Source organism: Odocoileus virginianus, chromosome 11, assembly GCF_023699985.2.
Source record: "Odocoileus virginianus isolate 20LAN1187 ecotype Illinois chromosome 11, Ovbor_1.2, whole genome shotgun sequence".
In the NCBI taxonomy this organism is placed as follows: Eukaryota; Metazoa; Chordata; class Mammalia; order Artiodactyla; family Cervidae; genus Odocoileus; species Odocoileus virginianus.
In genome coordinates, this window is record NC_069684.1 from 11,980,342 (window position 1) to 12,124,520 (window position 144,179).

Below are 144,179 nucleotides of genomic sequence, written 5' to 3' on the forward strand. Positions count from 1 at the left end.
CAGTCCCTGGGTCAGGAAGATCCCCTGGAGAAGGAAATGGCAACCCACTCCAGTCCTTCTTGCCTGGAGAATTCCATGGACAGAGGGGCTTGGCAGGCTACAGTCCATGGAGTCCAAAGAATCAGACACGACTCAGCAACCGAGCATGTGTGCACACGTACGCGCGCGTGCACACACACACACAGACACAGCCAGGTAAATAAACAGGGGCAGAGGGACTAAGGACCAACGTGTACTTCTCAAAGGACCTAAACAAAAGGGAGTAGGTTCAGAGTCAGAAACCTTTTGAGGTTCATGAGATAGAAATCTTTTGAGGTTCATCAGAGATCTCCACTGTTTGAATTGTTTCAGTACTCCGAGTTGGGGCTGATTTATGGTAGTGCGTTGAGTACGGACAGTGTGACTTCCATGTCAGCTAGGACTGGAAGAGATTCATCCCCAGTCTGGGGTACTGTTTCTCCAGCCGATTAAGAGGGAGGATTGGGAAGAGCCTCTACAGCTGAGAATTGGGAGGACATTGGAAAGGCTGGTTAGAGGCCTAGAGGCACTTTGAAGCACTTAATTTTAAACAGCTTCAACAGCTCAAGCAGCTTCAATACCCTAAACAGCTTAAATAATCTACAGGCCTCACACCAGCCAGTTCTAAGAAACAGTTTCACCCTAAAGGATCCACTCTGAAGTCTGTTTAGCGCAATTCTAATGAAACAGCCTAAATTCCAAGGAGCCAGGCTAAGAGTTTACCAGCGCAATTCCAACAGAACACCACTCTTTCCTAAAAGTATCAGGCTGAGGGATAGCACAGTTTCAGTTGGAACAGCCTGACTTCAAAGAGTCAGGCCAAAGTGCAAAAGGAATGTTCTCATACAGAAGAGAGTCTTAACCAGAAGAGAGAAAACCTTAAAATAGCACCCAAATAAGGCCTGGAGAACTTCCAAATGCCAAGAGGGAGGAAACTCAGATCCAGGAGAAAGACTTTCCCTCAAACCCCAGGGTTGGCTAGAAAAGCAATGAGCAACAGTGGGCTCAACGTGGGTGCTACATCTGTTTGCTTATCAGCCCCTGAGTCATTGGGGGTCTTCTTTGAATTCCTGTATGGATCACCAAAATGTTGACTTAAACCAGTAGACTGGTGGCTGTTTCTCCAGCAGAAAATGGATTTATTTGGGGTCAGCAAAGAGTTACAATCTGGGGTCTGCTACCATGGTGAGACACATAAACCATCCCTGCAATGAAGAAAGCAGGACTCTTTCAAAGAGAGGAAGAGGAAGTTGGGAGAGCAATAGCAAACAAAGTGTCCACTGGAGGAACTGAGAGATCAAGCACAGCAGGTTCTCACTGGTTAAGTTGTGACTGTCTCTCATTGGCTGAGCTCTTGCCGGGCAAGAAGAGAAGGTCTTTCTTCACCCTACTGGATTCCACTCTCCATAAAACATAAAAGCTCCCCCTTTTGACTTCCTGAGTCTATTTTAATTGAGGTTTCTCTTTATTAATTTTTACAGTTTCTAATAAAAAAAAGGTTCATATACTGTGACTGATTGGGATATTTCTTAATTTTTTTTTTACTCTATTTGGACCTCTCTGATCTATTTTGCTTTTCCTTTCAACTCTTTGTTGAAGAGACTGTATTTTGTCTTTCAGATTTCCCCACAGTTTAGACTTTGCTGATTTCATCTTCATGGGGTCATTTTACATGTGTGTATTTCTTCTGCATTTTGTATACACTGTTAGAAAGATGGATCAGTGTCAAATGTAATTTTATGTTAAGCAAAATTACTTCGTAGGTGGTGTTGAACTCCACTGGGAGGTTCATAATGTCTGAGTATCTCTCTTCTTGTAATGTTTGCAGCCTTTAACAATCACTGCTATGAATGTAAGTTCTTATATGATTCACAAAAAGTGCTAATATTCCCTACCACTGAAATTACTCTCAGAAAGAGCTACCCATAAGTTCAACACTCCCCTATTTATCTTTTATGTCATATCTTCTCCTTCTGAAATAATTTTAAACAAGAATTATTTAAATATTTAAATATATTTTAAATATATATATATTTATAAAATATATATATTTATATATAATATATATTTATGTATTTTAATATATACTTTAAATATATATCTTAAAATATATATTTAAATTATTTAAATAGTTTTAAATAAGAATAAATATATTCTAAACAATCTAGGGGTAACAGATATTTGGTTACTTAAATGAATATACAACAAGTGCAAAGTTTATTTACCTTAAATAAGTTCTGTGCCTTTTATTTCTTCCATATCATCAATTAAAAAAAATTGATCCTTTAACCATTTTTCCCTAACTTAAAACCTACCATTTTTTACTGACATTAAAAAAAATAAATGGTTTCTTTTCAGTTTTGACATTTATTACCTTTATTTCATTTTTCTGTGCCTTTATAAATCTAATCTTATTTTTTAAAATTGAAGTATAGTTGATTTACAATATTGTGTTAACTTCTAATGTACAGCAAGATGGTTCAGATGTGTATATATATATATATCAGATGTCTATTCTTTTTCACATTCTTTTCCATTATAAGTTATTATAAAATGTTGGATATGGTTTCCTGTGATATTCAGTAGGACTGTTGTTTATCTACTTCATATATAATAGTTAATATCTGCTAATCCCAAACTCCTGATTTAACCCTACTTGTCCCTTTCCCCTTTGGTAACTGTAAATTTTGTTTTCTATATCTGTAAGTCTGTTTCTGTTTTGTAAATAAGTTCTTTTGTATCACAGTTTAGATTCCCCATATAAGTGATATGATATTTTTCTCTGGCTGGCTTCATATGATAGTCTCTACGTCCATCCATGTTACTGCAAATACATATATACATACATATATATATATGTACATGTCTTGGTTATTGTAAACAGTGCTGCAATGAACATTCGGGCTGCATGTATATCTTCAAATTAGAGTTTTCTCTGGATATATGCCCAGGAGTGGTAATATGGTAATATGCCATGTGGTAATTCTACATGTAGTTTTCTGAGGAACCTCTATACTGTTTTCCATAGTGGCTTCACCAACTGACATTCCCACCAGTAGTGTAGGATGATTCCTTTTTCTCCACATCCTCTCCAGCATTTATTATTTGTAGACTTTTTGAGCTCTCTTCATGTGCTTATTGGCTATCTGTATGTCTTCCTTGGAGAAATATCTATTTAAGTCTTCTGCCAATTTTTTTGCCAATTAAAACATTTTTAAAATTTATTTTTATTTATTTTTTGATTGCACCATGCAGCATGTGGGATCCTAGTTCCCCAGTCAGGGATTGAACCCATGCCCCCTGCAATGAAAGTGTGGATTCTTAACCACTGGACTGCCAGGAAAGTCTCATGCCAGTTTTTTTGATTGGGTTTTTCCTTATATTGGGCTGTAAGAGTTGTTTGTATATTTTTTAAATTAACCCCTTACTGGTCACATCATTTGCAAATATTTTCTTCCAAGCTGTAGGCTGTCTTTTTGTTTCCTTTATGGTTTCCTTTGCTGTGCAAAAGCTTTTAAGTTGAATTAAGTCTCATTTATCTATTTTTGCTTTCATTACTATTGCCTTGGGAGATTGACCTAAGAAAACACTGTTACAATTAATGTCAGAGAATGTTTTGCCTATGGGGAATAAATGTTCTTATTTATATTTTTTTTAATAATAATCAAACTATTTTGCTGGGTTTTCTAGGTCATTGATAGACTCAGTCCTTACATCGGAAATTAAAAATTCTTTTTCCATATTTAATATTTTTCCAATATAGTCTTACTTAAATTTATACATAAATTTAATATCAAAGACTAGTAATTTATACTTTTAATATGATATTATAGGAATGTAACTTATATTTTTTGTACTTTTTTTTGACTACCAATATATTCATTACATATTTGACTCACATTATGGTGCCACTTCCTCATACCTTTCCACATTTTAAAAATTTACTTCATATCCCTGAATAAAAAACTGCATATTTTAGATTCCTATGTTGCTCCTAGATGGATGTATTTTAAAGAAAACCCATTTATTCTCCTATTTTTTTTCCTCGATGATTATATTGCTCTGACTAAAAATGCTGGTAAGAAAAGCATGGGCTAGCATGATAAGCCTGAAAAAATAAAGCTGTTGTTCCTTAATCGTTTGTGACATGGCCAAAGTTTCTAAAATTAAAGAAACAATAAATCAAACAAATAAATCCCAGAACATATTTATATATGGAAACAATTTATTCTTAAAATATTAATGCACCATTGTTGTTTTTAAATTGATCTTTCAATTAGATCTTAAATTAGAAAATCAGACTACATTTTATAGTTAAAAGAGAGAAAAAAATTACCAGGCCAAGCAGTGACCTTTAGAAAGAGCTATTCACTCCCTATAAACTTTTTCAATTGTCAGTTTACTTTTCTTTTTATTTTGGGTTTTTCTTTGGGGTGGGTGGATCATGAGGTGTAACAGAAGGAAAAGTTCTCTCTGAAGAAATCAAGCAGATTAAAGATAATAAATTATTATGTCAGAAACAGAGCCCAAATAAGAAACACCATCAGTAAAATGACCAGATGGTCTGGATAATAACACCATATACACCCAAAGAAAACCACAGCTGTTTATAAATGCATCTGCTGACAAATGTTCATTGTGAATGGAAACCTACTCCAATGAACCAGTGAGACTATTTAATTGAAGTTTAATATGAAAGCAGAAGAGACTTAATAATAGAACAGAACTTTTAAAGAACTATCAGTCTTCTGCTCAGCACGCACCCTAGTTCTTTGAATGTATTTTTATTGTATACTTGTTGGGGCTAATCATAACCAAATGTTGGAGTGTGTATTCCATATATTTGGTCTCAACATTATATTTTCATCCCATGTGGTAAAAAGTTTTCCACTCAAAACCTTAATTACTCCTATGCATGTGCATGAGTGGACAGGATGTATATATCTATGGAAATGAGCAGAGTTCTGAGTTACATCCTGATTCCCAAGGAAATAGCTTATACCCACAGGAAGTCATCAACTTTTGCCTTCCTTCTAAAATAATAAAATACCCTCATCAGCCTCATAGAAGCAGAGCCACATATTGTTTCCTAGAATTTACAAATTCTTCAAGACCTAGGGCTGTAGTGATTTAAAAAACAAGGATTCTATTCCCATGAAGGCTAGCTCTTTCCTATATGTTGGCCAGACAACCTGACAGTTCTCCACCATAATCATGCAATTCTAGAGCTGAAGGAATATCTAAAGGCCCTTTGCTTCAGTCCCCATGTTACTAGCCAGGTGAAAACCCAAAGATGTATAACTGATGTTGCTATAAATTCAATTGATGCAATGAACACAAAAGATATTTTTTCTCAATCAATTTTCCTATGAGAGAAATAAATATTAATTTCATGTAAGCAACACAACAATGTGACTTCCTACATAACCAAACAAGATAAAGCAATTATAGTAGAAAAAAATGTAATGAGTTATCACTTTTCACTTAGATTATATTCTGCTTTGAGATGAAGGATTTTTGGTTGTTGTTGTTGTAACTGTTGCTGTTATCGTTGCTATTCAACTATAAAATAGGTTTCTCTGGTTGTGTTTGCTGATCTTCAACATCATATGTATTACTAATCTCCTACCTTGAAAATTTTCCCACCAATTTGCTGCATGACAATAATATTCTCTCCATGAACATCAACCAACTGGTTGGTGATAAATTTTGCAATGGAAATCTTCCATATTTAAACAGTGAGTAGTCTCACACACATTGCCTGGAGAGCATGCATGTAAGACAGTAGCCATTTTTTAATCAAGGGTTTTTCCTAGTCAGAAATGGTTACAACTGATTCCCTTAAGAGTGTGCATTTGCCTAGATAAAATTAAATCATTAACAAATATCTATCGCATGTTCAATAGACTTTGTAAACTTAAGCTTTAAATGAACCTTTATTTTTAATAGATTCAAATACAAATTCTAAATTGTCCTTATTGGTTATCCTGGGGTTTGTTGACTTTTAACTTCCCAGTGTCTTCTGGGCTAGATAAATTAATTTGATACATTTCTTAAGCCTCTTCGCTCCAGCACTCAGAGTAGTGGAAGCACATTTTCTTGCTTTACTATTAATTATATAGGTAAATTAAATCACTGCTTACTTTTCTTTCTTAGTTGACTATAAAACTATATAATTAATTATGCTATTAGATTAGTTTCTCTTCAGTTCTTCAAGTTGTCTTGGCTATGAGGGACAGCTTCAGAAATGTTACCTTCAGTCACAGAAACCATTATCATAATGCTAATTCCTTCAGGTAACTAAATTGGTTTGTACACAAAAGGCACTCAAGTTATTTTATAGTAACATATGTGGACTTCTACCTATAGCACATCAGAGAATCTGTGGCAGTTCTTGATAAGGAAGCAAGTCTTTGCCATAGTTACAGTTGGAAGCATCAAGTAATAACAAGGTAGATTGTCATTAACAACAGTTTGCCACATCTCAAACAATTTTATTATTTTTAGAGTCTTACAAGTGCAATAACCACGGTCCTCACTTCTCCTTTGTATTCTGAATTTTTAGTTACACCTGGAACTCATTTTCTCAGGGAAGTCACTTGGGTATATTTGCCCTTTGGATAACTACTGGAGACCAAAACATATTCTAAGTGGAAGGGTGAAAACTTCTTTTTTGAATCATCTGACTACTTTGTCTACATGGTGCCAAACATCTGGATATCTGAGATGCCTTCAGATGATTGACTGAATTCATTTTCAACCAACATGGTTTCTGGCATCATGGAAACAAAGCATCAGGCTTTGTTTACACAGTGGCCTCAAGCCAACTGCTAAAGAGTAAACTGGTGCCTACCCACATAAGCTGTCCTGTCTGATAAGAGGAAACATCTGCAATTAGTTGCTTCTTTGTTCTGTATCCTAAGAGGGGTAGAGGGGTTGGCAACTTTATCACAAGAGATGAGATCAGAGATAAAAATAGCAGCTAGATCTTGAAAGGCTTTCCAAACAATGTTAAAGGAATAGAGAACCACTGAAGTGCTAAAAGCAGGGAACTAATGAGTTCACTCTTGATTTTAGAAACAATCACACTGAGAACATATTGCCAACTTGATTAGAGGCAAGTTAATTGGAGGCAGTAAATAGTCTATCAAAGGTCTATTGCAGTAAGCAGATGAGGAGTTTATGATGGCTTAGACTATAGTATTGTCAGTGGTGATGGAAATAGTGGTTTTTGAACAGTAGTGGAAATGAAAAGAAATAAACTTTAGGAAATTTAATATTATAGTACTCTATAGGAGTGGTCCTTAACCTTTTTGGCACCAGGGACCAGTTTCGTGGAAGACAGTTTTTGCATGAACTGGGGAGGGTGGTGGTTTGGGGATGATTCAAAGACATTACATTTATTGTAATTTTTTATTGTAATAAATAAATATGTAATTTATTGTAATTATTACATTTATTTCTGTTATTACATCAGATTCAGTTCAGATCATCAGGCATTAGATTCCAAACTTTGGGGACCCCTGCTCTATAGGAAACAGTTGAAAGGAAAGCAAACTGGAAGCTGGAATAGTAGACTACATGAGAAGTAAGGGCCTGAACAAGTGTAATGGCCGTGGGGATGGAGGAGGAAATGGATGTGAGAGAGGAGAAAGAATGTCTAGAATTTAGCAGGATCTTGAATGAAGTATAAAGATAAAGATATATTCCAAAACAAGTGAGGTTTCACTGAGATAGCAATATCCACAAAAGAAAAGGGACATCAGGAAATTCAGCTCTGATGAAGAATAGGAGCTCACCTTGAGATGTTGGTAACATCTAATACAGTTCAGTGGAGATGTTTGACAAGTGGTTTAGGAATTTAGGTGTGAAGTTGGGATCAGAGACGTAGACTTGAAATCAGAAAAGTGGATGAAATTGCCAAGGAAAGAAGGTGGAGAAAGACCTACTATTATGTCATAGAAGAGAGAAGATGAGACAATTCAGGAGAAAGAAAAGAAATAGCCCCCAAGAAAGATAAGAAGAGTGAAATAGGAGAGGCCAGTATCCCATGACCCTCATGGCACAACCCCTGTGCACATTCCCTTCAACGGTTATGCCCAGGAAGAGGACTCTTCAGATCTTTCCTACTCACCTGAGCTACCAATTCTGTAAAAAGATAAGACACCCTTGGACTGCGATGGAAGGTTTTCTTTCTTTCAAACACCAGACTTGCTCTGGCTCTTGCAAATCAATTATGATGATGATTAAATGGACTATGACCATAATACCCCAATATCTCTAGCTGTGCTTTCTAAGTGTGTTTCATGGAGAGAGTTATCTGCTTTACTGATTACCCTCCAGTTCCTCCAGTTCAACTACGTTCCTCATTCCTCTGTGTCTTCACATGTGGCTGTTAGCATAACTGGTGCCATCCTGGGTGCTTACAGTCTCCTCTGTGCTTTCACTGACCCTACCCAGGACTGTACTGTGCAGTGAGTTGCCTGTCTACCACCAGGGACTTTGTAGTTAGTAGACATTGTTTAATAATCAGTAGGACCATGCTGCTCTATAATCTTCAATGATGAAAATCTTCCCTGATGTATTTCTGGCACCCACTAGACTAGTTATCCAGTCGTAAAATCTTCACTTAGGAATACACATGCTGTTTCCAGGCACCTCTCCCCCACACTCTAGATTAAACTATAAGATGGTCCCAGTGGCCTTCAGAAGTGTGGAGTGCAGCTGCGAATGCTTCCAGACCATTATCTTCCCAATACCCATCCACTCTGTGAGTAGGTTACCAATAACAAACTGATCCACTGACTATATGGACCTGCTTGCCTCATTTTTCAGCCTCAAGATGCCTTCTCAGTTTGGTGGGCAACTTTCTTTCCCCCGCACCATCCAACCCTTTACACTGATTACTTTACCCGTACATTGATCCATTTGTTTCTCTCTGGATTTAGCCCAACATAACTTCAGACCAGCTAGCTGCACAGATTTTGGAGCTAAGAGGGTCTGTCTCTAAGGACCATGGACATAATGATAGACTCACATTACTTACATGTAAATTACCAGTTACCCCTTACTTCTGCCCCTCTACCAACTTGCAGTGGTCACTGGCTCCAGCACTTCATTTAGAATGCAGAGTTGACATTTCTAGTGTGAATATGTTTAGTCTGGATCCCAAGAGGGGAGAAAAGTTAACAAATGGAATGAGTAAATCAAATACCAGAGAGAGGTTGAGAAGGATAATAGGGAAAGGATCATTATATTTGGTAATGAATCATGGATATTTAAAGATACTAGAATGTTGATAGCAGAAGAAAGGTTACAGTAGATAAGGAAGAATGAGTTTCTCCTTTTACAGAATTTAAGTCCGTGTAAACAAGTATTCCCTTTCATGGATCACGGCCAGTAGTCATGTAGGGATGTGAGAGTTGGACCATAAAGAAGGCTGAGCATCAAAGAATTGATGCTTTTGAACTGTGGTGTTGGAGAAAGACTCTTGAAAGTCCAGTGGACTGCAAGGAGATCCAACCAGTTCATCCTAAAGGAAATCAACCCCTAATATTCATTGCAAGGACTGATACTGAAGCTGAAGCTCCAATATTTAGCCACCTGATGTGAAGAGCCAACTCACTGGATAAGACCCTAGTGTTAGGAAAGATTGAGGGCAGGAGGAGAAGAGGGCAACAAAGGATGAGATGGTTAGATAGCATTCAACTCAATGAACATGAATTTGAGCAAACTCCAGAAGACAGTGGAAGACAGAGGAGCCTGGTGTGCTGCAGTCCATGGGGTTGCAAAGAGTCAGACACAACTTAGCGACTGAACAACAACAAATCAAGTATTAATGCACACTACTCAATACTTCAGTATTAACTACTCAAACTCATCTAAGATTGGCATCTTAGTTAACATTTTTTCTGAAAGATTCTGTTAAGGACATTTCAACTGGAGGTTCTTTCTCTCTTGCTTACTAAGTCTATCCTTGTAGCTACTACATGGGTAGTGCTGACGGTACAGTCTGTACTTTCAGTAAGAAGAGCTCCCTGCTGTTGAATTTTTAACTTTTTCATTGCTCTTACATTCAACTACCTTTTTAGAAAGTGATTCCTGTTGGTATCAAATCCTCACCAGCTGGTCCTGCCAGACATTTATTTGAGGCACCAGCACAGAAGAAAATCAAATACAACTATGAGGAAAATAAAATAAGTTTATGGCAGGCTGTATTCAATAAACAAGGAGCAAAGCTAGCATTTTCCTGCCCTCTTAAAGCAATAACAGTATTACTACAAACAGAAAAAGGACACGCTTTAGAACAAATTCTCCCTTCTACACTGGCCATCCCACATTCCACTGGCATCCTGGAATGTGGAAACTTGGTTTGAGGGAAAAATTCAACTCAACTGGCAATAAGAAAGTCTCTGACCCAGAACTCCTGAAATGTTCATGGGAGATTTTTTGCAACTTCTGGTTGTCTTTGGGTATATAAAAAGACAAGGTTGTTTTGAAAATATCCAAGGCTTGGAAACTATTTTTTTATGTAATAGTCTGGGGTGAGAAACATGAGTGTAGCTACTGCCCAAGCAGTCAGTCAGTTCTTAGAACTCATAAAAACCAGACCATTGAAGTGTGAGTGCCTTTTAGGGGATAGTACAAGTAGTTTTGCAAGGTTTGCTGGTCATTTACAGCAGACACTGTTGTCAACCCTGCATCCTAATTTCCTTTCTTCTTTGAGGGCAGAGTCCTGGTTTTGTTCTTAAAAGGGAACAACTGCATGGCTTGTAGAATCTAGTATTTAGCCATTTTCAAAAAGCAGAAATCATAAGTCAGAAGAGCTTTACTATTGTGCATAAAGGAGCCACAAGAACCGAAAGAGCACTTCAAATAACAGCAATTTCAGTATTATCTTTGCCATTATGTGTCAAATACTTGGCTAGGCATTTTACATATCTCATTTGTTTCTCTTACGACTGTTATAACATAGGTATCTAATAATTCCTCATTTTCGGATGAGAGTCACAAACACAGAATTTCATTAGGCACACAGTGAGCATAATAACAGTAATGACGAATATCTATCTAGTGTGTGCGCGCTGCTAAGTCGCTTCAGTCGTGTCTGACTCTCTGTGATCGCATGGACTGTAGCCCACCAGGCTCCTCTGTCCATGGGATTCTCCAGGCAAGAATACTGGAGTGGGTTACCAAACCCTCCTCCAAGAGATCTCCCTGACCCAGGGATCGAACCCTTGTCTCAGGCATCTCCTGCATTGACAAGTGGGATCTTTACCACTAGCACTACCCAGGAAGCCCTGTTTATTTTGTACTTACTGTATTTCAGGTATTTCCTAAGCACTTTTTGTGTATAGCATTAGCTCAGTCATCATTACATTAACTCTGTAAAGAGACTACTTTTATTTTCATTGTTTTGCCAACAGGGAAACTAGAGCACAGAAAATATGAGCAGATTTTCTAAACTCACATAAAGTAAGCAGCGGTGTGTAACTGCAAATCCTACACACTTACTGCCTCCGCTCACACCATGCCGTGATTCAGAACTACAGTCTATGTCTGTCTAAATTCTAGGCCTATGCTTTTTTCCCTCCAGGTTGGGTAGGGATGACAAAATATGTTTTGGTTACCTGCTCTGTTTCAGAGACCCAGAATGAAATTAAACTTCAAAAAATGATTTCGATGCCATGAATGAAACAGGCAAACACTCTGGTTTAAGCAAGGGGACAGCTTGCTCTCTGACTCCAGAGAGCTTTTGCTGTGTCCTAGAGAGCAATAGGGAATAATGGGCTCAAAGAACAAGACAGTGTCAAGGTACATATACATGGAGACAGGGTCCAAGCCCTCCAGAGCAAATCATCAGAGGGGTGCAGATGCGGTCCGTGTCATCCGTTGCAGCTGATGGAAGAAGTAAGGGGGAAATTACTGGAAGTATGTATAAAAGGAGCAAAAATATATTCAAAATTAGATGCAGAGGATTTAGGGCAATGAATGAGATTTATAATCACATTCACCTTCATCTGCTAAAGCTACTGAATTGGATACAATGTGTAATTAAGTTTTTCATTTATTTATTTTCATTCAATGAACTTTCACCATGAGGTTGACTCTGCTGGGTTCTGCTAGGCTCTATGGATGTAACCCCCAACATCTTGCCGTTTTACACAGGAACCATCCAGGTCCTTCCTTTGATGTAAAAGAATCTTACTGCGCAACCCCTTCTACTACCATCTTCACTCCTGTCCACTCCGCTGCGGCCTCACCCGCTCCGGGCCTCTGGAGGGACGGAGCTGGCAAGCTTCCGCTTCAGGGCAATGGTTCTGCATTCTCCCCTTCTTTATCCAGGTCACACTGCCTCCAGATACTTGTCTGACTTTCTCACTCCTTACTTGACTCAAGTGTGTACTCAGAAGTCATTCTATCTGTCACTATTCTCTCATTCTACCTTGACTGACATCATATATGTATTACATATTTACCTGTTCATGTATTTTTTATTGTCTCTACCCACCCCTGCTTGTTTTTGTTAAGGGCTTTCTTCCACTCATGGCTATATTTTTAGCACTTACTATAGTGATTAACATACAGTTAGTCCTCAAGATGGAGAAGGCAATGGCAGCGCACTCCAGTACTCTTGCCTGGAAAATCCCACGGACAGAGGAGCCTGGTGGGCTGCAGTCCCTGGGGTCGCTATGAGTCAGACACAATTGAGTGGCTTCGCTTTCACTTTTCACTGTCATGCATTGGAGAAGGAAATGGCAACCCACTCCAGTGTTCTTGTCTGGAGAATCCCAGGGACAGGGGAGCCTGGTGGGCTGCAGTCCCTGGGGTCACTATGAGTCAGACACAATTGAGTGGCTTCGCTTTCACTTTTCACTGTCATGCATTGGAGAAGGAAATGGCAACCCACTCCGGTGTTCTTGCCTGGAGAATCCCAGGGACAGGGGAGCCTGGTGGGCTGCCGTCTATGGGGTTGTACAGAGTTGGACACGACTGAAGCGACTTAGCAGCAGCAGCTGTCCTCAAAAAATACTTGTGAAAAAAGAAAAGATGACACTCATGGATACAACAAGATGTCTAGAATATGACAGAAGCTCTCCTCTAGAGACTCAAGTTCAGTGCTATAATCCAGTATAATCCAAAGGCTTAATAATGTGAAGCTTTGTGTGAATAATTATTTATTATATAGTACAGTTAAGTATAAACCCCAAATATTTGCCTATTCCATCTTTACCTCTGAACATAGATTAATGACAGTAAAATTTTAAAACTTAATTGCTGCTGTACTTTTTAAAAAATCTGCAGATATTCTCTTAATTGTTGATGTGGAAATTTCTGGTTAGCCCTTATTTGCTACTGTTGGTAAACTAAATCTTCCCACATAACATGAAAACTTGTAACAATGATTTGTGTGGGATAGTAGCATCAGCAAAAATCTAGAGCAAGCAAGGAGTGTTGTTCTTGATTCCATGTCATACCTAAAATCAACTTAAATGAATTTTTCAAAAGCTCTGGCATTTGGAAATGTGGGTTGCGTGAGCAACTTCTACCCAAGCAAATCCAGTACATTCCACTTTTGTGCTGAGCGTGGGGCTGGCCTAAAAATTGGTGCCAAAACCAGATGTTTGACTCTGGAAAAAGGGCATTCCACACATTCATCAAGAACACTTCCTGGCAAATCCAAGCCAACGGTACAGAACACATATGTGTCTCCATGGTGGATAGTGCAGAAACCACATTGGTTATTTACAGGAAGCATTGTAAAAATTGGATGTATTTATAGAAATGCCTATGAAACACACAGTTATTTTTAACAAGAAAGAGTTGAAGCTGTTTAGTGCAGATGCACGAATTGCTTTACAAATGAAATGATTGACGGTAACACAATCCACACTTCCAGATACTATCTGATAGCTTCACCATCAAGCACTTCTTGTATGTGACAAAGGACTGGAAATTGCACAGTAGAAAAAGATCTACTACGCTTGGTCTCTGAAAAAGTACATGCTCTCAAAATAAAATGAGAGATGCATGCTTGTGGAGAAATCAACTGTTTTTGAGAAATTGGCTACAGTCTTCTATGGCCATCAGTACACAGAATAGAACCTACTAGATAAAGTATCCACACTTGTTTTTGATCTTTTTGCATTGTAGTGATGGATATAACTGAATTCTTTAGTAGGACCCCATTGTGTCCTCTGTACTAATGAGAGCTCTCAACTGATAAATTAAAAAGGAAAAAGACAACTAAATTCTTCATCACAACTGCTTACAAACTACATAAAAACTGAAATATAGGTGATATTTTAAAAAGGCAACTTCCAATTCAAGATATCATATTATTAGCTCTTCAACAAACATTCCTCTACCTCACCCCTATATGCTTAAAAGAAACACAAAGTGGTAAGAATTAAATGTGGGGAACTGTCACTACAGGCATACTTCAGAGATATTGTGGGTTGATTCCAGACCACTGCAGTGAAGCAAATACCACAATAAAGCAAGTCACACAAACTTTTTGGTTTTCCAGTGCACAGAAAAGTTGTATTTATGTGTTACTATAAAGTATGCAGCAGCATTATGTCAAAAAAAATCCAATATACATTGTTTATTTTTAAAAAAATGCTTTATAACCATCATCTGACAACAACAGGTTCCACAAACCTTCAACTTATAGAACACACAATACCTGCAAAGTGCAATAAAATAAAATGCAATAAATCCAGATAAACAGAAAAATTCTGGCTTCTTGGGGAATGCAGGTTTTGAATTGAGCACCAAAAGCTGGGTAGGATGTGAAGATAGTAGGAAAGGAAATTGCATGGTGGAGAGAGCTTATAGGAACAAGCGATAAATTTCTGTGACAGTGTGGCAAGATCTTAATATGAAGGAGCTGGTGGAGAGCAGGACTGTGTAAGAATTCTAACTGAAAGGAAAAACGGATGATCTCACCTGCTTGTTCACACTGTATCTCTGTAAACTAGTACAGTGCCTAGAATGCAGTAGACATTCAATAAATACTTAATGGTGAAAAAAATCCAAGCGAACCTGGGTTGGACTGACTGTAGTATTGTCACTGAAGAGGGATCACGAAGGACTGAAACACTATACCAAGAACGAGGGGAGGGAGTGAGCCTCCAAGCTCTGCTGACATGCTATCCTGGTTTACCAAGCTCTTACACATAAAGAGACTGGAAGTTCTCACAACTGTCCTTACAACTAGTTTTTAAAAAATGAACAAAACAAAAATCAATGTCTTTCCTTGGACTTACATGAAACAAGAACTTCCAGATATACAAGCTGGGTTTTGAAGTGGCAGAGAAACCAGAAATCAAATTGCCAGCCTTCACTGGATCATGGAGAAAGCAAAGGAGGCCCAGTAAAACATCCACTTCTATTTCATTGACTATATGCTAAACTCTCTGACTATGTGTATAACTGTGGGATAAACTGTGGGAAATTCTTAAAGATATGGGAGCACCAGACTACCTTACCTGCCTCCTGAGAAACCTGTATGTGGGTCAAGAGGCAACAGTTAGAACTGGACATGGAACAACAGACTGGTTCCAAATTGGGAAAGGCTGTATATTGTCACCCTGTTTATTTAACTTATATGCAGTGTACATCATGAGAAATGCTGGGCTGGATGAAGCACAAGCTGGAATCAAGATTGCCAGGAGAAATATCAATAACCTCAGATATGCAGAGGACACCACCCTTATGGCAGAAAGTGAAGGAGAACTAAAGTGGCACTTGATGAAAGTGAAGAAGAGAGTGAAAAAGTTGGCTTACAATTCCACATTCAGAAAACTAAGATCATGGCATCTGGTCCCATCATTTCATGGCAAATAGATGGGGAAACAGTGAGACTTTATTTTTGGGGGCTCCAGAATCACTTCAGTTGGTGACTGTAGCCATGAAATTAAAAGATGCTTGCTCTTTAGAAGAAAAGTTATGACCAACTTAGCTTATAAAAAGCAGAGACATTACTTTGCCAGCAAAAGTCCATCTTGTCAAAGCTATGGTTTTTCCAGTAGTCACGTATGGATGTGAGAGTTGACTATAAAGAAAGCTGAGTGCCTGAGAATTGATGCTTTTTTTTTTCTTTATTTTTATTAGTTGGAGGCTAATTACTTTACAATATTGTAGTGGTTTTTGCCATACATTGACATGAATCAGCCATGGATTTACATGTGTTCCCCATCCTGATTCCCCCTCCCGCCTCCCGCCCAATCCCATCCCTCTGGGTCTCCCAGTGTACCAGTCCCGAGCACTTGTCTCATGCATCCAACCTGGGCTGGTGATCTGTTTCACACTTGATAATATACATGTTTCAATGCTATTCTCTCAGATCATGCCACCCTCATCTTCTCCCACAGAGTCCAAAAGTCTGTTCTATGCATCTGTGTCTCTTTTTCTGTCCTGCATATACAGTTACCGTTACCATTCTTTAAAATTCCATATATATGCGTTAGTATACTGTATTGGTATTTATCTTTCTGGCTTACTTCACTCTGTATAATGGGCTCCAGTTTCATCCATATCATTAGAATTGATGCTTTTGAACTGTGGTGTCGGAGAAGACTCTTTAGAGTCCCTTGGGCTGCAAGGAGATCAAATCATTCAATCCTAAACAAAATCAACCCTGAATATTCATTGGAAAGATTGTTGCTGAAGCTGATGCTCCAGTACTCTGGCCACCTGATGTGAAGAGCCAACTCATTGGAAATGACCCTGATGCTAGGAAACATTGAAGGCGAAAGGAGAAGGGGGCAGCTGAGAATGAGATGGTTAGGGGGCAGCTGAGAATGAGATGGTTAGAGAGCATCTCCCACTCAATGCACATGAAATTGAGCAAACTCCAGGAGATAGCTGAGGACAGAAGAGGCTGGTGTATTACAGTCCACAGTTGTAAAGAGTCAGACACGTCTTAGTGACTGACAAACAACAGCTAAAACATCAAGCCATCACCTAAGGAGAAGTTTTTAGAGAAACTGAAAAAGAACAGGGAAATAAAACACAAGAATACCAGAGTAATTTGAAGTTGCAGAACATCTACAGCTGCAACAAAAATTAAACAGCTCAATTCCTAATCAGATTATCATAAAACCTCACATTGAAGGATTGTTTGCCTCAGTTACTATTACCTAATCAACCATATCCAGCTTTCAGTAAAAAATCCTAAAGCATACTAAGAAGCAAGTAAAAATTCAGTATGAAGCGACAAAGGAAGCATCAGATCCAGATGTACAGATGGCAAAAAATTGGAATTATTGGAAAAGTAAGGTAACTGTAATTAATATGTTAAGGGCACTAACAGAAAAAGTAGACAACATGTAAGACCAGGTGGGTAACATAAGCACAGAAATGGAAATTCTAAGAAAGAATAAAAAAGAAATGCTGGAGAAATGGTTTTTCAGTTAAAAACATTGTAACTGAAATGAAGAACGCCTTTAATGGGCTCATCTGTACTCTAGTCACAGCCAAAAGAAGCATAGTGAGTTTCAAGACACATTTGTAAAAATTTCTTAAACTGAAATGCAAAGGGATAAAAAGACTGGAAAAAAAACCAACATTAAAGTGAGAGGACTAAATAAGATAGATGGGTAGATAGATAATATGGAGATACATACTTGCACATATTAATTTACAATTTTTATATTTTTACATGTAGTTAATATTTATATAGCACTCTATAATAAGCATATTGCTAAGAATTTCACATATATTGACTCAGTCCTCAACACAGTTTTATGAGATAGACAGTATTATTTTTCCGATTTTAGTGATGAGGCTACAATGGCTTTATTAAGACACATGGCTAGTAAATGGCAGTCTGAGAAGTGCCAAGATAAAGAAAATAGATGGAAGAAGACTAACATGTCACAAATCCATACCTAAGAGAAGTCAGGAAATGACAAGGGAATTAAAAAAAAAACATTTTAAATTCAAATCAAGAGGGTGGTAAAACCTGCAGCAGGTTGTATAAGTCAAGACTGTGAAACCCCTTCATTGTCGACTCAGGGATTGAACCCGGGTCTCCTGCATTGCAGGCAGAGTCTTCACCATCTGAGCCGCTAGGGAGGCCCACTTAATGGGTTAGAGAGTTTATAATGGAAAGTAGTATACCAAACTGAAAATGCTAAGTGGGCGAGAAGTAGAAAGGCATGTCTAACAGGATGAGCAACAGGCAGCAGGAACCTTAGAGGCATGCGAATTAAGTAAGTTCTGGAAGAAAGGATGTAGAAGGGACAGAGAGATGGGTGAGCATTACTAGGCTGTCATTGAACTATAGACATAATTGTGAACTAAACTGGTGCTAAGGATTAAAGATATCTGAAGTTTCTTTGCAGCATGAGAATAATGATCCTCACAAAATCCTGAACACCAGGAGGGGAAGCACACAATAGAGAAAACATGAGGAGTCAGCACAGCCACTTGGACTGTCTAGGAGTCCTCAAGTGCAAATCCAAGAACTATCTCTTTACTCAGCCTGCCCTCCTTATCAACTGCCACTGTATGTTAAAAACCTATTATATTCCTGGTGAAATTCTAGGCACATTGAGGATTCTCACAGCCTGAAGAAGAAGGCCTAATCTTTACTTTCAATGAGAACACATATTAATGAGAACATTTCCTTTTGATTTGGAGCCAGTTGCTAAAGATGTATGCTTGAACACATGGGTGTCTTTTTTATTTTTATTTTTTTAAACAATCAAAGCGCAAAACCAGAGGCTGAGCAATACTTTTGTAAGCACAAAATCTATGATCATTATCTCGCTTTCCAGAAACATCTGGGATTTGAATTTCTGTTTTCATTACTCTGGAAAGCAATAAGATTCCTCTTGACATCCACTTCCAGTTGACCTTATTGTAACAATGCTTACAAAGAGCTCCAGATTTGTCTATGGAACTACCATTTAAGACACTGCCTAAATCATCTCATGATCCATATTGTCCAGAATCATTCTTCCTTGGGAGTGAGATGGGAATGATTGTTAACTATAATCATGCTTTACTTACTAAACGTTTTGTTTCAATCACCTTCTGTGTTCCTCTTTAACCTTACAAAACAAGGATGTCCACTTTCACCACTTTTATTTAATGTAGTACTGGAATTGCTAGCCATAGCAATTAAAGTAGAAACATATAAGGAATCCAGATTGGAAGGGAAGAAGTAAAACTGTCACCATTTGCAGATAGCATAGTATTATGTATAGAAAATTCTAAAGACTTCATCAAAAACTATTAGAACTAATAAATGAATTTCATAATGTTTCAGAATACAATATCAATACATAGAAATCTGTAGTGTTTCTAGACACTAATAATGAACTATTAGAAAGAGAAACTAAAAAACAATCCCACTTATAATTCCATTAAAAAGAATAAAATGGCTATGAATAAATTTAACCAAGGAAGTGAAAGACTTATACTCTGAAAGCTATAAGAAGTTGATGAAAGAAATTGAAAGTGACACAAATAAATGGAAAGGTATTCCATACTCATGGATCGAACAAATTAATATTGTTAAAATGTCCATTCTACACAAAAAAATCTATAGATTTAATGCAATTCCTATCAAATTATCAATGGGCATTTTTCACAGAACTGAAAAAATAATTCTAAAATTTGTATGGCACCACAAACATTCCCACTAACCAAAGCAATATTAAGAAAGAACTATACTGGAGGTATCATGTTCTCTGATTTCAAAGTTATACTACAAAGCTAAAGTGGTCAAAACTGTATTATACTGGGACGAAAACATGCACATAGATCATAAACTCACACTTAGATACAAGAAAGGGGCTAAAAATATACAGTGAGGAAAAAGTCTTTTCAATAAACGGTATTGGCAAAACTGGACACAGTTACATGCAAAAGAATGAAACTGGACCACTTTCTACACCACATACAGAAATAAATAAAAATGGATTAAAGACTTAAATACAAAACCCGAAATCATAAAACTCCTAGAAGAGAATATAGAAAAGAAAATACTGTCAAGAGCAGTAATGCTCTTTGACATCAATTTTAACAATACATTTTCCACATTATTCTCCTCAGGCAAGGATGACAAAAGCAAAAGTAAATAAATGGTATTACAACAAACTAAAACGCTTTTGCATAGTGAAGGAGATCATTAGCAAAATAAACAGGCAACTTACTGATTGGGGGAAGATATTTACAAGTGATAGATCTGATAAGGGTTTAACATTCAAAATATATAAAGAACCAGAACAACTCAATATCAGAAAATAAACAAAACTCAAATAAAAAATGGGTAGAGGACTTGAATAAACATTTTTCCAAGAAGACATATGGATGGCCAACAGACACATGAAAAATTGTTCAACATCACTAATCAGCAGGGAAATGCAATTCAGTAGCACAATGAGATGTTACCTCACACCTGCCAGAATGACTATTCTCAAAAAGAAAACAAGTGTTGGGAAAGATGTGGCAAAAGGAACCCTGGTGAACTGCTGGTGGGAATGTAAATTGGTACAACCATTATGGAACACAGTATGAAAGTTTCTCAAAAATTTAAAATTAGAACTACCATATGACACAGAAATTGCACACCTGGGGATTTATCTGAAGAAAATGAAAACACTAATTTGAAAAGATAAAAGCACATGGATGTTCATCAGTTCAGTTCAGTTCAGTCACTCAGTCATGTCCGACTCTTTGTGACTCCATGGACTGCAGCACTCCAGGCTTCCCTCTCCATCACCAACTCCTGGAGCTTACTTAAGCTCATGTCCATTGAGTCGGTGATGCCATCCAATCATCTCATCTTTCGCTGTGCCCTTCGCCTCCTGGCCTTCAATCTTTCCCAGCATCAGGGTCTTTTCCAATGAGTTAGTTCCTTGCATCAGGTAACCAAAGTATTGCAGTTTCAAATTCAGCATCAGTCCCTCCAGTGAATATTCAGGACTGATTTCCTTTAGGATTGACTCGTTTGATCTCCTTGCAGTCCAAGGGACTCTCAAGAGTCTTCTCCAACACTACAGTTCAAAAGTATCAATTCTTTGCTGCTCAGCTTTCTTTATGGTCCAACTCTCATATCCATACATGACTACTGGAAAAACCATAGCTTTGACTAGATGGACTCTTGTCAGCAAAGCAATGTCTCTGTTTTTTAATATGCTATCTAGGTTTGTCATAGCTTTTCTTCCAAGGAGCAAGTGTCTTTTAATTTCATGGCTGCAGTCACCATCTGCAGTGATTTTGGAGCCCCCAAAAAATAAAGTCTCTTACTGTTTCCACTGTTTATCCATCTATTTCCCATGAAGTGATGGGACCAGATGCCTTGATCTTAGTTTTCTGAATGTTGAGCTTTAAGCCAACTTTTTCACTCTCCTGTCTCACTTTCATCAAGAGGCTCTTTAGTTCCTCTTCACTTTCTGCCATAAAGGTGCTGTCATCTGCATATCTCAGGTTACTGATATTTCTCCTGGCAATCTTGATTCCAGCTTGTGCTTCATCCAGCCCAGTGTTTCTCATGACGTACTCTGCATAGAAGTTAAATAAGCAGGGTGACAATATATAGCCTTGATGTACTCCTTTCCCAATTTGGAACCAGTCTGTTCTATGTCCAGTTTTAACAGTTGCTTCTTGATCTGTATACAGATATTGCAGAAGGCAGGTCAGGTGGTCTGGTATTCCCATCTCTTGAAAAAGTCTCCACAGTTTCTTGTGATCCACAGTCAAAGGCTTTGGCAGTCAATAAAGCAGAAGTACATGTTTTTCTGGAATTTTCTTGCTTCTTCTATGATCCAACAGATGTTGGCAATTTGATCTCTAGTTCCTCTGCATTTTCTAAATTCAGCTTGAACATCTGGAAGTTCTCAGTTCATGTACTGTTGAAGCCCTGCTTGCATAATTTTGAGCATTACTTTGCTAGCTTGTGAGATGAGTGCAATCGTGTGATAGTTTGAACATTCTTTGGCATTGCCGTTCTTTGGGATTGGATTGAAAACTGACTTGTTGCAGTCTTGTGGCCACTGCTGAGTTTTCCAAATTTGCTGGCATATTGAGTGCAGCACTTTCACAGCATCATCTTTTAGAATTTGAAATAGCTCAATTGGAATTCCATCACCCTCCACTAGCTTTGTTCATAGTGGTGCTTCCTAAGGCCCACTTGACTTCATATTCCAGGATGTCTGGCTCTAGGTGAGTGATCACACCGTCGTGGTTATCTGGGTCATGAAGATCTTTTTTTGTACGGTTATTCTGTGTATTCTTGCCACCTCATCTTAGTATCTTCTGCTTGTGTTAGGTCCATACCATTTCTGTCCTTTATTGAACCCATCTTTGTGTGAAATGTTCCCTTGGCATCTCTAATTTTCTTGAAGAGATCTCTAGTCTTTCCCAATCTATTGTTTTCCTCTATTTCTTTGCATTGATCACTGAGGAAGGCTTCTTATCTCTCCTTGCTATTCTTTGGAACTCTGCATTCTGATGGGTATATCTTTCCTTTTCTGCTTGCCTTTAGCTTTTAGAGCAGTAGTATTTACAATAACCAAGATACAGAAGCAATCTAGGTTTCCATCAACAGATGAGTAGATAAAGATGATGTGGTGCATATCTATATATTGATATTACATAATGAAATTGTTGTTGTTTAGTCATTCAGTCATGTTCAACTCTTTTGACCCCATGCACTGCTGCACACCAGGCTCCTCTGTTCGTGGGATTCTCCTGGCAACAATACTGGAATGGTGCCATTTCCTTTTCCATATAATGAAATATTAGCCATAAAAACAAAAATTTCCACTTCCAGCCATGTAAGTAGACATAGAAGATATTATCTTCATTGAAATAAGTGAGAGAAAAATACTTCATGTTACCAGTTGTATGTGGGATCTAAAAGATAAAACAAACAAATGTATAAAACAAATGTATAAAACAAAGCAGAAACAGATTCACAGAGGTAGAAAATAATTTAGTGGTTATCAGTAGAGAGAGGAAAAGGGAGGAGGGGCATATAGGGGAAAGGGATAAAGAGATGCAAATTGCTACATATACAATAAATAAGGAACAGGGATATATTGTACAGCACAGGGAAATACAGCCATTATTTTTTAATAACTATAAATGGTGTATAATCTATAAAAAAATTGAACCACTATGCTGTTCACCTAAAATGAATATACTATTGTAAATAAATTATATTTCAATTTTAAAAATTGAAAGAACTCCCTGTAATAAAAAAAATTATTTAAGCAGCTAGAAGCAATGTATCATGTGCAGGGGAATGATGATAAAGATATGACAGTAGACCTCTCATTAGAAACAAAGCAAACTTGAAGAACACATAAGAAAAAAACCTGTCAATCTGTAATTCCTTATCCAGCAAAAATGTCTTTCAAAAACAAAGGTGAAATAAATACTGTTTAACATACACAAAAGCTGGAAGAATTTACTATTAACATGCCTTCCTTTGCCTTGGGTAGGTCCTTATCCATATATGTTAATCTCTACTAAACTTCCAGTTTAATTTTAGTTTAATTCAAGGAGGCTTGAATTCCAGAGTTTCTTTCTCTACGGAGTTCTCTCCTCTCTGGTACTCTGCTCCTGTGCACTCTAGCTAACTTGCTCTTTATGCTCCGAGCTTCCTTTTGTAATCTCTGAACACTAGGCTCTTCTCAGGGTCTTTAACACACCTCTGGGCTGGAAACATTCTCTAGGCAATACACTGGACAATCATAGGTCTCATTTTATTTGTTTCTCATCTCAACAATCCCAGTTGCTTCCTCATATATAATATCTAGAAACCACAATTTCATAATTTTGTCCAGTTTTTTAGTTGGTGGATAAATACAATCTCTGCCAGTTCATCATGACCAGAGAAGTTGAGATTGAGAAGTTTGAACTTCAAAATTTCTCTAACACCCTTTGCCAGTAAAGAAATTCTCTCCAATTTGTCCTTTGGGGGGGGGGGGAATATATATATATATATATATATATATATATATATCTTAATGGTTGGCTCTCAAGTTGATGCCCATTCTTATCTGGATGCATCCTGACACGTTTCATTGACTCAAATCTATAACACATATCCTGGGCTGAGTTATAGGCATATTTTAGAAAGAAACAATCTTTATATCAATATGATTATATGACATTACCAAGCTATGTCAGCAAGTACCTGATGAGGATATGTGAACGTAGATTCCAATTTTAATGGTGTTAACCAATGAAGACAGAACATAAGACTTGACTGTAGGCAAATTCCTTGTCCTCTGTTTCCTCTTACGTGAGATTAGGAATTAAACTTTGTGTCCCAGGGAGTAGGTTAATAGTTTATTGGGTTAAATAATCATATTATGAACTCAATCACGGCCATGCAGTGCCTGCGTGGTTAGTCGTATCCGACTGCTTACTACTCTCTGGACTGTAGCCTGCCAGGCTCCTCTGTCCATGGAGTTTTTCCAGGCAAGAATACTGGAGCGGGTTGCCTTTTCCTTTTGCAGGGGATCTTCCCAACCCAGGGATCAAACCCACATCTCCTGTGTCTCCTGCATTGCAGGCAAATTCTTTACCCACTGAGCCAGTAGGAAAGCCCAATCAGGCTTCCCCAGTGCCAATCAGGGCCTACAGGTACAAAAAACAGAGAGAGAGGGAGAGAGGGCTTTAGATTTAATCCTATAAGCAAACAGGGATGAGCATTACTGTTTTCCATCCTCTTTTGTCCATTCTCTCTATCCTGCATTACTAAAACAAAACAAAAAACAGCAAAAATTAAAAAAAAAAAAGCAACCAAACCAAAAAAAAAAAAATCTAATAAATTGTTTGGAAATACAAAATCCACCTAAAGAAAAATGAATTCTCAGTGGTTAAGTGTGGGTGGCATTGCTCCTTAAAGTGTATTATTCCCTTCACATATGAGACTTAATACAATATCTAAATAAATGGTATGAACCCAGTGAATCTTAACAATTTTTATGCCCTGCAAGAAGGGTAAACATGATTTGTGTCCTTTTGTTATCTCTGAAACTGAAGCTTTCAACATAAAAGTTTGGATCTGAAGAATTATTCTATAGAGAGGTTGACCATAAGAAAGTTGCACCACTTCCTCTAGCATTATTCACCATTGAGACAGTAGTCAGATAGAATACTTAATGAACTCCCTGACATATTTTACTTTTATTCAGTCAATGTATGCTGATGTGGATGAAGACTCACAGGCTCACATACACTGAGTTCTGTGTTTTGCAGTGCCTTCTGCTATTTGGTCTTCTCTCAGGCTCTGTTTTTTGGTTAATGGAAACTACCTGTCACTTCCAGACTACTTTCTATGCACTGTGTAAAAACTGCTCTGTACAGCGTCTTAAATGCAACTCACTCCAGTATTCTTGCCTGTAGAAACCCATGGACAGAGAAGCCTGGCGGGCTCCAGTCCATAGGGTCGCAAGAGTCAGACATGATTTAGTGACTAAATCACCAACCACATTATCGTATGTCTCCAATAGCTCTCTTGGGTGTCTCTCCATTAAATAAATTTTACAACTGTTTTAAAACTTTTTATTATACTTCATTCCATGGGGAAAAAATAACTATTGTGGCTAACCCAAAGTGCTTCCTCAGGAATATTATTTCCCTTTAGTGAGATTCCTTCTTTTTTATTGGGTGCCAGGCTGGTGTCAGCCCTTGTTTTCTCCCAGAAGTCCTTACTCAGCAGTATTGTTAGCAGGCATGCTTCAGGGTACTTGCAGTTTCAAAAAGGCAATAAAATTCTCCTTCTGGGCTTCAGTTATCTAACCTCATACCTGGCTTCATGGGCTTAAAAAAAACTGTGGTAGCCTTTGGTAAATATCGCAGCAATTTCTAAGCTATAATTCAACAATTCATCTTCTCAGTAGACGCCATCTCTGTAATCTGTAGTGAGGTCTCCTAGGGAATCTTTCTAATACTGTTATGGAAAATAGGCCACACAAGAATTACACCACAATGGAAAGAACCTGGCAGTAACTAGCCTTCCACTAAACTTCAAAAAATCAAAGGCACTTCAATTAAAACAGCCTTGGAACTATCCTGCTTCTTTGCATCAGGCACAGTCAATAAGGACTGTATCTCCTGAATTGCCCTTACATAGCACTTTTCTTAATGCCACAACATGAAAAAAGGAATAATTTGACTGAATTGCCTTCTACTTTATGACATATTGCCCTATCACTCAAACTAAAAGACTAAAAAAATAAATAAATCACAGCTAAAAGCTCTCACAAGATCCCAGAGATTTAAGCAATCTGAGTCAGTACAAGTACTAGGAACATCAAAAATAAAACATTTAGTCAAATAAATATTTTGACAGCTACATTGGCCAGAAAACTAAAAACACAAGTTGATGGTACTTCTATCCTTCCCTTTTCTCCTTCATCCTCAGCTAATCTTATCACTCAACTGAAGTTACCTGGTATTTTGATCAAACAAAACCCAGCGGAACTTGGCACCAAGTGAAAAATGGGAAATCAGCTGCTACCCACACTCTCTAACTTGGGAGCTTCCAAGGAAAAAGTGGGCTTTTTAAATGTATTGTTTCAGAATTTGGAGCTGCTTTCAATGGTAGTAATATAACACCCACCCCCACCACCCTGTCCTATCCCAAATCCCAAAACAGACAGCAGAAAAAGCTATTCTACTGCTTACCTCACATAACCCCATATGAAAATGGCAATTTAGAATATTTCATGAAGTCTTGAGTTCAAGGTAATAGATTACTTAGGATAATTTATCTTTGTACAGTCTTCTCAGAGCTAGTTAGTACCTTCCTACACTCGAAATGAATTACTACTCCTTAGAAAATATTCACTAAATAAGACACTGGAAGATCATAAGCCTGAGACAGAGAATATCTGATTAACGTTAAAGGACTTCTCTGGCTATTGTGTTGGGGTATATAAGAGATGAAGGAGCAGAAAGGGGAAGATTAGTGAGAAGACTTAAGAGAAGACTGAGTCAAGGCAAGAGACAGCAGCTTACAACAGGTCATTGCTGTGGAGATGGACAAATGTGGATGCATTTTGCAGGTTGATGCAAATCACTTATGAGTATCTACAGCCATACCACCCTAAATGTACCTGATCTTATCAAGTCACTTAATGGGTGAATTAATGTAATGGTGGTGAAATAAAGAGATGAGTCAAAGAGGACATGTACATTTTGCACCCCCAAACTTGTAAGTGGTAGTGACATGCTAAGGTAAGGAAGGGCAAGAATGGTGGGGGTTATGGTGAAGGGAGGGCTCCAGTGTTTAGTTTTGAACATATTAGGTTTGAAATATCTCTAGGATAACCACATGTACTTCACAGGTTGGCATGTGTATATGCTAAGTCGCTTCAGTCTTGTCTGGCTCTTTGCAACCCTATGAACTATAGCCACCAGGCTCCTCTGTCCATGGGATTCTCCAAGCAAGAATACTGGAGTGGGTTGCCATTTTCTTCTCTAGGAAATCTTCCCAACCCAGGGATCAGAACCACATCTCTTATGTCTCCTGCATTGGCAGGAGGGTTCTTTACCACTAGCGCCACCTGGGAAACCCAGGTTGTCAGTCAGATACAAAGTCTAGTGTTCAGAAGTAAAGCCAGATACAAATATGGGAATTTACTTACACACACACACACACGTATACTTATATATATGTAAACAAGGAACCATTATGTAGATGGTAACAGAATATATTAATAACATAGTTTAGAAATGGATATTTGATACAGAGAATAACTCAATTCTGACCCAGGAAAACATGAAAATCTGGCCAGCCTTTTCTTTCTTAAGAAATTCTCTTTAGCTTATGAGCAAATTATTATTTTCATTTCCTCCTATTTTGGGTGGAGGTCATTTCTTCTCTTTCAGAGATCTACTTCATTATCATCCCTATACTCTAAGGATAATCTTCTGTACTTTCACTCTATACTTTAAAAAAATTATTATTTTGGAAATCACCTCCACATATGTAATTGTCCTATAAATAGGTCTTGTGGTCTGCTTGGGACATTGGTCCAAATCAGATATGTTTTGGGTGTCCATGCTTACAATCATAGCTTCTTGCTGGTGATGCAACTCTGTGTCCTATAACCACATCTGTAGCATAGCCTTGAGTCCCACTTAGGCATGAATGATACTTCCCCTGCTCCTTGCAGTACAATGGAGCCTCATATTTTGCTGGAAACTTGAGTAGCTGGGTATGGTCGTACCCAGGTAACTACTGCTGGCTCCTTTTCACATGTGTTACAAATTCACACGTCAACAGATCTTCAGTCTAGAAGGAGTGACTCCATCTACACGGATGTTGAGCCCCCTGGTCCTGATGTTATATGATTGGCATTCATCTAATACAGGCTCCCTCTAGTTTTGAACCGTTGTCTGTCTCTTGGTTGCCATTATAGGTTCTCAGCTGTTTCTGTTCTAGCTTTATTTGTCTACTGCACAGATCTCTCCATTTCTAATATAAGAAGACTCCTCTTTCTTGTTTTTGAACTTTACTTTTTTAAACCATGAATGAGGTTTCCTTACATGTTCAGCCAGCTACCTTATCACTTTAAATTCAATGTTATTGGGGTATAATTTCCATACAATAAACTGAATCCATTTAAATTGTATAATTAAATTAGATAAGTTTTCAAAAGATGCATGCACCATGAAGTCGCTGATAGTCAAAATATAAATGTAGCCATCACACATATTAGATTCCTCGTGGCCCTTTGTAGCCATCCCTTTTTGCTTTATGCCCTTGTCAGGCAATCACTGATCTGCTTTATGTCACTATTAATTAGTTTGAATTCTCTAGAATTTCATATTAATAGAATCATGTACTATGTACTCTTTTGTGTCGTGCTCCTTTCACTTCCTTCCCTTTTCATTGCTGAGTATTGCCTGCATTTTGCTTATTCATTCATCCATTGATGGACATTTGAGTCATTTCCATTTGAGGTCTATTATGAACAAAACTCTTAGGAACAATCATTTTCAAGTCTTTATGTGAACATCCACTTTTATTTCTCTTGAGTGAATACTGAGGATTGGAAGGCCTGTTTTGTATGGGAGGTGTATGTTTAATCCTTATTTATATTTAATGCCAAACAGCTTTCTAAAGTGATTATGCCATTTTACATATTTTACATACATTCTTCATATACCCACTAGCAGTATATGAAAGTTCCAGTTGCTCAACCTTCTCACCTTGGTATCGCCTTTTTAATTTTATCTCTTCTAATGCGTGTGTGAACACGTGTGTAAATAGTATCTCATGATTTTAATTTGGATTTTTATGACTAATGAGATTGAGGTACTTTCCTTTTTTGTCTAATTGATTTATCTCATCTGGATCGTTTGTGTTTTCATATAAATTTAGGTAACTATCAATTTCTTTAAAACAATAACAACAACAACAACAAACCTATAGGAGTTTTGCTTGGAGTTTTCCTGAATCAGCAGATAAATCTGAGGAAAATTGTCACCTTAATAGTAAGTCTGTAAATATACCTCCTTAGTTATGTGGGTTTCCTATGGTTTATCCCAGGACTATTCTGTAGTTTTCGGTGTACACATCTTGCAAGTTTTTGTTAATTTATTCCAAAATATTTTAGGACTTTGGTGATATATATAAATATACAAATTTGGTGATATATATAGATATATAAATTTATATATACAATGTATTACATTTATATAAATTGGTTTTTACTTCAATTCTGCTTTGGATAGAGAATTTACTCTGTTTGATTTGAATCCCAGCATATAGTCTATTTTAGTAAATTTGTTACATGTACTTGAAAAAAATGGTATTCTATTGTTACAGAGCTATATAAATATCAAATAGATTAAAGTGGTTAATATTATTGTAAAAATCATCTCTGCCTTTACAAATTTTTGTCTAGCTGTCTCATTCATTGCAGGCCAATGACATTGAACTCTATTACTATAATTGTAGAGTTGTCTACTTCTCCATTTAATTTTGTCAATTGTTGTTTCATTTTTTCATGTATTTTGAAGTTGCTTTATTTGGTGTATACATATTTATGACTTTCATGTCTTCCTGATGAATTGACATTTTTATCATTTTGAAATGTCCCTATTTATCTATGGCAATAATTTTTGTCTTAAGACCAAATTTTTAAGATATTAGTATAGCCACTCTAGCCTGCTTAAGTTAACATTTGCATAGCATATTGCTTTCTGGGCTTCCCTGGTGGGGCTCAGTCAGTAAAGAAGTGTTAGTTGCTCAGCCGTGTCCGACTCTTTGTGACCCCAAGGATTGTAGCCCACCAGGCTCCTCTGTCCATGGGATTCTCCAGGCAAGAATACTGGAGTGGGTTGCCATTTCCTTCTCCAAGTCAGTAAAGAATCCACCTGCAATTCAGGAGGCTGCCTGCAATGCTGGAGATCCGAATTCATTTCCTGGGTCAGGAAGATATCCTGGAGAAGGAAATAGCAACCCACTCCAGTATTCTTGACTGGAAAATTCCATGGACAGAGCAGTCTGGCAGATCACAGTCCACAGCGTTGCAAGAGCTGACATGACTTAGTGACAAAACCACCACCATATTGTTTTCTAATAATTTACTTTCACTGTGGGATTTTTCAGTTTTAAATATTCTGATTATATCTGCCTTTGAGAGTTGAGTCTATTAATGTGCTCAGTCATGTCCAACTCTCTGTGAACCTCTGAACTGTATGTGATATTTTCCAGGCAAGAATACTGGAGTGGTTGCCATTTCCTCCTCAGGGAATCTTTCCGACCTAGGGATTGAACCTGCATCTCCTGTGTTGGCAGGTGGATTCTTTACCTGGAGCCACCTGGAAAGCCTCTTGGCCCACTAATATTTAGTGTAATACACTGACAAGTTTGGAATTATGTCCACCATTTTATTATTTGTTTTATGTTTGTCCCTCTGTTTTTTTCCTCTGTTCTCCATTTCCTTCCTTCTTTTGGTATATTTGAATATATTATTTTATTTTAAATTTATTTAGTAGCATATATTTTTTTCTAAATGCCAGGAACTAGATTTTATAGTAGTAATATGAAACAAAACCAAATGTTTATTTCTCCTTATGCTCTACAATATGGAACAAGATTTGAAGTACAGCAGCTTTGGCATCTAGGCTTAAGAAAAGAGACTAAGAGGGCATTAAACACTTGAGGCTTGTGTATTTTTTCTCATTGTAAGAACATTTTATTTTGTGTTTTTGTTTTAATAGTGTTTATGCAGCTTGACTAACAATTTTATTCTCTATGAAGTTTGGGCATATACCTTCACTGTAGGTTAAGTCATTAGCAGCAAAAACGGCTTTACTATATGGGAAAATACATTGTCAGTTCAGTTCAGTTCAGTCACTCAGTTGCATCTGACTCTTTGTGATCCCATGAATTGCAGCACGCCAGGCCTCCTTGTCCATCACCAACTCCCAGAGTTTACTCAAACCCATGTCCACCAAGTCGGTGATGCCATCCAACCATCTCATCCTCTGTCGTCCCCTTCTCCTCCTGTCCCCAATCCCTCCCAGCATCAGGGTCTTTTCCAATGAGTCAAAATACAGTGTAGGTAAGCACAAATATCTTTGCTAATTAACAAGAGCAGGATAAACAATGCAAAAGGTAAATGAGTGTATGTTATAATTCCCAGGAAGAGCATTTTCATTCTGCTCAAGAAAAGAATTTCTTAGAAACTATTTAACTACTTTAGAAATAAAACATGCACGTATTGGAAGCACTAGAGACTTTTTCAAATTAATTCAGTGCCAGAAAACTATGCTGGAGGAGTAATAGAAGTTAAGATGAATTTGTTTGCGCCCAATTAATTTTCTGGTTATTCCCTTGACATAAAAATGAGCTCATTTCTCTCTCAATGATTTATTTGCAAATAGGACTCTTTTGGATGCCTATTTGTTGTCACCAGAAAGAATGGTGTTTTTACATTTTATGTAGTCTTATTTTTAATATTTTCCTATAATAAAAGGAGTAGTTCCACCACATGAACTACTATCAAAATCATGGTGTTCAGTCAAGGAATCCAATCACAAAACACCCCATAACATATGATGCTATTTATATAAAATTTCTAAAACAGGCAAAACTATAATGATAGAAAGTAAATTAACGGTTACTGAGGTAGAGGAGAGGAAAGAAGAGGGGAGAAGAAAATAGGGGAAAAGGAGAAAAAAGAAAGGGGTAGGTGAAGGGTACCAAGGCAAATAGATATATCGGCTCATGATGCCTTTAATTTTTTCCCACTTCTATGCTACTACCATGTTTTATTTCAACTAACTTACTCAATGTGTGGAATTTTATGTTTCTTCTCTCTCACAGTTGTCATTTCATGAAGATTATTCTTATCATCAAATAAAGGACATAGAAAATAAATGTTTCCTTTCAGAATGAAGTACTTTAAAGCTTACTTGCTAGCTGCTATAGCGTATACCTTTCGGAAATAACTAGGTTCAGTGCAAGTCATGCTCTTTACATGTAACTTTCATATGTATATGTTCTTCTAACAGGTATCTGAAGCATTGTATTTATAAATTGTTATTGTTGAGATAAAAATTCAATATGCTACACAAAGAAAAACTTTCCAAATTCATAATCTCGAGGGTAGCAGCAGCCCTAGATATAAAATGTATTCGGACTTAGGATAACCTCTAATGTGTTTGTAGCTCTATATTACCTCTTCTCAGAGGTTGCAACAAAATTAGTTCTTTTGGTCAAATAATGAGCACAGTGGCAGACAGTGAAATAGCCACTGAAAGCTGACACTTCTCTGTCTTTGTAGTAGTTATCATTTCTGGAGTCTTACTCCAGGAAGAGATTAACTGAGAGGAGAATATATGTTCTTTTCTATTCTTCTCCAGAAAGTATGCTCAGAATCTGTACTTTGTCAGGCATCCTTGTATATAATTCTCAAGAGAAAAAAAAAAGAATTGTCAAGAGAAACAAACAAGCAAAAATTTTAGAGGGTATGTTCAGAAAATAAGCTACTTTATTAAACCTGAGTTGCTGTAAAAGTAAATAATGCAGGAGAGTTACTCAAATGTATCTACTTTTGAACTCATGGCAGTGTTAGTAATATTGTCATCACCATACTCCCATCAGAGGTCTCTCTTGCAGAAGTGTGGTTGGGCACATCACCACTCTACTTTCATCACAATGGAGTCTCTGATCCAGGTTATTAAGTAAGACTAGAACTGTCTCAAATATGCTCAAAAACCAAGGGACAAAGTAGACAATAGAATTGATCATGGTCATCAGAAAGAACCAATTTTAAGGAAAAAAAAGATAGTTTTCCCCAAATCGTACTGAAACTTAGAACTTTGCAATTAATCCACTAATGTGGCTACAATACAAAGTCTTTTCAAGAGTATAATGGACATTTTTATTTCGAAATTTTGTCTCTTTGACAAAAAGGTGGTCCAAAACCTATTGGAAGTTGTAGTAAGAGTCTTCCAACCAGAAAACTACTCAGCAATCAACTCCCTCACTAATAAATAGTGATACTGATAAACAGAGAGGTTAGCTGTGGCACCCAAGGTCACATAGCTAATTACTGGCAAAGGACTAGTGCCTCGGTCAGCTAACCCCCAGTTCATACTTTTCCTCCTTTTTGGTCACTCACTCCTTCAACAAATATTTATTGAATGTTACATGGTCCTATTACTGAGATATGTACAAGAGATACAATAGTTAAACATGTTATAACTTTTGTTCTTGTGGGTTATATATTCTATCAGAATGAAGTGGTATAAAATTAAAAGCAAGCAAGGGAAACAGTTACTACAAAAACAAAAAAGATAACTTCGGAAAGTCAAAATTGTAATAAAGATAATAAGACAAAGTGATTGAATAATAAGTGACTTGTGAGGAGTTCTTATTGACTTGTATTATTTAGATAATTAAGGGCGATCTAATTTAGATAATTTACACAGTTAAGGACAAAGGGTGATATTTAAACTGAATAATAAGGCACTAGTCATGCAAAATTCAGGGAGAAAGATGCTTCAGGAGGAGGAAAGGGAAAAACTGAGATAGGTAAGTCAAGCTGGCTAAATGTAATGACTGAAAGAGAGCATGCCATAGGACTGTAGTAAATTGAATAGTGACTCCCACCAAATTCAGGTCTACATGGAATCTCAGAAGGTGACCTTATTTAGAAATAGGCTCTCTGTAGATATAACTAAAGATTTAAAAGAGAACATACCGCATTAGTGTGAAGAAGTGACGTGTTAGTCACTCAGTTGTGTCTGACTCTTTTGCGACCCCATAGATTGTAGCCTGCCAGGCTCCTCTTTCCATGAAATTCTCCAGGCAAGAATACTGGAGTCAGTTTCCATTTCCTTCTCCAGGGGATCTTCCCAACCCAGGGATCGAACCCAGGTCTCCTGCACTGCAGGCAGATTCTTGAATGATCCCTAAATCTGTGAATGTGAACATAAAAGGGGCAGAAAAGGACACAAACACACAGAGAAAGTGGCCACATGAAGATGGAGGCAGGCAAAGACCGGAGTTACAGTGCCACACACCAAGGAATAGATAGGGTCACAAGCACGTGACATTCAAGAAAGGATTCTTCCTACAGCCTTCAGATGAAGTGTGGTCTTGTTGACATCTTGAATTGGACATGTAGCCTTCAGAATTGTAAGAGAATATACTTTTGTTGTTCTAAGGTCTTTGGAGCCTGCACCTTTCAGTCTAAAATAGGCCCAGTCAGAGAAAACAGCTGCCGATGGCATCACTGATTGGATGGACATGAGTTTGCGCAAGCTCCAGGAGATGGTGAAGGACAGGGAAGGCTGGTGTGCTGCAGTCCATGGGGTCACAAAGAGTCAGACGTGACTAAGCGACTGAAGAATAACAGAGAAAACAACATGGACAGAGTTAAAAAAAAAAAAGATTCAGTCACTTCCATATCTAACTAGGGACCTGTTTTTTAAATATTTTGTTGATTTCCTCACACAGCGGTTATACTGACATGACTGGAGTATTATGTTCCAATTACTGAAATGACTATAATATTTCCTAATGGCTGTTAATTACACAAGATAAAGGTTAACAACTCACCAATGTAAGATTTCCAGTTGAAAATCCATTTTTCCAAACAAAATGGTTAATTTTCTTTTTTCATTTCGCTTGGTTCTAAGAGTCAAAAATGTTTTGCCAACAATAAATTTATAATTCACAGTGCCAGCTAAGATTGTTATTCTTTCAGTAAGCTCTGGTGCTAACTTTGATTTAAAACAAAATTCATTAAAATTTAAACCTCTCAGAGGAAATCCTAAATAAGCCTGTCCTTTAAGGTGCTTCCCTGGTGGTTCAATTGGTAAAGAATCCGCCTGCAATGCAGGAGACCTGGGTTCGATCCCTGGGTTGGGAAGATCCCCTGGAGGAGGACACAGCAACCCACTCCAGTATTCCTTCCTGTAGAATCCCCATGGACAGAGGAGCCTGGTGGGCTGCAGTCCATGGGGTCGCAAAGAGTCGGACACGACTGAGCGACTAAGTGCAGAACAGCACAGTATGAGCCATGGCAGGAAAAAATAAAGGCATCTGACTTCACATTTCAAAACACAATATTTTACAAACACTAGTGTTGTAGTAATGTGAATTAATGTTCCTTAAGCTAAGTCATCAAACACAGACATTATTTTCCAAATGAGTGGTTCCAATTTTTCCAGACTTTCGAATTTTATAAACAACCAAACTGTTTTCTTTTTCCAAAAAGAGCACCAATAAAATACTTCCAGATTGCTATTTTGTTAACAGAAAGCATTTTTTAAAACTTATTATTTTCTAGCATAGTCTTTTTATAAAGGAAATTATATTTGAACCCTCCAGAGTAGGAAAAACATAATTATAGAAAAAGTGGAGTAAATCTTCTGAGGAAGTGGGCAAAACATTCATAAGTTAAAAATCCTGCCATGGGCTACTAGAAGAATCCCATGTTTAGATATTACAAGTGATTTCTCTAAGACCTAATGAAATAACTTAATCAAGATGGCTAATACAGGCTAGAGATTGGCACAGGTAGGCACTGGCTAGGTGTTGGTTGTTTAACAGAACCCAGGACCCTTTCTTCTAACCCAGTGCCTAATGGATTTAGTTATTATATGGAGATATTCAGAGTGCATGTTGTTCTGTTTGTTTGTTTTTGATTTTCTAGTTCTGCCTGCATCTTGGCGTTTCTATGGCCAATAGCTGCAACATATCCCTTCCTCCGCATACTACAGGTGTCTACAAGGGCAGGAGATCTTCCAGTGCTGGAGTTTCCACTGGCTTTTTTTCCTGACTGCATTTCAGATTCATCTGGGACTCAGTAAACACATAAAGTGAAAGCATTAGTCACTCAGTCGTCTCGGACTCTGTGCGACCCCATAGACGGCAGCCCACCAGGCTCTGGTCCCTGGGATTCTCCAGGCAAGAACACTGGAGTGGGTTGCCAGTTCCTTCTCCAGTGCATGAAAGTGAGAAGTGAAAGTGAAGTCGCTCAGTCATGTCCAATGCTTCGTGACCCCATGGACTGCAGCCTACCAGGCTCCTCCGTCCATGGGATTTCCCAGGCAAGAGTACTGGAGTGGGGTGCCATTGCCTTTGCCGCCATGGACTCTAGCCAGCCAGTATTTTCTGTTCATGGGATTCCCCAGGCAAGAATACTAGAGTGGGTTGCTGTTTCCTTCTCCAGTGAATCTTCCTGACCCAGGGATTGAACCTGTGTCTCCCGCATTGCAGGCAGATTCTTTAAAATCTGAGCTACCAGGGAAGTCCGAAAGCCTGGTCCCTATTCCCAGAGATTCTGACATAATTGCTCTGGGGAGGAGACTAGGCACAGATATTTGTTAAACTCTCTGGAATATTCTAAGACATTACCAGGTTTGAGATGCACTGCTTTAAGTTGTTACAGCTTCCCTGCTTGTTCTCTTCAGTTTCCCATTTTCTGGCTTAAAAGCCACTATAGGTGGAATGGCAAAATATGTACAGCCATCTTTGCACAGTTCTTTTGGTTTGAAGGATTTTTAAAAATCTTTACACAGAGTGGCCTCTTTAAAGACTCATCTATTAATGGGGAGAGAATACCTGAAGATGGGTGTGAACAAGTGATTTAGGAAAAAATCAGGATAGGGCTCTATACTGTGAAGCCAGTGTTTGGTGTGTTAGGGAGAGAGCAATAGATACTCTGCTTGATGCTCTGGCTTGGGGGGTCAGGGGTAATCTCAGCAGAGAGAAATTAAAAGGATCTTATACACAAACTGAGAGATGTTAGGGAAATAATTAACACCTTCCATCTAGGTGACAGAGGGGCAGAAATCAGCTAAAGATCTCCAGACAACACCAAAGTTAAAAGAAAATTATTACTCATGGAGTAACCCTCATAGTCAACAAAACAGTCTGAACTGCAGTACTTGGGTGCAGTCTCAAAAATGGCTGAATGATCTCTGTTCGTTTCCAAGGCAAACCATTCAATATCACAGTAATCTAAAAATATGCCCCAAACACTGATGCTGAGTAAGCTGAAGTTGAACAGTTCTATGACAACCAACGAGACCTTATAGAACTAACATGAAAAAAGATGTCCTTTTCATCATAGGGGACTGGAATGCAAAAGTAGGAAGTCAAGAGATACCTGGAGTAACAGGCAAGTGTGGCCTTGAGTACAAAGTGAAGCAGGGCAAAGGCTAACAGAGTTTTGCCAAGAGAATGCACTGGTCATAGCAAACACACTCTTCCAACAGAAGAGATGACTCTACACGTGGACATCACCAGATGGTCAGTACTGAAATCAGATTGATTATATTCCTTACAGCCGAAGATGGAGAAGCTCTACATAGTCAGCAAAAACAAGATCGGGAGCTGATGGTGGCTCATATCATGAACTCCTTATTGCAAAATTCAGACAAAAATTAAAGAAAGTAAGGAAATGGGAAAAGGTCTAGGGAAAACCACTAGGTCATTCAGGTATGACCTAAATCAAATCCCTTATGATTATACAATGGAAGTGACACATAGATTTGAGGGATTAGATCTGGTAGACAGAGTGCCTGAAGATCTATGGATGGAGGTTTGTGACATTGTACAGGTGGCGATGATCAAAACCACCCCCAAGAAAAAGAAATACAGAAAGGCAAAATGGCTGTCTGAGGAGGCCTTACAAATAGCTGAGAAAAGAAGAGAAGCTAAAAGCAAAGAAGAAAAGGAAAGATATATCCATCTGAATGCAGAGTTCCAAAGAATAGCAAGGAGAGATAAGAAAGCCTTCCTCAGTGATCAGTGCAAAGAAATAGAGGAAAACAACAGAATGGGAAAGACTAGAGATTTCTTCAAGGAAATTAAAGATACTAAGGGAACATTTCATGCAAAGATGGGTGCAATAAAGGACAGAAATGGTATGGACCTAACAGAAGCAGAAGATATTAAGATGAGGTGGCAAGAATACACAGAAGAACCATACAAAAAAGATCTTCAGGACCCAGATAACCATGATGGTATGATCACTCACCTAGAGCCAGACATCCTGGAATGTGAAGTCAAGTGGGTCTTAGGAAGCATCACTACGAACAAAGCTAGTGGAGGTGATGGAATTCCAGTTGAGCTATAACAAATGCTAAAGGAAGATGCTGTGAAAGTGCTGCACTCAATATGCCAGCAAATCTGTAAAACTCAACAGTGGCCACAGGACTGGAAAAGGTCAGTTTTCATTCCAATCCCTAAGAAAAGCAATGCCAAAGAATGCTCAAACTACCACACAGTTGCACTCATCTCACATGCTAGTAAAGTAATGCTCAAAATTCTCCAAGCCAGGCTAAAACAGTACATGAACTATGAACTTCCAGATGTTCAAGCTGGATTTAGAAAAGGCAGAGGAACCAGAGATCAAATTGCCAACATCCACTGAATTTTAAAAAAGGAGGAGAGTTCCAGAAAAACATATACTTCTTCATTGAGTACACCAATGATTTGACTGTGTGGTTCACAACAAACTGGGGAAAATTCTTCAAGAGATGGGAACACCAGACCACCTTACCTGTCTCCTGAGAAATCTGTATGCAGGTCAAGAAGCTATAACAGTTAGAATTGGACATGGAACAACAGACTGGTTCCAAATAAGGAAAGATGTATGTCAAGGCTGTATATTGTCACCCTGCTTATTTAACTTGTATGCAGAGACATCAGTTCAGTTCAGTCACTCAGTCGTGTCCGACTCTTTGCAACCCCATGAACTGCAGCACGCCAGGCCTCCCTGTCCATCACCAACTCCAGGAGTTTACTCAAAACTCATGCCCATCGAGTCGGTGATGCCATCCAGCCATCTCATCCTCTGTCGTCCCCTTCTCCTCCTGCCCCCAATCCCTCCCAGCATCAGGGTCTTTTCCAATGAGTCAACTCTTCCCATCAGATGGCCAAACTATTGGAGGTTCAGCTTCAGCATCAATCCTTCCAATGAACACTCAGGACTGATCTCCTTTAGGATGGACTGGTTGGATCTCCTTGCAGTCCGAGGGACTCTCAACAGTCTTCTCCAACTCCATAGTTCGAAAGCATCAATTCTTTGGTGCTCAGTTTTCTTTATAGTCCAACTCTCACATCCATACATGACCACTGGAAAAACCATGGCCTTGACCAGACAGACCTTTGTTGATAAAGTAATGTTTCTGCTTTTTAATATGCTATCTAGGTTGGTCATAACTTTCCTTCCAAGGAGTAAGCGTCTTTTAATTTCATGGCTGCAATCACCATGTGCAATGATTTTGGAGCCCCCCAAAATAAAGTCTGACACTGTTTCCACTGTCTCCCCATCTATTTCCCATGAAGTGATGGGACCAGATGCCAAGATCTTAGTTTTCTGAATGTTGAGCTTTAAGCCAACTTTTTCACTCTCCTCTTTCACTTTCATCAGGAGGCTTTTTAGTCCATCTTCACTTTCTGCCATAAGGGTGAGTGCAGAGAACATCATGTGAAATGTTGGGCTGGATAAAGCACAAGCTGGAATCAAGACTGCTGGGAGAAATATCAATAACCTCAGATATGCAGATGACACCACCCTTATGGAAGAAAACAAAGAGGAACTAAAGAGACTCTTGATGAAAGTGAAAGAGGAAAGTGAAAAAGTTGGCTTAAAGCTCAACATACAGAAAACTAAGATCATGGCATTCGGCCGCATCACTTCATGGCAAATAGATGGGGAAACAATGCAAACAGTGACAGGCCTTATTTTCTCAGGCTCCAAAATCACTGCAGATGTTGACTATAGCCAAAAAATTAAAGGACGCTTGCTCCTTGGAAGAAAAGCTGCGACAAAACTAGACAGCATATTAAAAAGTAGAGACATTACTTTGATGACAAAGGTCCATCTAGTCAAGGCTATGGTTTTTCCAGTAGTTGTATGGATGTGAGAGTTGGACCATAAAGAAAGCTGAGCACTGAAGAATTGATGTTTTTGAACTGTGTTATTGGAGCAGACTCTTGAGAGTCCCTTGGATTGCAAGGAGATCAAACCAGTCAGTCCTAAAGGAAATCAGTCCTGAATATTCATGGGAAGGATTGATGCTGAAGCTGAAGCTCCAATACTGTGACCACCTGATACAAAGTGCGAACTCATCGGGAAAGACCCTGATGCTGGAAACGATTGAAGGCAGGAGTAGAAGGGGACGACAGAGGATGAGATGGTTGGGTGGTATCCCCGACTTGATGGGCATGAATTTGAGCAAGCTCTGGGAGTTGGTGATGGACAGGGAAGCCTGGAGTGCTGCAGTCCATGGTGTTGCAAAAAGTCAGACATGACTGAGCAACTGAACTGAACTGATTACTCATTAATGCATATATCTAGAAACATGGCACAGATTATTTGTAGGGCAAGAAAAGGGATGCAGACATAGAGAATGAACATTTGGACATAGGGTGGGAAGGGGAGGGTAGGGAAGTTGGGAGATTAGGTTTGACATATATTCACTACCATGTGTGAAATAGATAGCTACCGGGAATTTTTGTCTAGCACAGGGAGCTGAGCTTGGTGCCCTGTGATGCCCTAGATGGGTGGGATGGGAGATATGCAAAATGGAGAGCATAGCTGATTCACGTCATTGTACAGCAGAAGCTAAAATAACATTGTAAAGCAATTATACTCCAATAAGAATTTTAAAAGGTGTCAATCTCTTTTCTAGGTATAAAGAAAATTAATACTTAAATTAATAATTCACAATTGGTGAACCATGGCAATTGTGCTTAGGAGTCCAGTTGATATTCAGATGTAAAATACTATATGGCCAAACAAGTGTGAAAGCATTTTAAGTAAACTCTTTGGGGATAATATGACTGGAATTAGTAATGAGTTCAAAAAATTTCTCCTTCATAAAAGCTGTGAGACTACAGGCCAACATTATCAGAATCAACATTTTCAGAATTCTGCAAATCAATCAAAGTATTGACAGAATCTGGGAAACTTTATTTTTTAAAAAATTTAAATATTGGTAATTTTAATTTCCCTCTTATCATCAAGCCATCCACAAATCAGAGGTGTCTTTGAAAACCAAAACTTTGAAATCACAGTGAAAATCAGCAGCCTGGCAGGCTCTGGAGGGGGAGAGATGGAGTTGGAGCCCTTTGAAAGCAAAATCCACTACAATATTGTAAAGTAATTAGCCTCCAACTAATAAAAATAAATGGGGAAGGAAAAAAAAAAAAAGAAAGCCTCATTTCCAGAGAACGGTTACTATTTGACCTATCTGATCATTCCCTGCAAGAACCCTCTCTCAAAGCTTGTCTTTATCAGGCTGGACTTGGAACTTTCCTAATGCAGCAGCCCTGGGGCAGCTGTTGAAAACAATCAGTGGAAATTATTTAACATTGCTGCTATCGCTTCTTGGCTTTTTGGCTAAGATCAAGTGTAACATGGCTGCTGTCTGGCGGTGGTAGATAACAGTTGGAGAGATTTTTAATCAAAAAGGAAACATACAATGAGCAGTCCATATGGGCCTTTCAGAAACTCTGACATATTCTGGGGAAACTAGAAGTCATAACTGTTGATTCTAGCTGAACTTGAGGCTCTGAAAAAATAGGATGTGAGGGCTAAGGCAGAGTTTTCAACTGCCTGTCTGACTGTTGAAGCCATGCTCAGACATGCATACAGAGACCATTGACAAAGCCTATGAAACATTAATTCCAGGTATTTCAGGATCCAGGTCAAATTATTAACTCATTAGTGATTTAATATTTAACACTAGCTTCTTGGATAAATGGCTGATACTAGGACTGGAGCCTATAAGATAGTGTCTGGAACATCTTGTACTGCCAGAGTTTAAGAAGTGTTAAAATATTAAATATGCAGATGGTCACTGGGAAACAGCTGCTACTCTGCATCCCCCAGATGCTCCCCTCCCTTCTTTCACACCTGCCCCCTTTTATGACCTAATAACTAGAAGATGAATGCCCTTCACAGTAGAAGGTCTTGCCAGGTCCTGCCGTAACAGAAGAGGCTACATGTAGCATCTGCTGTGATTGGTCCATGTCAGTGCCAGACAAACTGTTAAATACTTGGACTCTCATTCCTGCTTTGAAGCTAGTGATTATTTTAATATTTGCCTTTTTAACGCATGCTATTAGAAAAAGGAAACAGGTGTTGAAGTTACTATGTGCTATTTTCTTCCTTAAAAAAAATTGTCTCTTTGTTGCCGAGACATAGATAGTAGACAGTAGTCAAGTAACAAAGAGTAGATTTTATGTGATTGGGTTGCTTCTTTTGGAATGTCTTATGTTAAAAAAACAAACAAACAAATGACCTAAATTATGCCAAGGAGAAAAAGTCATCTTGTTAAAGACATCCCTTAAAAAGACCTAACTTGAGAGGACTTATTTTACTTAACTCTTTTGCCCCAATTATGTCATACTATTGAACAGACCACAGGTACATTTACTTTCTTCAACTATGCTTTACAGCATTTGGTTCTGTCATTTAACTACTTACCCGGATTAAATTCTGTCATGATGTTTCAGCTTATCCAGAGTGCAGTGAGCCCTGGGCTGCAGGCAGCCATGTTGCGATTATCTGGAGTGTTTTTAAGGAGGCTGGCACTGAGGATGCTGACAACTATGTTATACTGTGATAAGGCAATTTATTCTTGGGATAGTGTCACAAATGTTTTTGCTTCTTCTGTATAACTGGACACTAGGAGTGGTATAATGCATTCCATTTACCTTTTCTCCTGGGGTCCTAGCAGTCTGTGATTCTAATTTGTGGTTCTATTGTAGACAGTGCAAGGAGTTTTATAGAATTAAATGTTATTTTTGACCTTGTCTTACTATTATTACTTTCTTTTTCATTTTTCATATATATAATATTATCTATATATATACCCATATCTCAAGTAAGAGAGAATATGCCAGCTAATATTCTGGCTAAAGTGAAACCTAATCGTCAGTCACATAAATATTATTTAAGTGGCTATTACTCTTAGAGAAGCAAATTTAATCTTAAATAATTGTCTTTCATGTCTTCTTTTCTTCAATTTTGTTTCTGTTCTTGCACTGTTTCTTTCTCCTATTTAGCCTTCTATGCTTATATATCAAACATCTTTGCCAGTGAATCAAGAGGGAAGCCTGATAACAGGTGATTCATATATTTAAAATGTATTCTTTTTTCACTTTGTTTACATTCAGTAGAGCTCTGAAAGACGAAATTTGCATTCCTTCAATGAGTGAAATATTTGTCTTGCTCTCACTGACCTGATGGTGCCATCAATTTTCTCTCCTTCATTTCATTTTAAGCCATGTGAAATCTATCTTATGTATCGATGGACACAAATGACTTGAAAGTTTAGAATCATTAGATCAGCCCACTTAAATTTTCTCTTTAACTTTTGGCCAGCTATACAGTATGTAGCAAATATGTGCTATTTTTGCCTGTCTACTAACCCTTCTCCTTCCTCTGCTAATAGTAACTGTATTTCCTCTGAGGGACACATTCCATATGGTCTGGTTAGAGCTATTCTTTCTCTACAGACTTAGAAAATCAGCTATCTTCTGACTGTTCACAATAATTTGTTGAAGAATGAGCAAGTGACCCAAGCGAGACCCAAATCTTCCCTAGAGCTTGCCTGTCAGTTATTGAATAAAACATTTGTTCTTTCACTGAGAAAGAAAGCTGCTATAAGTAAGTCTTTTAAGTCTTGGCTGTAAGCAGCTATTCTGCATTCACATGAAGATAGCTTACTCTATGGCAGAAAGAGATTTGTTATCTTAATGACATTTTCTTGAGTCCTTACTTTCAGCTATTCTGGGAATCAGCACCATCCACCAATTTTTCAGTTGTGTAAGGCCAACACAATACCATTTTTGTTTAAGTCAGACTGAACTGAGTCTCAATCTTCTGCAAATGAAAGAGTCCTGGCTAATAATGGTATATTTTATTAGGTGATAATAAAGGTGTAAACCAAGTGTCATTGGAATATAAAGGAAAGTGTAATTGAGCTTGAAGAAGCCAAGGAAGGCTGATCAGAGGATGTAGCAGATGAAGTCAATCTTACAAAAAAATGACTTTTCAAAAGAGAGGGAGATAGGTTGAGGAAACCAAGCAGGTAAAACGATGCACTTAAAAACACAGAAGTATAAAAGAACAGCTTGTTAGAATCTGGAATATGTTGTACTTGGGTGTAGATGGAACTATTGTGGGAAACAGAGGTTGAGACAGAGTTCTGCATACAGAATATTTATTAGGTATCAATATCTATAGCTCAAACTACCACACAGTTGCACTCATCTCACCCGCTAGTAAAGTAATGCTCAAAATTCTACAAGTCAGGCTTCAGCAATATGTGAACAGTGAACTTCCAGATATTCAAGCTGGTTTTAGAAAAGGCAGAGGAACCAGAGATCAAATTGCTAACATTCACTGGATCACTGAAAAAGCAAGAGACTTCCAGAAAAACATCTATTTCTGTTTTATTGACTATAGTCAATAAAAGTCAAAGATTTTGACTGTGTGGATCACAATAAACTGTGGAAAATTCTGAAAGAGATGGGAATACCAGACCACCTAACCTGCCTCTTGAGAAACCTGTATGCAGGTCAGGAAGCAACAATTAGAACTGGACATGGAACAACAGACTGGTTTGAAATAGGAAAAGGAGTACGTCAAGGCTGTATATTGTCACCCTACTTATTTAACTTATATGCAGAGTACGTCATGAGAAATGCTGGGCTGGATGAAGCACAAGCTTGAATCAAGATTGCCAGGAGAAATATCAATAACCTCAGATATGCAGATGACACCACCCTTATGGCAGAAAGTGAAGAAGAAATAAAGTGCCTCTTGATGAAAGTGAAAGAGGAGAGTGAAAAAGTTGGCTTAAAGCTCAACATTCAGAAAATTAAGATCATGGCATCCGGTCCCATCACTTCATGGCAAATAGATGGGGAGACAGCGGAGACAGTGGCTGACTTTATTTTTCTGGGCTCCAAAATCATTGCAGATGGTGATTGCAGCCATGAAATTAAAAGACGCTTACTCCTTGGAAGGAAAGTTATGACCAACCTAGATAGCATATTGAAAAGCAGAGACATTACTTTGTCAACAAAGGTCCATCTAGTCAGGGCTATAGTCTTTTCCAGTGGTCATGTATGGATGTGAGAGTTGGACTATAAAGAAAGCTGAGCGCAGAAAAATTGATGCCTTTGAACCATGGTGTTGGAGAAGACTGTTGAGAGTCCCTCGAACTGCAAGGAGATCTAACCAGTCCATCCTAAAGGAGATCAGTCCTGGGTGTTTGTTGGAAGGACTGATGTTGAAGCTGAAACTCCAATACTTTGGCCACCTGATGGGAAGAGCTGACTCATTTGGAAAGACCCTGATGCTGGGAGGGATTGAGAGCAGGAGGAGAAGGGACGACAAAGGATGAGATGGTTGGATGGCATCACTGACTCAATGGCCATGAGTTTGGGTAAACTCTGGAAGTTCGTGATAGACAGGGAGGCTTGGCGTGCTGCGGTTCATGGGGTCGCAAAGAGTCAAACACAACTGAGTGACTGAACTGAACTGAACTGAATACGTATAGATTGGAGAAGTAAGAATGAGGATTGGGTAGAGAAGTTGAACCTTAAAGTTTTGACTGGACTCATAGGAAGCTTTGTTTCTCAGGTGGCTCAGAGGTTAAGAATCCACCTGCATTGCAGAAGAGATGTGGGTTTGATGCCTGGGACAGGAAGATATCCTGGAAAATGAAATGGCAACCCGCTCCAGTATTCTTGCAGGGAAAATCCCATAGACAGAGGAACCAGGCAGGCTATAGTCCACGGGGTTGTGAAGATTCGGATACAACTAAGTGACTAAGTGTGCATGCGTGCACACACACACACACAGAGGAAACTCTGCCTGAAAAGGCTAGGCGTCTATACTCCCATCGCAATATTTCACTGGATAAGGACCACGTGGGAAGCTATGTCCTTCAGCAAGAGTATTCTCTGCAGCTGAGGCAGATCATGAAGGAGCTGACAGCATCTCTAGTCGTGTTGTCAACAAACTCTTCCTTGAATAGGGATCTGAGTAACATATGTTTATGTCTTTTAAAGGAACAAAAAGATGACTGAATAAAAACAAGAGAATATTTCTCTTCTTAAGTAACCTCATATATTACGCTATGGATCTTGGCCTTTACTCTGTATATATTAGAGATCCACTGAAAGAGTTCAGCTGAGAAGTACAAAGATTATTTTTTTAGAGAGGTACTTTTTGTCATGATGAAAGGAGAGAATCCAGAAGCGGGGAGAACATTAGGAGACTCACAATAATCCAGGAAGGAAAGGATGTGAGTGTGAACTAAGGGAATAGCAAAGAAAGTGAGTTAGAAAGAATTATCTCAGGAGTAGGGTCGAAAAAATCCACAGGTTTTAACAATCTATGCCTTTAGCATATGGCATATACATGCAAGTAAAGTGGATGGATTTAGTAATATAAGTTGATTTGAAGAAATGGAAGAAATGCAGAGAGAGAAAGAGGTCAGAAGTTCCTCCAGAGAAAAATGTCAAAGTGACAAGGGCAGGGTTTCTTAATTCTTTTTTCTTTCATTTTCATACTGCTTCTCACACAGAATCAATTTTTTCTTGCCTGGAGCAATATTACACCCTCTGAGAATGTATGAATTAGAGAAATGTAGCATTATTGCCAGGCAGGCAGCATTTTGGACTGTTATTGCTGTCATTAGGTTCATGGTCATGAATTTAAAGGACAACCAATCAGGGACTTGTCAGTGCTCTGTGAAGTGCTCCCCACTCTGCCTTTAATGACACCACCCCAGCGGCAGGAAAAGTGTGGTTTGGAGAGTCTTTTCACACCTTGGTAGGTGTGGAAGTCTAGATTTCCCACTTGACCTCTGAGGATCTGGGTAGGGGTCAGACCACAGTTTTTTCTGAGGTGTAGTAGGCTGGAGGAGTGGTTATTTTGTAAAAGTTTCTATCTTGCTAGGCTATGCAATTTTTAGTCCTTTGGCTAGTACTGGAAGACTTTCTTGGGCGGGCTTTTTTTAAGGGGGGTTGCTGCACATATTGGCACTTTCCGATTGCCATCTTCTATGCTACCTGGTCTGGGATATATGAGTCAAAAAGAAAACTCAGGCAACTCATTACTATCATTACTTGAGTCCCAAATTTTCTCAATAGTCTGCCTTTTCTCTGCTTGTGTTTGTTTCATATATAATGTCCAGGGGTGTTAGCTCTACTTAGATTTTTTAAAACTTAAAATGTGTTACAAACTAGAGAAAATATAAAGAAAAGCAAAATGCATTTAAGAAGTTAATCACTTGTATTGATAGTTTCTCATGACTGTTTCTTATAGAAAAATTTCAAACACATAGAGAAGTAGACAAAGTAATTGAGTGAACAATTGTGTATACCTCAACCAGCTTCAACAAACATCAACTCATATACAATCTTATTTCATCTATACTGCTACCCTATCTCCCTATACCAAACTATTTTGATGAAAATCTCAGACATCAGGACTTGCCTGGTGGTCCAGTGGTTAAGACTTTGCCTTCCAGTACAGAGGGTGAGGGTTAGATCCCCGATCAGAGAGCTAAGAACCCACATGCCTCACAGCCAAAAATTCAAAATATAAAACAGAAGCAATATTGTGACAAATTCAATAAATACTTTAAAAAGTGGTCCACATTACACACTCCAGTACTCTTGCCTGGAGAATCCCATGGACGGAGGAGCCTGGTGGGCTGCAGTTCATGGGGTCGCTAAGAGTCGGACACGACTGAGCGACTTCAGTTTCACTTTTCACTTTCATGCATTGGAGAAGGAAATGGCAACCCACTCCAGTGTTCTTGCCTGGAGAATCCCAGGGACGGGGGACCCTGGTGAGCTGCCGTCTATGGGGTCGCACAGAGTCGGACACAACTGAAGGGACTCAGCAGCAGCAGTAGCAGCAGCCACATTACAAAAAAATCTTAAAAATCTCAGACATCATTTTCATAAGATTTTAGTAATAACATTAAACTATTTTAGTAAAGTCATAATTGGATAATAAAATCCTTAATATCATGCTTCATTTATTACTTGATAAGATTAGAATCACATTTTCCATCACAGTGTATTTTTCAAAGAGGCATCCAACATGGTCTCCCACTCCACATGCTCCTATGATTCTATAACTTTGAACGTCTGTCCATTGAGAAGCAGGTTTTGTATTCCCGTCCTTTGAACGGGGGTGACACAGAAGTCAAACTGTGAGACTTCCAAGGATAAGTGATACAAAGCAACCAGCTTCCAGCTGGTGCTCCTGGGGTGCTTTCTCATGGAACATAGTTGCCACATTTTGAGAATCCCAGGATAAAAGGAAAGGTTACATGCAGGCGCTCCTGTTGATAGCTCCAGCTAAGATCCCAGCTGATGGCCTCAACTGTCAGATGGGTGAATGTATGAACCTTCAGATGAGTCTAGCTCCCAGTCATCCAGTCACACCCAGCATTTGCATTTTCCCATCTGAGGTGCCGAATACTGCAGAGCAGAGACGAGCTACTCTCCCCGACCTCTGCCCAAACTGCAGTTTCCCATTGTAAATAACTGACTGTTGTTTTAAATTTGGGGGTGTTTTGTTAAACAATAGATAGCTGAAACACTACTGTAGGAACATCTACGTTAGAGGCTATCTTCTATTTCTTTTCTTCAAATAATCCCAGAATAGCCTCTTGTTTGGTCAGGTAGATACATTTTTATTTCCTCATTTATTACTAAAGTAAAACTTCTAGGTTTAGTAGATAACGTAGTTAGCTGGGTGGAAGAGAGGTGCTGGGAGAGAGAAAGGCCACAAAACTGTACATAGATGACACCTGTATTCAGAACTAAAGTGAACTATAGACTCAGAAGAGAGAGCGTATCTGGGCGAGGGAAGGGATAGGGCAGGTGCACAATTTCAGAAAAGGATGTGCAGAATCCTTTTCTGAATCCACATGGAAAGGCATGAGCTCAGTCCAGATCTACACTTCTCCTGGTCAATGCACATCTGGGGTTCTGCCCAGGCAAGTATTTCAGGAACTGAGTACATTCCAGGAATGAGATGGGACCATCCCCAAGGTCCCAGAACGTGAAGTAAATGATATCCAAACATGATGCAGAAAGGAATCATATATGAAAGAGCTAGACAGAAGGATGACGACAGGACTGGACACAAAGTTTTCCCCTAGAGAAAGTATAACGGATACTTTGGGAGGGCAGTGACAGGCAGCACCCAGATTATCAACCTGGGGTCCTGTGAGAAACCTTACAGATGGGCTATGGTGGCTATGGTTATTTAGAGTTTAGAGTTTCAGTGGCCAAGATGGGTGATACCAGGAGTTTACGTAGTCTGAAGAGAGAAATTTGAGGATAGATGCAGCCTCCTTAAAATTAGGGGTTGTCTGGAATCATGAAGAGCTCCTAGTGTCAAGAGTTAACCAAGAGGGACTTCCCTGGTGGGCCAGTGGCTAAGACTCCATGCTCCCAATGCAGGGGGCCCAATTTGAACCCTGGTCAAGGAACTAAGTCCTCCATGCCTCAACTAAGAGATCGCAGGCTGCAACTGAAGATCCTGCATGCTGTTGCTGAGACCCATCATAGCCAAACAGATTAATTTTAAAATAAATAAATTTTTTTTTAAAAGAGTTAACCAAAACTCACTCTTGGACATCAGTACTAAGGCAATACCGTGTGCTAGAATAACTCAACTGGGAAAGAAACAGAGGGCATCCCAGCTCCCATAAGGTGTTTGGGAAATGTGACTGGAGAAGTACTTGCTACATTCTTTACCAGGGATAAGTGGGGGTAACCAGTTCTTAAATTTTTCTGGAACTCTGTAAAGCTTACAAGTGTCCAGGTTCATTAATTTCCCATGGAATGGGGAGGATGATAGAGCAGCCCAACAACTTCAGGATTCACATTCAAAGTAGCCTGTAATGGAGCTAAAATGGAAGCCGACTCTAGAAATTACAGTACAGTGGTTGAATAGAAGCCATAAATCTGTCATACAGACTAATGATCTAGTTACACTGAAGCATTCATGGCACAAACAGTAAACGTTTCTATTCAAAGGAGGAAATAATGTGGGATTAATTATATGGTAATCATTTAAGCACAACAACTAATTTCCCTCAAAATGCATGCTACTCAAGCCAAACGACTGATTTTTCCCAGGTCCACACCACCACCACCCATCTCACCCAACACACACCACTCTCTATTAGCTGGTTAAGACTTTCTTCCCCACCACAATCTATCTTTGGATGTGGGCTGCTCCAGGGACTATGAGAATCTGGTCATGAGATTCTCTTCAGATGAGATAAATCCCATAAGAGCTGACAGTTGGGTCAGTAAGTCCTTTCTTGAATGGGATTGGTGCAGTGATTCCATCTCCATGCTCCCCAAAACAGAATACTTAATAAAGGCTGGTTGAATGAATGAAACTAGTAAAGCATCAAATAACTCTATGATAATGCAAGCACAATATTTGGCTTTGTTTCAGTGTTAGTTCATTTTTCAGGAAGGTTTGTTTGCAAAATACCCATTTTGCTCAGTTCAACTGTTTTATCTTTCCACAGACAACTAACATTGCTTATTAATCACTTTGCTCATAAGTGTTAAGAACTATGGGAAATACAAAGAAAAATCAAGAATGCACTCTTACCATTCTTATTTATTAAAGTCTTATTTATTTGCCAGACCATATCTAGACTGCATATGTATAACAGAACATTAGAATCTTATGGTCTAAAATTTTAGAACAGAGACATCATTAACTTTTTTTTTTATTATTAACTTTGAATTAGGACCCTTTTATAGGCTTTCCTTGTGGTTGAGATAGTAAAGAATCTGTCTGTCAATGCAGGAAACCCAGGTTTGATCCCTGGGTCTGTAAGATTCCCTGGAGAAGGGAATGGTAACCCACTTCAGTATTCTTGCCTGCAGAATTCCATGGACAGAGGAGCCTGGAGGGCTAGAGTCCATGGGGTCACAAAGAGTCAGACAACTGAGCAACTAACACTTTCACTTTTATCTTATGACTAAGAGAATAAAATATTCAGATATAAAGTACAAATTTACTATAACACCAAGGTTAATAGTCATGTTGGTTCCAAATTATTGATTCATAGCTCTCTATGCATTGAGTATCAGAGGAGAAATCTAGAAATCTATGATTTGCAATTTCATAAGGTATAGCAAATCAGGAAACACGGCTCCCTAAACATAAAGTGATATGCTAATATTAATTCTTCAATTGATTTTAGGGAGTAAAACTGAAATTAGAATTTAATCCTCATTTCTCACTTAACATATTTTTATTTATCTATTTCTATTCCTCACTGTTATATTGTAACTTTGAGCTATTTGTGTTCTTTTGTGTGCATGTATGTTTTTACTTAATTTTTATTTTATATTGGCGTGTAAGCAATTTACGTTGATTCTTCATGTTCACTTGCTTCTGTGACTTTAGTTAATAATCATTGCTATATAAAAATCTCCAATCAATATGACTTATGAGAACAGGATAACACCTCACTTATTCAGGACTTCTTGGTGATAGACTAGAAATAACATGAGAAGAACTGTATTTTTGCTCCCAGAAACTGGGTTACCCTGGACAAGACCTCTTCATTTTTAAAAATGTTTCACCTGTTGGTCTAAAGGAACATTAAAACTGTGAAGTTCTGTTTGTCTACTTTTCGCTTTGCTTGCCTGTGCTTTAGTGCTACATCCAGAAAAGCATCGCTGAGGCCAATGTCAAGAAGCTTTCCCTCTGTTCTCTTCTGGAAGTTTTACAGTCTAGGTTTTTATATTTAAATCACTAGCCCATATTGAATTTATTTTTGTGTGGTACAAGATAAGGGTCCAATTTCATTCTTTTGCATACTATACTCAGTTTTCCTAACACTATTTGTTGAAAAGACTATATTTTTTCCCATTGTGTGTTCTTGGCACCCTTGTCAAAGATCAGTTTACCATATCTGAAATACAGATTTATTTCCATGCTCTCTATTATGTCCCGTAAGTCTATATATCTATTTTATGCCAGCATCATACTGTTTTAATTACTGTAGTTTTATACTATATTTTGAAATCAGGAAGTGTGTCCAGTCTTTTGCATATCAATTATTTCTCAGTAAAGTTGTTTACAAAACTCTTCTGAAGTAGAACTATTTTGAATGGTAAGAAATATCTGTTGGACTTTCATTTACAAAACTGTTTAAACAATTTGTGCACTTCTAAAGGACAGAGCTAGGATCAAAGTTATAAGAAGGCTGGTTTTAGCTCACTAAAAGAAAAAAATTATAATATATAAAACTGTTCATATGATCCACCTCCCAGAATATTGGAAATAAAAGCAAAAATAAACAAATGGGACCTAATGAAACTTAAAAGCTTTTGCACAACAAAGGAAACTATAAGCAAGGTGAAAAGACAGCCTTCAGAATGGGAGAAAATAATAGCAAACGAGCAACAGACAAAGGATTAATCTCAAAAAATATACAAGCAACTCTTGCAGCTCAATTCCAGAAAAATAAACGACCCAATCAAAAAATGGACCAAAGATCTAAATAGACATTTCTCCAAAGAAGACATACAGATAGCTAACAAACACATGAAAAGATGCTCAACATCACTCATTATCAGAGAAATGCAAATCAAAACCTCAATGATGTACCATTACACGCCAGTCAGGATGGCTGCTATCCAAAAGTCTACAAGCAATAAATGCGGGAGAGGATGTGGAGAAAAGGGAACCCTCTTACACTGTTGGTGGGAAGGCAAACTAGTACAGCCACTGTGGAGAACAGTGTGGAGATTCCTTAAAAAACTGGCAATAGAACTGCCAAATGACCCAGCAATCCCACTCCTGGGAAATTCCCACATCAAGGAAACCAAAACTGAAAGAGACATGTGTACCCCAATGTTCATTGCAGCACTGTTTATAATAGCCAGGACATGGAAGCAACCTAGATGCCCATCAGCAGATGAATGGATAAGAAAGCTATGGTACATATGCACAATGGAATATTACTCAACCATTAAAAAGAATACATTTGAATCAGTTCTAATGAGATGGATGAAACTGGAGCCCATTATATAGAGTGAAGTAAGCCAGAAAGATAAAGACCAATACAGTATACTAACACATATATATGGAATTTAGAAAGATGGTAATGATAACCCTATATGCAAGAGAGAAAAAGGGACACAGATGTGTAGAACAGACTTTTGGACTCTATGGGAGAAGGTGAGGGTGGGATGATCTGAGAGAATAGCATTGAAACATGTATATTATCAAGTGTGAAGCAGATCACCAGTCCAGGTTGGATAAAATAAAAATAAAAATAAAACTGTTCAACAGTAGGCACATCTGCCTTGAATATAATAGCCTCCCTATCACGTCAAGATCAATGGGTTAAACATTTGTCTGTGAAGTTTTTAAGTGTTCCTGCATATACAGGAATATTAGAATAGGGAACCTCAAAGTTTATTTGTAAATCAAAGTTTCAGTAATTCTATGGAAAATAAATTGTTCTCTGTAGAATCATTTACATTACCTACCCCGCATCTAATAAATCTTTTCAGATATATTAACTGAGTGTTGGAGTTTGTCTCCTTCTTCACTACCTGTAACAGGCTTTTCTGTCCCAGTAGGTCAATCTGAGGAACTTCAAAGCCTCTGAGGGATCCCCACAGTATGGGGAAGATGCTAGCAGGGGATAAACAAGGGTCCGCAATCAGTTTCGTTCCAAAAAATGTAAGTCCTCAGGGATGGCTATCCTTGCCATTATTATTGTCTTTTACCCCATTGTTAAATGAAATAGTACTTTCTGTATTGATTTCACAGGACTTCTGTCAGTGAGATAAATATTTTTATAAGTGAAAAATGTTACATAAATATAATATCATTATTATTCAAGGCTTCCCCCATGGTTCAGACAGCAAAGAATCTGCCTTCAATGCAGGAGGTTCAGGTTTGATCCCTGGGTCGGGAAGATTCCCTGGAGAAGGGAATGGCAACCCACTCCAGTATTCTTGTCTGATGAGTTTCTGGACAGAGGAGCCTGGGGGGCCATAGTCCACGGGGTCACAAAGAGTTGGACGTGATGGGAGCAACTGAGCACACACACATTGGAGTCATCTATCTCTGAAAACCTCCATTTGAGAAAAAATCATTTTAAGGAACTAAGAATGGAGTGAGATTTCATTAAGCATCCTTTAAAGAAAGTCACATAATTAAAATTAGGTGTAACTTACTTAAACTCATATAAAACAGAATCAGAGAGGCAGAGATTATGTCATAATATACGTAGCAATCAGCTTCATTAAACTCATTCAACCCATCCATCTATTTTATTTACATGCTGGCAAATTACCAAATGAGTTTTCACTTTTTAGCCAATTATTTCATGTGAAATTCTATTCTAGTTAGCATGACTGGGATAAGAATTAGGCTTGCACTTATTTCTCCAAATTTTCTGTATCTTAAGAAGATGAAGGAGAAAGAACATAGGTACCAACAAAACAGTGCTTCAATGATTTACTCTTAGAAAAAGAAGCATAAAAGACACACCAATCTTATTTAATGTTATATGTAGAGTGAATTTTGATTTAAAGAGAACCACAGTAGCTCCAGTGGTGTAATCAGTTAGTGTACCCATAAAATACATCATAAATCAAAGATAACTTTGTACTGGTTACCCAGGTTCTGAAGAATTATTAATTCTGTCACCATAAGTAAGAGAAAATGCTTGAAACAGTCATTAGACCCTCACTCTTCTGACTGAACCATGGGGGAAAGTAAGGAAATGATGAAATACATTCAGAGGCTTCTTGTGGATAAAACAGATTGAGGGAGTGAGTACTGCTAAGGCATCAAGAAAGCACCATAAGACTGATTCAGGCAGACAGGCAGTGAGCAATTTGTTAAAATGTTTTGAAAACCCAACTTTACCTTCATGACTTCTCAAATAAGAACAACGCCAGTAACACAGTATGGAAAGTGATTAATGGTCAAGGGTTGGTCCCCGATGAGTTATAAAGATCATATCCATCAACAGCCATGGCCATTCTAAATCAAAGTATCTTGACAGTGAAAGCATCTAGAACTCGCAAATGGAAAACAGCAGATGGAGGAAACAAGACATTGATAATTGAAATATTTTTTTCTCTTTTTTTGTTCATAACACTCAGATTTTCTTTCTCTTTCTCCCTCAGTCTCTTTTTCTTTTTTCTTTTCTTCCTTCCTTCCTATTTTCTATCCTTCTTCTTTACTTCTCTCCTCCCTTCCTTTCCACCTTTGCTTCCTTTTTACTTTCTTCTTCCTACCTCTCTTTTCTCCTCCTCCTCTTCCTCCTTCTCCTTAGCACGATACTGAATTATAACACAGACACATGAGACAAATTTTCTGGTCCCCATATTAAATTGTCTGGACCAACAAATTGAGCTGGTCCTTATTTTTAAAAAATTGTCCTTAAGCCATTTCTCAGTTTCAGTTCAGTTCAGTCACTCAGTCGTGTCCGACTCTTTGTGACCCCATGAACTGGAGCCCGCCAGGCCTCCCTGTCCATCACCAACTCCTGGAGTTCACCCAAACCCATGTCCATCGAGTTGGTGATGCCATCCAACCATCTCATCATATTGTCCCCTTCTCCTCCTGCCCTGAATCTTTCCTGGCATCAGGGTCTTTTACAATGAGTCAGCTCTTTGCATCAGGTGGCCAAAGTATTGGAGTTTCAGCTTCAACATCAGTCCTTCCAATGAACACTCAGGATTGATCTCCTTTAGGATGGACTGGTTGGATCTTCTTGCAGTCCAAGGGACTCTCAAGAGTCGTCTCCAACACCACAGTTCAAAAGCATCAGTTCTTCTGTGCTCAACTTTCTTTATAGTTCAACTCTCACATCCAGACATGACCACTGGAAAAACCATAGCCTTGACTAGATGGACCTTTGATGACAAAGTAATGTCTCTGCTTTTTAATATGCTGTCTAGGTTAGTCATTACTTTCCTTCCAAGGAGTAAGTGTCTTTTAATTTCATGGCTGCAATCACCATCTGCAGTGATTTTGGAGCCCAGAAAAATAAAGTCTGCCACTGTTTCCACTGTTTCCCCATCTATATCCCATGAAGTGATGGGACCAGATGCCATGATCTTAGTTTTCTGAGCTGGTCCTTAATTTTAAAAAATTGTCCTTAAGCCATTCCTCAATACTTCCTTTTAAAAGTTATCAGTGTAGTTTTCATGATTGTGTGAAAAATAATATCTTTCATGCGGGAAATTCTTAACTACTATAATTTTGACAACAGTACAACCATTTTTTTTTATCTACTTGTAAGTGCTAGTGTACAGTTTCATAGACAAAACCTATTTTAAGTAAAACAGATTTTTATAATAGGATCAAATTATTCAGAAGATTCCATATGTTGAAATATTTCCATAACTGAATTTTATTTTTCAGCTTGAATAATGGTGCCAAGTAAACCAACACTATAACAAAAATGATTATTTAAAGAAAGCCATATTTTGGACTGCATGTTTTTTTTAAACTTCCAAGAGTTCAACTACTTCAAATAGTTATTTTTGAGAAATAAATTCAAAAGTTGAGGCTATATATACCTGTTGTGCTAGACCAATTAGCTCCTAGGCTGAATATGAGCATTTAGGCAAAACAATAATTTTTGATTGTCAACATGGGATGACAGAAAAGAAGTCACACTTTTTAAATTTCCTGCTTAGTTATCAAATAAACTATTAAAATTAAATAAATACAATTAGCTTAAAAAGTCTACTAGAAAAATAAGTGGCAAAATCAAAAGATATAAACCAAGATAAAAGTGCAAAATAAACAATAGAAAACAAATACAATGTCAAAAAATAAAAGTCAGAATAGCAAATAATGAAGTAAATAAAAAGAATTTTAAATAATATGAAGTATTTGTTTACAAGATACAAAAGCAAGGACATTGCAGTAATAATAAAGGTTAACTAAAAGAATGTAGAGGAATAAATAAATTATAAGGATAAATGGTCGATAGAATTTAAGAATATAGGCCAAAGCAAAAATAAACTAAAATATTTTACTTTTGTGAATAAGTAATTTAAAGTGACCATCCAAAGTCTAATAAACAAGAGGGGTAACAGATCAGATCCAGATCAAACCCATTTTATCAGCCTGGGGCAGAAGCAGGTATAAGGCAGGTTTTTTATTTAATTTCAAAACTGTCATCAGGATTTCTCTCAAAAGATTCCTAAGAATGAAAGTCCCCAGCATATAGCTCCATCATGGAGAAGAACCCTATTCCTCTGATTCATGAATCTTAACTTGAAGACATATTTTTAGTCTAAGGACAAAGCAATCTCTAACTGGCATGGATTCTGCAGAATAATGCAAGCAGGACTTTCAGAGGGACATTTCTCTCATCAAGTCTACATTGTTTCCTTCTTCAAAACAAATGAACTAGAAACAATTTTTATAAAACCTAAATCATCCATATTACTAATACATTACACCACACCATACCCTTAAAGCCATGCTTAGCACAAATCTTTTTAGAGTTCTGGTTCCTAAAACACAAAGACATAGCCATATTCCTTATCAAGACTAATATAATTTCCGGTGTGCATTTTTTAAACCATAGAGTAGACAAGGAGTGGCCAAGATGGTTGAATAGGAAGTCCCTGACATACTCTCACTCATATCCCCAGATAGGTAACCAACAAACAGGAGGGAAATTACAATTGTACAGTTGCTCCCCAAGGAGTTAAGGGGTCCAAGCCTCACATTGGGCCACCAAGACTGTAGGCCCTACAACAACAGAAGAAGAGCCCCCAGAACGTTTGGTGTAGATATATTTCCTAAGGCAAAGAAAATAAGGCAAAAATAAACAAGTAAATGGGGCTCTATTAAACTAAGAAGCTTTCACACAGTGGAAATTATCAAGCAAACAAAAAGACTGCCTACTGAATCAAAGAAGATATTTGCAAACAGTATATCTGATAAGAGGCTAATATCCAAAATACAGAAGGAAAACACACAACTCAACATCACAAACCTAAACAACCCAATTTAAACATGAGCAGAGGACCTGAATATTTTTCTAAAACAAACAAACATACAGATGACCAATAGGCACATGAAAAGATGCTCAACATTACTAATCATCAGGACACATCAAGCATTACTAATGACACGTAGAGTTTAGTGTTCCACTGGAAAAGACACCCAAATGATGCTACTTCACTGTGAATGGTGATGTTAGTAACTATCAGTTGGCTTAACTCAAATAAACATCAAGGAGTATAAGACTGGATAGAACACAACCTGTTCAGGAAACTGCTTTTTAAGTAATTTTATTGGTCAGCATTTCTTTTCATTAAATGTTACTAGCACAGTTTGTAAGTGTCTTTTATCTTCCATAGGAAATATACCAGTTCTTTATTTTCATTTTATGGAGGAAAATGGTAACAAAAGCTAAGAATATTTGGCTACACTTATAGGATAAGTTGAGACTAATTTTAGGGATGCAGTTAAGATGTTACTGTTTTTGTTCCCTGGTATTTCATTAAAGCTAGCTCAAAGTCCATTAAAAATAAATATTTTTAAAAATAAATTTATGAACATAGATTTTTAACCCATTTCTAAAACAGAGTCAGTCAGTTCAGTCGCTCAGTCGTGTCTGACTCTTTCCAACCCCATGAATCGCAGCACGCCAGGCCTCCCTGTCCGTCATCAACTCCTGGAGTTTACCCAAACTCATGCCCATCGAGTTGGTGATGCCATCCAGCCATCTCATCCTCTGTCATCCCCTTCTCCCCCTGCCCCCAATCCCTCGCAGCATCAGGGTCTTTTCTAATGAGTCAACTCTTCCCATCAGGTGACCAAAGTATTGGAGTTTCAGCTTTAGCATCAGTCCTTCCAATGAACACCTAGGACTGATCTCCTTTGGGATGGAATGGTTGGATCTCCTTGCAGTCCAAGGGACTCTCAAGAGTCTTCTCCAACACCATAGTTCAAAAGCATCAATTTTTCGGCGCTCAGCTTTCTTCACTAAATGTACAGCTACATCAGTTTTTTTTTCTTTTCCCACTAGTGGTTTGTTTTTGTTCTTTATGTCACATTTTCCACCAGTTTATTCATAATTACCACTGAACTAAAAATAAATAAAGAAGCTTTTCTAAACTGCTATAATTAGTAATGCCATTTTATAATGAATTCAGCTGTTGCTTGAATAAACAACTAATTTACTTAAATATATGTAACAGAATAGAAAAGCTGAAGTTTTTCTTAATGATTACAGTAAGTCAGTTTTCAGGTAAAGCATAGGATTATGACAGAACAGCTGGAAAACTGTGTAGCAAAGTTTATTAAAAAAATTATGCTATATTGTTTGTGCCTCCTCTTTATAACTGTGCTTCTATGGAGACGCAGAGCCTGTTAAATAGAACGCATTTAGAGCAAACTGCATGACTCTCACTTGGGATCCTAGGCCCCCTCTTTCTAGATCTTCTGCTCCTTCATGTACCTGTAAGGACACTATGGAAAATTTCAAGTAATATCTTCAGAACAAGTAGGTGTTTTCAGTGATTCTGTTTTCTCGGGGCTTTCTTGTTGTCTAGAGAGAAATAAAGTCAGAGCTTTGGAGCTGGAACATCCTTTTGAAATTCTGTAATCCAAATTTCCCATTTTACAGAGTTCATAATGAGAGCCAGAGACACGAATAGACTTGCCTGGCAGCTGGGTAACAGCACTGAGGAACGACTACAAGCACTCCACTTCAGCTCAGGACTCTTTTCCACTGCCTTTCAACTCTGGCTCCGAACATGTTCTGTCCACGGCTCTCCGTCCCCCTCTACAAAACATTCTGTAATGCAGTAGGACGCAGCAACTCTGAACCCTCTGGAGCAGAGGGTGATCCTGACTCCCAGCAATACTAGAGAGAAGAAATCCTGGTCACCAAGCTAACAACCAAAGAGAGATGGAGCCACCTCCTTGCAGAGGCCTCACATCTGAGAAAACAATGTCTCTTGCTCATTTACACTGAAAACAGGCAGGACTGTATCAGAAACTTCTCCACTTGTCAGCGGTGAATTCCTGGTAGAGTGGTGAGTGAGATCGTCAGGGAGGAAAAGAGGAAAGTAAAAGCTCATTCTGATGACACACAGCCCCTAAATAATATTCAGAATAATTTCCTCCTAAATAAGAGGAACACACTCCACAGAAGCAGGTGAAAATGCAATTTTAGAGCACTTGATAATGGTTCTGTCTCTGACATGTCTTTCTTCCAAAAGAAGTGGGCATCTGTTTGGTTACTTTGCAGACAGCGTGCAATACCAGGAAGAGGATGCAGGGCTAGTGGAGCCCTGATAATGTAAGTGCAGGCTCCCCTCACGTCAGCTGAAGAGAAAACCATCACAGTGCTCTGCAAAGAGCAAACACTCAGAACCGACAGAGAAGAGTGGCTGTGAAATGAGGTCACTGAAACTGCTGCATAAAAGTCAGGAATGAAAGAAGAGTGCTGTGCGCAAGGAATAAAGGAGTTCTGTCTGGCTTAGAAAATTCCTTATATTTTTCCAAAGGACTTAGCAATGTCTGAAATTTACTTTAAGGTTGTATCCTTAATCTAAGGGCAATGTCTCTAAAGCTACAGTGTCTGTTCAACCCAGTTTTTTATTGGGTCTGCAACATGTTCTGTTCCAATGACACTCCTCTGCCAGTCAGCACATGCAATGTGCCTATGTGCCTATTCACATGAAATGCCTCTCCTAGCAAAATAATGTGCTTTTTCTTTCCTAATTCATGCCCCTGACCTCTTCAAAATAATAACCACAGGACATCTGTACCAGCAAGTCCTTTGATCACTATAGATTATTTACCATGAAGCCTCTTGAAGAGCAAGTACATGGGCAATAATGCATTGCTTTTGATCTTTAAATACTTTTTTATAGTAGAATACTTAAATTTTTGTTATAGATTTTAGATGAATTGCCTCAGGAAATTTGAAAACTCCTTGAAGTTCTTCCTTATTTGCTTTCCATTTTTGCCAGAGAACTTAGCATATGGCCTTGCATACAACAGATATCTAATACTAGTTTTTATTGACTGCTTCCAAAGGAAATGAGTCAAATTCTCTAATTTCACTCCATTTTTCACCATTTCACCACTAAGTATGTTAATGAACCATATTAAGAAAGAAGATAAATCAAAGATAAAAATAATCAATATACTTTATCTGATTAATTTTTCAAAGATTAAAATGATAAATCTCCATAAACATTTTGACCACAAGAGAAGCTTAAATATCACCTGCCTCAGTGACTTCACTTCCCCTTTTCACTTTCATGCCTTGGAGAAGGAAATGGCAACCCACTCCAGTGTTCTTGCCTGGAGAATCCCAGGGACGGGGGAGCCTGGTGGGCTGCCATCTATGGGGTCGCACAGAGTCGGACATGACTGAAGCGACTTAGCACCAGCAGCCTCTTAGAGAAAAACTGATATCATACTATACTATACATGAGAAACAGTTATGTCAGAGGCATTAGAACATTTTTCGTGACCTCTGAGCTGACCTGTACCTTCCAAGGCTGGAGACATGGAGGACAAAAATGGGCATTGACCTCTCTCTATCTTAGGATTTTATAAGGATTTTAATTTCTATTAAAGCTCTAGTTTTTATAAAGCATCCCCAAATTTCTAATCTGTAGGTTACTGACAGGAAAAGCCAATTTAGATACTTTTGAAATAACCTGCTACTTTTCAGGTGCCATTAATATGACAAAGTCCCTGCTGCTGAAGCGCTTGAGCGGTTATCTTGCAGAGCTTTGTTTTCCAATCTAGCTACTGCAAAACAGATTTGGTGGAGATCAAGATGGCAGAATAGGAACACACTGAATTCATGCCTTGCTATGAACACATCAGAAATACATCGACATGCAGAGAAATTCTCATCAAAAATGAACTGGAGACTGGCAGAAAGACTCTTCTGTACCAAAAGCCATAAAAAAGGATCCGCATTGAGTTGGGTACGAGGGGAGTGGATGTGATCAGATTGGAATCTGTGCCCCCAGGAGGAGACACAAAAGAAGAGGGGGATATCACAGGTTAAGAGAACCTCCCTGGGGAGAAAGAGGTTTGAACCATATGCTGGGTACCCCAGCCTTGGGATCTGACAGTGGAAAAATGAGTTCCTAGAGTTGGTTTGAAAACCTGTGTGACTTACAGAGTGGCTGTGTAGAGAACACACACACTTGCTTACTTCTGGGAACAAGGGAAATAGACTGAAATTCTCAATTTCCTGCGACTCTGACAGCACAGTCCAGGCATCTGTAGCTCCGGCGCCGCTCCCTACTGAGGCTGCCATTGTCAAGAGAACGCACACTTGAGGGCATGGAGACATCTTGGGCCTGGCACTACTTCTGAATGGGCAAGTGCAGCCAATACTGGCACTTACAGGGGTGGCGGATCGGGAACGGTGTTAAACTCTGACATGCTGGGATTATCATAGCATTTGCCTCAGCCCATGCCGAACACTTCTTTAGACCCCTCTCGCTTTAGCGCTGCTCCTCTCGGGGTGAAGGTGTCATTGCTGGGTGAGCAGAGAATGTACTCTTGGATCAAAACCAGGTTGGATCTGACCCTGCCTCTGATAGGGTGGTGTTGGCAGAAGAGAAAGTGAAAGTGAAAAACGAAAGAGGCTCAGGTGTCTGACTCTTTGCAACCCCATGGACTGTATAGTCCATGGAATTCTCCAGGCCAGCATACTGGAGGCCTATCTCCCTTCTCCAGGGGGTCTTCCCAACCCAGGGATCAAACCCAGGTCTCCCACATGGCAGGCGGATTTTTTTACCAGCTGAACCATAAGGGAAGACCAAGAAGACTGGAGTGGGTTGTCTACCCCTTCTCCAGCAGATCTCCCCAACCCAAGAATCGAACCAGGGTTTCCTGCATTGCAGGCGGATTCTTTATCAACTGAGCTACGAGGGAAGCCTGGTAGAAGAGAAGCAGAGGCAAATAATTTACCAGATAAAGAGTTCAAAGCCTTAGTAATAAGAATGCTAATTGAATTTGGGAAAAGAATAGATGAATGCAGTGAGGATTTTAACAAGGAACTAGAAAATATAAAAAATATTCAGCCAGAGCTGAAGAAAAACATTAATTGAAATTAAAAACAAACAAGAAGGATATAAAAGCAGGGGATATAGAAGGGGATATGGAAGAACACATAAATGATCTGAGAGGCTGAATAGTGGAAATCATCCAATCAGAATCGTGAAAAGAAAAACAAATTTGAAAAAATAAGGACAGTTTAGGGACCTCTGAGACAACAGCACAAGGTCACAAAATTAAAAGACACTTGTTCCTTGGAAGAAAAGCAATAACAAACTTAGCATAATAAAAAGCAGAGATGGTACTTTGCCGACAAAGGTCTGTATTGTCAAAGCTATGGTTTTTCCAGTAGTTATGTATGGATGTGAGAATTGGACCATAAAGAAAGCTGAGCACCAAAGAATTGATGCTTTTGAACTGTGGTGTTGGAGAAGACTCTTGAAAAGTCCCTTGGACTGAAAGGAGATCAAACCAGTCAATCATAAAGGAAATCAGTCCTGAATATTCATTGGAAGGACTGATGCTGAAGCTCCAATTCTTTGGCCACCTGATGCGAAGAACTGACTCATTGGAAAAGACTCTGATATTGGGAAAGATTGAAGGCAGGAGGAGAAGGGGACGACAGAGGATGAGATGGTTGGATGGGATCAACCAACTCGATGAACATGAGTTTGAGCAAGCTCCAGGAGTTGATGATGGACAGGGAAGACTAGTGTGCTGCAGTCCATGGGATTGCAAATAGTTGGACACGACTGAGTGACTGAAATGAACAGAGAGAACAGCAAACATATTAACATTTGCATCGTGGGAGTCCCAGAAAGAGAAGAGTGAGAGAAAGGATTTAAAAATGTATTTGATGAAATTATGGCTGAAACTTCATGAACTTGAAGAAGGAAACAGATATCCAAGTATAGGAAGCACAGAGAATCTCAAACAGTATGAACCTTAAGAGGTCCACACCAAGACAGATCATAATTAAAATGGCAAAAGTTTAAGATAAAGAGAGAATTCTAAAGGGAGCAAGAGAAAAACAAAGAGCCACAAACAAGGGAACCTATATAAGGCTATCAGCTGATTTTCTGCAAAAACTTTGCAGGCCAGAAAGGAGTGGCATGATGTATCTAAAGTGCTGAAAGTGAAAAACCTAAAACTTAGCATACTCTAAACAGCAAGGTAATCATTCAGAATTCAGGGAGAGACACTCTCTTAAGCAAGAATTAAGAGTTCATCAATACTACATTGACCCTGAGATGTATAAATTATCTTCTCTAAATGGAAAAAAAAAAAGCTACAACAAGAAGTAATAATTTATAAGAAAGGAAAAATCCCAATAGTAAAGGCAAATATAAAATAAAAGTTGTGGGTCAACCACTTAAATCAGCGAGTACAAAGATTAAAAGACAAAAATCATAAAACCAATTATAATTACAGTAAACAGTTAAGGCACAAATATGAAGATGTAAAATGTGATATAAAAACACAAAACAGGAAAGGGGATTAAAAAATTTAGATTTTTTTTCAAATGTATTAGAACTTAAATGACTATCTTCTAGAATGTGTTTGAATTTAATGACTATAGTTTAAAATAAGTAGGTATAATTACAGGTAAACATATACAAACCCCATGGAAACCACAAATCAGAAACCTAAAACAAGTACACAAAACTAGAGATAAAAAAATATTACTAAAGAAAATCATCAAATTACAAGGGAAGAAACTAAAAGAAGAAAAGAACAGAGAACAGCAAACAACCAGATAATAAGAAACAAAATGGCAATAACTACATAACAATTTATAATCATTTTAAATATCATAGGGTGGCTAATTGGATGAAACAAGACACCTCTATATGCTTTTTATGACAAATTCACTTCAGAGTTAAAGACACACACAGACAAAGTGAGAGGATGAAAACAGATATTTCATGCAAATACAAAAGACAATAAAACTCAGTAGCAATATTCACATCAGATAAAGTAGACTTTAAAACACAATCTGTAACAAAACACAAAGAAAGGCATTATATAATGATGAAGAATCAACACAAGAAGATATAAAGTTCATTAACAAATATGCACCTAAAACAAGAGCATCTAAATATATAAAAAAATACATTAACAAGTATAGAGACACTGGCAATAATACAATAGCAGGGGACTTTAACACCTCACTTAAATCAATGGACAGGTCATCCAGGCAGGAAATCAATAGGGTAACACAGCTTTAAGCATCAGATAAAGTAGGAAATACGTATCAAGATAAATATACCTTTAAACTGTACGGTCACCTAGAGCTTGGCAAAATTTTTACACTGAGAGGCAGTTACTGAAATAAAAAATTAGATCTGAAGAGAGCTCATGCTTCCCATCTCAGAGTCACGTTAGGGCTTTTGCTCCTTGATTTTGATGTGGGACAGAAATTTCTACTACTCATTTTTCAAATGAGTGTATATAGTTCAATTCTCAATGAAATATAGCATGGTACAATCTAACACCATCCTTTTATAACTCGGTTTTAAAAAATTCATTTTGGTGTTCAAATATCAGTCAGTTCAGTCTCTCAGTCATGTCCGACTCTTTGCAACCCCATGGACTGCAGCACACCAGGCCTCCCTGTCCATCACCAGTTCCCGGAGCTTGCTCAGACTCATGTCCATCGAGTTGGTGACGCCATCCAACCATCTGATCTTCTGTCGTCCCCTTCACCTCCTGCCTGCAATCTTTTCCAGTGTTCAAATACAGAGCTGCACAAATGCTATGCCATCTCAAGAGTTCAGCTTGTTTCAGGTCTTGCTATAGCTGCAGCTGTTGTTCTTCCCCTTGGCTTTAATTCTGTCAATATTAACTGAGCATCTTTGCTTCGTGTGCTGTGCAGGAACACAAAGATAAATAAAACAAGACCTCTGAGTTCAAGGTGTTTACAGTCCAGAGGCACTATTTTTACTGTGATTTTTTGGTCCTGCTTTCTTTTATCTCTTCAAAACTCACAATTTACATCTTATTATATTATTCTGAGCTCAGCTGCCCCTCATGCCACAAAGTTGCCATATTCATTGCACTGAATTGACACTTTCTAATACCCAGCTCACTTAGACTTCTAAAATACATTTTCCCCCTTCCCAACCACTGATCCCCAAGGCAGCAGGATCAGTGACTTCCTTGGTTTCTTCCCTTCTGGTCGTGTCATCATCCTTGCTCCCTTGACTACTAGTGTCAAGTTATTCAATTCAACTCGCCTTTACAGTGAGGTTACCCCTGCCACCTGGCTTGCCTTCTAAATCATAGAAGAGAACATTTATCCATTTCTATAGATTTGAGTGCAGCAGAAACAACTTTCCAGCTGAGAAACAGTAGGAGGACTGTCCTCATGGAATACTGTAAAACCCTGAATCTCGATGCCTTATTTTCTCCATTTCTACTTCAAAGCTTTTCCCCTCCTGTAGATAAAACACAACATGACTCTTCTTTAAAAGATGCCTGCACACACTTCACTGCAATGGTTCCAGATATTTTTTAAAGTCTGTTAGCTATTTAATTTATATAAAGTGATGCCGTTTCCAGGAAAACCCTTTCTAGAAATGTATTTCTCGTGAAAGATCTGCTTGTGAATTTGAAATTACAGAAGTCATGCTAAGCAGACCTAGAAGATCCTCCCTGCCTGCAGACTCATTGGCTCTGGAAAGATGGGAGGAAGCCTGAGAGTGAGCCTTGCTCAAGCCTCACCAAGGAAACTCTTTCTTAGTCAAGGAACAAAACAAAGATTTCTCTGATTTTTTGAAAAAACAAAGAAACAAACAAACAAAAAAACATAAGTTATTCAGGAGCAACTACTGTGGGATTTTCCCCAAGGGAGCTACAAAATGTACAAACCTATTAAAAGTGTTACACATCAATCAAAGAATTAAGGGAATGTAGGTGCTACCACAGAGTACTTTTAAAATTTTTATTGAGGTATAGTTGATTTACAATGTTGTATAAATTTCTGCTGTATAGCAAAGTGACTCAGTTATGTGCTTTTTCATATTCTTTGCCTTTATAGTTTATCACAGGATATTGAATATAATTATCTGTGCTATACAGTAAGACCTTGTTGTTTATCTTTACTATATATAATAGTTTGCATTTATTAATCCCAAACTCCCAGTCCTTCCCCCTCCACCCTCTTAATTCTGGCAACCATAAGTTCATTCTCTATGTTTGTGAGTCTGTTTCTAGTTCGTAAATATGTTCATTTGTGTTGCATTTTAGATTCTACACATAAGTGATATCATGTGGTATTGGTCTTTCTTTCCCTGACTTACTTCACTTTTGAAGTATGGTCATCTCTAGGTCCATCCATGTTGCAGCAAATAGCATTATTTCATTCATTTTAATGACTGAGTAATATTCCATTGCATATGTATATACCATATCTTCCTTACCCATTCTTCTGTCAGTGGGCATTTAGGTTGTTTCTATTTCTTAGCCTTTGTAAATACTGCTGCTTTGAACATAGGGATGCATGAATCTTTTTGAATTATAGTTTGGTCTGGGTGTAGACCCAGAAGTGGGATTGCTGAAACATATGGCAAATCTATATTTAGTTTTTATAAGAGCCTCCATACTGTTTTCCTAAGCGGCCACATCAATTCACATTCCCAACAACAGTGTAAGAGGGTTCCCTTTTCTCCACACCCTCTCCAGCATTTATTATCTGTAGACTTCTTAATGATGGCCACTCTGACTGCTGCGAGGTGGTAACTTGTTGTAGTTTTAATTTGCATTTCTCTAGTAATTAGCAATGATCAGCATCTTATCATACAACATAGTATTTTTTTGTGTATTTTCTTCACTGCTATACCTCAACATCTAGAACAGTGTCTGGCACATAGCAAGCACTCATTAAATATTTCATGAATTAATGTGAAAACTTTTTATTCAACAAAGCTAAAGGTAATAGGTACCCAAATAAAGTGAAAATTATCTGTGAATGACCTTCTAAACTGAATACAAGAGGCATGCAACGATTGCTCCCTTGTATAAAAATCCTGTATCTATGCTAAGGATATCAAAGGGAAAAATGCCTGAATGGTGTGTAGTGGGTGGGATGGAGAATCATGCTGCTGTGAATGAAAGAGGAGGTGGCTTTGGAGTAGATGCTCAAAGCATTAAAGAATTCACTGTCCCCTGGCAGCTCTACAGAGCCTGTTCAGACACTCGAAACCTTTTAGTTCCAACTGTTCGGTGAAGAAAAATGATAAGTCCTGTAAAATCAAGAGAGGAATTCAATCCTTTGCTTAAGTCCACCCATTAATTACCCTTCCATTTGAGGAATGAATTGCTATTCTTTCATTCCAAGCCCTCACATTTCTGTGTTCCTTTTTATGGTGCTACTTTGGAAGTTCTCAGCCTTGGAGGCACATCAGAATCACTGATGTGAAATTTTCTGGAAAAACCAGTGTCTAGATTCCCAAAGTCCCAGCCCAGTGCTATTTTGATTTTTGGGGGGTGGGGTAGGACCCAGGCATTTGCATATTTAAAAATCTCCCCAGATGATTCTCATGTGCATCCAGGGCTGAGAAAATTTTCCCTGCCTCATGTTTTGACCAAGATACATTTTTCTACTTTATCACAGAGAATATACAATAATTTTTCTTACCTCAACAATTATATGTATCTACCCTTTCCCTTTCTCTGTGTTGATTTCTGCATTCTTTAGTCGTCTTCATGAATATACCGTCTGATTACTAATTTTCCTTCATGATCATTCTTACTTCTTGTGAAACCCTGAAAAACAGTCTTTTCAAGAGGACTCTGTTACTTACACATGTAAGTACATGCAATGTATATACACAATTTTATTCTATTCTGGTTCCGAAAATGACTGTCTCAACAACAGCAAAAAATGTCAAAAACAAGTGACCCTTTAAACAATAAACACTGGTGAGTTCACTCAGCTGGAATGTTAGCAAATCTGGAAAAGGAGCGAAATCATAGATTTATCTTCAAATATACATATATATATATATTTTAACTCTTTTTTAAAAATAAATTAGCTGTCTAGGCTCAAAAAAGGTTCTTAAGCTAAAGCAAGATATAGGCTTAATTCACTGACTATTAAGCAGGAATACAGTTATACTAAGAAAATGCCCATTATACAGAGCGAAGTAAGCCAGAAAGATAAAGACCATTACAGTATACTAACACATATATATGGAATTTAGAAAGATGGTAACAATAACCCTATATGCAAAACAGAAAAAGAGACTCAGATGTATAGAACAGACTTGTGGACTCTGGGAGAAGGCGAGGGTGGGATGTTTCAAGAGAACAACATCGAAACATGTATATTATCTAGGGTGAAACAGATCACCAGCCCAGGTTGGGTGCATGAGACAAGTGCTCGGGCCTGGTGCACTGGGAAGACCCAGAGGGATCGGGTGGAGAGGGAGGTGGGGGGGGGACCGGGATGGGGAATACATGTAAATCCATGGCTAATTCATTTCAATGTATGACAAAAACCACTGCACTGATGTAAAGTAATTAGCCTCCAACTAATAAAAATAAATGGAAAAAAAAAAAGAAAATGCTTATTGGATATTACTGGAAAAGATGAAAACAATTTGAAAAGATATATGCACCCCAATGTTCAGAGCAGCACTGTTTACAATAGGCAAAACATGGAAGCAACAGAAATGTCCATGGAGAGAGGAACGGATAAAGAAGATGTCATACATTTATACAATGGAACACTATTCAGCCACAAAAAAGAATGACATAATGCCATTTGTAGCAACATGGATGAGCCTACAGATTACAATACTAAGTGAAGTAAATCATATAGAGAAAGTCAAATGTAATATGACCTCAATTATATGTGGAATCTAAAAAATGATACTAATGAACTTATTTACAAAAGAGAAATAGACTTACAGAACAGAAAACAAACAGAAAACCAAGGGGGAAAGGGAGAGGGAAAGGTAAATTATGAGTATGAGATTAACAAACACACACTACAATACATAAATAGATTAAAAACAAGGACCTACTGTACAGCATAGTGAAGTATATAGTATATTCAATATCTTATAATAATCAATAATGGGAAAGAATCTGAAAGGAGTACATATATATATGCTGAATCACCTTGTTATATATCTGAAACTAGTACATTGTAAATCAACTATACTTTAATTGTTCAAATAAATAAGTAAAAAATATTTTCTCTTGTATATGAATACTTTAATTCATCTGTGGCTTGCCTTTCACCTCTATGAAATAAAGATAATTGACTGTTTCAACCCTAATACACCACAAAATATGATTGCAATTGGTACCCTGATAGAATTCCTTGTTTTGCCAAGCAGTGTAGAATTAAAAGAAATTTTCAAAACCAAAAGTTGTTTAGAGATTAGGTACTAGGACTGAAACAAATCCACACTCTACATTCTCTTTGGAACTCTATAGCTGGCTCCACGGTGGCATTTATCTTTGGAAGGACACTTTTGATCTTAGGCTCTTTAGTCTTTAATTGGCCCTCAAAGCATTTGTTTAACAGGTACACATTTATGAGATATGAACCGCTCCCTTCATATTTTGGAGCAACATGTTCCCTGAAATGACAAATTTGGGGACACAGCAGCATACAGTTTCTGAAGAAAATAATTACCTGTCAATCATTTTTGGAAGTACAACTAAAATTAAAATGTAAGGAATATAAAAGCAGCTGGCAAAGTTTCTGGGACTTGATTTAAGATGGAATTATTAATAGGTATTTAATAAGAAAGAGAACCATCCCAAAGTACACTGGAAATTCAACAATATTAAAACCCAGTCTGGCAACAGGACTCCTACCATTTTCAAAAGACAGTAAATGCTTTCATGGCATGAGTTGGCTCCACAGTCCAGGACTAAGGAATAAAACTATTAAAAGAAAATAAGCATTATCCATATGTCTAAGAGAAAAATGTTTATAAGAGAAACCTGAAGAACTGAGTTCTTTGGTTAAGCAATAGGGTGGGGTAGGACTTGATGAATACCACATGCAGTTCAATTTGGTAAACCTTGTGAAGTGCAACGAATACTGAATATAGTCCAATAAGATGCTTCTGCTAATATCCAGTAGCCGTAAGAATGTGCCATGAAATACACTCACAACTGTAAATTTGGTTGTATAGAAACAGCCCTCCACTAATAATAAATTATTTTAAATGTATTTTCTATACATTACTGAAGAACAAAGAAGGCAGAATAAAAAGTTGTCATTAAATGAATATGCATCATTTTAAAAAACTTCATTCTCAAAACAGGAAAAACAAATATCATATTAGATATTGGACAAATCTAATAGTATAGATGAACTTATTTGCAAAGAAGAAATAGATACACAGACACAGAGGACAAATATATGAATACCAAGGCAGGAAGTAGGGATGAGAGAAATTGAGTGATTGGGATCAATATACACTATTGATACCATGTGTAAAGTGATAACTCATGAGAACATCATGTGCAGCCCAGGGAACTCTGCTTAATGCACTGCGGTGACCTGAACGGAAAGGAAGGCCAGAAGGGAGGGGGTAGATGTATGTGTACGGCTGACTCATTTTTCTGCACAGTAGAAAATAATGAAACATCATAAAGTAACTATATTCCAATAAAATTAATTTAAAAATAAATAGATAATAAAGAATAGTTAGAGATTTTTAAAAAAAGTCCTTCAACTCTAACAACACATCCTCAATGTTTTGGCTTGGTATTATTAGAATGACTAATTTAGGTAATGCATAGTAGGTATTCTAATAAATCAAATTTAATATTTGTTGTGTTTGGATAATGGATAAGAGCACAGACTCTAGAGCCATATTGCAAGGCCTTAAACTCTTCATGTCTACTGCTTATGAGGTATGTGACCTTGGGCAAGTCATTTAACATCTGTGCCTCATGTTTTCAGTTATGAAGTGAAGATAATAAAATTGTCGTGAGGAGTAGACAAATTAATATTTATAAAGAATATAGAACAGTGCTTGACACATAATAAGTGCTACACACTTATTCCATGTGTAATGGGATGCAAACATAATTTAAATAGCAAATGCAAAATTTTATCATACATTATTGGAATATTTATTCTAGTTATGTCAATTAGGCATGTTAAATAGATGATGTCTCAAGTTCATATTTTGAAAATTAGTGAAATCAGGGATATGAAAATGATTTAACACCTGGTTCTTAAGGTCAAGTCATTTAAATAGGCCATCCTTACTGGAAACATTATGATACCATGCGCCTGTTAATCATTATTAAGTTCCATGAGTCTTTTCCTGTGTCTTTAGTTCCAGAATTCTGGAGGTTCTAGCATGAAGAAATGAGGTCAAGTTCATTTACAATTTTTTTTCCTGAAATGAAATACAGAAATGGTTTGTTGTTGTTCTTTAGTTGCTAAGTCAGGTCTGACTTAGCATGTGGTGCCATGGACTGTAGCCTGCCAGGCTCCTCTGTGCATGGGCTTTCCCAAGCAAGCATACAGGAGTAGGTTGGCATTTCCTTCGACAGCAGATCTTCCCGACCTAGGGACTGAACCCACATTTCCTACCTTGCAGCTGGATTCTTTACTGCTGAGCCACCAGGGAACCCCGCGCTTGTTTTCTTGCTAGTGGCTTCCAACTGTACATGTAGTGATTTAAGGATGAAAGAAAAATGCCTGTTTCTACCCTCCATTCACCGATATATTCACTAAGAATAAGTCACTACAAGTCACTGTGAAAAGCTGGAACTAGAGAAATTCATTAAGCAGACTTTCTGCTCTGTAAGAATTTCTATCTAGCAGAAGAGATAACATGAACATAGAATCCACAGGTGCAGTGGTTTGTTTAACCAATGAAGTAGTAAAAAAGGACAGAAGAGCTAGCTCTTCTTGGATGCTGCATTGTAGAGCATGTTTTCTTGTTGATTAATTATGGTTCAAATGTAGCCTTCAATTTTGCAGGTTTAGGAAATTGAGAGCATCTTAAAGGTGGTTACATCTCTCAAGTCAGAAGTAAATGAGTATAAAGCTGGTTTTAAAATTGGTATAAAATTAAAATTTACTAATTTTTAATTTTCCTATATTATTTTATATTACAGTATTAGTCTATTATAATTTCAACATATTGATTATAATTAATTAATTGGACTTTCCTATAGCTCATACAGTAAAGAATCTGCCTACAGTGCACGAGACCCAGATTTGATCCCTGGGTCTGGAAAGTCCTCTGGAGAAGGGAATAGCAACCCACTCCTGTATTCTTGCCTGAAGAATCCCATGGACAGAGGAATCTGGTGGGCTACAGTCTGGTGGCATCACAAAGAGTCAAGACATGATTGAGTGAGTAAAACACACACTATAAGATAGGGGTTGCTTATGCCTATTTGATCATAAAGAACATCTTAGGCCAAGTCTTCTTTAACCTCTAGATCTTGTTTCCTTCAACCCTACCACTCTTTAACCTCTGAATACCATTTTTTAATGTGGATAAATTCACCCACTAATTGAATATTTAGATGTATTGATCAGGTTATAACTGAATCTTGCTGTTCTTAGAGTTCTTTTATCTTCTTAATGTGACTTTGCGCATCTCTGCCCTGATTCGTATAGGTAATCTTACTGCTTAAACGTCTGTATGTAATTTGACATCACTTATATTGTAGCAGAGTATATTGAAATGAATAATTCATATGCCTTAATTATTTGGTTGTATCTCCAAATAATGAACCTAGTAAAGTGGATAATTGAAATGAATAATAATGACTCATGAAAAAACACAGAAATTTATTTTATTTCCCATGAAATATGCCTTAAATATTGCATTAAAATAGATTTTCACAGAAATCATGTGAATAAGCCCCCCCAAGATAATTTAACCAAACTCAAAATTTACTTTAAAAAGTTAGAAGTAATGAGTTCTATGCCCAAACTTACAACATTTAAGTCAAGGAAAGAGAAAATGAAATTACAAACTAGTTGCAATTATGCCATGGGTACAAGGAATTGGGACAATAGTCTTACAAATTATTAACCCTCCAACCCAAAGTCCAACTAGGCGCCTACAGTTACGCAGTATGCCACTGTAAGGAATCCTGTTGGGTATGACCAGGCTTCCCTGGTAGCTCAGTCGGTAGAGTCTCACTGCAATGCAGGAGACCTGGCTTCGACCCCTGGGTCAGGAAGATCCCCTGGAGAAGGAAATGGCAACCCACTCCAGTATTCTTGCCTGGAGAATCCCAAGGACAGAGGAGCCTGGTGGGCTACAGTCTATGAGGTCGTTAAGAGTCAGACACCACCGTGCAACTAAGCACACACATAACCAGATGGATGATTTCCCACTGATTCTACAGACACTGACCTACTAACAATTTGAAGATAACACAGCACAAATTATTTTGACTTTTTTCCCGACTTGGAACCTTGCCTCTCAAGGGCACCAGTCATCACTTGCAGCCTGGCTAAGAACCGTGGAGGAGTCTGGTTAACAACACAGACATGCTTTGTCCCGATTTCTGCTTCTCTCCCTGACCTGTAACACTTCCTTTGACACATCTCCATCTCTGTCTCATCCGGTCTCCATTTACTATTGACCCTAATGTGCTTCATTCATATCTAAGCACAGGTTACCCAGAACCATCATCTCCTGGAAGATGCAGGCTGCAGTTAGATTACCTCTTGAAACTTGTGAATAGTCGATCATGTTACAGCATAAGTTTCATCTGGTTATTGAATGTGACCATCAACACAGATTAGTTCTCCCTTCATGATAGATGCCCAAAATATTAATATCTGACTCACTTTGAATTGCCTCTATCCATTATTCCATACTAAATCTAGTGGGAATTTTATATTTATCATTTGAGACACATTTATCAGAGGAAACAGGATGCCCCAATACATCAACTTAAATAGCTGAGTATTGACAACACAGTATGATTGTATCAACACTTACGATTAATTTAAAGGACACAATAAATAATTTATTATAGAACAAAATAAATTCATAATATATTATGAATCATAATATATTGTGTGCTATATTAAATGTTAATTCAACCAGGTTTTCATGTACCAACAGTACTGCTTATATGCAAATTCTACTTTTCTTGAATATGTATATTCAATGTCACAAACTATCATTGTTTCTATCATTTCAGTTGAAAATTCAAAAAATAGTTTAAGAAAATTAGTCAAATCAGTTTTTTCCTGTGAGATGTACAATCAGAAAATGAACTGAATGTGGATTTAACATTTTTTTAGGTATTAACAGTCTCTTCCCTGTCTTCTTTTTTTTATCTCTCTCTTTAATGCCTGCTTTGAGACATTGGGATACTGTGAGTTTTCATTCATTATCCTCTCATATTCTCATTAAAATTTTTTTTTCCACAGTGCTTAACTCTTAGCCTGTCGAATTAAATTTCTTTCTCTCTTTATGTCTTTTTTTGTACACCAGACCATGGATACTTTGAAGGCAAAAAGGAAGTCTTCCTCATTTTTATATCTCCAGAGTCTATCACAATATCTAGAATTTATCAGAGACTCATAATTTTTTCTAGGCACATATTTTGCTTTTATAGAAGCACTACAGTTAATATGACAAATGTGAATATAATTTCAATTTCCTGGCTGCATTTTCTTTCCTGACCTGGTATATTGAACACACAATGTTTGAAGAAGAGTTCCTCTGATTTTTCATATTTTTGTTTACATTAAACTACAAAGGCCATTCAAGATAACATGAGTCTTCTTATTCATTACCAGTAACATATGTTTGTTATAATTAAAACCTATTTCTTTCAAATAGTAAACTCTGTGTGCATACTCTGAAATGGATTAAAATAATGTAGTTTTATAAAATCTATGACAATTAGCTCAAAGATCAGCAAATTTGGTATAAACAGTAATTGGTTACATACAAAAATGCTGTTTAACTAAACAAGTTAACCAATAAAATTTCTTTATGGAGAAATGTCTAATATTATTAGTCTCAATTCCAATGCTGGCATAATTTTCCTTTCTTCATTTTAATAGCGTTGCTCTAATTGCCTTCTATAAATTATAATATTAATAAATATGAATGTACTATTCATAAATATAATAAATCCCAATCACATTTAAATATATTAGTTTTAAGCTTATTCTATTGCATTAGAGATATGACAAGTTAATTTTTAGATCTCATTCTTACTCATGTTTATAACTGGAATAAGCTTCTACTTATTTGAAGTCATATAGTATTATCTATAATTCACATATCATTAATTATCTTTTATTGATCTCCATTTAGTTTAATAAATTAACATTCCATGTGATTCTCAATATAAAGTAATTAAGAAAAGCAATTTTTGATTAAAAGAACTCAATATTCAAGGTAAAGCATTTGCCATTTTTCATTTATTCAACAGAGCATGTCAAAATGACATTAAATTTAAATTAAAACACCAAGTTGATTTAATTTTAATGAAAACTCTCAGACATACTTCTTAAATGTCTGGTGTTTAGACTATTTTAATGATGAAATTATGTAGATATTTTACTTTAATGGACATTTAATTTATGTTCAGAACTGTCCTAACTTCAAAGAGAAGTTACACTAATGTTCATTGCAGCATTATTCACAATAGCCAAAATAAGAGGTAGAAATAATATAAGTAGGTACTGATGGATGAATGGAAAAAGAGAATATGGTATATATTTCCAATAACATTATTTAACCTTAGAAATAAGGAAATCCTCTTGTATGCTACAACTTGGATGAAGCTTGAGGACACTGTTCGAAGTGAAATATGTCAATCACAGAGACAAATGATTCCATGATTCCACTTATTTGAGGTATCTAAAGTAGTCAAACTCTTAGAAACAAAGATCAGAATGGCGGTTTCCAGGGACTGAAGGAGAGGAAAAAGTAGAATTATTGCTCAATAGGTATAGAGTTTCAATTTTGCAAGATAAAAAGTTTCTAGAAATCTGCTGTAGAATATTGTGGATTTAGTTAGCATTGCTGAATTGAACACTTACAATGGTTAAGATAGTAAATTTTACTTTATATATATATATATATATATATATATATATATATTTTAACCACAACATTAAAAAAAATTAGAACTCCAATTAACACATTTTTTTAATTAAAAAAGCTATCCTGTTGTAGAACCCTAGAACTTAAAAGGGTACTTAACTAATTAAAAATAGATAAGCTCTCTTAGAGTAGGGTATTTCTCCTTGGACATTTGCAAACCTCAGTGCCTTTGTCTGGAAGGGAGTTCTTTCCTGTAGGCTGGCTTATTTACCCTTTGTAGGTTCATGTCTCCCAGGAACCTACCTATTTAGAACCTGGTTGAGAGCTGCCTGAAGGAATCAGAATAGAGCCCCCTAACTCTTCATTATCAAAAGCCTCAATCTCAGAGATCTAGTTGCCTTGTGGGGTCAGTCTTTAAAAATGACCAATGTTAAGCATTTGTATTTAATTTGTCTGTTAGTTAACACGAGTTTTTTTTAATAAAATGCTTTCATTACTATTACTTGCTTATTTAATTTTTTATTATCTCTCAGCTACGTATCTCAAAAGACAAGATTTAGGCTACTTCAAATCCTCCCAATGAAAGTATCACAATTATATGCTTTAGCCCTTAACTTAAATATTTTTTGCTCCCTTAGTCATGTTCCTTACAGAATCCATAAGAAATTATTTTAGCTATTATCTTATATTAGTGTTTCAGTGCCGAGACAGAGTGATTCAAATTATTTGAGAATTACAATAGGGAATAAGTTTGAAACCTAGGGTTTATGTCAAGCCCTGTGTAACTATTAAAAGGGAGTTGTAAAGAATGAATCTTACCTCTTTTATCACTTGGGTAAGAAGACTTCAGTACATAGATATGCATGAGTTTTGTTCTTTCCATACCCCCTGTTAACATCATAGTCTTGTCCATTAAAGTATTTTATGGAGAAAACTGCACAGAGTTTACTAGTGTTAATTACCCTAAAACACAAATCTTTGATTATGTCATTTTCCTACTTTAACCTTTTATTAAAATTCAGCATGGTTTATAAGCTACTGCATTTTTCACTTTATAGAGGAGAAAACTAAGATCAAGAGGCTAAATAACTTTCCTGAGAAGAAATGACTAATAAAAGGCCAGAGCCAGATTCACATTTAGCTTTGTCAGTGTTGACATGCCGAGGGCTAGTGAAATGATCTGAGAAGGCTGAAGGAAAGGAACAGGAACATTCAAGTTTTATTTGGTACCTGCCACATGACAGGCACTTCATTAATTTCTGATGCTACAAAAATAAGTAAAATATTAGTTCCAGGGCAGTGTAAAGAAGGAGTAAAGGAAAGTATTAGAATTTATGATTTTTAATTTTCTTTCTTGCTAATCAAGGAGATGATACCATGAGTAATTTATTAAGTTTCCTGTGATACGACTGTGGTTCCTCTTAATTCTTTCAACACAGCAGCAGAAGGGTGTAGCAGTGCAGAATGTGGGCTCCAGGTTCCAAAGACCTGGAGTCTAGCCCAGCTCCACATAGTGTGGTTATGAAGATTAAAAGTGGTAATTCGTGCAAAATGTTTAGTCCAGTCCTGGCAAATAATATATCCTTGGTCCATAGTAGCTATCATTAAATGGGTTTTTATTTGTTTTCCTTCTGAGCAGTAGGATTCAGGAGGAGACTCTAGCTTTAATATCAGAATCTTCAGTGTATGGCAATGCCTAGACTATACATAGTACCAATTCAATAAATATTACATGAACAAATGGCATGGGTTATGGCACAAAATTCTTTGCATGTGCTAAAACAAAGACTCCTGAAAGGATAAAACTGTTTTGAGTAGCTTAGTATGGATGGAGGCAGTGGAAGAGGCATAGGCTATAAAGGTAGGCAGATAATCCTTGAACAGCTTTATAAGACATGTAAAGAAGACAGAACTTCACTCAGAATAGGGAAAAATGTAAAGCAGTTTATGCTTAAACAGCACAATCAAACTTCTGAATTTTAAGCACAAACACTCTGACTGCTAATTGAAGGCATTATTGGAGAGGAACCTGACAGGAAGCATGGAGGCTGTTAAGAGGACACCGATGTGAATCGGATAAGAGTAAGGAAAGCCTTACATTCTTACCAGAGGCAATGACAATAAGGGCATCATTGTGAACTAGTTAAAGGAAAAATCCACAGAACTCTTTTGTGAATTAATGTGGTGATAAAAAATAGGACGAAGTCTATATAGTAATTCCTGAATACTGATGTTTAGACTTGCAAAATCAAAGTCACTTTGAGGAACTTCTGAAGAGTACAGTTTCCTGGGCTCATCCACAGAGACCTAATTCAGTACAGCAAATTGGTCCTAAGTTGTAGTTTCTATGCATTGTTTAAACTTGAATTGCACCGTGTTCTTGATTTTTTGCCACAGTACATACATGAAAGGCAAAATTATCAATTTCATGCAGCCACTTGCCAGCCCTGTTCTAGGTGAAGTGGTGCATACAAGAGAAATGAACACAACTGTTAATTCAAGTACTTTGCAACTTGACTGAGAGGACAAAGATAACAGACATTAAACAATGAGAGAGCAACTAACTGTCAAACTGTAAGCTATTGGTGATGGAAGGCATAAGTGTTTTAGAGATACAAGATCATCATGGGAATTGGAGCAGATATAAGTTGAATGGACCCGTGGTAGGAAGAGTACTAGAAAATTAAGGAGGAAACATGATGGCTCAGCTCTGACATGACCAGCACAAACTGAGCCACTCAATGTGGAGATGGATGAGAAGAACATCATGAATGGAATGAAGGGAGAGTCAGTGTAATTTGACAGGCTGGGTAAGACAGTGGAAAACTTCAAGGCAATAATATTTTAGGAACATAGCAAGAGCATAAGAAAAGTGAATAATGGAGAAACTGGAAAGAGGCAAATTAGTCTGGGGTGGGTGTGGGTATGTTTCAATAATTTCAAATATGAGGTGATGGAAGCATAGGTCTAAGTTATATAAATATATATAGAAATAGAAATGAAAGTGTGATCATTAGTTTTATGTGTTAACTTGGCAAACCAATGCACCCAGTTGTTTGGTCAAACAGTAGTCTAGGTGTGGCTGTTAAGATATTTGTAGAGGTGATTAACATTTAAAACATTTAACATTAAAACATTTTACCCTGTGAAATTCAAAACTATAACATCGACTCTGACTTACTACTCGTCTGCCCTACAGACTTCGACCTTGCCAGTCCCCCCATCATATGAGCCAATTTCCTAAAATCTCTTTCTCTTTCTATATATTCCATTTAATTCTGTCTCTCTGTCTCAGAGAACCTGACTAAACAGACAAGATGAATACCAGAGATATTATGAAGGGGAAAAAAAAAAAACCAGAATAAAAAGAACATTAAAAAAATCAAAGGTAACTTCAAAGTTTTGAGAATACTGAAAACAGATGCAGTTTCAGGAGCTGGCTATGATCTATTGTCTTCACGTGCTTCCCTCAAAGGAGTTTTGCTCCCTTGAGTGTTTAACGATGCTGGTAGATGGGTTGTGTTGAATTATTGTGCTGTCAGCAATTCCATTGACCTTTTAATAATATGGTTCCTTTTACTGTATTATGCAATTTGTACTTTCCTTCTAAATATTTGATATTTTTCTAATTTTAATGTTTTAAACATTCCATTAAATATATGCTTAATTGCCTTGAAATTTAAGTTTGGGGATCCCCTTTATTAATATCTAAAGAACTAGCAGAGCTATTCCTTTTGTGTTACAGAACAGGGAAGTAGATCCAGAAGGCAATACAATTTCTCACCTTTGATGTCAATGGAGGGTGAACACAAATGTAATGCTGGAATAACTAATTATTCTTACTTGAAATTATGATTCAATAATAACTGAAATTATGATTCAGTTTTTATATAATACCATTCTGCCTCAGATTCATCAAGTATGTTTTTCAATTCTCTCTTGGTTCAGACTGACCTCTGATGAGTAAGTTTCTTTACTAATAATGGAAAGCCAAGGGGGGAAAAAAATCTCAAAAGCCTTATGCAGTGCTGTAATTTTCCTTATATATGGCACTACAAGCTAACAAAGTATTCTGTTGAGTGCTTGATTAATCTAATTCACCACTCCTGCCAATTTCAGTGCATTTCAACTATCTGTCTAGACTCATTTCGCACCTTATAATTCCCAATTTGTTTAGTTGTTGTTCTTGTTGTTGTTCAGTCGCTCAGCCGTGTCCAACTTTTGTGATCCCATGGACTGCAGCATGCCAGGCTTCCCTGTACTTCACTATCTCTCAGAGTTTTCTCAAACTCATGTCCATTGAGTCAGTGATGCCATCCAACCATCTCATCCTCTGTTGCCGCCTTCTCCTCCTGCCCTCGATCTCTGTCAGCATCAGGGTCTTTCTCAATGAGTTGGCTCTTTGCATCAGGTGGTCAAAGTATTGAAGCTTCAGCCTCAGCATCAGAACTTCCAATGAATATTCAGGATTGATTTCCTCTAGGATTGCCTGCAGTCCATGGGGTCGCAGAGAGTCGGACATAACAGCAGCTGAACTGAACTGAACTGAGGATTGACGGGTGGGATCTCCTTACTGTACAAGGGGCTCTCGAAGGTCTTCACCACCACAGTCTAAAAGCACCAGTTCTCTGGTGCTCAGTCTTGTTTATGGTCCAACCCTCACATCTATACATGCATGACTACTGGGAAAACCATAACTTTGACTATACAGACCTTTGTCGGCAAAGTGATGTCTCTGCTTTTTAACACACTGTCTAGGTTTCCCATAGCTTTTCTTCCAAGAAGCAATTTGTTTAGAGAATTCACTAAAAGTTTTTTTTAAGTTATCAACTTTAATATTTAATACTACTATCAACAAAATTATATCTTAGTTACCTGGGATAGATTCTTTGCAGCTTAAAAGTTGAGCACAGCAGAGTATTCTTTCTGCTAATCTACATGCAAACACTTCAATTTTAGAAATTGCTTACTATATAAAAATATGTAGCAGATGCTGTTTCCCTTGAAAACCAAGCATCTATTCACTCCTTTTTTTGAAACTCCAATTTTACTCAGGTATCTGGTCTCATCTATTTGTTTCAGGGAAGGATGATAAATCTATGCCAATTCTGCCCAATAGAACACCCTGTAATGATGAAAGTATTCGATGTCTGTGCTGTCCAATATGGCAGCCTCATGTCACGTGTGACTACTGAGCATTTGGAACATGGCTAATGCAACTGAAGAACTAAATAGCCACATGTGGAGAGTGGTTATCATATTGGACAGCAGAGGAAAGCAATGATGCTATTCTTTTAATAACCCTGCAAGTGATGGGTTTAAACATACATGGTTATAAGACAATGCTAACCAATAATGTGAAATGGAGTGTCTGAAGGGGAACTTATAAGAAAGTTTTAGCATATCTACTAGACATACAAGCCAACTAATACTAACTGAACAAGAATATGGATTTCCTAGAATTCTCATAGGAAATCAAATAAATACAACCATTTTGGAAGAAATAAGTTTGTTGCATCTTACAAAAGTTTCACTTCTTTATACCTAATGATCAAGCAATACTTTAGGCTTATACTTTAGAGAAATGTTTGTGCATATGCATAGGACACAAAAAAGAATAATAAAATCAGCAGTGCTTGCAATTGCAAAAATTAGAAACAGCCATATTAATCAAGAAAGAACTAAAAGGCATTGAAGAATATTAAATATCAGTGAAAAAGAGCAAAGAACAACCAAATATGTCAACATAGATAAACGTTAGACTCATAATTTTGCCTGAGCAAAAAGAGAATTACAGATAACAATATACATCATGATACCATTTTCATAAAGTAAAAAAGCAAAATTAACAGGTATACATTTTATGGATGCATACATATATGGCAAAGCTAAAGAAAATCAAGGAAATTTTTATTTAATTGAAGATACCTGAGGAGTTAGGGGTGAATTGGGGTTGAATCTGGGTTAATAACACATACAGGTTCTGCAGGGTTGGAAACATTGTTTAAGTTGTTACTATTCTTCATAAGTGTGCTAAGTTGCTTCACTCATGTCTGACTCTTTGCAACCCCATGGATTGTAGCCTGCCAGGCTCCTCTGTCCAAGGGATTTTCCAGGCAAGAACACTGGAGTGAGTTGCCATGCCCTCGTCCATTTTCCCTCACCCATGGATCAGTTCATGTCTCTTATGCCTCCTGCTCTGGGAGGCAGGTTCTTTAACACTAGTGCCACCTGGCAAGTCCCCGTGTATACTAGGTACATTGCTTTGACTGTATATTACATACATTGCTTTGAATGTATCAAATCTTTCTGCTTAAATGAACAAAGGAAGACAAACAAGAGATATATTTTACCATAAAGAATCAACAAGGGAACATATTCAGAATCTGAATGGTACATTGCCTAAAATTTCTAGGTTTTAACAAAAAATTATAAAAGACATAAAGAAACAGGAAAGTGTGACTAATACTGGGAAGGAAAAACAGTGAATAGAAATTTACTCCAAGTGAGACTTCCCTGGTGGTCCAGTGGCTAAAACTCTGTGCAGGGGACCTGGGTTCAATCCTGGTCCCACATATATAGCTAAAGATCCCAAGTGCCACAGTTTAAAAAGATCCCACATGTCACAACTAAGGAAGATCCCACAGGCTGCAATGAAGGCTGACGATCCCACATGCCACAGCTAAGACCTGGTGCAGCCAAATAAAATTAAAACTTTTAAAGAAGTGAAACATACATTTTTGAAAAATGGAGTGTCATTAAAAAAAAAATTTACTCCAAGTTGTTCCAGATCTTTGATGTAGCAAAGACATCAAAGCAGCTATTATAAATGTATTCAAATAATTAAACTACATAAAGAAATGAAAGGAAATTATGATGACAACAACTCATCTCATCTCACTGCATTAAGGTAATCTCAAAAAAGAAACACAAACTATTAAAAGTTGAAAATTACAATAACTGAACTTAACTGAAAAATGAATCCATGAACTTGAAGATAGATCATAAAAATTATCAAGTAGAGGAACACAGTAAGAAAGACTGAAAAACAAAACTATCTCAGGTACTCATGGGACAATATCATAATGGAAGTTTCAGAATAGAGGTGATAGAGAACATGGCACGCACACACGCACACACACACATACACACAAATGTTAAAGAATAATGGCCAAAAACATCCTAAATCTTATGGAAACATTAAAACTTGAACATTTCTATCCAAGGAAGTCAATGACAACCAACCAGGAAGAACACCAAGAGATTCACTCCTAAACACACCATAGTCAAACCTTTCAAAGTCAAAGACAAAGAGAAAATCTTGAAAACAAAGAGAAAAGGGACTGAAAACTGACTTCTTAGAAATAATGGAAGTCAGAGGCAGTGGAATGATATCTTCAAAGTGCAGAGAGAGGGACACATTTCTGGAACACAGTTCGTAGTTTCTCAAAAAACAAGCATACACGTACCACATGACCCAGCAATTCCACTCCCAGGTATATACCCAGGAAAAATGTACATCCACACAAAAACTTTTGCCTGAATTTTCATGGCAGTATTATTTATACTGTTCAAAAGTCAGAAACAATCCAACAATTGAATAATATTCAGCTATGAAAAAAATTAAATACTTATATACACCACAGATGGATAAAACTTGAAAACATTAATGTAAGTGAAAGGGTCCAGTCACAAAAGGCTGTTGTTTTGCTACATTTACTGAATGTATATGTTGTTTTGCTACATTTACTGAAATATCTAGAATAGGAAAACCCATAGTAAAAGAAAGTAAATTAGTGGTTTTGAGGTTCTGAATAGAACCTAGTAAAACCTGAATAACTTACAAAAACAAGCTCAAACACTGTTTTGGTTTAATAGAAATGTTATAAAATTGGATGATGGTGATGAATGCACAACTCTATATATTTGCTAAATGTCATTGAATTATATGCTTACAATGTGTAATTAACACTTTGCAAATTATACTCCAATAAATGTATTAAAACACACATACAAAAATATTCATCCACATTCAGTATTTCTTTCATTTTAATTTTAACTGTAAATTGCTGATTTAAAAATTATCTAGGTTTCAGTAAACTCTTAAGGGAATTCAGCCATAAATAAATAAGCTGCCTGAGAAAACTAAAGTTAATTAACTAATTATTCATTTTAGCTTGGGTTTTGTATTGACAAAAATATTCTTTGAGAGATCCATCATCATTGACAAATTGATTTAATGTGAAATTGCCTAATTATTAATATACTTCCTTTCTGCATTGTACATGTACAATGCATAGTTATTCTAGGTATGTATTCAAAGTCTATGCAAGTATCTTAACATGGAATCAGGTTGCAATTTACAAAATAAAATATAGCTAAAAACAGATATTACCTAACTATCTTTTTGAATGACTTTAATTAACTCTATTTTCATGCAGCATACCTCTGTTACCTATAGGAAATTTAACCTTAATTGCTTTTCCAAAATGAACTTTCCATATTAATAAATTTTAATTGTTATTTTCTCCAACATCAGATCAGCATTACTGAATTTCAAAGATAATTATATGTTAATAGAATCAGAAACTTAGTGCTTAAGTACCTTAATCCTAACTAGAATTTGAAATGGAAAGTATATACAATGATATGCAGAGTGTGACAGTTTATTGGCAAATATTTAGCAACTGGAACGTCAGAGAAAAAAATTCTAATATAATATTCCCCAATTTTCATAAATAATACTGCCAAGACCAATGTCAAGCTGGTGATGTCAACCAGTCTGCAAAATTCCTGAACACTTAATAACTGGCTCTTACAAGCTAGTACAAATAAACTCTAGCATTCCACTTACAGTATGTCTCTTTTTGTTTACTAAAATTGGAACTGTCTTGATTTGCACTGATTTTCTGAATCTTTGATTCATGATGCTGTATTATGTTTTCCCATTAGAAGGGTAAGTTCTTTGAGGGCAGGAATTCACACAGAATTTTTCACAAAGAGCATATATTCTTTTTCTCTGACCACTTGTATTTCTGAAAGGTATATTTAAGAATGTAGAGATAATTGATACGATCGCCAGGACACTGATTGAGTTCCCTCTGTTAGGACCTGCGTGTTTGTGTAGGTCCCAGCTCCCAGGAAAGATTAGATTCTGAAGTTGGAAGCCTTCTAAGAAGAGAGGTCCATGATACATCTCTAAAGGAAAAGTTGAACTCCTTACCAAGCTCACACAAGGGACTATCAACAGTGGCACCTCCACTTCTAGCTAATTCTTGATTCTTTTCGAGAATCACCTTCCTTGAATGGTTCAAGCTTAAAGTTTACCAATGACAGAAATCTGTGTAAGATTTAAATGCAGAAGGGAAGTGAAAACCATGTCTTAGGAGATTGTGGAATCTCAGGATCCTCTCACGATGGCACCAGACAGGGAAGCACAGATCAATGCTGTAGCTTTGCAGACCTCTCAGCTATCGACCTCGCTAAGTTCCCACTTTAAGGTCTCAATTTGGTGACAAAATACACATGACTTCTCAGACATCCCCCACCCCCATATTCCAGCTTTTCCACCTGCTCCAGTATGTCAAGATTAGCAGTTAATGATTTCGATCATTCACTGAAACCCCCTTCCAAGTCTTCAATTTCACAATTCCTCTCACTTTTGCATGGGTCCTAATTCTTAATTGCTTCTTTGGTGGGTCAGTCGGTAAAGAGTTTGCCCACAATGTGGGAGACCCGGGTTCAATTCCTGGGTCAGGAAGATAGCCTGGAGAAGAAAATGGCAGCCCACTTCAGTATTCTTGCCTGGAGAATTACATGGACAGAAGAGCCTGGCGGGCTACAGTCCATGGGGTCACAAAGAGCTGGACACGAACCCTTCATTTTCTCTTTATATTAGTTCCATTAGCTATAGAAGGAGAGTTTTTGCAGTAGAAAGGGTCACCTGAAAAACCTTAAAACTACTCTCTGTCAAAAGAGTAAATAAAAGCAACATTGAAGTCTTTAAAGGCTCTCAGATATTAGTGCCTCCAAGGGAAACTTGAGGAATGAAGAGGTGACAGGCCCAATCATACGCCCATCTCAAACCACCCCAGACTTGGTGGCGGTTTATCATTATCTCTCTTTATTCTGGAGATGACTGGGCTTAACTGGGAAGTTCCTAGTTGTGGTCTTTCATATGGAAGCACCTTACAAGTAAAAATTTTAAGGTTTCTATTACCTAGCTTCAAAAGTCCTAAAATGTCACTTTTGTCAATCAAGACAGTCACTAACACCAAGCAGATTCAGTTGACGTGGATGTGGTGTCTACCTCTTGATTTCATCAGAAAATAAAGAACTGATAGTGCCATTTTGAAGACTATCTACCACACCATTCCATAGGATATTATGGTGATCCAATATATTTATAATATGCTGATAGCACCTAGTAAGCAGAATACAGCTAGTATTAATGTTTAATGCTTAGTAGAATTCACTTGTGAAGCCATCTGATCCTAGAGTTTTATTTGTTGGGGGATTTTTGTTACTGAAATAATGACCTTTCTCATTATTGATCTGTCCAGATTTTCTTTTACTTCATAGTTCAGCCTTGGTAAGCTGTGTGCTTCTAGGAATTTATTCATTTCTTTTAAAATGTCTAATTCATTGGCATGGAGATTCCTCTTGACATCTGGCTTGGTATGCCATCACTCAGGATCTGGGGTCGGGTGCACATAAGACCAACACAGTATCTTGGTCGTGGAGCACAGGTGTACTTTCCGGAGCAGTGGGCCGGTGTCTAAGTCGGCGTGTGCAGATCATCAGTAGACCGGACATCCAGGGTCACCACAGTGACTCCAGCTGGGGTGGATGCCACTGCAGCATCCACAGGGCCCCGGGATGACATGGCATGGCAGTGACTGAGACGCCAGGCAGGCAGCTGCAGTGTTAGCACAGTGTGGGGATGGTGGGTCAAAGTCCCAACTCTGACTGCAGATGGCAGTTGCAGGGCAGAAGCATCACATCCCCAGTGGTGGCCTATGAAAGCCACATGTCAGGAATTATGGCATGGAGCTCAGAGGAGCAGCAGTATGGCTGAGCCATGGCCTGGGACCCAGAGGGCAGAACACAGGGCAGTGGCAGTGATTTCACAGATGGTAAGGCATTGTGACTACCCAATCAGGAAGGCAGGACACAGCTGTCATTGGGGCCTCTTGGGGCACATTTTGCCAAACTGATAGCTCCAGTCTCAGGGAGAGGATGCAGTGAAGAGACTCTGGGCAGCTTCATCAGCTGGAATCAGGCTGGTGTACACTGTGGGAGTCTACTCCTGAGAGTCCCTTGGACTGCATGGAAATCAAACCAGTCAATCCTAAAGGAAATCAATCCTGAAAATTCATTGGAAGGATTGATGCTGAAGCTGAAGCTCCAGCACGTTGGCTACCTGATGCGAAGATCTGACTCATTAGAAAAGACCCTGATGTTGGCAAAGATTGAAGGCAGGAGGAGAAGGGACGACAGAGGCTGAGATGGTTGGATGGCGTCACCAACTTGATGGACATGAGTCTGAGTAAGCTTCGGGAGTTGGTGAAGGACAGGGAAGCCTGGGGTGCTGCAGTCCATGGGGTCCCAGGGTCGGACACGACTGAGCGACTGGACTGAGCTGAACTGACTGTGGGAGACCTTAGCAGCAGCAGACTGTAAGCCTGCAGTGGTGAGCCTTGCTGGGGTCCTGTGCTCCCCTTTTCCTCATGGGGTGAATGCTCCCTGAAGGAATCTCTCCTGGCATCAAGCTGCTCTGGGCTGGGGGACTGGGTGACACAGATAAAATGCTTCCTGGCACCTTCTGTGTAGCCACAGAGTTCTGCTGGCTTTTTGCTGCGTCTCTGCTGTAGTCCAGAACACTCTCTGAGCTTTTAACATTGGTGTGTAGTTGCTTATTTATTGTTTTTGGTTGAGGAGATGAGAATTGGGACTTCCTTATCCTCCATCTTGCTTTTGACTACATTTTAAATCTTTCTGTGAATTGGACAGTCATTATTTTATACATTTTCCAATTATTTTATTCACTTCTTATTGATTTTTAAGAACCCTAAGTCTTGAAGATATTAACAATTTTTTTTGTTGTTGCAAGTAATTTTTTCCCATGACACTGAACATTAGCTATCGGTAATATTGCTCAAACTTTTCCTTCTTCCTGTGATGTAAATGGCTGCAGCACAGAATAACTATTATACTTACCTTGAGGTTAATCACTTACCTGAATACTGGCATAGTTTTTACATTTACTTGCTGAGTATGAGATTAAGCAAGTCAATTAACTTCTCTAATTTTCTTTCCTCATTTGTATAATTAAATGTTTAATAGATAATGCTGAGATATCTTCCTGTAAATTCCTAAAGCCTTTTATGAAATGCAAGGGACAATTGCCACATGTGGAATTTCCTAGGCAATTTGGAATGCCCTCCCCATAACCTTCATATAATTAATAATGAACTTTCTTCTCTCTATAAGATGCACTGATACGTTCTTTGTATTCTAGTAATCATAAGTGCATTATACAATTCTCTGCACTTCTCTGAAGTATTTTGAAGTGTCACAGTTTTTCATAGCTGTAAGAATCTTAAAAATCAGATCCCAAACTATTTCATTTGAAAAACAAGAGAATATTGTTTCAGAAAGACTAAGTAGATTGCCCACGGCTGCCCAGCTGTGATGTGATGCAGATCAGAACCTGCATTTTATGATTTTTAATCCAGTGCTGTTTTCACTATGTTTCTTCTTTGGAACTCTACCATTCTTTCATTATAGTTGCCTTTAATATTTTAACATTTATATCAGTATGTACATAATACTATTAAAAATATTTCATGGGCAGTGTCAGTTTTACAAACTTGACACATATCTTTAAGGAGCTTATATTTGAAAGAAACTAGTCCATTTTTCGCTTATTTATTGACCCTTAAGCCTACTTTTCATAATCCTGACTTGATACTTTGGAAAACCACTTGTTCTTTCCGTTTAGACAGATAGCCAGACATCTAAACATATAATGGGGCTTCCCTGGTGGCTAAGATGCTAAAGAATTTGCCTGCAATGTAGGAGACCTGGGTTCAATCCTTGGGTTGGGAAGATCCCCTGGATAAGGGAATGGTCACCCACTCTAGTATGCTTGCCTGAAGAATCCCATGAACAGAGGAGCCTGTGGGCTACAGTCCATGGGGTCACAAAGAGTCAGACACAACTAGGTGACTAAGTACACACACATGCATGTAATAGGGTTGTCTACCACGAATCAGAGTACTTTCCTGGGACTTCGAGACATGGTGATGATAGACATACACCTTGTTCACCAAGAGATCAATTTGGTGGAAACAATACACAAAACTACAAATAAGTAGTGATTATTCTATGATAATAACACCATGCACTTATCTGTTAAACAATTTGGATAAGTCACATAAATCAAGTGAATATTAAATTGCAAATATAATTAAAGGATTAGAAAGCAGAAGCATGCATACAGTTAGGTATAATTAATCTATTGAGGTCTTCCCAGGTGAGTAATTCCAGATGAAGTAAGGCTTTTGTTTTGGTTTTTGCTTCATGCTTTGTATTTGCTTTTGTTTTTATGAGTCATGTATGTTTACTGAGTGATACAATAAATTCATTATTATATTTTATAATATTATTTCAGTTGCAATAATGAGGATAAAGCAAATATAAACACTCTCTTGCTTTGACCTTCATTTGACTGATGAGATACATCTATCAATGCACATACATGTACATACATGAAATACATCATTCAATCCCACTCAGTGGGATGATTGTTCAGTTGTATTATTTTAAAATTTTTATTGGAGTACAGCTGTTTACAATGTTGTGTTAGTTTCTGCAAAGTGAATCAGCTATACGTATATATATACCTCCTCCCTTTTTTGCTTTAGTTTTCCTTCCCATTGAGGTCACCACAGAGCTCTGAGTAGATACAGCTCTGAGCTGTACGGTAGGTTCTCATTAGTTATCTATTTTATACATAATAGTGTATATATGTCAATCCCAGTCTTCCAATTCATCCCTCTCCCCCTGCCCTCCTTGGTGTCCGTATGTCTGTCCAGATGAAGTAAGGCTTTTGACAAAGGAAATGGACAAGAATTGGTGGACAAGACTGAGTAAGGAGGACAGCATATTCAGGATGGATAACCCAACTGACTGCAGCCCATGTTGGCAAGTAACCATAAAGAAGTAAACAGACAGTGGGGATCTAAAATCATGGGAAATAAGAGGGGTACCTTCCTTTTCCCTACAGTTTTATCCCAGTAGATGAAAGCATTTAACTAGATGAATTCAAATTAGTCCAACATCATTAATAGGAAGTTCAAATATAACTAAAGAGAATCTACTTAATTAGTGTACCCTACAGGTGTTGGAACTGATTCTGTCATCCATGACTTTCTTTCACTAATTCCAATTTTTATTGGAATAAAAATTTGCTTTGAGATTGGATGCTGTTTAAAACCTTTTAAGTAAAGCCAAAATGTACAGCTTGGGCTTCACTAAATTTATTTAGATAAGAAAACATCTCCTTTGGGAGATCTCTTGATCACAGAAACAATTAACTCAGCATAATAAACAGAAGAGCAAAAATCCTTCAAATGACTTGAAATAATAGATACTGTGAAATCACATTTCTGAAGCCTCAGTATGTAATTTGAAATAACTTTCAAAACTGCTAGCTTGAATCTTCTTCTCAGTACCATGGTGCCCATATGGGCGGGTCTGTGACTAGGAGAAAACTGCAATGGCTAACTGGGATGTTTAGAAACTGGAATCATTATTTAAACTGCAAGGGTCATGGGACAACATGCAATTATTCTTTGGTTTCAAATATAGCTATGTGTAATAGCTCAAAATAAAAAAATTAAGCTATTGGCAATTTTAACATCCTCAGAAATGTATCCCTGATAAATACATTCAAATATTTAAAGCAATAAAGATGTTAGAAAATGTATGTTTAATGTATATTATTAAAAGGTAAGTCTAGATTAAAGTTGTAAAGCTCAAACCAAATTTAAAATGTGCTGGGACTCATCATTCTCACAAATTTATTGACAAATTCACCTGTAAATTTTAACCTTTTCATTTGTGCTGCTATTGTCTTTTGTTTACAAGCTACTCCTTAAAATTTGTCATATTATATTATCTAAAATTACAAGAAAATGGATTTCTACATACATATGAAGAAAACATTTCTTAAATGTCATCAAGATATAAATGTTGCTGCTTATTTCATGAATTGTATGAATTTTTTTCCATTTATTTTTATTAGTTGGAGGCTAATTACTTTACAACACTGCAGTTGTTTTTGTCATACATTGAAATGAATCAGCCATGGAGTTACATGTATTCCCCATCCCGGTCCCCCCTCCCACCTCCCTCTCCACCCGATCCCTCTGGGTCTTCCCAGTGCACCAGGCCCGAGCACTTGTCTCATGCATCCAACCTGGGCTGGTGATCTGTTTCACCCTAGATAATATACATGTTTCGATGCTGTTCTCTTGAAACATCCCACCCTCGCCTTCTCCCACAGAGTCCACAAGAAAGGTAAAGACCATTACAGTATACTAACATATATGGAATTTAGAAAGATGGTAACGATAACCGTATATGCAAAACAGAAAAAGAGACTCAGATGAATTATATGAATTTTTCTTTTGTTTTCACAGCTTTTCTTTTTTCTCTTAAAAGAAGTATATTTACTTTTCATGGAAAGGCAATCTATTTAAAATATAGCAGTGTGTACATGCTAATCTCAAACTCTCAGTTTATCCCTCCTGCTGTCCTTCCCCTCCCTGATAACCATAAGTTCATTCTCTAAGTCTGTGAGTCTATTTCTGTTTTATAAATAAATTCATTTGTATTATTTTCACTTTTAGATTCCCCATATAAGCAATATCATATGATATTTGTCTTTGTCTGATTTACTTCACTTGAATGATAATCTCCAGCTCCATCCATGCTACTGCAAATGGCATGACTTCACTCTTTTTAGTGGCTGAGTAATATTCCTTTGTATATATGTACTTCATCTTCTATATCCATCCCTCTGTTGATGGACATTTAGGTTGCTTCCATGTCCTGGCTATTTCTTCAATGACCATTAGGATGCATGTACCATTTTGAACCATGTTTTTCTCTAGATACATGCTCCAAAGTGGGACTGCTGGATCATATGGTAGCTCTATTTTTCATTTTTTTAAAGAACCTCTATACTGTTCTCCAGAGTGGCTGTACCAATTTACAACAGGGTGAGAGGGTTCCCTTCTTTCCACATCCTCTCCAGCACATATTGTTTGCAGATATTTTGATGATAGCCATTCTCACAGGAATGAGGGGATAGATCTCATTATAGTTTTGATTTGCATTTCATTAATAATTAGGGATGTTGAGCATCTTTTCATGTACCTCTTGCCCATCTCTTTTGTCTTATTTGGAGAAATGTCTCTTTATGTCTTCTACTCATTTTTTTGATTGAGTTGTCATTTTGCTATTGAGCTGCATGAGTTGCTTATTAATTTTGGAGACTAAACCCTTGTCAGTCGCATCATCTGCAAGTATTTTCTCCCATTCTGTGGGTTGTCTTTTCATTTTGCTTATGGTTTCCTTTGCTGTGCAAAAGCTTCTGAGTTTAATTAGGTTCCATTTGTTTATTTTCATTCTTATTTCCATTACTTGGGGAGACATATCAGAAATGATCTTGTGGTTTATGTCAGAGTATTCTGTCTGTTTTCCTCCAAGAGTTTTATAGTATCTGGTCTTACATTTAGGTCTTCAATCCATTTTGAGCTTATTTTTGTGTATGGTGTTAAAGAAGAAAACATGTATTTTTGACATCCTATCACTGATATATAACACTTTGCTCACAAAAATAAACATTATAAACTCTTTAAAAGATACATTTCTGAAATTCAACATAAATATGTATATAGATAAGTGGAAAAGAGAATAAAGTGACAAAATTTCACATACATTGTCAATGACATAAGTTTGCAAACCAGAAATCTTCAGAAGCTTTTTGACAAATACCCACATATATTCATGTTTTTTTCATTCCCGATTGCCCTCTTCAGAACGTACTCCTCCTGGAGGAGGCTTCCTTGAAGTTCATGTCACTGTCTACTTAATCTTCAATCTCTCATTTCTGTGTTATCTATCAGTCTCCTTTTCTTTACTAAGGCTATAATACCAGGCTCGATACCAGTTTTCTTCTCCATTCCCAAGTTCTGCCTCATGTCCAGTGATTTAGTTTCCTGTTGACCTATCCAATATTCTGGCATCATAGTTCACCCACATTTACTGTTCCAGGGGCCTTTATCTCTACTCTAGACATCCACAGAAATTTGTTGGTCATTAACTGGAACACTCCACTTCCACAATCTTCACTACAGAGCCTGTCATTTACTAATCACACTTCTGCACTCCCTTTCACTCAGTTAAATATTTTATGTTCTTGGCACAGGGATCTGCAGTCATTTGGACCCTTCTGTATTCTCCTCTTGTCTTCATTTCCTTTCCTACTTAGTTATACTTATTGGTTTATCATTATACTAGTCATGTTTATATTTCAAATCTCTTTTTTAAAATTGAAGTATAGTTGTTTTACAACATTGTGAGAGCTTCTGGTACAGCAAAGTGATTCAATTTTACATATATATATATATGTGTGTGTGTGTGTGTGTGTGTGTATATATATACACACACATACATATTCTTTTCCATTATGGTTTATTCAGTTCAGGTCAATCACTCAGTCGTGTGCGGCTCTTTGTGACCCCATGGACTGCAGGACGCCAGGCCTCCCTGTCCATTGCCAACTCCCAGAGCTTACTCAAACTCATGTCCATTGAGTTGGTGATGCCATCCAACCATTTTATCCTCTGTTGTCCCCTCCTCCTCCTGCCTTCAATCTTTCCCAGCATCAGGTCTTTTCAGTGAGTAAGCTCTTTGCATCAGGTGGCCAAAGTATTGGAATTTCAGCCTCACCATCATTCCTTCCAATGAATTTTCAGAACTGATTTCCTTTAGGATGGACTGGTTTGATCTCCTTGCAGTCCAAGGGACTCTCAAGAGTCTTCTCCAACACCACAGTTCAAAAGCATCAATTCTTCAGTGCTCAGCTTTCTTTATAGTCCAACTCTCACATCCATCCCTGACTACTGGAAAAACCATAGCCTTGACTAGATGGACCTTTGTTGGCAAAGTAATGTCTCTGCTTTTTAATATGCTGTCTAGGTTGGTCATAAGTTCTCTTTCAAGGAGCAAGCGCCTTTTTATTTCAAGGCTGTAGTCACCATCTGCAATAACTTTGGAGCCCCCCAAAATAAAGTCTGCCACTGTTTCTACTGTTTCTCCATCTATTTGCCATGAAGTGATGGGACTGAATGCCATGATCTTTGTTTTCTGAATGTTGAGCTTTAAGCCAGCTTTTTCTCCCTCCTCTTTCACTTTCATCAAGAGGCTCTTTAGTTCTTCTTCACTTTCTGCCATATGGTTTATTACAGGATACCAAATATAGTTCTCTGTGCTATAGAGTAGGACCTTGTTTATCTATTTCACAATTTGTATCTGCTAATCCCAAACTCCTAATTTGTCCCGTCTTCACTGCCTTTCTGCTTTGGTAAACATAAGTGTGTTTTCTAAGTCTGTGAGTCTATTTCTGTTTTGTAAATAAGTTCTTTTATGTCACATATTAGATTCCACATATAAGTGATATCACATATTTGTCTTTGTCTGTCTGTCTTACTTCACTTAGTATGATAATTTCTAGGTCTATCCATGTAACTGCAAATGGCATTATTTCATTCTAATATTTCAAATCAGGGGAAGTGACAACTAGAATCAAGGGATTAGAACTGGTAGACAGTGCCTGAAGAACTATGGACGGAGGCTTGAGACATTGTACAGGAGGCAGTGATCAAGACCATCACCAAGAAAAAGAAATGTACAAAGGCAAAATGGTTGTCTCAGGAGGCCTTACAAACAGCTGAGAAAAGAAGAGAAGTAAAAGGCAAAGGAGAAAGGAAAGATATATCCAACTGAGTGCAGAATTCCAAAGAATAGCAAAGAGAGACAAGAAAGACTTCCTCAGTGATCAGTGCAAAGAAATAGAGGAAAACAATAGAATGGGAAAGACTAGAGATTGCTTCAAGAAAATTAGAGATACCAAGGGAACATTTCATGCAAAGATGGACACAATAAAGGTCAGAAATGGTATGGACCTAACAGAAGCAGAAGATATTAAGAAGAGGTAGCAAGAATACACAGAAGAACTATACAAAAAAGATCTTCAGGACCCAGATAACCACAACGATCTGATCACTCACCTAGAACCAGATATCCTGGAATGTGAAGTCAAGTGGGCCTTAGGAGGCATCACGGTGAACAAAGCTAGTGGAGGTGATGGAATTCTAGTTGAACTATTTCAAATCCTAAAAGATGATGTTGTGAAAGTGCTGCATTCAACATACCAACAAATTTGGAAAACACAGCAGTGGACACAGGACTGGAAAAGGTCAGTTTTCTTTCCAATCCCAAAGAAAGGCAATGCCAAAGAATGCTCAAACTACCACACAATTGCACTCATCTCACATGCTAGTGAAGTAATGCTCAAAATTCTCCAAGCTAGGCTTCAGCAATACGTGAACCGTGAAATTCCAGATGTTCAAGCTGGATTTAGGAAAGGCAGACAAACCAGAGCTCAAATTGCCAACATCCACTGGATCATTAAAAAAGCAAGAGAGTTCCAGAAAAACATCTACTTCTGCTTTAAAGACTATGCCAAAGACTTTGACTGTGTGGATCCCAACAAACTACGGAAAATTCTCAGAGATGGGAATACCAGACCCACTGACCTGCTTCCTGAAAAATCTGTATCCAGGTCAAGAAGCAACAGTTAGGACTGGACATGGAACAATGTTCCAAACTGGGAAAGGAGTACATCAAGGCTGTATATTGTCACCTGCTTATTTAACTTATATGCAGGGTACATCATGAGAAATGCCAGGCTAGATGAAGCACAAGTTGGAATCAAGATTGCCGGGAAAAATATCAATAACCTCAGATATGCAGATGACACCACCTTTATGGCAGAAAGTGAAGAAGAACTAAAGAGCCTCTTGATGAAAGTGGAAGAGGAGAGTGAAAAAGCTGGCTTAAAACTCAACATTCAGAAAACTAAGATCATGGCATCTGGTCCCATCACTTTACGGCAAATAGATGGGGAAATAATGGAAACAGAGAGAGGCTTTATTTTGGGGGGCTCCAAAATCACTGCAGATGGTCACTGCAGCCTTGAAATAAAAAGACGCTTGCTGCTTGGAAGAAAAGTTATGACCAACCTAGACAGTATATTAAAAAGCAGAGACATTACTTTGCCAACAAAGGTCCATCTTGTCAAAGCTATGGTTTCTCCAATAGTCATATATGGATAGTTGGACTATCAAGAAAGCCGGGTGCCAAAGAATTGATGCTTTTGAATTGTGGTGTTGGAGAAGACTCTTGAGAGTCCCTTGGACTGCAAGGAGACCCAACCAGTCCATCCTAAAGGAAATCAGTCCTGAATATTTATTGGAAGGGTTGATGCTGAAGTTGAAACTCCAATATTTTGGCCACCTGATGAGAAGAACTGACTCACTGGAAAAGACCCCGATGCTGGAAAACATTGAAGGCGGGAGGAGAAGGGGATGAGAGAGGATGAGATGATGGGATGGCATCACTGACTCGATGGACATGTATTTGAGCAAGCTCCGGGAGTTGGAGATGGACAGGGAAGCCTAGTGTGCTGCAGTCCATGGGGCTGCAAGAGTTGAACACAACTGAGCAACTGAACTGAACTGACCTGACCTGAACTTGATGGATCTTGAGAACATTATGGTAAATAAAATAAGACAGAGAATTACAAATATTGTATGACTTACCTATATCTAGAATCTAAAAAACAAAACAAAATTATTTATAAAAACCTAACTCATAAATTCAGAGAACAAATTGGTGGTTGCCAGATTGGGGAGTTGGGGGTAGGTGAAATGAGTGATGGTGGTAAAATCTACCTACTTCTAGTTATAAATCAAGTCCTATTAATGTAAGATATGGTATGATTACTATAGTTAATATTTCATTGCATGTTTGAAAACTGTTAAGACAGTAAATCTTAAAAGTACTTATCACAAGACAAAGATTTATAACTATGTATGGTGATGGGTATTTAACTGAACTTACTGTGGTAATCATTTTGCAATATATACATATATTGAATTATTACTTTGTACACCTAAACCTAAGACAAAATTATTTGTCAGTCATATCTCAGTTATAGAAAAGAAAGAAGACCTCAAAATTCACCTTTGTAGATTCCTCTTTCCCATAAAGATGAATACTGAACAAGATTAGATACAAATATTCAATATTTTTACTTCAGTTCAACTCTTTCACAATGGATTAAGGAATGTTTTCATCCACGTGTATGGATATAGTCATTGGTATAGTGATATATCACAGGGAAGATAATTATGAAGGTGCTATTATGCATGTACTGCTTTTGAAAACTTTTCCCTTCTGATTGTCTTTTCCTAATCTGTTCCCTTTTGTCTTCTCTCTCTTGTAGAATATTATTGATTCCAAATGATTTTACTATCCTCTCCCTATTTGTAATATTCATCTATTCCTTTCTGACCTTCTTGCCAGTTTTCTTTATATAACATAACAGCAAGCAGTTAAGAATTTCAGTAGCATTTGTGTTTGGGTGAGTTCACAGGGATGTGTATATGCAGATATGTGCATGTAAACATGGATGGACAGACACGCCAGAGAGCCTGTAATGGCAAGTAGAAGGGTTGCTGGATCTTCTAATATTGAGAAACACTCCATTACAGCTCTACTTTTCCATAGCACTACTTTTCTTTCACCCCACCACTCAGATGTCAATATACTAGGATAAAATTTTGAAATGAAAAATTCTCCTCCTTTTGGATGTCAGATCTGATCTCATTTTCTCTCTGACTTCTCTTTAAATTAAGTTCACCTAGGCTTCCAGAATACCATTTGGTCCAATTATTTCTGATATGTTCAGACATGCTCTATTATAAGGCACCAAATGATGGGTAATTTGAGCAAAGTATTTTATTTCATTTTTAAAGGATCTGTAGAAGATTTTTGAAAAAAAATGGAAGGAAAAGCAACCTCAGAGCCATAGAGAGTTGACATAAATTAAGTTTTCACACAGCTGGGCAAAAAATACTCAGTGCTAAATTGTTATACTTAATTGGCTCACATAAGTCTCAAAATAGTCCATATTCCCACCAGTCAGAGAGGAAAAACGTGGGTCATCAGTACAGTCCTCAGAAAGTATCTCCTTAGAAGTAGGGATTAAATCATCCCTGGATTGAGAGTTTGGACCCAAATAAGAATGTTCAAAGTCTCAACAAACTAGATTTGAAGGTCAGTTTTCTCAACCTGATATTGGGGATCTAGTTATCACCATACTTTGTGATGAAAGACGAAATGCTATCTCATTAAGACTGGGAGCAAGTGAGGCTGTCATCTGTCACCACTCCTATTAAAAATTGTACTACCCAGTGCTACAATGCAAGAAAAAGAAAAATTGTGCATAAAAATTAGGAATAAAGGACAGAAACACTATGGACTTAATAGAACCAGAACATATTAAGAAGAGATCACAAGAATACACAGAAGAATGACATAAAAAAGATCTTCATGACCCAAATAACCATGATGGTATGTTCACTCACCTAGAGCCAGACATCCTGGTATTTGAAGTCAAATGGGCCTTAGGAAGCATCAATATAAACAAAGCTAGTGGAGGTGATGGAATTCCAGTTGAGCTATTTCAAATCCTAAAAGATGATGCTGTGAAAGTGCTGCACTCAATACATCAACAAATTAGGAAAACACAGCAGTGGCCACAGGACTGGAAAAGGTCAGTTTTCTTTCCAATCCCAAAGAAAGGCAATGCCAAAGAATGCTCAAACTACCACACAACTGCACTCGTTTCAAACACTAGTGAAGTAACGCTGAAAATTCTCAAGCTAGGCTTCATCAGTATGTGAACTGTGACTTTCAGATGTTCAAGCTGGATTTAGAAAAGGCAGAGGAACCAGAGATCAAATTGCCAACATCCATTAGATCGTCGAAAAAGCAAGAGTTCCAGAAAAACATCTACTTCTGCTTCATTGACTATGCCAAAGCCTTTGACTGTATGGTTCACAACAAACTGGGGAAAATTCCTAAAGAGATGGGAATACCAGACCACCTGATTTGCTTCCTGAGAAATCTGTATGCAGGTCAAGAAGCAACAGTTAGAACTGGACATGGAACAATGGACTGGTTCCAAACTGGGAAAGGAGTACATCAAGGTTGTATATTGTCACCTGCTTATTTAACTTATATTCAGGGTACATCATGCAAAATGCTGGGCTGGATAAAGCATAAGCTGGGATCAAGATTGTCGGGAGAAATATCAATAACCTCAGATATGCAGATGACACCACCCGTATGGCAGAAAGTGAAGAAGAACTAAAGAGCCTCATGAGGAAAGTGAAAGAGGAGGGAGAAAAACCTGGCTTAAAGCTCAACATTTAAAAAATGAAGATCAAGGCATCTGGGCCCATCATTTCATGGCAAATAGATGGTGAAACAATGGAAACAGTGACAGTTTTTATTTTCTTAGGCTCCAAAATCACTGCAGATGGTGACTGCAGCCAGGAAATTAAAAGACGCTCGCTCCTTGAAAGAAAAACTATGAGCAACCTAGACAGCATATTAAAAAGCAGAGACATTATTTTGCCAACAAAGATCTATCTAATCAAAGCTATGGTTTTTCTCGTAGTCATGTATGGATGTGAGATTTGGACTATCAAGAAAGCTGAGCACTGAAGAATTGCTGCTTTTGAACTGTGGTGTTGGAGAAGACTCTTGAGAGCCCCTTGGACTGCAAGGAGATCAAACCAGTCAATCCTTAAGGTCATCAGTCCTGAATATTCATTGGAAGGAATGATGTTGAAGCTGAGACTCCAATACTTTGGCCACCTGATGCAAAGAAGTGTCTCATTAGAAAAGACCCTGATACTGGGAAAGATGAGAGGCAGGAGGAGAAGCAAACGACAGAGGATGAAATGGTTGGATGGCATCACCAACTTGATGGACATGAGTTTGAGCAAGCTCCAGGAGTTAGTGATGGACAGAGAAACCTGGTGCACTGCAGTCTATGGGGTCGCAAAGAGTTGGACATGACTGACCGACTGAACTGAACTGAAGTGAACTGAAAGATTAGGAAAAAGAAAATAAAATAATCCTTTTTCACATATGACATTATCATGTATGCAAAAAATAGTAAGAAATCTATCGAAAAAAGAGATCCTAGAACCAGTAAACGAATACTAAATTTGCAGGAAGCAGGATCAATATACAAAAATCTTATTCTATTCCTTATATGCAAACAACAAGAAGCTGGAACTTTAAATTAAAATACTATTTATGATAGCATCAAAAATATAAAATTGAAATAGATTTACCAAAGTAAGAACAAGACCAATACAATGAGTGTTATAAAATTTTGCTATGGTAAGTGAAAGAAGAGTGAACTAAAGGGAGAGATATGTTAATGGATTGGCAATATTGATAAAATCCAATTCCCCCTAAATTGATCCACAGATTTAATGTCATCTCAATCAAAAAATCTCAGCTGGTATTTTTGTAGAAATTGACAAGGTCAATTGTTTAAAATTAAAACAAAAACTACCAAATCTGTTGACTTTACTTCAACTGAAATTTGAAGACTTTTATAAACTACTTTATTTCATTCCTGAGATATGGCATCATTGAGTAGAAAGACTGGAAGATGAAGCCAGAAAACATTTTCTATTGTTGGCTAATTATCTGATCTGAGATAGTTTCCTTAGCTCCTTGGTCTTCAATTTCCTTCAATTCAGTATCTATTGGATACCCCCATTTTATACCTCCCATGAATCTGTAGTGATAAAATGAGAATGAACTTTGACTTTGAAAATCAAATATCTTGAACTCAAATTCTTGTTGAGGGCTGAGAAAATATCATAAGTGGAAAAAGCAGAAGAACATGAAGTGAAAAGAACTGATGCACTGTCTCAGTGGGGAAAAGATGGCAGTTATCGCTCAGCTTTGACTAATTATTGTCATGAAACCATCCCCACACTGACAATGAGATTCCTCATCCAACTTCTCAAGAGTAGAAATATGGATTTATACATAACATATCCCATTCAAAACTACTGGCAATCAATTGAAATGATCATATGCAGTGTGGGCCAACAAAACGTGTCTGTAAGCTGTGTTCAGTGAGTGGGAACCAATTTGTTTCTGCTATCATGAACTGTTTTACACATGCTGGGTATTATTAATATAATGATAACAATATTCATAATGAAAGCTGTGCCAAACACATTAGCTGCTCTAAGAAACAGCAAAATATAATTGAAAAAACATACAGATATTGATCAAGAAGAGATCAATATCAAATGAGAGATTCACATTTGAGCCTGAAAGAATAGATAATATTTTAAAGAAAATTAGACTGATTCCTAATGGTCAGGACATTTCCTGGTTGGCTCTACAAGCTGCTGACTCTGATCTTCAATTGGTGAAGCAAATTCGAAAGAATGCAACTATCAAGGCATAGACGGTGCGGGTGGCCTACCCTTGCTTAAATAAATTACTCCATCAAAACAATCACATATATATCCAGGCAGCTAATTTACTTTGTCAAGGATTCAGAAAATCACTGAAATTACCCAATTTCAGCTCTTCTCTTTTTGTTTAAATCCAGATAGCGCATTACATAAATCTAACTTCTTTTCCATTAATTTTCAGCCCTCTTTCTATAATGGTGTCTAATTGATTGTTATATGTAAATTTTCTTCTCTCTCTTATGCTATTATAATCATTTTAGTGGGATGATTTCCTACTCATAATCTAGCTTCCAGAATTTTTTTGCATAATTATTTTTTATAAGTGCAAAGTAACTACTGAATATATAAATTTAATCAACCTAGAATCCATCAATAAGTTGGGAAGAATTAGCTAAATAAGTAAAATCTATTAATCCACTAATTCAGTTAACCAATTAATAAGCTAAAAAAAAAAAGAGACTCTGCTTGTGTAAAACAGTTGATTAGCCCTTTTCTTTCTACAATTTCCTCATGAAGTAAAAAGAAGAGGAGAGTGAGAGAAAGGAGGGAAGGAGAAGGAAGAAGTAAATTTCTTTTCATTAAAAAAAAAAACCGAAAAAAATGTCTTTAGTGAGCTGTATTTTACAGCAAGTAATGAATATTTGAGGCTAAAATCTAACAAGTATGCAAATTCAAAAAGGAAGCTATAATCTCCTGCTGTATTTTTCAGACTTATTGCAACATTGAAATGAAAATATAATCACTGAAGGAAGGTCCTCGAACATAGTAAGAAATAACAGCTTTCTACTTCTACCAACTTACAGGGAAGAATCTTAGATTAAGTCTTAATAACTTCAGGACTGAATTTGGATTTAAGAGCAGTAAATAATCAAATAGCTACTGTTTTCTTACAAGAAAAAAATCTGTCAAAAGGTCCATTTTACTGTAGTTGAGCATCATGTTCTAAATCTCACTCTTAAAGGAGCATAGCACTAGCACTCCTTGGGACTTCTCTTGGGAGACTGGATTGTGAATCCAAACAGTTACAGAGAGAAAGAAAAAGATTGTACTACTTGGAATTCCTACAAGTGACATTTCCCTAAGCTTCCCATTTGGAGATGCTCAGTTAGCACCCTTACTTCCCGCTGTATTCCCTTCTTTCCTTTGCACCACTGGGGACTTATGAAGGTCAAAGAGGGGGGAATATAAAATAAATAAATAAAACGATACATCAAGAAATGTTGCTATCAAAGTTAAAATGAAATTTTTTGGATATCAGAGGACCAAGAAGCAAGAGACTGAAAAACAAACAAAAACAAAAACTAGAGACCTCCTAGGATGCCCTGAACATTTTACACCTGAGTCAATAAAAGAAGGAGCATTGAGTCTTTGTCAACTATAGGATCTAATTCCATGAAAAAAGTATCTTATCACTCAAATCCTTCAAAATATTTATAAAACAGTACAAACACAAAATAAGGAGGCATTGTAGTTTGTCTGGAAATATTAACTTTGGAAAGAATCATTTAAAGTCACATTACCTAGGCTTGCTTCTTTAAAAAACATTATTTCAACTTCCAATAAAATCATGTATTTAGAAATACATGTGTCATAATTCTAATTAATAATAAGGCTAATACATATATTTTCCTCTGCTTCTCACAATGCAAAAGCTGCCTAGTTACTATTTATATTGCTGGTGATAAAAAGAAATCCAGTTGGCTGAGGTTGCCTCCTTTGCTCTGCCTCTAGCTTTTTATCATTAACTTTTCCTCACACTGATCAATAAACAATCAAAGAGTAGACACATGTTTATGTATAACTGAATCACTTTGCTGTACACCGAAACTAACACAACACTGTTAATCAACTATGCTCTGATACAAAACAAAAAGTTTTAAAAAATAAATAATCAAATGTGTATCTTCTGCAAATGGGTTACTCAAGAAAGTCAAGATTTTGATTAAATGGTTTTACACACAATACTTCATGAGGACTTGGCTCCACATAACAGATGCCAGGCACTGTGTTAGATGCTTTTATATTATAGTTCATTTTTCTTTCTGAGCTTCTGAGTATACTCTGCACATATATTTTGGTGAACTAAACAGCCATAATTATGAGTCCTGCCTCTTAATATACTTTATTGGTCTCTTTCAATTCCTTTCTATCTCAAGTTCCCTAGTATAATGAATCTGCAGTTCCCTTAGGCAGACAGTTTGTTTGAAAAGGTATAAAATGCAGACAGGCATATATAAACAAATGGTATAAACAGAAAAAGATCGATGTTTGAGACTCGGCCTTATGTCTCACCAGTTATGGGGCCTTGGGAGAATCACTTCACATCTTTAGAACTTCGTTTGTAAAGTACTTATGTGATAATGATAATAACCCATCATTCAAAGGCAAGATATAAAATTTTCTCACTGAGAAGAGTAAGTGAATTTAATTATCATCAAGATTTTTTTTTAAGTTCAGAAAATTCAATATATGTTTTATGTCAGATATCATGATTTGATCAATTTTTTTAACTGCTGGAATTGAATGTTATCACAATTTCATTTTTTTGTCATTAACAATCCTGAAGGTTCATTCTGTTGCACAAGAGAGTTTTGAAATGACCTGATTTTTAAAGTAAATATGTCAAAAATACCAGGGAAGCATGTTGTCCTGCAAAACCCTTTATGTGGCAAAGAAGCACACTCAGAGCTGGACCATCAATTTCAACTTTTTTCCATGACCTTAAAAAAATTACACACTCATGAACTAATAATTACACTCTTCTTGCTCATAGAAGGATGTATATAATACCTGGAATGTATATAATACCTGGAATGTTCAGGTATGTTGAACTGGGTTCTTTGGGAACACATTACAACATACCCATACTTAAATGTAAATTCTGTATTTTATGTATATAGACTCTTTAACCATCATTTTATCATCATTGACTTCTAATATACCAGAAATCTCAAAAAAAGTTTGACAAAGCCTCAGGAAAGACTTCAATAGGGAATCAGTAAAGACAAAATCTTTTTCCTGGTTGCAGTGACTTCTTCTCATAAACTAAGTCATAGCCTTCACTTTTTTCCTTATCTGGAATATTCACTTCCACTTCTATTAATTAAGGTAGCCTATTTGCTATAACGAATAGACCCCAAAATGTATAACTGCTCAAACACCAAACACAATAGAGGTTTAAAGAAAAAATTATGCTCACATTATAGTACTTACCTGGTAAATACCTCAGTCCTTTTTCACACAGCTATGAACCAGACCATCACCAACACATGTTTTGCAAGGCCACGCTGGAATCATCTCCATTTCAGCTAGCTGGAGAAAGAAAAGGATACGAGTGAACATGCACAGAAGACTTCTATAGACCAAGCCTGGGATTTGACTATATCGCTTCTACTTACATTTTACTGACTAGAACTCAGTCATATAGCTTGGTATCCTGGGAAATAAATTCTGTGTTCCCAAGAAAAAGAAAATATGGATTTAGTAAGCAGATAGTACACAGTGACAGCTTCTGAATATTCACATGGAAGCTATCTTAATATTTGATAAATAAGTTAAAGCCATTTTACATTCCAGTGTCATATGTCATTCAATAAATATTTACTAAACATTCATTGAATATCTTTTCTATATAGAGGCAATAGTTTTGTGGGTAGTCTGGAGTAAATCCAGACTCAATGGAGAGAATTCAAGCCCCAAAATCCAACTTTGTACTTAGAGAATTCAGAGCAACAAAAATTGATGTTTGCACACTGATGTTACGTTTTTTGACCAAGAGTAGTTCTCAAAATTCCAGCTATAAATAATGAGAAAGTTTTTCATGGGGTTTTTGTTCCTTCAAAACTTGCATGACCTCTTATAATGAAATCTTCATATACTTCATCATGGGCTCAGCCAGGTTAGTTTCAAGGAGCAAAGTGCTTTTGTGTGAGGGAGAAGGGATAGAAGATGAGGTTATCATACTTAGTTGATACAGGACTTCTTTCTTTAGTTTGGAATAAAGCAACGTATTTGAAATACATGCAGAAAGGGTCATATGTATACCAAAGTAAAAGTTTCAAGAAGTATCCTTATCATTCATGAATCTCTGATATCTATTCTATTCATTAAATTTAAAAAAATCAGCCACAATTTTATAACCAACTGAACACTTTAAAAAAAACAACATAGTGGAAAGAATAGAGCAAGGGCTCTGGATCTGTATGGAGTTAAACTTTTATTCCTGGGACAAGTTAACATGTTTCAGATTTATATTTTTTTCATTTATATGATGATCCTGTTTGTATTGGACATTATAAATTAAGTGACCACTAATTTGCAGTGTGTTTGTCACATATAATAACATATTCAATAAGTGTTTGTCTCCTAATAAATTTTTGACTTTTCTTATTCTCCCCCTCTTCAAATTTTGCCTTTTCTTCTACACTTTTTTTAGTGTGTTAATTAAATGGTGAATTAAAATTGGAAAAGAGGATTATCACTGAGATCTAAATCACTGCAGATGGTCACCCACAAAATTAAAATATGTTTGCTCCTTGCAAGAAAAGCTATGACAAAACTAGACAGCATATTAAAAAGCAGAGACATCCCTTTGCTGGCAAAGGTTCATCTAGTCAAACAATAGTTTTTCCAGTAGTCATGTATGGATGTGAGATTTGAACAATAAAGGAGGCTGAGTGCTAAAGAACTGATGCTTTCAAATTGTGGTGCTGGAAAAGACTCTTGAGAGTCCCTTGGACTGCAAAGAGATCAAATTCAGTTAATCCTAAAGGAAATCAACCCTAAATATTCATTGCAAGGACTGATGCTGAAGCTGAAATTCCGATACTTTGGCCACCTGATATGAAGAGCCAACTCATTGGAAAAGACCCTGATGTGGGAAAGACTGAGGTCAGGAGAAGAAGAGGGTGACAGAGGATGAGATGGTTGGATGACATCACTGACTTAATGGACATAAGTTTGAGCAAACTCTGGGAGATAGTGAAGGACAGGAAAGCCTGGTCTGCTGCAGTCCATGGGGTCACGAAGAGCTGGGCATGACTTAGCAACTGAACAGCAGCATAGATCTTTGGCCTGTTGTCATGATAACTGTGGCAATTCCTATTTCAACAATTCTTATCTGCTTTCTTGAAGCAGAATATGAGTGGTGGTGACATGTACTACTTTCCCATGGAAGTCTTTGAAACTAACAATTATCCTTCGCATTATCACAGTGACCAGGACATTCCACATGTGGAGAGTCCAACTAGGAACAGAGCCTCCTACTGATCTCGAACAGGGTGGGAGGTGGAAAGTAGGTTCAAGAAGGTATATTGTCACCCTGCTTATTTAACTTATATGCAGAGTACATCATGAGAAATGCTGGGCTGAATGAAGCACAAGCTGGAATCAAGATTGCTGGGAGAAATATCAATAACCTCAGTTATGCAGATGACATCACCCTTATGGCAGAAAGTGAAAAAGAACTAAAGAGCCTCTTGAAAGTGGAAGAGGAGAGTGAAAAAGTTGGCTTAAAACTCAACATTCAGAAAACTAAGATCATGGCATCTGGTTCCATCACTTCATGGCAAATAGATGGGGAAGCAAGGGAAACTGTGACAGACTATTTTTTGGGCTCCAAATCACTGCAGATGGTGACTGCAGCCATGAAATTAAAAAATACTTGCTCCTTGGAAGAAAAGTTATGACCAATCTAGACAGCATATTGAAAAGCAGAGACATTACTTGGCCAACAAAGGTCCATCTAGTCAAAGTTATGGCTTTTCCAGTAGTCATGTATGGATGTGAGAGTTGGACTATAAAGAAAGTTAAGCACTGAAGAATTGATGCTTTTGAACTGTGGTGTTGGAGAAGACTCTTGAGAGTCCCTTGGAGTGCAAGGAAAGCCAACCAGTCCATCCGAAAGGAAATCAGTCTTGAATATTCAGTGGAAGGACTGATGCTGAAGCTGAAACTCCAATACTTTGGCTACCAAATGCGAAGAACTGACTCATTTGAAAAGACCCTGATGCTGGGAAAGATTGAAGGCAGGAGGAGAAGGGGTTGACAGAGGATAGATGGTTGGATGGCATCACTGACTCAATGGACATGAATTTGTGTAAACTCCGGGAGTTGGTGATGGACAGGAAGGCCTAGTATGCAAGGGGTCACAAAGAGTCAGACATGACTGAGCGACTGAACTGAACTGAATTGAACTGATGGCTGATTCAATTTGATGTATGCCAGAAACCAACAAAATATTGCAGAGCAATTATCCTCAAATTAATAATAAATTAAAAAAATAAAACACGAGCTAGAATAATCTTTTTAAAACACTGAGAATTGGGGGTTATTATCAAAGCATGAAAGTCAAAGTGAAGTCGCTCAGTCATGTCTGACTCTGTGTGACCCCATAAACTGGGGTCTACCAGGATCCTCCGCCCATGGGATTCTCCAGGCAAGAATACTGGCGTGGGTTGCCATTTCCTTCTCCAGGGACTCTTCCTCACCCACGGATCGAACCCGGGTCTTCCGCATTGTAGGCAGATGCTTTACCATCTGAGCCACCAGGGAAGTTCTATCAAAGCATAGCCTAATGTATTTTGACTACTTAAAACAAGTTTTCTTTTTTTTATATAAGTAATTATATTACCTAAATTTTCACGTGAAGACCAATATTTTGCTGGAGTACCCAGCCATAGGCTTAAGCATGATGTTCTAGAACAAAATATTCCATGGAGAGATTTGAGTGAGGAGACAGAAAAAAGATCATTTTCAAAAACAGCTTTGAAAGTTAGTCTGCCTTCATTGCTCTTCCGAGAAGCAAGACCCAAAAGCTAAAAAGGAGTGCTCTGGGTTAAACCACTGACTTCCTAAATATAGATAGGTACATACTCTACATACAGGCATTGCTCATTTATTAAAATGTGGAATATGCTGACTTTTATCTGGGGTGAGGTGGGATGGGAACTATAAAGGCATCTATCCATGCTAATTATACCTTACCTCTCTCTCATCTTGTTAACAAGACAAACCTAAAATTTAAGGTCCTTGACAGAAAGGCAGTTTGACTGGGCACTCTTTATTTTAGTAGCTTGCGATTTTTCACTTTTGCTAGCAGAGAAAAGAATCAATTTGTCAAGGATAAAATGTTAAAGCTGAAAACAGTGCAGTTTTTACAGAGGAGCAAGCCAACAGCTGATTTAGCCATCATCTAAAAAGCAGCAACATCCTGGCAGCGGAATTCAGATCATCTATTGAGAAAGTCCTGACTTGTCCTGGAAGTTGGTGGTGAGTGTGATGAATGTTGTGACTGCCTACAGGAAACCCTGTGAAGACAGAATGATAGAGGAGGTGTGGTGGACTGTGAATTCAGAGTCACAAACAAATTGATGATAGTACTTTGATCTTTTTATTCCTTGGCCAATACACAGAAAGGTCTACCTAAGAGGTCAAAGCTAGATAACTGAGAAATAGATACTGTTTTTCTTAAACCTGAAATCCCCATGGATGAGGGAAAGCAGCTAACTGGGCTGAAATGCATACTAGAGCATCAGAATATGAATTTGGCCATGTAGAACCACTAACCTTTATGTCATTTTTTAAACTTTCTTAGTAAAAAATAATATTTCAGTCCATACGAATAGCTTCAACTGTATCTTATATCTGTGACCCTTATATTGGTGTAAGGATATATTCAAATACGTAAAAAGTTCCTGGTCCTTCATTAGGGGTTGAACATGGAGTATCTCATTTAATTCTAACAACAGCTTTGTGGTGTAAGACTATTATTAGACCAACCACGCCAATAAGGAACAGAGCTGATAAGTAATTTATCCAGTTTGACCTTGAATATATTTTGAGTAAATACACATTGTAAGTAAAATTTATTTGGAGTAAATGAATTAATACTCCAAACTTAACACTTTGCTGCTTCCATAGGAAAAGTGGGAATGATGCAGACCATGTAGAAATTTCTAAGAAAAATATGAAATAAATATTAAAACAAATATATTTTATTAATGCTCTGAGTATCTTCAAAAAGGCAACAACATAGTGGGTTATAACCACCAAGGAATTTGAAATTTACCCTTCTGGTGTCTTTTAAATATATTGAGGAAATGAAAATGATGGCATTCATCTTAGAACACATAAAAGAATGATGTAGACAAGGATGTCACTTGAAGTAAGAAAATTTTATTCTCAGAAAATATATTTGCATTCTGTATGTAGATTGGTTCCTGCTGGTAGGACTGATAGTAGATCTGTGTTATGGGTTGGATGTTTGTGTTCCTTCAAAATTCATATGGTGAAGGTCTAACCCCCAGTGTGGCTACATTTGGAGGTGAAGCCTCTAAGGTAGTAAAGGTTATATGAAGTTGTAAGTGTGGACTCCTGATCGGATAGGGTTAGTGTCCTCTGAAGGAGAGGCACCAAAGAGTTCAAAGCAATGGCCATGTGAGGACAAAGCAGCCATTCTCAAGCCAGAAAGATAGCTCTCATCATAAACTGAACCCTGCTGGCACTGTGATTTTGGATTTTTCAGCCTCCAGAACTGGGAGAAAATGAATTTCTGCTATTCAAGGCACCCAGCTTGCGGTATTTTATGATGACAGCCCGGGCACAATAACAATAAAATGTTTGGAGAAATCACAGTTTCAAGTTTTCACTTTAATATTTTTGTGTTAGTCATCCCTTTTGTCCTCTGCCCGCAGCAGACAGGTAGTAGCAGGTCTTAAAGATTTAAGAAAATCAAATATCAAATAAACAATACTCTGTATTGATTCATTTTTCTGTAATTTTGAAAACTAACATTATGCTTTATTTCAAGTCAATAAGCTGGTTCAGTTCCCAGAATACCACTATCTCTTAGAGGATAACCAGGAGCCACTGGACAGATGAGAAATGTCCTAAGCTCTCAGTTTGAGAATACCTTTTTCTATGAAAGCTTTTGTGCTTTTATATTGTTATTTTCAAAACAATTTTATAACTAATGACTATTTGCTGGAAACTTCCAAGGAATAAATGTACCCACAGTACCACTACTCAGATATGCTGGTAACACTGGAGGAATTATGGTCTAAAGATATCCATCCTGCTTATACTATGCTCCTTTATCCAGGAGACACTACTGAGCACGGGTTTAGAGAGTTGGATTTATGCCAGTCTTTGTCACAAACTCTTTGTAAACTTGAGAAAAGTCTGTTCTTCCTGGTTTCAGTAGAGAAAAGCTAGTAATCTATGTTAACTTTCAAGTTCCAGGATTGCTATGTGAATGTATTTTTACCTATTAGGGCCAGATCTTTCTCAAAGAGGGAATAACATGAAGGTCAATGTTGTCATAAGTGGCAGGCAGCTTTTAGGGTAGGTGAAGAGTATGACTTGTTTCCAAGAAGCAGAACCCAACTTCTTTCAGTTCGGTTCAGTCGCTCAGTTGTGTCCGACTCTTTGCGACCCCATGAACCACAGCATACCAGGCCCCCCTGTCCATCACCAACTCCTGGAGTCCACCCAGACCCATGTCCATTGAGTCGGTGATGCCATTCAACCATCTCATCCTCTGTCGTCCCCTTCTCCTCCTGCCCTCAATCTTTCCCAGCATCAAGGTCTTTTCCAATGAGTCATCTCCACATCAGGTGGCCAAAGTATTGGAGTTTCAGCTTCAACATCAGTCCTTCCAATGAACACCCAGGACTGATCTCTTTTAGGATGGACTGGTTGGATCTCCTTGCAGTCCAAGGGACTCTCGAGAGTCTTCTCCAACACCACAGTTCAAAAGCATCAATTCTTCGGCGCTCAGCTTTCTTTATAGTCCAACTCTCACATCCATACATGACTAGAAAAACCATAGCCTTGACTAGACGGACCTTTGTTGACAAAGTAATGTCTCTGCAACTTCCTCTTAGCAGGTCCAAAAAAAAAAAAAAAAAGGTCAACAGGAATACTGGAAACTTTATAGAGCTGGACCTCTAAATCACAGTCAGACATTCATGGATGTATCAGCCAGTGTCCATCGGGAAAACAGAAACCATTTCAAAGATTTCAAATAGAGAGGGCTTTGATGCAGGGACTTGAAAAGGGTTGTAAATATAAGAGGAAGAGAGGTCGGATGTGCTGGGATAGGAAAGCTGCTATCATCACTGCTGCCACTTCCCGCCACTATTATAACTGAATGTGAATCCAGGAGTCTACACTCCACCGAGGAGCCCACACACCGTCTCACTGCTGCTGCAAAAACACCTCTGATTCTGCTCTTAGAACTGCTCCGTCACCACTTAGAGTCCAGGCACTGCGATCCCCATGGAGGAGCTGGCTGCTGCTCCTGCCCAAAACACCTCTGAAAACTGGGAGGAAATGACTTCCTCTTTCCTCTTCCCTCACCAATTCTCCTATCAGGACATCATGCAGAATCATCTGTAAACCAGGTCTCAGTTTTTCTTCTTCTACCAGTGTGACCAGAGAAAGCAAGTCAGGAGCTATTTCTCAAAGGGACAGTACCTGCTTGCAGAAGAGGCCATGGCTTTGCTCCAAACTACCCATGAGATGTTAGGTGTGGATTGAAGGATAATAGCAATAAAGCAGAAGTGAAGTGAAGTGAAGTGAAGTAAAAGTCGCTCAGTCGTGTCCAACTCTTTGTGACCCCATGGACTATACAGTCCATGGAATTCTCCAGGCCAGCATACTGGAGTGGTAGCCTTTCCTTTCTCCAGGGGATCTTCCCAACCCAGGCATTGAACCCAGGTCTCCTGCATTGCAGGCAGATTCCTTACCAGCTGAGCCACAAGGAAAGCCCAGGAATCCTGGAGTGGGTAGCCTATCCCTTCTCCAGTGGAACTTCCCAACCCAGGAATCAAACTGGGGTCTCCTGCATTGCAGGTGGATTCTTTACCAACAAACTCTCAGGGAAGCCCACACAAAGCAGAAGTAAGGGTTACAGAAGTCTGAGCCACTGGTCATGAAATTTACTTGTATTTTTAGTGTCTTATCAAGTCTAATCTCATATACTCAGCTTCCACCTAATGACAGAATACTGCTTCCGTATCTATCTCTGTTTAGAGCTTGGTGGATCAGATAATACTTGGCTTGATACAATTCAGATACTTGATAATCAAGCACTGGTTTTTACCTGGGCCCAAAACAAAATCAGGAAATGTTTCTAGAGGGAAGGTGGTTGTTTGTAGAAGAAGGCATGGCTTTCCCTCCAAACCCTCAGGGTATGCCCTAGAAGTCTGTACTGGAACACATCAGAACCTCCGTAGCATCTTAATCTGTGATAGACATTTGGACAGCTACTGAATGCTCTTGTCATAAAACCCAAGTGGAAGCACCTTGAGCACCGCTATTTTGGTAGCCTTGCAAGCTACTCAGTAAATACTCAAAGCAGCACACCAAAATGTGGTATTATTTATCTCAACAATGCAAATATGAACACAAAATATGTACCTCTTTCAGAGAGGTCTATAGTGCAAGATACAGTCCTTTGTTTTGGAAGACATGCCCCAGAAGATTAGACTGATCAAATTCCACCAAGATGCCAGACCCTTGAATTTTTATGAGGCTTATCTCCTACCTTCTCACACACATGTATTTTTTAAAGGAAGGCTGCTGCTGCTGCTGCTAAGTCGCTTCAGTCGTGTCCGACTCTGTGCGACCCCATAGATGGCAGCCCACCAGGCTCCCCTGTCCCTGGGATTCTCCAGGCAAGAACACCGGAGTGGGTTGCCATTTCCTTCTCCAATGCATGAAAGTGAAAAGTGAAAGTGAAGTCGCTCAGTTGTGTCCGACTCTTAGCGACCCCATGGGCTGCAGCCTACCAGGCTCCTCCGTCCATGGAATTTTCCAGGCAAGAGTACTGGATTGGGTTGCCATTGCCTTCTCTGAAAGGAAGGCCATAATTCTCAAATTTTAGTGCTCATCAGAACTACCCTGAGGGCTTGCTAAAATAGACTGATCCACCTACTGACTCAGTAGGTCTGAGGTGGGACTGAGGCTGGAGAACTTTTAACACATCCACTGGTGGTAGTGATGCTACTGGTCTAAAGATCACACTTTATGAACCACTTTTCTAAGTCACTAATAGAAGTTATCACTCCCTGATCACCAGGATCAATCAATTTGTTATGATCTATATAATGTACCATCATTATGTTCCAGAGAATGTTGAGATAATCCAGATCTTTGCAGGCTAGATTATACTCAAGAGAACATGAGAATTAACAAAGCCATAAGTGAAGGTGAACTTTTGTTCTTGCCAGATGGAAGCAAAATATTCTTTGTAAATTGGAATAGAAAAGAAAAAAAAAGCCAGATCGATAATTATAAACCATGTTCCAAAGGCTGTTTTGTTCCATATGTTATATTTATAATTTATAATTGCAATATATACTTGGAATTATTTATCACTTTCTTATATCTGCAAAGCCCCACATTCTCCAAGATCCACCTGCACTTTTCACAAAAGACAATGCTAATTAGGTTGGCACCATTTTTCAAATTTGAAAAATAACATTAATTTCTGTGATTCTTCCTGTGAATGAGATACTTCTTTTAGTTTGTATTTTGGTAGGAATAAGAAGTTCTAAGAGCCTCCACTTGGTCCTGCCTATAATAATAGCCTTCTATCCATAGTTCATGAGTCCATGGTGGGGATTCTATCTATTGCCAAAAACATCATTTCAATTATGGATTGGAGAGCTATGAAAATCAAAACAACATGGGTCCATGGACCTATTGAACCCACTGTGAGATGTAGTAAAATCAAACTTCCACATACTTTTAGTTGGATTAAAATGATACTTGTCATCATCAGAGAATAGCAATTCAGAGATACTGATTTATAATGCTCTAAATGTCTGGGTTATTTCCCTTTCCTCATCATCAGAGAATAGCAGTTCAGAGATACTGATTTATAATGCTCTAAATGTCTGGGTTATTTTCCCTTTCCCTTACAGCCATTCTGGTATATGGATTCAGATCCCTTTGGATGTGTTAAAAATTGTCCAGCCTCAGTTCTGCCTCAAACCTACTCAGTCAGTAGGTAGATCAGTTTGTTTTAACAAGCCCTCATGGGAAAGGATCTGAAAAGAAGCACAGTATTTCCTAATTACAGGGTCCTAGGAACCTTCTTCAAAGATACCTAACCTTCCTTTCATTTAGGTGGGCCTTGTTCTTTAAACTGCTTCATGTCTGGAAACTGGATGAGAGGACATGATGCTCTTGTGCAGATTCAAACAAGTCTTCTCTTCCTAGTCCTACTAGAGTTTTACTAATTATAAGCTAAATTGCCAATATATCTTATATTCAAAGACTTTGTAAAAAAAAAAAATTGCCATTGCCAAGAATCTCTGCAAGCTGAAACTGTCACTGTGGCCCCAACTGAAAATACACCTAAAATTAAGCACTGCTATGTGGCTTCTGCCTTGGCCTTTGGGGATTTCATCATCCCCACTAAATAAGAGAATCCATTATATTTGGTCCTTTCTGGGCTACCCACTGAAAACCCATTCCTATATACATTCTCTAGGGGGTTATTTTCCAATATAAGCTGGCAAAAATGTTATCATTCTTTTAATGTTTATCCCTTAGAATATTCCGGGATCTTTTAATTATGAATCTACAGGCAAATGGACATCCCCTGGTGGCTCAGACGGTAAAGCGTCTGCCTGCAATGCGGGAGACCCGGGTTCAATCCCTGGGTCGGGCAGATGCCCTGGAGAAGGAAATGGCAACCCACTCCAGTATTCTTGCCTGGAAAATCCCATGGACGGAGAAGCCTGGTTGGCTACAGTCCATGGGGTTGCAAAGAGTCAGACACGACTGAGCGACTTCACTTTCACTTTCACAGGCAGATGGGTGTTAAGGATAGATCATGAGGAGAAAGAGAACTGAGTCCTGTAAGATAATTGCTAGATTTTCAAGGAAAGTGAAAGAGTAGTTAGAAAGGGGATGAGGGGCTGCTTTTGAAAGCAAAGGACACTCAGGTGGTTTGGGGTGTTTAAGTTTCTTAAGAGTCATTTGAGTACTCTCAATTGTCTCCATTCCCATCCCAGTGCTCAAGGTCCCAGTCCATACCAATCAACATTCCATTTTCTTAATGTAAGAGACCTGGTTAAGTACTGAATTTTAATTGCATTGCAATTCTATAGTTCACCAAGTAGATTAAAGGTATGAGATTCTTTAGCATTTTTTCAGATAATGGCATTTCTATGTAAATATATGCCTATAAAATAGCCAGGATACACTTTATCAATATCATCAGCTCGGTGCAATGACACAGGTAAGCATCTTTGGTGATAATAATATATGCACTGAAGAATATTTTTCTATTGAGTGGTGTTTTGTGACCACATGAAGTGTTTTGTGAGAAATGCAGCGAAATGGGTACTATAGATTAACTTCTACAAGACATAAATCTCCACTTCAAATTCTGGCCATTAAGGATTTCAGTCAGGTGTCCCATATCCTAATTCACTTGGCCAAACATAACATCTAAGAAAACTCATGTCACATTTTTTGTGCCCAAAGATGAATACTACTTTGATCAGTCACACTATATAATTTTTTCCTTTGTTATCGACATAAATATATGATTTCTGTCTTGTGCTTTACAGAGTAAATAATTCTATAGTTTGACTGAAAATCACAGGCCTCTGACTCAGAATTGCCAGAATTTGCAATTAGTTAGACTCTAGAGATATAAAAATAGTCCAGAGCACTACATTAAAGGCATGTCCTGTTCTGATCAGGTAAGATCAAATGGGCACAAAAGCTTTATTCGGACATCACAGGGAGTTTATAAAAAATCTATGTAGACTTGAAAAGCAAAATGTTTTAGCTTAAAATTCCAATAGTCTACTGAGCTACCAGGGAAGCTCATAGCTGAAAAAAAAAAAATTTCTGGTTAAAAGGCAGGTTTCTTCCCCTCTCCCATTCCATGTGTCAAGCTTTTAATATAATTCCTCTTACTTCAAATACATATTCAGTGCCTACAATATACCTGACATAGATCGAAATACTTGAACCACATCATTAAACAAAACTGACAAAGCTCCCAAAATTCTACCCTTGTGAAATTTATATTCTGACAGAAAGAGACAACGAAACTACATAGCAAAGAAGTTACATGACTGAGTAGGAGGTTGCAAGTAATAGCAAGGAGAGAAAAAGTGAAGCAAGGAAAAAGACAGTAAAGGCATCACATTGCAGTTTACAGTTGTTTTAATTAGAGTAGGTCAGAAAGTCTAGAGTGAAGTTTAAAAATATTTTAAGCAAATGAAAATTGAAACACTACCTACCAAAGTTTGTGAAATGTGATGAAAGCAGTGCTCAGACACAAACTGATAATCGTGGATACGTACATTAGGGAAGATGGAAGATTTAAAATCAATAACCTACGTTTTCACCTTCAGAAGCCAGAGAAAGAAGAAAATTTAATCTTAAAGAAGCAGAAGAAAAGAAATGGTAAAAATGAGATCAGAAATCAATGAAATTCAAAACAGGAAAACAACAGAGAAAAATCAATAAAATCAAAAGCTGTTTCTTTGGGGAAAAAATCAATAAAAATGATAAACCTATAGGCAGGGTAACTAAGAAAAAGAGAATACAGAAAGCAAATGGCCAATATCAGAAATTAGAAAAAGGTCATCATTACTAATTTTGTGGATATTAAAAGTTTACTGTGCAGTTTTAAATATGCACAATTATATTTGTCAAATATTCCATGATAAATCTTTGTTAAAAGGACAGTAAAGGAATACTGTGAACACCTCTATGACACAAATTTGATAAGTGAAGTGGACCAATTCCTTGAAAGACATAAATTACCAAATTTACACAGGGAGAAACACACTGTTTGATAAGGCTATATCTGTTAAAGGAATAAATTCAATAATTAATAAAATTCCAGAAAAATCGAACATCAGAGTTAGGGAGTTTGGATGGTCATGTACACACTGATATATTTAAAATGGATAACCAACAATGACCTATTGTACAACACACGGAACTCTGTTCAATTTTATGTGGCAGCCTAGATGAGAGGGGGGATTAGGGGAGAATGGATACATGTAGACGCGTGGCTCTTTGTGTTCACCTGAAACTATCACAACATTGTTAACCAGCTATACTCCAACACAAAATAAAAAGCTAAAAAGAAAAAAAAAAAAAGCTTCAAGTAGACTTTAAAAAAATAAAAGAATACATCAGACCCAGATGGTTTCATTGATAAATTCTACCATAATTTTAAGGAAAAAAATAGAACTAATTCTCCACAATCTCTTCCAGAAAGCAGAAGCAAAGAAAATATTTCCTAACCCATTCTATGAGGCGATCGTTATTCTAATACCAAACTGTTAGTGACTTAATTCACCACTCCTCCAAGGAGATTTTTAATTTGGAAATAAAGATCAGACCTCTATTAGTGGCACTATCACTCTTTGTGTGATACCTTGATTCCACTGGACCCTCTTAATGTCACAAAGGCAACTCTGGGCAAAAAACTGATCTTTGAGCTTAAAGTTCAGGAAACTGAAGAATCAAATCATATAGGACAGAGTTGATGAAATTACTTTCTTGACTTTTCATTTGTTTAAAAAGTTTGAAAATCCTTGGCACATTCTTGATAACATTAAAAGTATTTAGCCACCATGTTAACAAAGCCAAAGTTTAACAACAGCCTGAACACATTGGTCTTGCCCTTACTTCAGCCCCATCATATGCCCTTGATTTCCACATCCTGGGAACTTCCTGTGTGTGGTTTGGCCTGCACCCTCTCCCCTGTTCCTCCTCCTCTGGTTTCCCCTCAAATCTCAGTAGTCCTGGTTCTTCTCTTTCTCCCTAATTCTCCTGTCACCCACGGTCCTGGCACAGAGCACATAATCCAGACATGTTGTCTTTCCCATTTTAAACATCCAGATATCTGGATACCATACAATGGACTGAATTTTTCATTTTCCTTCCAAGGGGTGGTAGCCTGTGATCCAGACAGAGTCTCTGTATTGTCTGATTCAGCTCTGGGAATTGTCAAATTATCTATAAAGAAGAATGAAACAGACACAGGAGTGAGGGAATCCAGTGGGTTTAAGGAGATCATCCTAATCTTGACCCTTGCAGTCAATGTTACTGTAGTAAGAAACATGTGCAAAATCTGTATCTCCATACTAACATGTCTTTTGTTTAGAAACTCAACCCTTGAGGGGGTGAGGTCAGGGAACAGTTGGGGAATTGTTTCGACTTTATAATAAGCTAAGAACTTCTACCCCAGTGAGGGGGAGGAGGATAATTTTCCTCTTTAAAAGCTATTAAACATATCCCTGAAAAAAGCAGAAACTTGGACTGAATGAGATAATGCAATGGAATTCCATATTTTTTGATGATCTGGGAAATTACTGATTGTGAATATAGGCAATGGGTCACATTGTTTTCATTTGACTTTTCCAAAAGTACCACCACCATATTTGAGAATTGGAAATGAGACTTTTGAAAAATCTCATCTGGAAATTACAAATAAGAAATTGTAAACACAAGTCACAAACTGAAAACAAATAACCCTAAGAAACTTATGCAACCCTTATGCTAGATTAATTCAGTTCATTGATATTTATTAAGTATCAATAATAACAATGACCAAAACTTATCTTTGTTTTTTCTCCATAAATCAACACAAATAAGAAGCCTACAAAGCACTAAAACAATTCTTGATATGAAGTTTATAGATTTTTTGCTTTTACAGAAGCTGGCTACAGACTGTGGGAGTTAGAGCCATTTACAATCTACAGGTTTTTAATTTTATGCATTAGGTGCTTGACCCTTTTATACACAAAATAAGTATTTAAGTTCAAAGATCAAATACAGCCCTCCTACCGTATCCATCCTCCATTTTTTGTGTAATTTAGATTTTCAAATATGTTTATAAAGCACAAAAACGAGAGTGGCAAAGTTCACAATGGATTAAAATGATCTTGCAAGAAACTCTATGCTCTATCTGCTCTAATGGAGTGCCTTATTTTGGAAATAGTATCTTATGTCGTTTAGATTCTGTATAAGTAAAATTGCTTAAGTGAAATATTTATGATACTGGCACTGAGAAGTTTTTTCCAATCAGAGCTTCCAAGGAAAGGATTCTAATTTAATTCTTGAACAATTTTTTTTTATTGTTTTTAACTATGAGATAATCAAATATTGCCTTGTGTAGGTAGATATTGCTTCTGGGTGAATTTACCTTAACATCGCGAAAGATAAATCCAAAACCTTTGGCATTTGAGTTTAAGATAAGGATAGCTGACATGCTCCATTTCAAATAAGATTCACTACAAGGCTCAGAATTTGAAGGCAACCACAAATCCCTGAACTACATAGGTTTCTTTTCTCTTTTTAAAAAATTTGTTATTGGTTTTTTATGCTAAAAACACACAACAAAAATTTACTTTCTTAATGACTTTTAAGTATACATTACTATTTTAGCTATGCACATTGTTGCATAGCAAATCCTTCTTGCATGCCTGAAACTATGAATTGAAAAACTCTCTGTTTCCCCCTCCCCCCAGCCTCTGGCACCTCCATTCTACTTTTTGCTTTCATGAGTTTGATTACTTTAGATACATCATACAAATGAACATAGGTCTTTTATTCTTATTTCTTATTAAGTCATGACAATCAATATTTAACATATATTGACTGTATAGTTTTACCATCCAGGGTTTGCTCAACTGTATCTCTTGCTAATTGTGTCTTGAACTACAGACAGTAGAAAACTAAAGTGAGGATTTCTCACACTCCTATCTGAGTTTTAGCTGTGATTTTTATTCTGCCACTTAGATCCATTCATGTAAGATTTGGAAGCAGAAGTGAGAAAGGGGCTGTGTTTCTGGTGCTCTTAGAAGTTGCTTCCGGCAAGCAAAGATACTAGAGACAGATTCTTCTGCAATGGTGTAGCAAGGTCCAGTCATTTTCTTTGTGGGTGTTGGAAGGCAGTATGGTAGCGTCGGTGGAAACTGGAATCCAGGTTCCAGCATCCGGTTACCAAGTTTGTTTTGGTCAAGACACAGTGGAGCTTCCTGATCCTGGATTGCAGCTACAGCAGACTGCTCTTGAACGCACCAATTCTAGACGTCCCTCCTGACCCTCCAACCTTCCTAACTCCACAGTCAGCACAGCTGTTTCCTGGGTAGTTTGGTTCAGCTACTTTACTCTAGGAGTCTTTTCCTGAGATGAGACCTCATGTACATTCCTTCAATTTTTGCCATAATTTTTAAAGCAACTAATTCTCTCTAGCAAATCAATTTGCACTTCAAATGACCAAAGTGTTTCTCATTCTTGAACTGGCCCTTGGCCGATTCACCAACCAGCATGTTTGAACTAGATTTCAGCTTTAACGGCCCTCCCTCTGCCCTTAGTTTATTACATGCCTTTGGCTTTAGTTAACACTAAGTAGAGATGGATACTCATGATCAGTCATTTTAATGCTGTTGTTGCTGCTGCTAAGTCGCTTCGGTCGTGTCCGACTCTGTGCGACCCCATAGACTGCAGCCCACCAGGCTCCACCACCCCTGGGATTCTCCAGGCAAGAACCCTGGAGTGGGTTGCCATTTCCTTCTCCAACGCATGAAAGTGAAAAGTGAAAGTGAAGTCACTCAGTTGTGTCCGACTCTTCGCGACCCCATGGACTGCAGCCTACTGGGTTCCTCAGTGCATGGGATTTTCCAGGCAATAGTATTGGAGGGGGTTGCCATTGCCTTCTCTGCATTTTAATGCTAGTCTTTCTAATTGCTCTTTTTACATTATTGCAGCAAAATGATCAACTAGCATTTCAATATTTATTCATTATCATTTTGAAATAATATACCAAATTCAGTATTTCATTTGTATTTATAATTTGTAATATTTTTAAATCAACAAAACTAAAAACTGTAATAGACATTAAGTAGAAAAATATCTAAAGATTTAAATTAATGTGTGTATAAATGCTAAGCACACACTCTGATTCTGATTTACCTATTAGATAATTAAACTAATAAAAGAAGTGTTAGCAAAAGTTTTTATGCTAAATATTACTGTAAGATAAATAAAACATAGCAAGTAGTAAAAATTTTAAAACAAAACATTATTTCAGCTATTCTCTAAAATGAAGCCTTTTTGGAATTTATAAGGAATATATACATTTGATACAAACAGTACATACAACTCCACAACAACAAGAAAACAACCCAATTGAAAAATAGGCAGAAGACATAAATAGACATTTCTCCAAACAAGAAATATACATGGCCAACAAGCAAATGAAAAGATGCTCAACATCATCAATTAATAGAGAAATGCAAATCAAAACTACATTGAGGCAACACCTCACACTGGTCAGAATAGCCATCCTTAAAAAGTCTACAAATAACAAATGCTCGAAAGGGTGGAGAGAAAAGGGAGCTCGCCTACACTGTTTCTGGGAATGTAAATTGGTGCAGCCACTGTGGAAAACAGTGTGGAGGTTCCTCAAAAAGTGGGATATGATCCAGCAATCCCACTCCTCGGCATTTATCAGTACAAAGAGATAATTCAAAAAGATACATGTACCCCTATGTTCACAGCAGCACTATTCACAATAGCCAAGACATGAAAACATTAATGTCCACTGACAGAGGAATGGATAACGATTTACACATATACAGTAGAATACTACTCAGCCATAAAAAATAATGCCATTTGCAGCAACATGAATGGAACTAAACGTTATCACACTAAGTGAAGTAAGACAGAAAGAGAAAGACAAATATCATATGATATCACTTACATGTGGAATTTAAAATACAACACAAATGAACCTATCTACAAAACAGAAACGGACTCACACACATAGACAACAAACTTGTGGTTGCCAAGAGGTAGGGAGTTGGCAGAGGAATGGACTGGGAGTTTAGGGTTAACAGATACACACTACTATATAGAAACTAGATAAAGAACAAGGTACTGTATAGAGAACCCCATGAACAGTATGAAAACACAAAAAGATATGACACTGTAGAGCACAGGGAATTATATTCAGTATCTTGAGATAAACCACAATGGAAGAAAATACTTAAAAGGGTATATAAAACTGAATCAATTTGCTGTTATAGCAGAAATTAACACAACATTATAAATAACTTATACTTCAATTTAAAAAAGAAACATATATATTTGGTCATTCTCAGATATATTTGGTCTTCTTCCACAGTTCCTGGCTCGTGGCTTCCATAAAACCTTGGAATTTTCTGATCAATAATAACATGGGAACATCTTTTGTTATATTTGGTCTCTTGTCCTCAGTTCCAGAAAACACTGCAGGGCCAAAAATGTTAAATAGGTGTCTTGTGATTCATAACAAGCCATTTCCATCACAACTGGGTTTTATCTTAGTGAAGATGACTTTGGATCCCACCCCGAGGGGTTGCCTAGATAATTAATCTTGTGATCAGTTCAGCTCAGTTGCTCAGTGGAGTCTGACTCTTTGTGACACCAAGGACTGCAGCACACCAGGCCTCCATGTCCGTCACCAATTCCCGGAGTTTACTCAAACTCATGTCCATTGAGTTGGTGATACCATCCAACTATCTCATCCTCTGTTGTCCCCTTCTCCTCCTGCCTTCAATCTTTCCCAGCATCAGGGTCTTTTCAAATGAATCAGTTCTTCACCTCAGGTGGCCAAAGTATTGCAGTTTCAGCTTCAGCATCAGTCCTTCCAATGAATATTCAGGACTGGTTTCCTTTAGGATGGACTACTTTGGTCTCCTTGCAGTCCAAGGGACTCTCAAGAGTCTTCTCCAACACCACAGTTCAAAAGAATCAGTTCTTTGGCACTCAGCTTTTTATAGTTCAACTCTCACATCTATCCATGACTACTGGAAAAACCACAGCTTTGACTAGACAGACCTTTGTTGGTAAAGTAATGTCTCTACTTTTTAACATGCTGTCTAGGTTGGTCATAATTTTTCTTTCAAGGAGCATGTGTCTTTTAATTTCATGGCTTCAGTCACCATCTACAGTGATTTTGGAGCCCCCAAAATAAAGTCTCTCCCTGTTTCCTTTGTCTCCCCATCTATTTGCCATGAAGTGATGCGACTGGATGCCATGATCTTAGTTTTCTGAATGTTGAGTTTTAAGCCAACTTTTTCACTCTCCTCTTTCATTTTCATCAAGAGGCTCTCTAGTTCTTTTCTTTCTGCCATAAGGGTGGTGTCATCTGCATATCTGAGGTTATTGATATTTTTCCCGGCAATCTTGATTCCAGCTTGTGCTTCATCCAGTCCAGCATTTCTCATGATGTACTCTGCATGTAAGTTAAACAAGCAGTATACAACCTTGACGTACTCCTTTCCCTACTTGGAACAAGTCTGTTGTTCCATGTCCAGTTCTAACTGTTGCTTCCTGACCTGCATACAGATTTCTCAAGAGGCAGGTCAGGTAGTCTGGTATTCCCATCTTTTTAAGGAATTTCCACAGTTTGTTGTGATCCACACAGTCAAAGGCTTTGGCATAGTCAATGAAGCGAAAATAGATGCTTTTCTCGAACTCTGTTGTTTTTTCAATGATCCAGCGGATGTTGGCAATTTGATCTCTGGTTCCTCTCCCTTTTCTAAAACCAGCTTGAACATTTGGAATTTCACAGTTCACATACTGTTGAAGCCTGGCTTGGAAAATTTTGAGCATTACTTCATTAGTGTGTGAAATGAGTGCAGTTGTGCGGTAGTTTGAGCATTCTTTGGCATTGCCTTTCTTTGGGATTGGAAAGAAAACTGACCTTTTCCAGTCCTGTGGCCACTGCTGAGTTTTCCCAACTTGCTTGTATATTGAGTGCAGAACCGTCACAGCATCATCTTTTAGGATCTGAAATAGCTCAACTGGAATTCCACCACCTCCACTAGCTTTGTTCATCGTGATGTTTTCTAAGGCCCACTTGACTTTGCATTCCAGGATGTCTGACTCTAGGTGAGTGATCACACCATTGTGATTATCTGGGTCGTGAAGATCTTTTTTTGTATAGTTCTACTGTGTAGTCTTGCCACCTCTTCTTAATATCTTCTGCTTCTGTTAGGTCCATACCATTTCTGTCCTTTATTGTGCCCACCTTTGCATGAAATGTTCCCTTGGTATCTCTAATTTTCTTGAAAAGATCTCTAGTCTTTCCCATTCTATTGTTTTCCTCTATTTTTTTGCATTGATCACTGAGGAATACTTTCTTATCTCTCTTTGCTATTCTTTGGAACTCGGCATTCAAATGGGTATATCTTTCCTTTTCTTCTTTGCCATTCACTTCTCTTCTCAGCTATTTGTAAGGCCTACTCAGACAACCATTTTGTCTTTTTACCTTTCTGTTCCTTGGGGATGGTCTTGATCCCTGCCTCCTGTACAATGTCACAAACCTCCATCCATAGTTCATCAGACACTCTGTCTATCAGATCGAATCCCTTGATTCTAGTTGTCACTTCCACTGCAGAATCATAAGGGATTTGATTTAGGTCATACCTGAATTGCCTAGTGGTTTTCCCTAGTTTCTTCAAATTTAAGTCTGAATTTACCAATAAGGAGTTCACGGTCTGTGCCACAGTCAGTTCCGGGTCTTGTTTTTGCTGACTTTATAGAAATTCTCCATCTTTGGCTCCAAAGAATATAATCAATCTGATTTAGGTATTGACCATCTGGTGACGTCCATCTGTAGAGTCTTCTCTTGTGTTGTTAGAAGAGGGTGTTTGCTATGACCGTGCAAATCTTGTGATCAGAGGGCTGGAACTTTCAGTCCTGCCCCTCTTCCTAGGGAGGGGAGAAGGACTGAGGTTGAATCAATTGCTATTGGCCAATGATTTAATCAAACATGACTATGTAATGAACCCTCCATATAACCCCGGAAGGACAGCTTTTTGACCCTTTTTTAGACTGCTTCCACATCAGGGAACCAGAACACTTCTGCATGCCACTTTGCAGAGCCCCAGATTCCATGAGGACATACGTGCTCTTGTTCCAGGCCTCACCCTATGTATCTCTTCATCTGGTTGTAGATTTGAATTCTTTAATATCCTTTTATAATAAAACAGTAATCTAGTGAATAAACAGGTTTTCCTTAGTACTATCCGCTGCTCTGGCAAATTAATCAAAAACCCACAGAAGTAGTCACGGGAACCTCTGATTCACATACTATCAGAAGCACAGATAACCACCTGGACTTGTGATTGGCACCTGAAGTGGAGGCTGCTTGGGGAATGGTGTCCTTTACCTGTAGAATATGCTTCTATTTCCAGAGAGATAGTGTCAGAATTGATAGGAATTGTATCAATTGTATCAATAGCCGGTATCCAAGAACTGGAATCAGGAACCCTTTTCAGTGTATGTGTGAGGCAGAGGGTGCCTGCATGATTAGCCCCAGTAGAAACCCTGGGCCCTGAGACTCTAAGGACCTTCCCTGGTAGAGGGTGTTTCCTGTTGTCAGTGAATCAAGCACGTGGTATGTGACTCCACTGAGAGATGGCTCCAGAGGCTTGTGCTGTTCCCCCTGGGGCTTCTCCCCAAGCCTTTTCCCTTTGCAGACTCTGCTCTGTATCCTTTTATTGTAATAAATTCAGCCATGAGTATGACAGCACACCCAGTCCTCCGAGCTAATATCTGAGTCTGGGGGTGGTCTTGAGAACCTCGGCACAAATAGAGTTCATAAAATACACTATCAAAATTAATTTCACTTTTTCTTTTTGCTTACCCTGGCTACTGGAAAATTTACCGTGATGGATGTGTTCACATAATGTTTCCATTGCTCCAGCACCTTGGAATTGCAAACGCTTCAACAGAGAGGCCAGAGTTTCCATTCTGAAGAAGCGAGGTTCAGAGCGGGTGTGGGATGTGGCTGAGACCACACAGCTAGGCGGGAACAGGAGGACCTGAGTAAGGGAGTCACTGCAGGACTCCAGCCCCAGGTACTTACCAGATGGACGTGGAGTGGTCCGTCTTGGGGACTAAGGATTTTCTGGACGAGATGCCTGGCTTCCTTCGTCATTGGACTGGTTCTGGGCCTGAGTAGCCAACTGACTCAGTCCCCACGGACCAGCCCCTTGGTTTTGGCAGCAGTCACAGGAGTGGCTTTCAAGGTGGCAATGCCAGAGTCAACGTGGGAAGGGCTTCTGTGTACCGTTGAAGCCGAAGCAGCATCTCAGGGTCCATCATGCAGATACCAGGCAGGACGGGCAACAGGGGGGAGATCTTGAGGAGTCCTGAGTGGGTCGCAGCGGGGGACCCCAACGCCCTCTGTGTCCTCATCTCAGTCCGCGGTCTCATGTAAGAGGTCCGAGTCACTGCGAGTAGTGACATGCTGACAGACGTGGGTGGTGTCTCCTGGGCCGTAAGAGCGCCCGTCAGCTTCTGGGACCAGGCGCTGTCCCTGGAGCTGCCAGGGCACACGGGTGTCAGCGTCACGGGTACTGCCTGACGGTGCTCTGACTCACAGCGTGACACCAGGCACAGACGATGTCGTGCGGGGAGGCCCGGGGCTCCATCCGTGCGCCCCAGAGTTCGAGGTTCAGCCCAGCTTCACTCAAGATGGTGGGTGGTGGCAGCGGCCCTTGCTCAAAGGCAACGGACAGGGACTCGTACGTCTCTAGGAGGTCACTGTGGGGAAACACGGGACCCAGCCTCCCTACCCCGCAGTGGGCTGGGGGCAGTAGCCCAGGGCTCTCAGCTGGACGCTGGTGGGCTCCGCCGGCAGAAGAGGGGCTTGCATGACCGGGGAGTGCTGGTGGCCAACTGCAGCACCAGGGTTTTCTCCTCCAGGATACACCCTCCTCCCTGCTGGGCTCAGCCCCACTCCCTTCTCCGGCTCTCCCGGCTGCACGTGGCCACCAGCCGGGGGCACACCAGGCCCAGCCCCTGGAAGCCGGAAGTCGCTGCCAGCCTCCAGTGGGCTGGCGTCTCCACACCGGAAGTCGGAAGTCCGGTCGGGGTGCTGCGGCGGGGCCCATTTTCCGCTGTGGGTGGGATACCTGGGTGGGGTGAGTTGCGTGCTCTCCAGGGCTTGGGAGCCCCCTGGGCATCTGCCTTCTTGCCTCCCGCCGCTGTGGTCCTTCACCTGGGGCGGCAGCAGGGCTGACTTGTGAAAATGCAGGCATGCAAGACAAAGTGCAGCCAGCACGAGCGCGTTGAAAGGTGTCAGCTATTTTGTGCAAAATATTTTAAGTTTCAGTTAAAAATTCTGATTATTTTACCATAAATAGAAAGTTGAGAAGATAGTGTTATGTCAGTTCAAACATTTGCCTCTAACTTTTTCGTCTTCAGATGGCGCTATCTCCTGTAATTATTTAATTGTATATATATGTAATTTTTGAAGACTTTTACTTGGGGGGAAGGGATCAGAGAGGAAATATTTACATGAGATGTTCTTGTTTAAAGAAAACTTTTCTAGTTTGCCTTCCTCTTCCTTAGTTTCACTGTGTATAGATGGAGATTCTGATTTAGCATTTTAATACTCATATTTTCCGTGTTTGGAAAGTCTTCTAACTAAAATAAAGTTTATTCTTCCAGTAGAAGCTTTGCAGTACCCTAATATGGATGCTTATTTAAGCTCATGCAAGCTGGGATGTGTCTAAACCTGTGAACTGCATATAGGTTTGGTTTTAGCACACACAAGAACTCTGTCATTTAACTCAATCTCAAGATGTTAAATCACTCTTTCAGGTTTTTTAAAAACAACAGTTTATACCCACAAAAATTCAGTTCTCCAGCACATCTCTCAAAAGGACTTTGTTTCTCTCTCCACCCCAGATGCATTTCTCTGCTCTACCTCTCTGTCACCCTGAATCCCACCCTCGCCTGTCTCTCAAAGGATCACAGTCTCCTTCCTTATTGTAAAATTATGAGCCTTCTAAAAAAAAAAAAAAAAAAAACAACCCTTGTGTGGCGATTTCTCTTGACTTCAAACACTTCTATCTTCGTGGGTTTCTTTCCCCCCCCCTTTGCCCAGCCCCCCAACCCCCCTTCCTTTTACAGGGGTAGATGTCCTTTTGCATCTCACCTGCTTCTAATTTTTTTTCTTCTAGTTTTCTGGGAATCTTATTCCATGTATTCTCTATTCCCCTTCCCAATTTTCCATCATCTCTAACTCTTTCTATTCATCTCCAAATATGTCAGTTGTCCTCATATTTTTAAACTCACCATTGATCCTGTTATCTTCTAGCCATCTCTTTTTTCTTTTGCAGAAGCAGTTAAGTAAGGGAGTCCTGCCTGACAAGATAACCTGCTGCCCAAGTTTGCAGGCCAGCTCCACCATCTGCGTGACCAGCAAGTTCCTTAATCTCTGGGTGTAAAATTCAGATGACTGTATTGTTTTTATTAGCTCATTATTTTATCTTCAAAAAGATTAACCGTATTTTTCCCTGTCTTTTCTTCTGTGGTCTCTCTTCCTACCCAACAGAGAGGTGGAAAATGTAAAGTCAGAACATAGATATGCAAAAATGCAACTTTCTTTTCTCAGATGTGAATTTAACTTGCTCATAAGCCCTAATTCTACTCCATGATAGATAATGCTGAAATTGGCCCTTGGAGGAAAATGAGGAGCTGCTGATTTTAAAGGTTGTCTGATATATCAAAGCTCAGTTTAAGCCTCTTCCACTGTATGTGTTTAATTACATCAAAGGGAAGAAAAGAAAGTTCAAGGCAGCCCTATCAGTAGTCTTAGTGAAAAACAGTGTGTAGCAGGTTTGGCTGTAGAATCAGAGACAGAAATTTTTATCCCTACAGCTCAATTTCAGTTTCACTGACAAAGGCAATGAGGTGTAGCCTGTGAGGGAATGCTTTTGATCACAGCACTACATCTGAGAAACTAATTTCCCTGTGTAACTGCTGTGTGTGTTGTTCTGAAGGATGGATGAGAATAAGAACAATATCCTGAATTGTTTAGCTGACTCTTCTGCAATATTCTCCATAACATGTTATCTTACCTTCATCTAGCAAAATACATATTTACTAAAACAAAAAGCTTAGAATTTTTTAATAAATATAATTTATTGTGGCATAAGGAAGTCTTAGAATTTAGTTCATTCTACACAGTAGCTGCTAAATTGACTCACACCAAAGAAGCAGTAAATCCCTGACTGCTCAATCTTTTCTTATGGTGGGTGTGCAAGGATTAAAGGTTGCATTCTTCTGACCCTGCTTTTTCTGATGCATTAAGTCTTTTCTCTCTTGGGACACTGGAGCAATGCCTGTAGTAGCCTGAATTGCTGCAGGTAAGGCAGTTTAAATCAGAGGCCATTCTGATTAGATGAGACTTGGTGCAAAATCCAGGAAGTTTAAATTAGATTGAGGTTCTAGAATGAAGGGGGAAGGTAACTAAGCAAATTGTGGTTGGAAAGGAAAAAATATGCTTTGGGATTTTGTTCCCTCCTAAAGTCAGCCAAAACTTAGCTCCCCTCCCACTTCACTTTTTCTTATTTACTTCCTACAGGAAACAGCATTCACAAATACCAACTACATAATTATTTAATTATTTGGATGGCTACCTTCCCTGAACAAAATAAAGGTAGCAGATGCTAAGCCAAAGTGCAACTTATGTGAGTGAAGACAGCCGGTCCTTTGGGTCACCGTGACACGGAGCTCAGATGTTGGGATGAGTGTGTACTGCGACACCAAGGCAAATTGATAGTTAGCCACTAAACCACAGCTGACAGAAAACATCATTTGAGAGTAAAGTCATGATCATTAAATTTTCCTGTAGAGGTTTGAAAAGAAAGAAGTGTGAAGTAATCTATTCTTGACCAAAGTACAGGAAATAAGTGAGCAATTCTTGTACTAAAAACAATTGTTCCCTTTATTATTGAAAAAAATGTGCATTGCACTAAATATATCTGCTAGTTTCTCTCATAAATATTTTAATAAATAGATTTAGTAGAATCCTAACATATGATGCATTCTCAAATCATCCATTAGCCGAGCTCATTTGTTTATTTACAGAAATACTAAACCATTTTCCATTACTAAGTTAGGAGGTCAAGACTATCCTTGCAGGTGTGCCTAACACAAGGTATCAGCCTATATATTCTTTTTAAAAGTTTTTAAGTTTTACATACAAAAAATGCACAAATCTTAAACATATAGCTCAAAGAATTTTTACAGATGTGTGCCTATCTATCCAACTATTGCACAGATCAGCATGTACAATAGCAGCAGGCTTCCCAGGGCTCCACTGGTAAAGAACCTACCTGCCAGTGCAGGAGATGGAAAAGGCTCAAGTTTGATCACTGGGTCAGGAAAACCTCCAGGAGGAGAGCATGGCCATCCACTCCAGTATTCTTGCCTGGAGAATCCAATGGATAGAGGAGCCTGGCAGGCTACTGACCATGGGGTCACAAAGAGTTGGATACAACTGAAGCGACTTAGCATTCACGCAGAATCCTCTGAGCCAGTCTCAGTAGCTACCACTTATAAGGAAATGGCTCATTTAACTTCTATCACCACACATTAAGTTTTCACTGCTTTCGAGCTTTAAATAATCATACAAAGTGCACAAGCATTTGCTCTTATGTGTTTGATGTATTTCATTCAATGGTTTGTGAGATTTTTCTGGGGTATGACAGTGCTATTGCTGCACAGCTCCCTTGTAGAAATATGTCCTAATTGATCCATTCCATTGGTAGCATTTGAGTTGTTTGAGGCTGTTACAGGCAAGGATACTCTCAACATTCTGGTGCATGTCTTCTGGAACACATGTATAAGCATTTATCTTGGAAATAAGTGTAGGAGAGAAATTGCTGAGTCATAGATTATATATCCTGTTTTCCAAAGTGGTTTTGCAAATGTAAACTCCCACCAGCAGAGTACAGAAGTTCCAGTTGTTCTACATTCTCACCAACTCCTGGCATTATTGGATTTTTAAATTTTTGCCGTTCTTGTAGATGTGTAGTAGTAACTCACCATGTTTTAATTTCTATTTCCACAATGCCTAAAATTTTTGAGTATATTTCTTAAGCTTATTGGTGACTTGGACATATTTCTATAGGAAATTATGGTCTAAGAATTTAATATTGTAAAGTAATTAGCCTCCAACTAATAAAAATAAATGAAAAAAAAAGAATTTTCCTATGTATTAATTAGATTATCTTGTCTTTCTTTTATTGATTTGTTAGACTTAAATAATCTAGATGAGTCATCTATTTGTATAATATATTGCAAGTTTATCTTAAACTCTGTAGATTTTCATTCATTATGATAATTTTTAAAAAGAGGAGTTCAATTTTAATCACATTAAATTTAGTAAACTTTTCAGATGCTCAAGCTGGATTTAGAAAAGGCAGAGGAACCAGAGATCAAACTGCCAACATCTGTTGGATCATCAGAAAAGCAAGAGAATTCCAGAAAAACATCTACTTCTGCTTTATTGACTACGCCAAAGCCTTTGACTGTGTGGATCACAACAAACTATGGAAAATTCTTAAAGAGATAGGAATACCAGACCACCTGACCTGCCTCCTGAGAAACCTATATGCAGGTCAGGAAGCTACAATTAGAACTGGACATGGAACAACAGACTGGTTCCAAATCAGGAAAGAAGTATATTAAGGCTATATATTGTCACCATGCTTGTTTAACTTATATGCTGAGTACTTCATGAGAAACTCTGGGTTGGATGAAGCACAAGCTGAAATCAAGATTGCCAGGAGAAATATAAATAACCTCAGATGTGCAGATGACACCACCCTTATGGCAGAAAGTGAAGAAATAAAGAGCTTCTTGATGAAAGTGAAAGAGCAGAGTGAAAAAGTTGGCTTAAAACTTAACATTCAGAAAACTAAGATCATGACATCTGATCCCATCACTTCATGGCAAATAGATGGGGAAACAATGGAAATAGTGAGAGACTATTTTGGGGGGCTCCAAAATCACTGCAGATGGTGATGCAGGCATGAAATTAAAAGACACTTGCTCCTTCGAAGAAAAGTTGTGACCAACATAGACAACATACTAAAAAGCAGAGACATTACTTTGCCAACAAAGGTCCATCTAGTCAAAGTTATGGCTTTTCCAGTAGTCATATATGGATGTGATAGTTGGACTATAAAGAAAACTGAGCAGTGAAGAATTGATGTTTTGAACTGTGGTGTTGTAGAAGACTCTTGAGAGTATCTTGGACTGCAAGGAAATCCAACCAGTCCATCCTAAAGGAACTTAGTCCTGAATATTCATTGGAAAGACTGATGCTGAAGCTGAAACTCCAATACTTTGGCCACCTGATGTGAAGAGCTGACTCATTGGAAAAGACGCTGATGCTGGGAAAGATTGACATCACCCACTCACTGAACATGAGTCTGAGTAAACTGTGGGAGTTGGTGATGGACAGGGAGGCCTGGCATGCTGCCATCCATGGGGTCCCCAAGAGTCGGACACAACTGAGTGACTGAACTGAACTGAACCGAACTGAAACTTTAATGATTATTACCATTTGCTTTCTGCTTTTCAAATTTTTGTTTAACAAGTCTTTGCCTACCACAAGGTCATAAAGATATTTTATCTGCTATATTATCTTCTAGAATCTGTACTGGTTTTTATTATTTTTTGTTTCAACTATATTTGATTTTTGAGGCTCATATGAGGGAGCAATGTTCTTTTTCCCACATGCATATCTAGCTGATCCAGCACTATTTGGACATGAAACCATCTATTGCAATACTATTTTGCTTTAACCAGTTGAACAAATATGTATGAATCTATTTCTAAATTACTCATCCTGAGTTACTAGCCTGTTTCTCTATCCTTGGGCCAGTATCTTACTCTTGGTTATCATTACTTTTAGTAAGACTTGGTATATAGTAATTTAAGTCTTCCAAATTTGTTCATCAAGTTTCCCATGTCTATTCTCAATTCTTTGCTTTTTGATGTGAGTTTTAGAATCTACTTTATATTTCCTAAAAACTGAGTCTATAAATCAATATGGGGTGAATTATGTCATTCTGATATTTAATAACTTTGTGCACAAACAAAACATTATTCCATGTATTTAGATCTCTAATTTCTCTCAGTTTAAGCTTTTGTGTTCTTGTATGTCTTACAAAATACTTATTCCTAGGTCTTTGTTATTTAAAATTTTCATTTAAAAGCTAAACTTATAATTTTTTAAATGTTAAACTTTATTTTAAATAGTTCATTTCTAGCTGTTGCTAGTGGTAAATAACTCACCTTCCAGTGCAGGAGACATAAAACACAGGTTCAGTTCCTAGGTTGGGAAGATACCCTGGAGGAGTGTTCAGTAGCCCACTTCAGTATTCTTGCCTGAAGTATCCCATGGACAGAGAAGCCTGGTGGGCTATAGTCCATAGAGTCACAAAGAGTAGGACATGACTGAAGCAACTTAGCAATATATGGAAATACCATTGATTTGGGGAGTCTGATTCTATATCACTGACTTTTCCAAACTTACTTATTAATTATAGCAATCTGCACATAGATTCTTCTGGATTATCTAGCATAATCATGACAACTGAAAATGATATATTTCTATTTCTTCTTTAACTTTATCTTTGACTTCTTTTTCTTACTTTATTCACCTGTCTAGCTGTTGTTTATAGTTGCTTAGTAGTATCCAACTCTTTGTGACCCCATGGACTGCCCCATATCAGGGTTCCCTGTCCATCACCAACTCCTAGGGCTTGCTCAAACTCATGTCCATCAAGTCGATGATGCCATCCAACCAACTCATCCACTGTCATCACCTTCTCCTCCTGCCTTCTATCTTTCCCAGCATCAAGGTCTTTCCAGTGAATCGGCTCTTCACATCAGATGGCCAAAGTATTGAAGCTTCAGCTTTAGCATTAGTCTTTCCAATGATTATTCAGGACTGATTTCCTTAAGGATTGACTGGTTGGATGTCCTTGCAGTCCAAGGGAATCTCAAGAGTCTTCTCCAACACCACAGTTCAAAAGCACCAATTTTTCGGCTCCAATCTTCTTTATGGTCCAACAGTGACATCCATACATGACGACTGGAAAAACCATACCTTTGACTATAGGAAACTTTGTCAGCAAAGTAATATCTCTGCTTTTTAATACACTGTCTAGGTTTGTCATAGCTTTTCTTCTAAGGAGCAAGAATCTTTTAAGTTCATGACTGCAGTCACCATCTGCAGTGATTTTGGAGCCCAGGAAAATAAAGTCTGTCACTGTTTCCATTGTTTACCCATCTATTTGCCATGAAGAGATGGGACCAGATGCCACGATCTTAGGTTTTTAATGTTAAGTTTTAAGCCAGCTTTTTCACTTTCCTCTCTCACTTTCATGAAGAGGCTCTTTAGTTCCTCTTCACTTTCTGCCATAAGGGTGGTGTCATCTGCATATCTGAGGCTATGATATTTCTCCTGGCAATCTTGATTCCAACTTGTGTTTCATCCAATCCAGCATTTTGCATGATATACTCTCATATAAGTTAAATAAGCAGAGTGACAATATATAGCCTTGATGTTCTCCTCTCCCAATTTGGAACTAGTTCGTTGTTCTATGTCTGGTTCTAACTGTTGCTTCTTGACCTGCATATAGGTTTCAAAGAAGACCAGTAAGGTGGTCTGGTATTCCCATCTCTTGAAGAATTTTCCAGTTTGTTGTGACCCACACAGTCAAGGATTTAGCAAAGTCGATGAAGCAGAAGTAGATATTATTCTGGAATTCTCTTGCTTTTTCTACGATCCAACAGATGTTGGCAATTTGATCTCTGGTTCCTCTGCTTGTACATCCTCAACTTGTACATCTGAAAGTTCTTGGTTCATGTACTGTTCAAGCCTAGTTTGAAGGATTTCGAGCATTACCATGCTAGCATGTGAAATGAGTGCAATTGTGTGGTAGTTTAAACAATCTTTGGCAATGCCCTTCTTTGGGATTGGAAAGAAACGACCTTTTCCAGTCCTGCGGCTGCTGCTGTGTTTTCCAAATTCGCTAGCATATTGAGTGCAGCACTTTAACAGCATTATTTTTTACAATTAAATGTTAAATAAGAGTTCTGGTAACAAATACCCTTGTTTTATCTCTGACCTCACACAAAAAATCTTTCAATATTTTATCATTAAATGTGAAGTTGCTAGGTGTTTTGTAGTTATCCTTTACTGGATTGTAGAAGATATTTTCTGCTATGAATTCTGAGAATTCTATTTATAATTAGTGAGTGAAAAATGTTTTCAAATATCTGTGTATGTACTGAGGTGATCATACAGTTTTTCTTATTTATTCTCTTAATATAGTGAATGGTATTGATTGATTTTCTTTTTTATGACAAGCCAACCTTGTGATTCTGGGATAAACCACCACCTGGATAGTGACGTATGATCTTTGGAATATATCAATAGATGTTATGTGTTAATATTTAATTCAGTATTCTTTCATCTGTGTTTTCCATGTTGCCTTGTAGTTTGATTTGATTTTCTTATAATTTTCCTGTCAAATATTGGTATCGGTGTAATTCTAGCCTTGTAAAACAAGTTGGGAATTGATCCATTTTTTTTTTCTATTGTCTGGAATTTTCACAAGTTACATGTTATTTCAGTCTTAATTATTGGGGATAATTCACAAATAAAACTTTCTGGACTGAAAATTTTCTTCATGGAAGATTTTAAATTATAGATTCAACTTCATTGATAGATATAAAGTGATTTAGGCTTTAAATTTCTTCTTATATCAAATTTTATTTATTGTGTTTTGCAAGAATGTGACCATTTAACCTAAATTGCTAAATTTACTTGGTAAGATACCTTTTTATTTTTTATTATTTATTTTTATTATTTATTTTGTCTTTTATTTCTAGAGTTTCTGTAGGATCCATAGTGAGTTGAGAAAGAAGTAGGAGAGGAAGAACATTTTTTGACATAAATCATTAAAAGACAAATAAGGCAAAGGAAAAAGGCAAAAGTAAACAAATGTGACTTAATTAAATTTAAAGACTTTTGTGCAACAAAGGAAACTACTGACAAAACAAAAAGACAACCTACTGAATGGGAGAATATATTTGCAAGTGATATGACCGATAATTGGTTAATATTCAAAATTTTTAAACAGCTTATACAACTCAATAATAAACAAACAAATAGCTAAGTTCAAAAAGTAGCAGAAGATCCAAATACACATCTTTCCAAAGAAGACATACATATGGCCAGCAAGTACATGAAAAGATGCTAAACATCATTAATCATCAGAGAAGTGCAAATCAAAATCACAAGATACCCCTCATGCATGTCAGAATGGCCATCATCAAAAAGACCATGGATATCAACGTTAATGAGGATATGGAGAAAAGGGAACTCTCGTACACTATTGGTGAAAATGTAAATTGGATCAGTTACTTTGAAAAACAGTGAGGAACCTCCTCAAAAACTAAAAGTAAAACTACCATATGATCCAGCAATTCCTTTCCTGGGTATATATCCATAAAAAAACGAAAACACTAATTTGAAAAAATACACACACCTCAATGTTCAGAACAGCATTATTTACAATAGCTAAGATATAGAAGCAACTTCGACAAAGCAATGGATAAAGAACACACACACTGAACAATTACTCAGCCATAAAAAAGGAAATTTTGCCTTTGGCAACAATATGGATTGACCCAGGGGTATTATACCTAGTGAAATAAGTCAGAGAAAGATAAATACTGTATACTTCCATGTATATGTGGAATCTAAAAAAATAAAACGAATGAATATAACAAAACAGAAACCAACTCACTAATATACAAAACAAACTAGTCACTAGTGGTGAGAGGGAAGGGGATAGGGGAAAGACAGGCGTATGGAATTAAGAGGTATAAAATATTGATACTATATGTAAGATAGAAAAGCTACAAGATGATATTGTACAGCATAGAGAATATAGCCAATATTTTATAATAACTTAAATAGTGTATAATCTATAGAAATATTGATTCACTATGTCATACATCTGAAACTATTATAAATCAACTATACTTAAAATAAATAAATAAGCTCTATACTTACTTTTAAAATAATGCATTTTGTTATTGTACATGAAAACCTCAATATTATTAAAATCAAGGGATCTACATACTTGATTTTTATTGTATCAGATAACAGAGATGAAATATTAATGGATCTGGAATTAAAGTATCTAATTTTTTTATAAATGTAAGTATAAATAATTTTCTATTCGTTAATGGTATGTGCTGATATGCTCAGTCTCGGGCGACTCTTGGCGACCCCGTGGAATGTAGCCCACCAGGCTCCTCTGTCCTTGGAATTTTCCAGGCAAGAATACTGGAGTGGGTTGCCATTTCCTTCTCCATGTTAATGGTATAAACTGTGTTAAGTAGAAAAAAATATAATTTCTTAAATATACAGATACATTTTAGTTGAATATTTGCTAATATGAAAATCATAAAAGCAAACCAATTGATAGCTCATAAAATTTCTGCCTTAAAGTTTCTATAACTTTTTAAGGGTGCCAAGCACTGTTGCAAAAATTAGATGCTCAACATCACTCATTATCAGAGAAATGCAAATCAAAACCACAATGAGGTACCATTATACTCCAGTCAGGATGGCTGCTATCCAAAAGTCTACAAGCAATAAATGCTGGAGAGGGTGTGGAGAAAAGGGAACCCTCTTACACTGTTGGTGGGAATGCAAACTAGTACAGCCACTATGGAGAACAGTGTGGAGATTTCTTAAAAAACTGGAATTAGAACTGCCATATGACCCAGCAATCCCACTTCTGGGCATACACACCGAGGAAACCAGATCTGAAAGAGACACGTGCACCCCAATGTTCATCGCAGCACTGTTTATAATAGCCAGGACATGGAAGCAACCTAGATGCCCATCAGCAGATGAATGGATGAGGAAGCTGTGGTACATATACACCATGGAATATTAGCCAGCCATTAAAAAGAATTCATTTGAATCAGTTCTAATGAGATGGATGAAACTGGAGCCCATTATACAGAGTGAAGTAAGCCAGAAAGATAAAGACCATTACAGTATACTAACACAAATATATGGAATTTAGAAAGATGGTAACGATAACCCTATATGCAAAACAGAAAAAGAGACTCAGATGTATAGAACAGACTTTTGGACTCTGTGGGAGAAGGGAGGGTGGGATGTTTTGAGAGAACAGCATTGAAACATGTATATTATCTATAGTGAAACAGATCACCAGCCCAGGTTGGATGCATGAGACAAGTGTTCAGACCTGGTGCACTGGGAAGACCCAGAGGAATCAGGTGGAGAGGGAGGTGGAAGGGGGATCAGGATGGGGAATGCATGTAAATCCATGGCTGATTCATGTCAATGTATGACAAAAACCACTACAATATTGTAAAGTAATTAGCCTCCAACTAATAAAAATAAATGGAAAAAAAAATAAGTGAAATCTTCTATTACTTATAGTTTTCTTGGGGAAGGAAAAAAAAATCACATGAAAAAATCTTAAGCAAACCTTGTTGTTGTCACTCAGTTGCCCAGTTGTATCTGACTTTTTGTGACCCCATGGATTGGGATTTTGCAGGCAGGAATACTAGAGTCTTGCCATTTCCTTCTCCAGGGGAGAAGGACCCAGGGATCAAACCTGCATCTCCAGCCCACCTCTCATGCATTGCAGGCAACTTCTTTACCACTGAGCCACCAGGGAAGCCCCAAGCAAGTCTTAAAAGCAACATAAAATGCAGTAAAAATTAATATATTGTAGATAAACTAGAAATACAGTTAAGAAGACTGAGTAATAATTAATATTTTATAGATTACAAAGCATTTTCACCTATGTCTTCTCATACATTTAGCCTATCTCCCAAATACAAGGACTACTTATCAATGGTGGGCTTTAGCTGTGATAGGAGGCACAATGCGAAGAATAAAACTCAAGTGGGACCTGTTTTTGTGGAGCCTATGAATCATAAGGGAGGCAGAAAATAACTCTAAACAGTCACAACACACAGTGATAAAGTCTGTGATGGTGGCAGTGAGAGGTGGTATGAAAAATGAAGGGGACCTAAATCAGATCTGGAAGACAGATGATCAGAGAGTTCTTTTCTATAGAAAGAAAACTCTAAGAAGGATGAAATAAAGCCCAGAGGTAGGAAAGTAGAGCTTGCGTGAGATGGGGAAAGGAGAATGTCGTGGCTGGAATATAGACGTAGGGGCCCGCTGGCTATGATGAGGCTGGACATTTTGAGGTCTGTATTGGTACTTTATACTATAGAGTTAGTAAAAGAGTACTACCAATTATTTTAAGCATTTAAGAGATTTATAGGAATGCTAGCAAGTATATTTGATTGTATTAATGGATTGTAGTTCTCAAAGCAGATTTAATTTCTAATTATAAGCTTATTGATAAAAATTCTAAAAGGACTGTTCTACTCATGTTTTGGAGGCACCACAGAGATTAGCAGAGACCTACCTGGATCATAATACATATTTCTGAGATTGAATTGTCAGAAATTCTAAATGAATGCCAGAAGACAAAATATATCATGCACTGTAGGAAGGCCAAGTGAAGCTCAGAATTAGAACCATAGGCAAGTTTGTAGCATGTACCACATTCCTGCGATTCCCAGGTGGCACTAGTGGTAAAAAATCTCCCTGCCAAGGTAGGAGACACAAGAGACAAGGGTTTGATCCCTGAGTCAGAAAGATCCCCTGGAGGAGGAAATAGCAACTCACTCCACTATTCTTGCCTGAAAAATCCCATGGACAGAGGAGCCTGGTGTGCTATAGTCCATGAGGTCGCAAAGCCTTGGACACAACTGCGCAGCTAAACATTCATTCACTGTATTCCTAGAACGCTGTCTCAATCAATTAACAGGAAGATAACCAAGAAAGTATCAAAACTTTAATTCCATAAAAGAAGACTGAAGTTGGAAAAATTAATAACAGACTAGTACACTTGGACCACACAGGAAGACAGATGTTGAAACAAAGAAGGCTGTCAGATGCTATGCCTCTTTGCAGTGAAACTACACAATCCCCAAACACCTGGGTAAATCCTTTTGTGAGATCCCTTAGGATTCAAAGAGGAATCTGGCCTCTCTCAGTCAAGGGCTTACACTTGGAATGTAGACCTTGTTTCAGCCACAAAATGAGCAAAGGCATTCTTGATCATTTTCAGTCATGTTGCCAGACCAGAAAACTCTTCTGCGAAAAGTGTGTTCCCAGGAGCAAAATAATCCCTTCATTAGGCAGCTGTGGGAATGCACTGCACTTTAGGATCTCATCAAGGTGGAAATTTGGAGGAGCAAGCAGAGTTTGTGAAAGAAGATGCTTTTCCTAAAGAAGGGAAAGGAGGCATCAGCCAAGCCCATGTTATGTATCCTGTTCATTTACTTTACATTGTAATCTATTATCTCTTTCCATAGCTGAACAGGGCTCACCTGATGCTTCAGGTACCTTCCTGGAAATTTTTACCAAGGGTCTTCTATTGTCATCATTGTAGCTCCCAGCATGGGTGCAGTGTCACTATAATATTCTTTCATTCCGTTCTAAAGACTTACCTTAAAAGTTACTTCTGGAATTTACTGGTGAATTAGCATGTTTCTTCAGTTTAGAAAGCACAGCCTATTCGAACACATACAATTTTGGATCTCTAATTTTTTAGGTCCTGAAGACTATTTTACTAAGTCAAGATAATAAATGTTTTCCAAAATTTTAATTCAGTCTCACACCCATGACTTGATAAATCCTTCTCATTTATAGTCATGCAATATGTGCTTACATCTTCAAAGAAATCAGGATAGTTCTTAAAAGGATAATAAGCTAATGTAGCAGTGGGAATATGGACGGTCTGGTATGCATGTGTGCTCAGTCATTAGTTCTGTCCAACTCTTTTCTTGCAACCACATAGTTTGTAGTGCATCAGGGTCCTCTGTCCATGGAATTTTCCAGGCAAGAATACTGGAGGGGGTGCCATTTCCTACTCCAGGGGATCTTCCTGACCTAGGAATCAAACCCATGTCTCTTGTGTCTCCTACACTGGCAGGCAGATTCTTTACTACTAGCACCATCTGGGAAGTCCGAAGGTCAATTAGAACCTTTTAATTCCTTCTGAATTGACTTTCACATCGAGGAGGTTGTTACCATTCAAGTTGCATTATATCATGAACCCAAATTGGTAAAAGACTGGTGAGTTCATTCCTCTATTGTTGATTGACTTCATTGTTCCATTTTTAAATCTTTTTAAAGCTCTCTTGTCTATATGGAGGTTCTCAGTGCATCTCCTGGACGTAGGCAATGTGACCTCAGGAGCACAGGCAGGCATCTTGGCTCAAATTCTCTGAGAGTGCTGGTATAATGTTGTCCCTTATCCTCCCCATCGGATCATTCTAATATAGAAGCGGCATGGAGTCAGACAGATCTGAGCCCTAGCGCTGCCACTTTTTAGCAGATAAATTACTTCACCTCTAGGACTTTCAGTTATTTCATCTATGAAATTAATAATAGTGATATCGAAGTGCCTTGCTGAATACCAAGTAGATTCATTGAGATATTTGTGAATGCTCTAACAAACTGTTTGGTACAAAATAGACAATACATATTACTTTTTCTGTCAATGGCTGAAATCTACAACATAATATATTTTCTTAATGTTGTCTCTCCCTCCCTTGCCTTAAATAAAACAATCACTCCCCAAAGCCATTACTCAAGTGTTTATTCCTCCTTGTTCTCATGTGGTCAGGTAAGAAGAGGCTATTTTTTTAAAAGAAGAGGTGATTTTCTCATCTGTTTACTGGCTCTTCCAGACCTTCCTCTTCTACTTTCCCTTGAAGATCTTTCTTTCCATAACTTCATCCTCTCCCGCTCCATTGATTCATTTCCTTCACCTATGGTCATATTAAAAAGCAGAGACATTACTTTGCCAACAAAG